Source organism: Hordeum vulgare, chromosome 3H, assembly GCF_904849725.1.
Source record: "Hordeum vulgare subsp. vulgare chromosome 3H, MorexV3_pseudomolecules_assembly, whole genome shotgun sequence".
Classification (NCBI taxonomy): domain Eukaryota; kingdom Viridiplantae; phylum Streptophyta; class Magnoliopsida; order Poales; family Poaceae; genus Hordeum; species Hordeum vulgare.
Genome location: NC_058520.1, coordinates 330,412,069 through 330,556,247, shown reverse-complemented (window position 1 = coordinate 330,556,247; position 144,179 = coordinate 330,412,069).

The window sequence follows — 144,179 nt, the reverse complement described above, 5'->3', positions numbered from 1 at the left end:
GAGGCCCTCCGTGATTCACCCCTCCGTTAGGGCACCGGAACAGGGCTCTAGATGGCTATATGGCAGAATAAAGACTTGGAGCAACGAAAAAAGGGTTTTGGGAGATCCCTTAGGCTTTTGGAAATATATGAGAATTTATAAGCTAGAGAAGATGGCCGGGAGTGTCGAGGGAGGCCCACAAGCTAACAGGGGCGCCATGTTGGCTTGTGGGGCCCTCTTGTGGCCCACGGCCTTCTCCCGAAGCTTCTAGGTCTTCTTTTGGTCGAGAAATAATCATCTAGAAGTTTCATGGTATTTGGACTCCATTTGGTACTTTAAACCCAAAAAGCCAGAAACATGCGGAAAACAAAAACTAGCACTTGGCACTGGGTTAATACGTTAGTGCTCAAAAATATCCCGAATCAACAAATAAATGCTCAAAAAGTGTCCTAGAATGATCATATTATAGCATGCAGCAATAAAAAATTATGGATATGTTACAGACGTATCAACATCCCCAAGCTTAATTCATGCGCGTCCTCGGGTAAGTAAATGAGAAAAAACAGAATTTTATGTGACATGCTACCCAACATGTAATCTATTGTAGATGCGATCTTTGATAAATGATGAATTAACAAACATCAACATAGTAATATCCATAAAAAACAAGAACTCCCCCTAGAAAGTTGATTGTCTGGAGGGCACTCGTGGATACTGCTATCCATGGAAAGTGTTTGAATGGTTGAGGGGGAGTAAAATTTCAATCTTTCGGAACCGAAAATAATGTGATTAGCATGGAAGATATTGAAATCCCTTGTTGTAATGTTGACAGGAAAGGCACACTACCTAAAATATGTTCATCTCTGTATTAAGCAATGAGATCTGGCACCGCTACAAATCCCTACCTCCCTCTACGAAGGGATAATCTATTTACTTTAATGTCATTTATTTTCATTCTATTTATTTTTCATATTGAGAAAACTTCTTATTCCATCCTTAATCTATTGGTTTGCAAGAACCATGTGGTGGGAAATATCCAAACACATATATCCAGTAAATATATTTGATCATGATTCATTATTGTTGACAATTATCTTCACGGTAAGTATGTTGGGAAGCAAAAAAATGAGCCCCTATATTTCTCTGTGTTCGATGGATGTTGTTTGTTTTAAAAATATGTTTTGAGTATTAGCAATCATAAAAGACTATATGATAATTGACTATGTGGAGCTCTTACTTTGACTTTGCTGAAATAAGATGCATTGAAATTGTTCGATGACTAAGAACATACGTTGCTAAGTTTCAAGATATCAATTGTTTGAAAATGACATATGAATTTAGCGCTACTCTATGATGATGAGTTCTATGAGAAAAAGCTACTCGTTATGATGCTACAAAAGTGACTGAAATTCCTTGGTCAAAATTATACACTATGCTAGCATTCATAAATTACTTATTCTATCATTTACCTACTCGAGGACACGTAGGAATTAAGCTTGGGGATATTGATACATTTCCAACGTATTGATAATATATGAAGTACTCGTGCCATATGTTCCTATATTTACAATAATTTTGTTTGATTTTTATGCAACTTATATGATTTAATTAGAATTAACCTGGAGTGGCGTTTTCATGCATAAAATAAAATTACTCGGCATCGCCTGAAACTTTTTGATGATTTTTCCTGGACAATATGAGAAATATCGGAGCGAGGAACCACTGGAGGGGAGCCACCTCTATGCCACAAGCCAATAGGGCGCGCCCAACCCACGTCGGCACGACTTGTTAGCTTGTGGGCCCTAGATGGCTCTCGGTGACGTGATTCCAACGCTGAAAGTTCATGTATATCCAGAAACCCCTGAAAGTTAACAAAAAACTTCCGCTCCACTGCTGTAACTCTGTGCATCAAAGAAACTCCCATCCCGAGCCTTTCCGGTACCCTGCGGAAGGGGGCAATCATCACCGGTGGCCATCTTCATCATGACGGCGGTGTCCATGACAAGGAGGGAGTAGTTCACCCTCAGGGCCGATGGTATGTATCTGTAGCTATGTGTTTGATCTTTCTCTGTCTCTCTCTCTCTCGTGTTCCTGAGATGGCACAATCTTGATGTTTCACGAGCTTTATTAATATAGTTGGATCATATGGTGTTCTTCCCTTGCTATCTTGATGTGATGAATTGAGTCTTTGCCTTCAAGATTTCGTTATGTTGGATTGAATACTTTGGACGTGAACACTTGATGTGTGTCTTACATGTGGATACTCGTTGTGATAATGGGGTATTCTATTGATTCACTTGATATATGTTATGGCACCAACTTACGAATTCTAGTGACCTTGGGGATCTATGCATGGGGGTTGATGCATGTTTTTGTCCTACTTTCTCCAAATGAAATCTTGGGGTACTCCTTGAAGTTCTTTGTGTTGGTTTCAATATCATAAATCTTAAATTGTTTGATGCATGTTGAATAATTAACCCATGGATACTTGAGGTGACATTGGAGTATCTAGGTCGCACTAGGGTTGATTGGTACGTATCATATGTGTTACTCTAGTATGAACTATTGGGCTATTTCTGACACTTATAGGAATGGCTCAATAGGTTGATCGGAAAAAATAACTTTGAGGTGGCTGATCAGAAATAATATCTTATGTTCTCCGCTATATAGGAACTTTGGAGTGACTCTTTGTTGCACGCTGAGGGACGATCATATGATTCTATTATGTTGGCATTGTTGAGAGATTGCACTAGTGAAAGTATGAACCCTAGGCCTTATTTCCAAGCATTTACATAATGTTTTGCTCGTTGTTTACCATTTGTTACCTTGCTGTTTTTATTTATTCAGACAATAACAATCTATTTTTACTATCCATACTACACTTGTATCACCATCTCTTTTTCGAACTAGTGCCCCTATATAATTTACCATTGTATTAGGTGTGTTGGGGAAACAAGAGATTTCTTCTGTTTGATTGCATGATTATTTGAGAGAGACCATCTTCATCCTACACCTCACACAGATTGAGAAACCTTAGGTCATCCACTTGACAGAAATGTGCATTGTCTGTCCTACAATACTCTGCACTTGGAGGCCCAACAACGTCAACAATAATTAAGTTGCGTGGTAGATATCAAGCTCTTTTCTAGCATCGTTGATGGGGAGGTGAGTGCTTGGAGGTATATGTTTAGATCTTGCAATTTAATCTTTTAATTCTTGTTTTCCGCTAGTTTGATTTTATAAAACAAAACTACAACGAAATGGAATTCACATTGCCTCAATTGGTTCGCCTTTTTAATGTCTTTCATGAATATGATGGGCCAGAAAATTGTGCTCAATTCTTAGAGGAAGAATTAATAAAAATTCTTAATGTGAAATCCTTGAATGATGAGCATCATAGCAATATTTTTTGTATGAATTCATTGAATATCCATGATGCTAATGATGATCACACTAGTTATGATAAGAAGGTTTCTATAAGCATGTCATTTTTTGTGGACTTAATAATACTAGTAAAAATACCCATGCGTTGCAACGGGAGAATAAAAATGCATATGTCCTTAGCACAATAATACATGAACAAAATGAAGTGTAATCGTTAGTTCTCTTCAGACATGAAGGTTGTAAGAAAAAGTAACAAAAGAGTGAGAAGAAAAACACAACAAATTACATATGATGTGGACATTTAATCATTTAGATGGATCACTTTATTCATGCATCTCTTCCTCGAATATTTTCCATATCCGAAAGAGCTATGTAACTTAGCTTTGTTTGAGAATTAAGCAACTTTATCCTACGCAAAGCTACAAACTGTAGACAGACGTTAACCCATCATATCTACTTGGTTCTACATGATCAATAATTCTTATGGGGAAGTTGTTGAAGATTCACTAATATAACTTGATTGATAATCCCGTTTGTTTGTATTACATTCTAGAGAGCAAGGGAAGACCAAATGTGTTAGAAGCCAAAACAATTTGCACACCATAAATCTCCACTTAGACAGATTAAGGATGTCTGCTCACCAAAAAATAAAGACCAAAATCTGCCTTGTGCATAGAGAAAGACATGCTATGATGTGAATAAGGTAGGTTTTCTAGACACGCGGAAAATAAAATTGTGAACTTTTTTATGTTGTCTTTACATGAACAGTAGCATATAAAACATCAAATTGGCTTGTGACATCATATGGTAGAACAAGTTACACTAACTTTTCATCGACGGTCTTTGATCTACAATCCAACATCAATAGTTCTGGTGAAGTGAAGGACAAAAGAGACTAACTCACAACATATTTAGTGATGCAGTACATCCAGCAACATGCGGCTTCCTTGCGCGCCAGGTATGTGGCTTGCAACACAAAATGTGAATGATCTTAGATCTGAACACCATGTGAAAAGATTCCTCTCGTCCATGCTCTATATATGAATGAAAACATAATACAATTGTACTGTTGTACATTAAAAATATCATACACTATTTTTTCAACCATGATATTAATTGGAGAATGACACATGATAATTGGTTCATAAGAACATGTACTAAATCTATAAGAAAACGAACATGTACTAAAACTTAAAGCGATGGTGCATGTATGTTTTGCATGCACCTGGACAAAGGACCGATTCAACGTCTTAAATTGCATGCAAAAGGTACATTACCTCGTGCAGTTTTATCTCAACTGCCGCAATCATCATATTGCATCGCCGGGAGGAGCTGCGGCGGTGGCGGTGAGGCCCCCTCGCTGCCCCCACCCGCGCCCCGCGCCGCACCGAGGTGAGCAGCGGCGCCGCCTCATCCCGCACGGCTACTTTCTGCTCCCACTTGTTCTCTCCTCCGGTTTGAATCCGCTTTCGTTGTCGCCGTTGCGCAACGCGGGGGACGGCCGCCGGTCCGGGGCCGTCGGGCGACGCCGCGTCGGGGATGGAGGATCCGGTGGTGTCTTCCCTAAGCCGCTCGTCTCGCCACCCCCCTTTCTCCTCCTCCTCTTTGAGAGCTGTTGTTGCTCTTATTTCGTCCAGGAGTACCAGCCGAGATTTTGCTAGTCGGTTGATCTCTCTTGGTATTTGCTAGATTCAGCAGCGGAGCATCTCCCAAAATGCAGATTCGAATTCCTAGTCCGGAATTTTTGAAATATAATTAATAAATTAGTGAGGTTCATTTTTTTAATAATAGACTTGAATGGCGCTAGCCCGTGGTTGACCATTTCTGATATGCCTTACCATGAGTCCTGATGCTTCCGATGTTTTATCAACTTTCAACCAGTTCACGTTTGAGTTCAAGAGAGGGTCCAAGAGGGCGAGGAAGGCGATGCCGCTGTCAGAGCCGCACAGAGGCAAAGAGAACTGCCGAATGGTAATGCTAATCTTAGTTTTCACATTCCCTGCCCTGCTGCCAAATGGGCATTTTCTCTACATAGCTCTTTGCTGAATGATCTCTTGCCCTGCTGACGCCATGGTCTTGTGTATTCCCTCTGTTTCCCAGGGTGTCCCTGGCAAGCAAAACATGGTTCCTGCAAAGCCAGGCTTGACGAAAGAGGGGCCGTCTCCTGAACCTCGCCGGATTGCTAGCCCACTGTCCATGTAATGCTTCCTTTAATTTCGCTTGATATCTAAGGTCCGTACCTCGCGCGCAGCCTCCCTGTGGATGAGCAGCGAGACAGAGACCCACGGGCGGAGGTCCCCGCCGCTGCCGCAGATGCCCCGCTGTTCTCTCCATCACCTTCCCTTGCTCTCTCTCCCTCTCCTCCTCCTCACTGCCCCATCTCTCTTTCTCTTTTCCTCAGGAGCTGCCCCATAGAGCCATGGCCGCGCCCCGCGAGCTCCAGCTCGACGGACCTCAAGATGCCGCCGGATTTGGCCGGGAAACGAAGGGAGGCCGCGCTCGCCAGATCCGCCCCCGCCGGCGTCGCAGGCGCATGAGCAGACGAAGCAGCGGCAACAGGGGGTGACGGTCTCCGACGCTGACAGCCATGGCCCACCGCACTCCCACCCCGCTGCTCGTCCTCCTCTTCCTGCTCGTTGTCGTCGCTGCGTCGGGAGAGCAGGGGGCGGGCTCGTCGTCGGCCAGAGACGGGGGAGGCAGGGATGCTGGAGCGACACGCGGTCCAGCTAGCGTGGCTGGAGGAGGTCGCGGAGTCGATGGCCAGGTGCGTGCGCGCGCTGGAGGCCGTGCTCGCCAGATCCGCCCCCGCCGGCTTCGCACGCGCATCAGCTAATGAAGCAGCGGCAGCAGGGGGCGACGGTCTCCGACGCCGACAGCCATGGCCCACCGCACTCCCACCCCGCTGCTCCTCCTCCTCTTCCTGTTCGTCACCGTCGCTGCATCGGGAGAGGAGGGGGCGGGCTCGTCATCGACCAGAGTCGGGGGAGGCCGGTGGAGGACAGGGGCTGTTTTGAAAATCGAAACGTTTTTTCCACTTAAGAAAGGACTGTGGGTTGATTAACTGAAAACGGAGGGACTTTTTCGTAAAAATGCCACGAAGGACGACCATAAACCCTATTTGCTTTATTATTAGGGAGAGATTTGTGAAGACATGCCATATAGGGATGATAGATTTTGTAAGAAGCACAAACATGATAAAACCAATCGGTGTCTTAAAGTGATAGATGAATTTGCCACAATATTATGTTCTCTTCATGCAATTACTTGTAAACTTTGCAACAGGGTTGATCATCTTATTTTCCAATGCATACATTTTCATGATCAAACCGTTTCCAAATATTGTGATAATTTTTATCTCTCGTGAACTCTACAGTGAACTTCGTTTATTTTTTGGGTGTGAAGAATTGTCACACAAAAATTATTGGTTTGATATATTCATTAGCACTAATGATAATGAAACTAATCTATAGGAAATATATATGTCCTGCGTAGTAAATTGCAATGAAAATGTTTATATTGCCAACTATAGAAAGACAGGAAACCTATAGAATATAAAAGGAATACTAATGAAAGAGTAAAGGTCTCCTAATAACCTCCTATACTTTATGATCATGAACCAGGTTCCAAGGAGGAGCTTCCTATCCAACCAATCTCATCAATAAGAAGCTCGGATAAATTACTTAAACCCACACATAAGGTTGTAAAGAAGAGTAAAGAAGGAAAAATAAAGGTAAAAAGGTATCTCTACCAATTGCTCTTATAATCGTTGAGAATGAATCGAAAAGTAGTGTGAACAATGATACACATGATGGTTATTTTTCTATGCCTTCTACTTTTCGTGTTCAGGATGATTGGGGGGGTTATGATACTCCTTATAATATTGAAAATCTTTTAGGCCCTAACTTGGAATATGATGATAATAGTTGTTATACTATTGGTGCCATTCATGCTATTGATGATTATGCTAATAATATGCAAACCCACATGCTTGCGGATGCTATGTTTGATGAAAATTATATGCTTGAGAATTTATTTGCTAAAAATAATGTTCATCCCAAGATTGGGGATGTAATGTTGTATGTAGATGATCTTTAAGTTCCCCTACTTTCAATTATCAATTTTTTATGATGGTTGCATGCCTCCTATTTACGGTGATTGCAATTTTTATGAAAGTGGGTTTCGAAGAGTGTCAACTTTATATGAATACTATCCCACTATTTTGGAGGGTTTTGAATATTATTGTAATTATAAAAGTGGATTTGGAGAGGTCATGACTTTATTTAGTAATGATTCCACTATCTTGGAAGAGGTTTCAATTGATTATGATGAGAACCAAGTTACTACTTATGATGATTATTGTGATGATACTTATGTTACAAAAGTAGTGATGATTATTATTATAAAAGTTGCCATAATTATCAATACCCTTCTTATGAACAATACTCTTTTGATGTGGAAACAATTTATAGTGTTCGAGTCTCCTATGATACTCCCACTATTATGTATGATAAGTTTGCTTATGGGGAGAATAATAAATTTTCTATGCATATGTATCATGAAGAGAATGCTTTATGTGATAGTTATATTGTGTAGTTCCTTCATGATGCTACTGAAATTGTTTATGATAGAGGAACATATGCTTCTAGGTATTGAAATAATATCTAGTTTCCTCTACGTGTGTTCAATTTTTTTAAGTCATGCTTGTTTTTCCTTTCCATGCAAGTTGATTCTTGCTAAAATAAATTGTTTGCTTGAAAAATCCCTATGCATAGGAAGTGAGTTAGGATTCAATGTGCTTGCCATGTGATTCTTGATGCTCTCTTGCATGTTACATCTACCATTCTTATGTCAACATGATTGAAAGCATCATGCGTAGCTAAACGACATTAGAGAAAAGCACTTGTTGGGAGACAACCCAACACTTTTACTTTATGTTTCTCTGTGTTCACATGAGTAATATATTGTAGTAATCATGTTTTGTGTCTTTTATTTCAATAAGGTGCCAAGTAAAGCCTTTGGGATAGTGTGGAAACTTGTTTGCTTGGTTTTGTGTACAAACAAAAACTTGTATGTCAAGTGCAGAATTTCTCTGATTTTCATGGCACGTCAAAAAGTTCTGCAATTTTGACAATTTTTTTATATGCAAATTCTCTATGTTTTCCTAATTGTTCAGAATTTTTAGCGTTAGTGAAGTATGGTGTTCATTCAGATCTCGATAGATTATTCTATTTTTGACAAATTCTATTTTGCACGCATAGTTTGCTTCTTTTAGTGTTTCCATAGTTTATATTGAGTGATATAAATTATGGGAATGATAGAATACACTAGGTTTTACATGAGAACAATTATGAATCTTGTCTTGGCAGTACCGAAGTGAATGGTCCATCTTTATTACACTAAGCTCTCTCACGTAGTTCCGTTAAGTTTGTGTGATTGAAGTTTTCATGTTTTGAATGAGATACCGATATGAGGAATACGAGCAGCGAGAATCTAATATTAGGATGCCCAGGGCACCCAAAAGGTAATATAGAAGTAAGACTCAAGAGTCTAAGCCCGGGATTGTCGGGACCCCGATCCCGAGTCATAAGAACCTAGCATGTAACATGTCACATCACTTTGCGGCCTCACGCATGGTAAACTCCACGGCTGCCACCTTACCTTGGCCGGGACCGTTTGCGTCTTTTGGCTCACGTATATGAATATGTTGCTAGCGTTCAAACGACAAAGAACCCGGGTTGACATGACTAGTTATAAACCCAAGCGGTACATCCGTACAGGGACAGGCATACATAACCCAGCAAGGCAGGTGTCGATCAAAAGCGTGTGTAGACGAGTCGTAGCAAGCTACAAGGACTCCATTACACCACGTGACATTTCCCCGAGGGGACAGACACAGCAGCAAAGAAGGATACACGCCGGTCAATCAATGTGTCTAGAGCGGTAGCAAACTACCAAGGCTCGATAGAAGCACAAAGAGGCATTTCCCTGTAAAGAGTACTACTAAAGGCACACAACTAGGTGTCCAATCGCACACATATAGTGATTTCATAACATACAGACAATATGCATGATATGTGTAGATACAACATGCCATCACAACATAACTCTATGACTCAAGCTTTTATTAAGGACTCATAAGAATCAACATAGTGCGTTATTACAAACAGGGGTCCCGTGACCCGACACTCAAGTCATACAAACAACAAGCGGAAGCAATCATGTCTGGGTACAGACATCTACTAAAAGTGGCTAGAAGAGCCTGAGAAGCTACTACGACCCTACCAAAGGAGCTTGACCTCTGTCTGGGATTCCCAAGCTATTCCGGTCAACATCAAACACATCGCGTAGAACCTTTTAATGAGTCTAAGTCTTCTCTGCAAAAACATAAATAAAGCAACTGTGAGTACAAAGGTACTCAGCAAGTCTTACATCAGAACTATCTACATATGCATCATGTTTCAATGAAAGGATTGTGGGGTTTGATTGCAGCAAGCCAGCTTTGACTCTTGGCTAACCTGTACTACGACTACAATTTCTTTCTTTGAGGTGGGATAGCGCACACGAGTCCACATATTCACCAATGCAATACACCACTATGGATCCACTCTCGTCTCCCTACGAGAAAGCCTTCCATAGCACTCACACTTATCTTGCATGTTTTAGAGTATCCATTTAAATTGTCTATGTACCACGTAATGCTTCCAAGTAGTCCATATCCGAGGATACGACTATTCGAACAGATTAAATCACCCTGCAGGGGTATACTTCTTCACACACGCTCCCACCACTTATCACCATGTGCACGTCATGCATCTCGGCAACCTTCAAGCGGAAGCACTGGCGTGGGTGTCGGCCACGACCGTTAACCACACAAGACCCTAGTCCAGGTTTATTGCCTATTTGAGACTGAACCCGCAAGGAAGTCCGGCCGAGGTTTCTTCTACGGCCCCAAACGATGTGCGCAGGGTTCCCAAGCCCACCATCCGGGTGCCACTTGGTACACCGTGCCACTATGTATCTATCGTAGTGAAGCCTACCCCGTCGGGCAGAGCTAAACACGGCAGCCAACACTTTTCCTACAAACACCAGAAACTAATTGCAACTCCTGGACAGAGATCTAGGCGATTAATAAGACGAGAGGGTCAATTAAGTATCCCAATGTGTGGTAGTATCTTGTCTTGGATAACACACACGGAACTCAGTTCTTAAGTACGGTCCCAATGAGACAACCCACCAAGTACTCCTACATGGCCTCTCATCGCTACCTTTACCAAATCGAATTCACACTTCTACTCTCACTCTGTAGGACATGAACACAACCATTCTGATTCATCATCCAGATGGATCAGACCCGACACGACTCTAAGCGTAGCAGGCATTGTAAGCAAGCATGGATGAGTAAGCACAACAAGGCTCAAGCAGTTACTACTCATGCTAAGTGGTTTCAACTATTTACTGTGACAAAATCAGGTCATGCAGAGGAATGGGTTCAACTACCGATAACATGTACACTTGAATCGTGTTTGTCCTAATGCAGTAAAGAGAGCAGGAGCGAGAGAGTGGGTTTATATCAATATGCTCAAGGGGGTTTGCTTGCCTGACACGTCTGAAGATAGCAATGTGTCTTCATCAATATCAACAATCACATCGTAGGAAACATCGTCTACCGAGAGGGAACAACACCGGCAAACAAGAAAGAACAACAATTACTTCACGGGAATGCAACACTATGATGCATGCTCAAGACATGAAATGAAAGGTGGCAGGGCGAATGTGGCTATCATTTCTTAAGTTGAAGTTGGATTTGAATTTGAATTCAAATATCACTTCAACAAGGTATTTTCCGGATACCCTTTTAATTGATGCGACCTGATGCTTGGTAAACTTGTTTTACCATGCATGAAGATGGCATATTGGGGTGCTGAGTTTCCTGGATCATTGTTTGGTCATAGTAATTGAAGTGGAATTCAAATAGGGATCAAAGTCCAACTCCAAACTATTTATTAAATTTACCCTATTCATCATTTGGCCTATTTGGTGGTGTTAACTTTTTAAAACCAGCATGAAAATGGCATAATCAGATTCCTTACATTTTTCTGATCATTTTTCATATATAAATTATTTTCATGAGACTTACACATTATTTTCTATGATTTTTAGAAGTTTTAGGCATTTTTATAGAATTAATTAAAACAGAAGTAGTATTTACTGCGTCAGCACTGCGTCATCATTGCGTCATCAGTCAACAAGCCCTGGGTCAGGTCAAACCTGACCAGTGGGGTCCACTGGTCAGTGACCCAGGGGCTAATCCCATGTTGACCCGTACTAAGTGGGGTTTGACCCACGCGTGGGGCCCTTTGTCAGTGGCTCTGGGGTGGTTAGTAGGTTAATTAGGCTGGCCACGTGAGTGGCTGCCGGAGCCTGGCCGGCGGCGACCACATGCGCGGCGGAGGCTCGCCGGAGTTGCGCTAAAACGAGTTACAGAGCACCAAATCGAGCAGGGTTTGCAGCTACGGGATACTGGCGAAGCGCCCGATCTGGCAGGGGCTTCAGGAGAGGCTAGGGTGCCCGGGAGAGGTGCCGGCGACGAGCGTGCGCGGCGGCCGAAAGTCGGGCTCATCGGGGAGGAGCTCAGGGGGACGCTATCGCGCGGGGAAGAGAGGGGAAAGAAGCAGGGGCTCACTGTTGGAAATATGCCCTAGAGGCAATAATAAATTAGTAATTATTATATTTCTTAGTTCATGATAATCGTTTATTATCCATGCTATAATTGTATTGATTGGAAACACAGTGCATGTGTGGATACATAGACAAAACACTGTCCCTAGTAAGCCTCTAGTTGACTAGCTCGTTGATCAAAGATGGTCAAGGTTTCCTGACCATAGGCAAGTGTTGTCACTTGATAACGGGATCACATCATTAGGAGAATCATGTGATGGACTAGACCTAAACTAATAGACGTAGCATGTTGATTGTGTCATTTTGTTGCTACTGTTTTCTACGTGTCAAGTATTTGTTCCTATGACCATGAGATCATATAACTCACGGACACCGGAGGAATGATTTGTGTGTATCAAACGTCGCAAAGTAACTAGGTGACTATAAAGATGCTCTACAGGTATCTCCGAAGGTGTTCGTTGAGTTAGTATGGATCGAGACTGGGATTTGTCACTCCGTGTGAACGGAGAGTTATCTCGGGGCCCACTCGGTAATACAACATCACACACAAGCCTTGCAAGCAATGTGACTTAGTGTATGTCACGGGATTTTGTATTACAGAATGAATAAAGAGACTTGCCGGTAAACGAGATTGAAATAGGTATGCGGATACTGACGATCGAATCTCAAGCAAGTAACATACCGAAGGACAAAGGGAATGACATACGGGATTATATGAATCCTTGGCACTGAGGTTCAAACGATAAGATCTTCGTAGAATATGTAGGATCCAATATGGGCATCCAGGTCCCGCTATTGGATATTGACCGAGGAGTCTCTCGGGTCATGTCTACATAGTTCTCGAACCCGCAGGGTGTGCACACTTAAGGTTCGACGTTGTTTTATGCGTATTTGAGTTATATGGTTGGTTACCGAATGTTGTTCGGAGTCCCGGATGAGATCATGGACGTCACGAGGGTTTCCGGAATGGTCTGGAAACGAAGATTGATATATAGGATGACCTCATTTGGTTACCGGAAGGTTTTCGTGCATTACCGGAAAAGTTTCGGGCTCATCGGTAGTGTACTGGGAGTGCCGGGAGGGGTGCCGGGGACCATCTGGAGGGGTTTCACGCCCCAAGGGGTCTCATGGGCTATGGGAAGAGATAAACCAGCCCCTAGTGGGCTGGAATAAGTTCCCACTAAGGCCCATAAGGTTTGAGAAGGAAAAAACACAAGGTGGAAAGAGTTTCCAAGTGGGAAGGTGGAATCCTACTCCAAGTAGGATTGGAGTAGGACTCCTCCACCTCCAATTTCAGCAAAACCTTTAGGTTTTGAGGCTGCCTCCTCCCGTCCCTCCCTCCTATATATAGTCGGGTTTTAGGGCTGATTTGAGACAACTTTTGCCACGGCAGCCCGACCACATACCTCCACGGTTTTACCTCTAGATCGCGTTTCTGCGGAGCTCGGGCGGAGCCCTACTGAGATCAGATCACCACCGACCTCCGGAGCGCCGTCACGCTGCCGAAGAACTCATCTACCTCTCCGTCTCTCTTGCTGGATCAAGAAGGCCGAGATCATCGTCAAGCTGTACGTGTGCTGAACGCGGAGGTGCCGTCCGTTCGACTAGAACGGAGCGGATCGTGGGACGGATCGCGGGACGGTTCGTGGGACGGTTCGCGGGGCGGATCGAGGGACGTGAGTACGTTCCACTACATCAACCGTGTTTCTTAATGCTTCTGCTGTGCGATCTACAAGGGTACGTAGATCAGAAATCCCCTCTCGTAGATGGACATCACCATGATAGGTCTTCGTGCGCGTAGGAAAATTTTTGTTTCCCATGTGACGTTCCCCAATAGTGGCATCATGAGCTAGGTTCATGCGTAGATGTTTTCTCGAGTAGAACACAAAAGTTTTTGTGGGCGGTGATGCGCGTTTTGCTGCCCTGCTTAGTCTTTTCTTGATTCCGCGTTGTTGTTGGATCGAAGCGGCTCGGACCAACATTACTCGTACGCTTACGAGAGACTGGTTTCATCGCTACGAGTAACTCCGTTGCTCAAAGATGACCGGCGAGTGTCGGTTTCTCCAACTTTAGTTGAATCGGATTTGACCGAGGAGGTCCTTGGATGAGGTTAAATAGCAATTCATATATCTCCGTTGTGGTGTTTGCGTGAGTAAGATGCAATCCTACTAGATACCCATGGTCACCACGTAAAACATGCAACAACAGTTAGAGGACGTCTAACTTGTTTTTGCAGGGTATGCTTGTGATGTGATATGGCCAACGATGTGATGTGATATATTGGATGTATGAGATGATCATGTTGTAATAGTTAATATTGACTTGCACGTCGATGGTACGGCAACCGACAGGAGCCATAGGGTTGTCTTTAAACTAACGTTTGTGCTTGCAGATGCGTTTACTATATTGCTAGGACGTAGCTTTAGTAGTAATAGCATGAGTAGCACGACAACCCCGATGGCGACACGTTGATGGAGATCATGATGATGGCGATCATGGTGTGACGCCGGTGACAACAAGATCGTGTCGGTGCTTTGGTGATGGAGATCAAGAAGTACATGATGATGGCCATATCATGTCACTTATGTATTGCATGTGATGTTAATCCTTTATGCACCTTATCTTGCCTAGAACGACGGTAGCATTATGAGGCGATCTCTCACTAAAATTTCAAGACGAAATTGTGTTCTCCCCGACTGTGCACCGTTGCGACAGTTCTTCGTTTCGAGACACCACGTGATGATCGGGTGTGATAGACTCAACGTTCACATACAACGGGTGCAAAACAGTTGCACACGTGGAACACTCGGGTTAAGCTTGACGAGCCTAGCATGTGCAGACATGGCCTCGGAAAACATGAGACCGAAAGGTCGAGCATGAATCGTATAGTTGATATGATTGGCATAGAGATTCTTACCACTGAAACTATTCTCGACTCACGTGATGATCGGACTTGAGATAGTGGATTTGGATCTTGTACCACTCAAATGACTAGAGAGATGTACTTTTTGAGTGGGAGTTCTTAAGTAATATGATTAATTGAACTAATTGTCATGAATATAGTCTAATGGTATTTGCGAATTACGATGTAGCTTGCGCTATAGCTCTACTATTTTTATATGGTCCTAGAGAAAATTTAGTTGAAAGTTGATAGTAGCAAACTTTGCAGACTGAGTCTATAAAGCTGAGGATTGTCCTCGTTGCTGCGCTGTCCTTAATGCACCACTCGGTGTGCTGCACCTCGAGCGTCGTATGTAGATGTTGTGAACATCCGACATACACGTTTCTGATGACTACACGATAGTTCAGTACAAAATACTTAATGGCTTAGAAGCAAGGCGCTGAAGACGTTTTGAAACGTCACGGAACATAAGAGATGTTCTAAAGAGATGAAATTGTGATTTCATGCTTGTGCCCTTGTTAAGAGGTATGAGACCTCCGACAAGATTCTTTGTCCACGAAGTAGAGGAGAAAAACTCAATCATTGAGCGTGTGCTCAGATTATCTGAGTACGACAATCGCTTGAATCAAGTGGGAGTTGATCTTCCAGATAAGATAGTGATGATTCTCCAAAGTCACTGCCACCAAGCTGTGAGAACTTCGTGATGAACTATAACATATCAAGGATAGATACAATGATCCTTGAGCGATTCACGATGTTTGACACTGCGAAAGTAGAAATCAAGAAGGAGCATCAATAGTTGATTGTTAGTAAAACCACTAAGTTTCGATAAAGGCAAGGGCTAGAAGGGATACTTCGTGAAACGGCAAAGCAGTTGCTGCACTAATGAAGAGACCCCAGATTAAACCCAAGCCCGGGACTAAGTGCTTCTGTTGTGAGGGGAACGGTCACTGAGGCGGAGCAACTCTAGATACTTGGTAGATAAGAAGGCTGGCAAAAGTTGAAAGAAGTATATTTGATATACATGATGTTGATGTGTACTTTACTAGTACTCCTAGTAGCACGAGGGTATTGGATAACGGTTCGGTTGCTAAGTGATTAGTAACAAAAAATGAAAGCTACGGCATAAACGGAGACTAGCTAAAGGTGAGGTGACGATACGTGTTGGAAGTGTTTCCAAGGTTGATATGATCAAACGTCACACACTCCCTCTACCATCGGGATTGGTGTTAAACCTAAATAATTGTTATTTGGTGCTTGCGTTAAGCATGAACATGATTGTATCGTGTTTATTGCAATATGATTATTCATTTAAAGAGAATAATGGTTACTCTATTTGCTTGAATAATCACCTTCAATGGTTTATTGAATCTCGATCGTAGTGTTACACATGTTCATGATATTGGTGCCAAAAGATACGAGGTAATGATGATAGTACCACTTACTTGTGGCACTCTCGCTTGAGTCATGTTGGTATAAATTGCATGGAGAGGCTCCATGCTGATGGATCTTTATACTCACTTGATTTTGAATCACTAGTGACATGCAAATCATACCACATGAGCAAGGCCTTGTTTTCATTGAGATGAAACAAGATAGTAACTTGTTAGAAGTGATACATTTTGATGTATGTAGTCCAATGGGTGCTGAGGTACGCAGTGGATATCATTATGTTCTTACTTCAATGATGATTTGAGCAGATACAAGAGTAATTACTTAATGAATCACAAGTCTGAAATATTGAAAAGTTCAATTCTGTTTAGGAGTGAAGTTCGTAGTAACAAGAGGATAAACTGTCTACGATATGATCATAGAAATGAATATCTGAGTTACGAGTTTTGGTACGCAGTTAAGACAATGTGGAAATTGTTTCGCAGTTCATGCCACCTGGAACATCATAGTGTGATGATGTGTCTGAACGTCATAGCCACGCACTATTTGGGATGGTGCATGCTATGATGTCTCTTATCGAATTACCACTATCGTTTATGGGTTATGCATTAGAGACAACCGCATTCACTTTAAATAGGGCACCGCGTATTTCCGTTGAGATGACACAGTATAGACTGAGGTTTAGAGAAATCTAAACTGTCGTTTCTTGAAAGTTTGGGGCTTCGACACTTGTGTGAAAAAGTTTCAGTCGAATAAGCTCAAACCCAAAGCGGATAAATGCATCTTCATAGGATAGCCAAAACAGTTGGGTACATCTCCTATCTCAGATCCGAAAGCAAAGTGTTTGTTTCTAGAAACGGATCCTTTCTCGAGGAAAGGTTTCTCTCGAAAGAATTGAGTGGGAGGGTGGTAGAACTTGATGAGGCTATTGAACCATCACTTCAACCAGTGTGTAGCAGGGCACATGAAGTTGTTCATGTGGCGCCTACACCAATTGAAGTGAAAGCTGATGATGGTGATCATCAAGCATCGGATCAAGTTACTACAAACCTCCTAGGTTGACAAGGTCGCGTACTACTGCAGAGTGGTACGGTAACCCTGTCTTGGAGGTCATGTTGTTGAGCAAAAGTGAACCTATGAGTTATGGAGAAGCAATGGTGGGCCCGGATTCCGACAAATGGCTTGAGGCCATGAAATCCGAGAGAGGATCCATATATAAAACAAAGTGTAGACTTTGGAGGAACTACTTGATGGTAGTAAGACTATTGAGTAAAGATGGATCTTTGTAAGGAAGACAGACGATTATGGTGATAAGTCACTATTAAGAAAAGCTCGACTTGTCGCAAAGATTTTCAGACAAGATCAAATAGTTGACTATGATGAGACTTTCTCACTCATAGCGATGCTAAAAGTCTGTTGGAATTATGTTAGTAGTTGTTTCATTATTTGTGAAATATTGCACGTAGGAAGACAAAACATTGTTTCCTCGACGGTTTCCTTGAGCAAACATTGTATGTGATACAACCAGAAGGTTTTGTCGATCCTAAAGATACTAACAAGTATGCAGGCTCCATCGATCCTTCATTGGACTGGTGCAAGCATCTCGGAGTTGGAATATACACTTTGATGAGATGATCAAAGATTTTGGGTTTGTACAAGGTTTATGAGAAACTTGTATTTCCAAAGAAGTGAGTGGGAGCACTATAGAATTTCTGATAAGTATATGTGGTTGACATATTGTGGACTAGAAGTAATGTAGAATTTCTGTAAAGCATACAAGGTTGTTTGAAAGGGTTTTTCGAAAGGAATACCTGGATTGAGCTACTTGAACGTTGAGCATCAAGATCTATGGAGATAGATCAAAACGCTTAATAGAAGTTTCAACAAGATGCATGCCTTCACAAGTTTTTGAAGGAATTCGAAATAGATCAGCAAAGAAGGAGTTCCTGACTGTGTTGTAAGGTGTGAATTTGAGTAAGACTCAAAACCCGACCACGGAAGAATAAAGAGAATAGACGAAGGTCGTCTTCTATGCCTTAGCCGTAGACTCTAAAGTATGCCATGATGGGTACCGCACCTGATGTGTGCCTTGACTCAATGTATGTTGAGAGGTACAGAGAGTGATCCATGATTGAATCACTAGCAGCGGTCAAAATTTATCCTTAGTAACTGATGGACTAAGGATTTTTTTCTCGATTATGGAGGTGGTTAAAGAGTTCGTCGTAATGGGTTACGTCGATGCAAGCTTTGACACTAATCCGAATAACTATGAGTAGTGAAACTGATTCGTATAGTAGAGTAGATGTTTGGAGTATTTCTGAATAGCACATAGTAGCAGCATCTATAAGATGACATAAAGATTTGTAAAGAACACACGGATCTGAAATTTTCAGAACCGTTGACTAAAACATCTCTCACGAGCAAGACGTGATCAGACCCCATAACTATATGGGTGTTGGATTCGTTGGAATCACGTGGTGATGTGAACTAGATTATTGACTCTAGTGCAAGTCGGAGACTGTTGGAAATATGCCCTAGAGGCAATAATAAATAAGTTATTATTATATTTCTTAGTTCATGATAATCGTTTATTATCCATGCTATAATTGTATTGATTGGAAACACAGTGCATCTGTGGATACATAGACAGAACACTGTCCCTAGTAAGCCTCTAGTTGACTAGCTCGTTGACCAACGATGGTCAAGGTATCCTGACCATAGGCAAGTGTTGTCACTTGATAACGGGATCACATCATTAGGAGAATCATGTGATGGACTAGACCCAAACTAATAGACGTAGCATGTTGATCGTGTCATTTTGTTGCTACTGTGTTCTGCGTGTCAAGTATTTGTTCCTATGACCATGAGATCATATAACTCACTGACACCGGAGGAATGCTTTGTGTGTATCAAACTTCGCAACGTAACTGGGTGACTATAAAGATGCTCTACAGGTATCTCCGAAGGTGTTCGTTGAGTTAGTATGGATCGAGACTGGGATTTGTCAGTCCGTGTGAACGGAGAGGTATCTCGGGGCCCTCTCGGTAATACAACATCACACACAAGCCTTGCAAGCAATGTGACTTAGTGTATGCCACGGGATCTTGTATTACGGAACGAGTAAAGAGACTTGCCGGTAAACGAGATTGAAATAGGTATGCGGATACTGACGATCGTATCTCAAGCAAGTAACATACCGAAGGACAAAGGTAATGACATACGGGATTATATGAATCCTTGGCACTGAGGTTCAAATGATAAGATCTTCGTAGAATATGTAGGATCTAATATGGGCATCCAGGTCTCGCTATTGGATATTGACCGAGGAGTCTCTCGGGTCATGTCTACATAGTTCTCGAACCCGCAGGGTCTGCACACTTAAGGTTCGACGTTGTTTTATGCGTATTTGAGTTATATGGTTGGTTACCGAATGTTGTTCGAAGTCCCGGATGAGATCACGGACGTGACGAGGGTTTCCGGAATGGTCCGAAAACGAAGATTGATATATAGGATGACCTCATTTGGTTACCGGAAGGTTTTCGTGCACTACCAGAAAAATTTAGGGCTCATCGGTAGTGTGCTGGGAGTTCCGGGAGGGGTGCCGGGGACCATCAGGAGGGGTGTCACGCCCCAAGGGGTCTCATGGGCTATGGGAAGAGATAAACCAGCCCGTAGTGGGCTGGAATAAGTTCCCACTAAGGCCCATAAGGTTTGAGAAGGAAAAAACACAAGGTGGAAAGAGTTTCCAAGTGGGAAGGTGGAATCCTACTCCAAGTAGGATTGGAGTAGGACTCCTCCACCTCCAATTTCGGCCAAACCTTTAGGTTTTGAGGCTGCCTCCTCCCCTCCCTCCCTCCTATATATAGTGGGGTTTCAGGGCTGATTTGAGACAACTTTTGCCACGGCAGCCCGACCACATACCTCCACGGTTTTACCTCTAGATCACGTTTCTGCGGAGCTCGGGCGGAGCCCTGCTGAGATCAGATCACCACCGACCTCTGGAGCGCCGTCACGCTGCCGAAGAACTCATATACCTCTCCGTCTATCTTGCTGGATCAAGAAGGCCGAAATCATCGTCAAGCTGTACGTGTGCTGAACGCGAAGGTGCCGTCCGTTCGACACTAGATCGGAGCGGATCGTGGGACGGATCGCGGGACGGTTCGTGGGACGGTTCGCGGGGCGGATCGAGGGACGTGAGGACGTTCCACTACATCAACCACGTTTCTTAACGCTTCTGTTGTGTGATCTACAAGGGTACGTAGATCGGAAATCCCCTCTCGTAGATGGACATCACCATGATAGGTCTTCGTGCACGTAGGAATTTTTTTCTCCCATGTGACGTTCCCCAACACTCACTAGGGATCCATTTCTGGCATCGGGGAGGTCGGAGAGAGTCGCTGGTCGGCGAATCGAGGTGGGGAGCTCCGGCGACCGGAGGAGGAAGAAGGTGGCGATGGCGATGCTGTAGCGGCTCGGGTGCTCGGGGAGGTTGACGGTGAGGAGCTTTTCGGTGAGCCGGAGATAATGAGCCGGTTAGGAAGGCGAGGGGTGGCCGGAGACGAGCTGGAGGCGAGCTTGGTGATCTCGGCAATGGCGGCAACGAGAGAGAAGAGGGAACTGGAGACAGAAGAGGAGGATGAGCTCGAGGGGGTCTGGGACATCTCCGGGCGAGGAGATGAGGACGGGGATGAGCAGGAGGTGGCAAGCAGGAGGTGGAGCCGGCGCACGCGTTGCTGCCACGCACCTACTCGGGGAAGACGACGAGCAGGGGGAGTCCATGGTGGGTTGGGCCGACCAGGTGAGCGCAGGTTAGTTCTTCTTTTTTTTTTCTTGTATTCTTTCTGTTTGCTATTTCTGACATTCCTTTTATTTTGTTTTGGCTCCAAGTAGTTTTATAAATAGTGAAAGTAATTTTTGGGTGTTACTTGGAATATTTCCAAACCCATGTAAAAGATTCAACATTTTCTAACATTCTGAAATATTCAAACTACTTTATGTTAGTGATTTCAGTGGCTTTGGAGATTAAAATAAAATGCCAAAGGTAATCTTAAAATAGGTTTCACCACTTGTATGTTGTTTCCAACATTTATCAAAAAGGGAAAACATTTCTTTGGAGACCAATTGGGTTATTGAAAATAATCCTTGTTGATCTTGTTTGGATTTTATTTGGTCCTAGGGTTTGGTCAACCCCATTTAGGGTTCAAAAGGATTTTAACATGATGCATGGATGCTTTCTGATGCAACCAAAAATAAAAACAACAACACAATCTAGGGCTGTGACAGGGATGCCCCGGAAGGTATCCCCTCTTTCGTCTCCAACATTGTCGGTATATCTTACTTCGAGCTATATTTTTCTTCGTCACATGATATGAATTTTTATTCGAGTGTCATTTTATTTTGTTAAAATTTTCTTTCTTTTCTTTATAATCTTTATTCAAATAAAAAGTTCCAAGAATTGCCTTTAGAATGCTTGAATTGCATGTGTGATGTACAAAATTAGAAACTTTTGTCATAGTATTTTAATTATTAAATTTTACTAGAATGTGGAAATTTTATGAGTAGTTTCATACAAATTCTTTATCATGTCCTAGATTGTCAGAATTTTTGAAGTTTCATAAGTACAATTTTTAGTTTAATTTCTACAAACTGTTCCCTTTGGTCCTTTCTTGTCATGGATTTGTTATTTACTTATCCTAGAGTTTTCATGTCTTATATTGGTAGATATAAATTGTGGAAATGGTAGTATAAATTACCTAATGTTTTAAAATTATTATGCAACTTGTCTTGGCAGTACATGAAGTGTTGATTTGTTCTTATGTGTACCGACCTATCTCACAAGTTCTTTGCATGTTTTGTGTGGATGATGTTTCTGGGACTTAGGTGAAACACGGATATGAGAGGATTGAACGAGATATGAAAGCTCAAGATTGGGGATGCCCATGGCACCCCATGTCAATATTACAAGAAGTCTCAAGCATCTAACTTGGGGATGCTACACATCCCACCTCTCTTTGTCAACAAATATCGGTTAGCCTAGTTTTTATTTGTCGACATGATATGTGCTATTCTTGGAGTGTATTTTTGTTGTTTTCTATTTGAATGAAATTCTAAGATCTGAAAATATTTATTGATAGAGAGTCCTCACATAAATACTTAATTGTTTGACTACTAACTGTTCTTCACTTATATCTTTTGAGAGTAGTTTGATGTTTATTCTTGTGCTTCACCTATATCGTAAGAGTAAACTGTGAATGAATGAAACATCATAAAGCTAAAATTATCAACATGATTTATGCTTAGTAGTAGTTTCACATTTTGGTCTAGAAAGTAAAATCTATTTAATTTTTACAATCACAATATTGGTTATACATTCAATGCATGAATGATTAGTATATGGAAGAGAACTTTCACATACAAATATATTATCTTGGACATCATTTATGATTGTGCATACCTGTCACCTGATTTCAACCTTGATCAAATAGTTTAAGTTGGACAAGGAAGACAAGGTAATGGTTATGTTTGTGTATATTTGCATAGAAGTTATATTGTTACAGATCCTCTAACATGTGATGCTTGTTTAAAACCTTCTGCTAGCCAAACCTTCTTACTAAGTAGAGATACTACTTGTGCATCTAAATCCTTGAGCCTAGTTTCTTCCCTGAGAGTCCACCATACCTACCTATATATGGCACTTCACTGCCATTCCAAGAAAATTTTCACGTGCCACGTGTAAAACCATCACATAAACATTCTTTTTGTGTGCCTATTGTCGATGTCAAAACTTGGATCAATGGGTTGCAGGAAGAGCGGGGATACAACGGCTTACCTAGGTTCGGGCCCTCCTATGGAGGTAATACCCTACGTCCTGCTTGATTGTGTTGATGAAGATGATTACAGAGTTGATCTACCTCGAGATCGACTATGCTAAACCCTAGATGATTCAGCCTCCTCTATACGGATAGGGATCCCTCATTTATATAGACACCAGGGTCCCTAGAGTTTACAAGGTACCGACTATAATCGGGAATAGATGAGCCGACCTATCTTTCTAAGCTTGGAGTCCACTCCAATCTGTGGTGCCTTCCTTCCTTCGTACGAAGTCATCAACTATCCGGACTCTGATGATCCGGTCCATGGGCCGGTGGCCCGAGGACCCCTTAGTCTAGGACTCCCTCAGCAGCCCCCGAACTAGCCTTCTATGCCCTTATGTATATTCTTTGGCAGCTTTCACACATCTTGTAGTCGTCTTGAAAGCCGAGTTCCTCCTCCGATTTGCAGCATGACGAGCTAGTCTACGGAGAATCCTCAAACATCGAACCGTCGCAGGACCAATAACCTCCAATCCCGCCCCCAAATTTTAATATCCTATTGAGCATCGTGTGTCTTAAAGTTGGCACGCGTCCGAGTAATTCAGCGGAACCGTGTCTTACAGACATGGGAGGAATATGTCCCTTCTTTATAAATAAACAAGCGTCCAAGTCCAAGGCCATATCTCCATTCCTTCCGCCACAAGCGCAGCCAAGGAAACCCTAGAATCCTGGCATCTAGCTCCATGGCGAGCTCCTCCTCTCGTCCCTTCGACCCTCAACTGGGCGACTGGGTCAGTTGCTCTGTTTGTCAGCTTTGGTTGCAGGACCTTGAAATCCAAGGGTACCTTCCCTCCTCCGATCTTGCACCTATGCATGTTGGCTTAAACACCTACAATAGCAAGGCCTTCGCAGAAAAATCCCCCATTCCACAAAAAGCCGAAAGAGTTTACTTTACCTCCTTCCTACTGCGTGGGCTAGGATTACCCATCCATCCTTTTCTGAGAGGTTTGTTGGACTTTTACATTCTGCACCTCCACAATCTATCCCCGGGTTCCATCCTACACATCTCAGGTTTCGTAGCCCTATGCGAGATATTCCTAGGTTGCGAACCTCATTTCGATTTATGGAGAAAGTACTTCTGCATTGTTCCCAGACTAATGGAGCCTCCATCCGGGAAGTAGGCGGGACTGAGGTGTGGTGCATAGCTACCACCGGATACCTAGTCGGTACACCTAATGAGGAAATCAATGAATGGTCTTTGGAGTGGTTCTATATCGATGACATCCCTCTATTCGAGCCAGTTCAGCAATGCCTTCTCGAGTACTCAACAGTTCCTTTGACGAAGCAATTCAGCTCGTGTCTGAAGAGTAAGTCCGAAGAATAGAGCTTGTAAGTGAGGCGCCTAGCCGCCAAGGTAAAAATACTGGCTCACGGTGGTCTCACCATCATAAAAGTGATGGCCACCATTACCAACACGTGCATTCAACCACTCCAGCGGCCCATACATCCTTTATGGGAGTACAACGGGATAGATGACTCGACGCATTACAAGCGACAAGGACCAGACACCCGGGATGACTTAGCGGCCATTCTGGATGATTTTTTAAGGGTGAAAAGGAAGACTTCGCCCATCTCGTCTTCCGAGAAGGCTTCGCATTGTACAACCACATCCCGTGGGTAAGTACAAACATGTTTGCGGCTATCTTGCCTGATTGTGTTACCAATAAACATAAAAACTATTGATCCTTTGCTTGTAGGATTGGAAGTGCTGGATCGATACAGTGAGTTGCCTCGCTTCCTAGCCCGAGAACTACGCTCGAGACGACAACCCTTGATTCCACGAAGATCTAGAAGTCTCCATCATCTTTGAAGATGGGGTATTTTATCATGAGAGTCTCGATGGCCAGGTAGTGGCCCTTCTGGCCAATAACGCAAGGTCTCTCCCAACTACGACGAGCAAACGAAAGGTAGCCACTCGTCGTGGGACTGATCCAAAACATCGTCGGAGCACGCATCGAACAACATCCCGTGTTCCTTCGGCCGAGGTTGTGTTGACCCAGGAACAACTTCGTGCACACGCGGCAGCAGGAAATATTGCATTCGTCCCTTCATCCAGGTACCGATATCCACCAATTATTTTTACAATAATAGTGGCTTCCTTGGTGTATTACAATCCCTTTTGCCGGTAATTGCAGTAAACGAGTGCGAACCTCCTTCCCGGAAATGGGGCTGAGGAATTGGAAAACCAGCCGAACCCACAACCTTCAGCCAATGCAGGGGCTCCACACACTTGCCCGGCGCCAGATCCTGTTGATGATGTTTTAGCGACGAATTCCGAAATCATAGTGGTATGAATCACCGACATTGCAAGGAGTCATTATGACACCCTGTCTTCACCGAGCAGCAGTTTAATGCTCTCAATTTGGCGGATGCCTATATTAGCGTTGCGTGGAATAGTATCAAAAAAGTAGCTTTGCAATTGTCGACCCAACTACAGGTTTTTACCGCTCCTTTGGTAATTTGAACCGAAGTTCCAGTCTAGTAGCCCCCGAGCATTAATTTGGCCAGAACGGCCGAGTTAAGGCTCGACCTGACCATTGATTTTGTTTTTTCCAGGCTATTAAGGAGGAAAATAACAAATTGTTCGAAGGGGTGCGGCGAATGCAAACTGACCTTTAAGCCAGTAAGGCAGAGCTCAAGGATGTAAAGAAGTTTACCAGGTAAGCTCATGGTAAGGGTAAAATGGTTGATGGTGTGGTGTATTACAAAAGGACGATTACTCATCAGAGGACTTTGTGATATAGCACGCGAGTCCATAAACCATATGCAAAGGCATCTAAACGTAGCTCATGAATCTCAAAGATATGCCGAATCCCAGCTCGAAGCCGGTCTTGTTTATTAACAAGATGCCGCGAAGAAAACAACCAGCTCAGGGAGGAGAAGAAAAATAAAGCCAAGGAGATTGAAGCTTTGAAAGCTCAATTGGCACAAAGCAATTAAGAAAAGCAAAACCTAAAGAGCGGTTTATATTGTCAGTAAAAAATCCCTTGACCTGGTGTCATTTAAATGACGACGGATACTGAAAGACTTCCATTGTTTATTTCGCTTTAAAAGGTCTCTTGACCTGGTATCCCATGACGGAAGTTTATTCCTTCGAGGAGGATGTGCTACAAGAGCTTTCTTCAGTTCACGAGCAGACTTGAAAAGCCATGCGGAATATTATCCGAGCTCTATGGCCAGACCAGACTCCTCCGCGAGGGATGGCTGAATTGTCCGAACTCTTCAAAATCGCCCGGAGCTGTTTCGAGCTATGGAAGAATTCAGCCTGTCGAGAAGGAGCTCGATAAGCGTGGGCCATGGTGAAGACCCGTTTCACTCGTCTTGATACCGAGCACATGGCCCAAGTTGGTCCGGAAGGACCTGATGGCGCGGAGGTTCCTGTACATCTAGTGTACGATCAAGTGATGCCGGCTGCCCGCTTATCACAGGAAGATTGTGATCTCGACACTATAATAGATGACCTTGACCAACCAAGGGTGTAACCATGTCTAATTTTTATATTATGTGTGCCAAGACACTTCCCATCAAAGTTTGTAACATTTGTCATAACCGATCATCGTCTTCTACCCCCCATGGTGTATAGAACCCGAGAGTGTTTCGTGCTTTCTACCTTATGATATTAGGAATCAATTTCCAAGAACAAGGAAATCCGGCCATATGGTTCGAACAGACAAAGACAGTGTGAGGGGAGTATGTTATATCACAATGAAACGTAAGAAACATCTTTCGAAAAAAAGTTCCTTTATATGTTCTGTCGACGTTCTGGCAATGGGGGTACCCAGACCAGCCTTCCTGTGGCCCCGGGCTGGCCCACTTCACCAAGCAAACACTATCGGGTGCGGTACCACTAAAGGAAAGTCCATCGCAAGGGACCAAGCCTTGCGAGGGGGGATGACAACAAGACCCGCAAGGGGCTTTATCAGGACCCCTTTGGAGCGGCGAATATTCCGAGGCAGGCCCAGCCTCAGGAGTCAAGGATGACGCAGGGGAACGACAGACGAGCAGCAGACAGCAGGGCGGAGCAGTTTCCCCTTAAGTGCTAAGGGGGCAAGGACGTACCGACGTTCCCAAGGCATCTTCCAAAGGTTTATTATTTGGTGCAACAAAGCCATCGCTGCCCGCCAGTAGGACGGACCCATCCCTGGACCCGTCCGTGCAGCATTGGCAACCACTTTGCAAGCGAAGACCACCTTTGGGTAGGTGAGCATGTTCCCCTGTTCCCCTTCAAAATTGGTTGTTGCGGGATCCCTTCCCACTGAAACGAAAAGGGAAGAGAACCGGCGCCGCCACTATATATAGATGGTAGGTTACTTCCTAGAGGGGAGATTGATTCATTCGCACACTGACACCGCACAAAGGCCACCCAGCCTCCGCAGGCCCTCGAACACTGTAGTAGTTCATCCACCAACCTGTACTAGAGGCAATCCACCAAATCAGGAGTAGGGTATTACGCTTCACGGCGTGCCGAACCTGGGTAAACTGTTGTGTTCTAGGTCTTCCTCACCATCGAGTGAGTTCTCTGCCAACCTCATCGAGTAGAGAGTTAGGTGAGGTGAGCCCACGAGAGATCTTCATACACGCCCGTGAGTTCGAATCTTTAGGGTTTTGCAGAGCCCGAAATCCGACATTTTGCGCGCCTGGTAGGGGGCGTGTCAAGGTCTTCTCTGAGCTTCGTCTTCCCTAAGCTCCGCTGCTCCAACGACCGGCACCGAACAAGCTTCTTCAAGCCTCGCCAAGCTGGCTTCCAACCGCCATACCACAACCGCCACAACGATTACCGACGTTGTGGTGGCAAGAGGCTTGTACCAGATCGTCAACATCACCTCCACCATCGCAACCACCCACGCCACCCACGCGCACGGCGGCTGTGCGGCGCCCCCGGCATCCATGACGTGCCACATCAACTTGGGGGACCTTGATGCGGACGACACGCTGCAGATGGCAAGTGATATGTTCCACTTTCGTCCGAAGCAAGGGGGCTTCGATGCCTCTGTGGACCACATCACAGAGCTGATCGCCATTGCCGAGAACGCCATCCGACCCCACACTTTTTCAAGGCCGCACGCGTCGGGCATCGGGGGCTCGTGCCTCGTGCCGGCCCCCGGGCCCGCAAACGACGGGGCCCCTCCCGCGCTGGGCAGGGCCGAGAGAGACGCGTCGCATGCTGCCCTCCTCCTCCTCCTCCAGATTCCGGCGGCCCGCCTCGAGGCGCAGCGTGTCGGCAACCACCATAGGCGCGAAGAGAACGGCAAGACGTTCGATTCACACACCGGCGCGCATCACCGAGACCAGGTCGCCCCCCGACATCCCGGGCGGCTAGACGAGAGCGCTCCCTCAGGCGCAACCAGCGGGCGGCGGAGGCATCGGAGCAGGCGAACTACGACGTTGGAGACACGCCAGGGTCAAAGGGGGGAGCGTTCACCGGGCAATGCCGGGACCACCCAACAACGGCAACATAAACAAGCGACTTCGTGCGGAGGCCCATCGCAAGAAGAACTCCGAGCAAGGCGGCCGGGGGACCTCCCCCCACCGCAAAGAGGGACCCCCACCGTCGCGCTGCTGAATGGCTTTGGATGTCGATCGAACGCCTACATGGAGCCTTACGTATTGTTTTACGTAGCACCACCAGACCCTGCCGTGGAGCAAGAGCCTCATGCGTCTACCCCAGGCGCCAGCACCCCTCAGGAGTAAGGAAAGCTCTGGGCCCCCCCTTGTGCCGCACCCTAGGGCTCCCAATGTTGGAGCACTAGGCCCAAGAGGCGCAGGTAGGAAGGCGCCCCCAAGCCGTGGGGTGTGACGCCAGTCACCGCCCCCGTAGAGGAACTGCGAAGAACCAGGTCCCTGGCCACAAGAGGATGAGTCGGAGAAAACAACGAGACACAAGTGGCGCAGGTCACCCACGAAAACTATGGTGCTAGTGCGGGCGCCGAGGGCCGGGCCTCACGAGGCACCCCTCGGGCGCGAAGAAGCTATGCAAGGTATTTTTTTGGTTCACTACTCTAGGGGATGTCCGCTCGCCGCATGAACTTCAAGTGTTCAGGGCACGCCTCTGCCGATCGAATCATTTACACATGCTTCCGTAACTTCTGCCCCATCCATTCGGTGATCTAACATCTTGCCTTGCTTGCATATTTGGGTGATCTACCTCCTGATCGGGGGCTCCGGCCGGTGCGCCGCGCCCTGTCTCGGGACCTGGGGAGGCCCCGCGGATTCCCAGGGCCACAATCAACAGGATGAAATGGGGGACACTTGAGCATCAAAAGGGGGCTCCTGAGCATCGCGCCTCAGGAGTCTTACCGGTCGTAAGGCTACTTCCCACCCTTGATGCCGTCTACGAACATTCGGTCATTATCAGGGGTGGTAGGGCTTGACCCCGTAGCTACGTCCGTCCATTCGGTCGCAAGCAACGACGATTTGGAAATGTGCGGGACAGGGTCTTGGCGATGCAGAGCCGCTCGAACGTGAAAGGGGGCTCCTGAGCATCGCGCCTCAGGAGCCTTACTGGTCACAAAGCCACTTGGCCACCCAGGTGTCGTCGAGGCACATTTTGGTCGGTGTCACGGGTGTTAGGGCCTTGCCCCGTGAGGCGGCTCATGACGGTAGGGAAATGTGCGGGACTGCGACCTGCCGACGTAGAGCAATAAAAAAGCCCTGATAAAGTCTCATGAGAATAAGGAAGCATCATGGAGTTGGAGCGCCCCCACATTCGCCCTACAATCCCCGCGGGACCTCCATCAACCCGTGGCGCCTCCGCATCATCCTTCAATCCTTCCGGAAACTACTTCATCCCGTGACACTCTCACGTAATAACAAGCCGAGGCTGTATACGCCCAGGGCCCCCTGAGGACGCGGTAGGGTTCCATCCCACGCCTAGTTGCAGACCTACGCTCCATGCTAGGGAGAAGACTGAGGCAATCAACACAGTCCACCAATGACTCAAAGGAAACAAGCGCCTATGCCTTGGGGGTAGGGACACTCGCGAGGCCAAAGCGTCCTCGTGACCTCCCAGATACAACCCCACCGTAACACTCTCACGTAATAACGAGTCGAGGCTATATACGCCCAGGTCCCCCCGAGGACGCGGAAGGGGTCCATCCCACGCCTAGTGGCAGCCCTATGCTCCGCGCTGGGGAGAAGACGGAGGCAATCAACACAGTCCACCAATGACTATGCGAGCCTAGGTGCCGGACACGACATTTGCTTGCTTCTTCCTGGGTCTTGAACTATCCTCCGCTGGACTTAAATTTGCCGATTTCAAAAGTTGGTGTTTGGAAAGCAAAAAGGGGCGAATTTTCTCTTGCCCTTTCTTGTTTTGCCGGCTTTGAAGCCTCTTTTTCTGGATGACATTTTCTGAGGAGCCGAACGCTCTGCACCGCCCCCAGGTAGCAAGGAGCTGAAAGCAAGGACTTGTCGTCCGAGGGGTAAACATTTTCAGCGGTCGACTCCCGCTCGGGGCCCCGGATCGAAGCACGATACCATCACAAAGAGTCTCAGGGGGCCTCTGGCTGCCGTGGGGCGATGACCAAAGGGCCTCCATCCCGTCGCACCGGCAAGGCAGGAGCTACTGAGGAGGAGAGGCGGAAGGGAACGGCACCAACCCATGAGCTGAGTACCCCACAGACCTAGACAGGAGCCATCCGGTTTAATGTCGAACCAAGGACGAATTAAACACACGCGTACTAACGAAAGGATGCAGGGACAAAGGGCTAAGTTGCAGCAAGAATTAGCCAAGCGACCAAGCGTGCATCGACATGAACGATGCCTCGGGAGGATGGTACGTCCTGAGGGCCCTGACCGTCGTTGCCCCCGAGCAACGGCTCGGTCAACAACGGGCCCTGAGCAAGGAACCCAAGCCACAACGATTACCAGCGAGCAAGCCATCGATTCAAGAGAGAAAGGAAAAAAGGGAGAACGACAAAGGTAACATGCAAAAGTCTAACGCCCGACAGGGTAGAGTTCATGATCCCATATTACAGGGGCAGGAAAACAGAAGCTGGGAGGCGTCTAGGGGGAGAAGCCGCCGTCACCACCCTTGGCGCCGCCAGGCTTAGCGTCGGAGCCCTCCTCCTCACTAGAGACAGACACCCGGACGTGCCGCTCCACCAGGGCGTCCATGCGTGGGCGCATTTCGTCCCGGAGAAGACGCCAAGACTCAGCGGGCACTGGCTCGACGACACGCTGGAGATCAAGCTCCGGGACGAGGCGACGCAGGTTCGAGAAGAGGAGCGTCAAGGCAAGGCCCAGAAGCTCGCGTGCATCGCACGCGTTGTCCTCCTCCACGCGGGAGATGCCGGCCTCCAGCGTCTCCATGATACGTCCAAAACGTATTTATAATTTTTAGTGGTTTCATGCTACTTTTATGTTTTTGATAATTGTTTTTATATTAAGTATATGATTTATTTGGACTTACCTATTAATAGTTGCAAAATTGCACAATGTTCTTGTTTTACACTTTTATGTGTAGAAACTATCAAAAATAGAAGAGGAAACCTTGTTGGAGTCGAATTGGGACTTTCCTGAAATCTGTCTGAAAACTCTTTTAAAAGATTGCCACGTTACTAGTCGAAGACGACCTCAAACAGAAATCTCAAAGAAGATAGAAGTTTGGGGAATTTTATGCTGATAATTCTAGACACCAAATTTGGCCCATTTGGGGTCTGAAAGCGCCCGGAAAGCCCGTTTTACTCAAGAACAAATATCTGATTACGTGATTATGAGAATCGATGACGTGATTGAGTCCAACTGTTATCATATTTGATGGATTCGGCCAAGCCACGACTTTGGGACGTCATTAGGGCTGAGAGGGGTCCCTAGGAAGGTTCTACAGGTGCCCAAGAGAACTTGGATCAAAGGGGCATCCATCGGAGGGCCAAGGATGATCGTCCCAGCTCATATAAGGAGAGGAAAATCATGATTTCTGGGAAGCCACCAAATGCCACGAATTTTGCATCCCCCATGGCCTCATCTCCATGGGGTAGGCTCATCTACAACACGAAGAAGCCATGGAGGAAGGGGCTAAGGGGTGGCGCTCCCCCATGATGGTCGGCCGGCGCAGGAGGAGCCTCCTCCACCGCCGCTGGCCGCCACCGCCGCCCTGCACCTCACGTGTTGCCCCTTCTCCATCCTCTCCGCCATGATACCGCCTTCACCAACACCTCCATCATCATCTCCTCCATAACTACAACGGTCCACTCTCCCACAAATCTCTGTAATCCCCTATGTAAACATGGTGTTCATGTTATAAATTATTTGCAAATGATCTATTGCATCTATGTCATGTTTGTGTAGTTCCCTTTTGTCATACGATTGATAGTTGAATCTCCATGGATGGTTTGAGATATATATTGAATTTGTTACAGTCCTATGGTGCCCATCATATGTTTATGCGCACATGGATCACATCATAGGGTTTGTAGTATGTGGAGAAAGCTAGAGGGTGGGTTGCTTGAGTGACATAAGCATGAGCCCCATCTAGTGATAAAAGCATATGGGATAAAGAGGACCTTTTGATCTTAATGCTATGGTTTGGTATTTTTACCTTAATGCATATTCTAGTATATATGGATGTGTTCTATAGTTCCAATCATAAGTACTTGCAATCATTGGATAGTGAGAGCTTGTTAGCTTTGCCTCTCCCACATAAAAGAGGAATATCAACCTTGAATTTGACTATTTGATCATGGACAAATCCACCACAATTACCACCACTTTTCCAAACTCATGGTACTGTTAGTTTATGGTTACTTTGTATATTTTATCGCTGCAACACTAACATCTACTTTCTTGTATTTATTATCTTGCAAAGCTTTCTCTAATACCCGTATTGTCACTCTAGTTTTATCTCCTAGTAATTGCAAAACGTTTAGTGTGCGTTGAGTTGTGTCAATGGTTGATAGAAATTGAGAGAATATTTATCCCACCTTTAGCTCCTCGTTGGGTTCGACACTATTACTTATCGAAAAGGCTACACACGATCCCCTATACTTGTGGGATATCAAGACCTTTTCTGGCGCCGTTGCCGGGGAGCAATAGCGTGGGGTAATGTTCTTGTGTGCACTTTTTTGTTTTCTCTCTAAGTAGTTTTACTTTTAGATTTAAGTTGTTGTTTATATGGATAGGGAATGCTAATTACAAAAAAAAAGTTGTACTTGTTATCTAAAAACGTTTTCAAAAAGGAAAGTGATTGGAAATATGAGTAATGGTTAAGTGAGGTTCGACCTTGAACACTTGTGTTCACGCCTATGAAACCAAAACAATTCTTTCCATGGACGCTTTTTAGTTAAAAACTTGTATATATTGCGTATATATTGTACATATTCCTATGTAAAATAAAAATAAAATGTATAGATAACTTCTAGTTTGTTTATGATGCAAGTTTTCCACTTTGGTGCCTAGAAACAGATTTCCGTGCTCCACCGTAGAAAATTTTAAAAATCATCAGAACGTGATCTTGTTCTGAAATTGTGCAAAGTACTATTTATTACGGTACTTCCATTAGTTTTGACTTTTCTGATTGAAGGTGCGCAGATAGATCTTATAATTCGATCTTTACTGATTGTTCTGTTTAGACAGATTTCCTATGCTTCACTGTTAAAAATCGTGATAAATCCCAGAATAGTATTTTGATCTGAAATTTTTGTGCATAACGTGAGATTATTATATTCTTTCATTATTTTTGACTTTTTATCTTTGAGCTACCTAACTATCTCGATGAGTGTCATCTTTACAGACTGTTCAGTTTTGACATATTATCATGCTTATTTAGTATTGCGCTTATACTCAATGTTTATAATCTTTATTTGATCGATAAACGTTATAAATTGGTTAGTATAAAGTAGGTAATATTTAATTAAAACTTTTCAAAGCATGAACATGAGTGGATTTTAGTAAATGAGTACTAACCCTACTAATGAGTTTTTGTCATGTTTTATGTGAATGTAGTATTTAAGATCCAATGGAGATGGTGATACGAGATGAATGAGAAGAGAAAAGCTCAATCTTGGGGACTCCCAAGTGCACCTCAATCAAGTAATCAAGAATATTCAATTATTCATCATCCCTCCTTTTTTCATGCCTAGCTAAAAGGCGTTAAAGAAAAGCACTTGTGGGAGGCAACCCACTTTGTTTTCCTTATGTTTTCATGTTGTGTTCTTTCAGTTTCTTTTGTTTTATTATACTTGGAAGTTGTTATCTCTGTATCAAGCTCTCCTTATCCTTTTTATTCCGTTTTGTGTCAAGTTTTAGCCTATGATTGCAAGAAACTTTAAAAGTTGTGACATGCTGTCGAGAAACAGATTTTGTCTCCTTGACGAAAAAATTCGCCAAAAATCACTAGATCATCCTTGTGATCTGATTTTTGTTGAAAGTATGATATATATAATTGAATTTCTGGCATCTGTTTTGAGGTTTTTGATTTTAGTTGTAGAAGTGCCCCGAGAATATTATTTACTACCTGCTGGTCTGTTTTTCCCAGATTCTGTCCTCTTTTGCGTTTTTATTGTTTTGCAAATCTTAAGCTTGTTTTTTCTTTGCAATAACCTTTTGGCAATCTTGAGAAACAGTAGCACTTCCTTAAAATCTTTGTTTCCAATAGAGAATAAATTATTTTATTATGGGCACTAACCACTCTAATCACCTTATGATGAGTTTCGTATGAAGGGAGTTTTCAAGTATGCGATGGAAGATGATGAAAGAACATCCAGGAGTGTCAAGCGCTCAAGCTTGGGGATGCCCCCATGCACCCCCAATAAATACTCAAGGAGACTCAAGCGTCTAAGCTTGGGGATGCCCCCGTGCACCCCTTCTCCATCAACAATCATTAGTTCGTCTTTCTCCATGCTATATTTTTATCACTTCATATGTTATGTGCTAAGCTTGGAGCGTCCCGCTCTTTACTTCTCAGTTTGTTTAGTTTTATTTTCTGTAATAAATGCTTGGATCCCAGGATATTAGTTTGGAGAGAGAGACGCTCTGTTTTAATTGCTTAGAACACTCTAGTTTTCACTCTGTGAGTGCTCACTTTTTGCTAGTACTACGTTTAGCTCTTGTTTTCCACTCATATTTTGTTTAGAGCTTTTTAGTTTGCTTCAGTTATATATGATTATCTCTCTGGTCTTTAATTAATATTATCTATGAGAGTTTTTTCAAGAAAGTTGATTGGTGTTCGAGAAGAGTAAAATATTTCATGCTTATAGTGGTGCAATAGGAAGCTCGTTTAGACTGTGGCTTAGACTTTACCACGTCATGTTAGATATTATCTTCATTAAATGCTTAATAGTTATTGATGTACAATGGCTTGTCTCAAATAGCTGGGAGTGCTTAATGTGCCATTGAAAGAATCATGTGTTGTTTTTATCATATCGAAGCATAATATTGTGGTATTCTCCTTTACTACTTCATTTGGATTGACTTGGCGCATGCTCACACCATGGTATTGTTGGAAATATGCCCTAGAGGCAATAATAAATTAGTTATTATTATATTTCTTTGTTCATGATAATCGTTTATTATCCATGCTATAATTGTATTGATTGGAAAGACAATACTTGTGTGGATACATAGACAAAACACTGTCCCTAGTAATCCTCTAGTTGACTAGCTCGTTGATCAAAGATGGCCAAGGTTTCCTGGCCATAGGCAAGTGTTGTTACTTGATAACGGGATCACATCATTAGGAGAATCATGTGATGTACTAGACCCAAACTAATAGACGTAGCATGTTGATCGTGTCATTTTGTTGCTACTGTTTTCTGTGTGTCAAGTATTTGTTCCTATGACCATGAGATCATATAACTCACTGACACCGGAGGAATGCTTTGTGTGTATCAAACGTTGCAACGTAACTGGGTGACTATAAATATGCTCTACAGGTATCTCCGAAGGTGTTAGTTGAGTTAGTATGGATCGAGACTGGGATTTGTCACTCCGTGTGACGGAGAGGTATCTCGGGGCCCACTCGGTAATACAACATCACACACAAGCCTTGCAAGCAATGTGACTTAGTGTAAGTTGCGGGATCTTGTATTACAGAACGAGTAAAGAGACTTGCCGGTAAACGAGATTGAAATAGATATGCTGATACTGACGATCGAATCTCGGGCAAGTAACATACCGAAGGACAAAGGGAATGACATACGGGATTATATGAATCCTTGGCACTGAGGTTCAAACGATAAGATCTTCGTAGAATATGTGATCCAATATGGGCGTCCAGGTCCCGCTATTGGATATTGACCGAGGAGTCTCTCGGGTCATGTCTACATAGTTCTCGAACCCGCAGGGTCTGCACACTTAAGGTTCGACCTTGTTTTATGCGTATTTGAGTTATATGGTTGGTTACCAAATATTGTTCGGAGTCCCGGATGAGATCACGGACGTCACGAGGGCTTCCGGAATGGTCCGGAAACGAAGATTGATATATAGGATGACCTCATTTGATTACCGGAAGGCTTTCGGAGTTACCGGGAATGTACCGGGAATGACGAATGGGTTTCGGGAGTTCACCGGGGGGGCAACGCACCCCGGGGAAGCCCATAGGCCTTGGGTGTGGCACACCAGCCCTTAGTGGGCTGGTGGGACAGCCCAAGAAGGCCCTATGCGCCATAAGAAGAAAATCAAAGAGAAAAAAAAGAGGAGGTGGGAAAGGGAAGAAGGACTCCACCAACCAAACCAAGTTGGACTCGGTTTGGGGGGGAGACCTTCCCCCCTTGGCTCGGCCGACCCCTTGGGGCTCCTTGAGCCCCAAGGCAAGGCTCCCCCTCTGCCCCTATATATACGGAGGTTTTAGGGCTGATTTGAGACGACTTTTCCACGGCAGCCCGACCACATACCTCCACGGTTTTTGCTCTAGATCGCGTTTCTCCGGAGCTCGGGCGGAGCCCTGCTGAGACAAGATCATCACCAACCTCCGGAGCACTGTCACGCTGCCGGAGAACTCTTCTACCTCTCCATCTCTCTTGCTGGATCAAGAAGGCCGAGATCATCGTCGAGCTGTACGTGTGCTGAACGCGGAGGTGTCGTCCGTTCGGCACTAGATCGTGGGACTGATCGCGGGATGGTTCGTGGGGCGGATCGACGGACGTGAGGACGTTCCACTAGATCAACCGCGTTTCTTAACGCTTCCGCTGTGCGGTCTACAAGGGTACGTAGATCGGAAATCCCATCTCGTAGATGGACATCACCATGATAGGTCTTCGTGCGCGTAGGAAAATTTTTGTTTCCCATGCGACATTCCCCAACAGTGGCATCATGAGCTAGGTTCATGCATAGATGTCTTCTCGAGTAGAACACAAAAGTTTTTGTGGGCGGTGATGTGCGTTTTGCTGCCCTCCTTAGTCTTTTCTTGATTCCGCGGTATTGTTGGATCGAAGCGGCTCGGACCGACATTACTCGTACGCTTACGAGAGACTGGTTTCATCGCTACGAGTAACTCCGTTGCTCAATGATGACTGGCGGGTGTCAGTTTCTCCAACTTTAGTTGAATCGGAATTGACCGAGGAGGTCCTTGGATGAGGTTAAAGAGCAATTCATATATCTCTGTTGTGGTGTTTGCGTAAGTAAGATGCGATCCTACTAGATACCCATGGTCACCACGTAAAACATGCAACAACAAAATTAGAGGACATCTAACTTGTTTTTGCAGGGTATGCTTGTGATGTGATATGGCCAACGATGTGATGTGATATATTGGATGTATGAGATGATCATGTTGTAATAGTTAATATCGACTTGCACGTCAATGGTACGGCAACCGGCAGGAGCCATAGGATTGTCTTTAAACTAACGTTTGTGCTTGCAGATGCGTTTACTATATTGCTAGGACGTAGCTTTAGTAGTAATAGCATGAGTAGCACGACAACCCCGACAGCGACACGTTGATAGAGATCATGATGATGGAGATCATGGTGTGACGTCGGTGACAAGAAGATCGTGCCTGTGCTTTGGTGATGGAGATCAAGAAGCGCATGATGATGGCCATATCATGTCACTTATGAATTGCATGTGATGTTAATCCTTTTTGCACCTTATCTTGCTTAGAATGACGGTAGCATTTTGAGGTGATCTCTCATTAAAATTTCAAGATGAAATTGTGTTCTCCCCGACTGTGCACCGTTGCGACGGCTCTTCGTTTCCAGACACCACGTGATGATCGGGTGTGATAGACTCAACGTTCACATACAACGGGTGCAAAACAGTTGCACACGCAGAACACTCGGGTTAAGCTTGACGAGCCTAGCATGTGGAGACATGGCCTCGGAACACATGAGACCGAAAGGTCGAGCATGAATCGTATAGTTGATATGATTAGCATAGAGATGCTTACCACTAAAACTATTCTCGACTCACGTGATGATCGGACTTGAGATAGTGGATTTTGATCATGTACCACTCAAATGACTAGAGAGATGTACTTTTTGAGTGGGAGTTCTTAAGTAATATGATTAATTGAACTAATTGTCATGAACATAGTCTAATGGTCTTTGCGAATTACGATGTAGCTTGCGCTATAAGCTCTACTGTTTTTTATATGTTCCTAGAGAAAATTTAGTTGAAAGTTGATAGTAGCAAACTTTGCAGACTGAGTCTGTAAAACCGAGGATTGTCGTCGTTGCTGCGCAGAAGGCTTATGTCCTTAATGCACCACTCAGTGTGCTGCACCTCGAGCGTCGTCTGTGGATGCTATGAACATCCGACATACACGTTTCTGATGACTACACGATAGTTCAGTGCAAAATACTTAATGGCTTAGAAGCAAGGCGCCGAAGACGTTTTGAAATGTCACGGAACAAAAGTGATGTTCTAAAGAGATGAAATTTTGATTTCATGCTCGTGCCCTTGTTAAGAGGTATGAGACCTCCGACAAGATTCTTTGTCCACAAAGTAAAGGAGAAAAGCTCAATCGTTGAGCGTGTGCTCAGATTGTCTGAGTGCGACAATCGCTTGAATCAAGTGGGAGTTAATCTTCCAGATGAGATAGTGATAGTTCTTCAAAAGTCACTGGCACCAAGCTGTGAGAGCTTCTTGATGAATTATAACATATCAAGGATAGATACAATGATCCTTGAGCGATTCGCGATGTTTGACACTGCGAAAGTAGAAATCAAGAAGGAGCATCAATAGTTGATGGTTTGTAAAACCACTAAGTTTCAAGAAAGGCAAGGGCTAGAAGGGATACTTCGTGACACGGCAAAACAGTTGCTGCACTAATGAAGAGACCCAAGATTAAACCCAAACCCGAGACTAAGTGCTTCTGTAATGAGGGGAACAGTCACTGAGGCAGAGCAACTCTAGATACTTGGTAGATAAGAAGGCTGGCAAAAGTCGAAAGAAGTATATTTGATATACATGATGTTGATGTGTACTTTACTAGTACTCCTAGTAGCATGAGGGTATTCGATACCGGTTCGGTTGCTAAAGTGATTAGTAACAGGAAATGAAAGCTACGGCATAAACGGAGACTAGCTAAAGGCGAGGTGACGATACGTGTTGGAAGTGTTTCCAAGGTTGATATGATCAAACGTCGCACGCTCCCTCTACCATCGGGATTGGTGTTAAACCTAAATAATTGTTATTTGGTGCTTGCGTTAAGCATGAACATGATTGGATCGTGTTTATTGCAATACGATTATTCATTTAAAGAGAATAATGGTTACTCTATTTTCTTGAATAATCACCTTCAATGGTTTATTGAATCTCGATCGTAGTGTTACACATGTTCATGATATTGGTGCCAAAAGATACGAGGTAATGATGATAGTACCACTTACTTGTGGCACTGCCGCTTGAGTGATGTTGGTATAAATTGCATGAAGAGGCTCCATGCTGATGGATCTTTATACTCACTTTATTTTGAATCACAAATGACATGCAAATCATACCACATGAGCAAGGCCTTGTTTTCATTGAGATGAAATAAGATAGTAACTTGTTGGAAGTGATACATTTTGATGTATGCAGTCCAATGGGTGCTGAGGCACGCAGTGGATATCATTATGTTCTTACTTCAATGACGATTTGAGTAGATACTAGAGTATTTTCTTAATGAATCACAAGTCTGAAATATTGAAAAGTTCAATTCTGTTTCGGAGTGAAGTTCGTCGTAACAAGACGATAAACTGTCTACGATATGATCATAGAAATGAATATCTGAGTTACGAGTTTTGGTACGAAGTTAAAACAATGTGGAAATTGTTTCGTAGTTCATGCCACCTAGAACATCATAGTGTGATGATGTTTCTGAACGTCATAGCCACACACTATTTGGTATGGTGCATGCTATGATGTCTCTTATCGAATTACCACTATCGTTTATGGTTAAGCATTAGAGACAACCGCATTCACTTTAAATAGGGCAACACGTATTTCCGTTGAGATGACACAGTATAGACTGAGGTTTAGAGAAATCTAAGGTGTCGTTTCTTGAATGTTTGGGGTTTCGACACTTATGTGAAAAAGTTTCAGTCTGATAAGCTCGAACCCAAAGCCGATAAATGCATCTTCATAGGATATCCAAAATAGTTGGGTACATCTCCTATCTCAGATCCGAAAGCAAAGTGTTTGTTTCTAGAAATGGATCCTTTCTCGAGGAAAGGTTTCTCTCGAAAGAATTGAGTGGGAGGGTGGTAGAACTTGATGAGGTTATTGAACCATCACTTCGACCAGTGTGTAGCAGGGCGTAGGAAGTTGTTCATGTGGCGCCTACACCAATTGAAGTGAAAGCTGGTGATGGTGATCATCGAGCATCGGATCAAGTTAATACAAGCCTCGTAGGTTGACAAGGTCGCGTATTACTACAGAGTGGTACGATAACCCTGTCTTGGAGATCATGTTGTTGAGCAACAGTGAACCTACGAGTTATGGAGAAAGCAATGGTGGGCCCAGATTCCGACAAATGGCTGGAAGCCATGAAATCCGAGAGAGGATCCATGTATGAAAACAAAGTGTAGACTTTGGAAGAACTACTTGATGGTCATAGGACTATTGAGTAAAGATGGATCTTTAAAAGGAAGACAGACGATGATAGTGATAAGTCACTATTAAGAAAAGCTCGACTTGTCGCAAAGATGTTTCCGACAAGATCAAACAGTTGACTATGATGAGACTTTCTCACTCGTAGAGATGCTAAAAGTCTGTTAGAATTATATTAGTAGTTTCTGCATTATTTATGAAATATTGCACGTAGGATGTCAAAACATTGTTTCCTCAACGGTTTCCTTCAGCAAACATTGTATGTGATACAACCAGTAGGTTTTGTCGATTCTAAAGATACTAGCAAATATGCAAGCTCCAGCGATCCTTCAATGGACTGGTGCAAGCATCTCGGAGTTGGAATATACACTTTGATGAGATGATCAAAGATTTTGGGTTTGTACAAGGTTTATGAGAAACTTGTATTTCCAAAGAAGTGAGTGGGAGCACTATAGAATTTCTGATAAGTATATGCGGTTGACATATTGTGGATCAGAAGTAATGTAGAATTTCTGTAAAGCATACAAGGTTGTTTGAAAGGAGTTTTCAAAGGAATACCTGAATTGAGCTACTTGAACGTTGAGCATCAAAGATCTATGGAGATAGATCGAAAACGCTTAATAGAAGTTTCAACAAGATGCATGCCTTGACAAGTTTTTGAAGGAGTTCAAAATAGATCAACAAAGAAGGAGTTCTTGGTTGCGTTGTAAGGTGTGAATTTGAGTAAGACTCAAAACCCGACCACGGCAGAATAAAGAGAATAGACGAAGGTCGTCTTCTGTGCCTTAGCCGTAGACTCTAAAGTATGCCATGCTATGTACCGCACCTAATGTGTGCCTTGACTCAAAGTCTGTTAAGAGGTACACAGAGTGATCCACGATTGAATCACTGATCAGCGGTCAAAGTTATCCTTAGTAACTAAAAGGCTAAGGAATTTTTTCTCGATTATGGAGGTAGTTAAAGAGTTCGTCGTAAAGGCTTACGTCGATGCAAGCTTTGACACTAATCCGAATAACTATGAGTAGTGAAACGGATTCGTATAGTAGAGTAGATATTTAGAGTATTTCCGAATAGCACATAGTAGCAGCATCTATAAGATGACATAAAGATTTGTAAAGAACACACGGATCTGAAAATTTCAGAACCGTTGACTAAAACCTCTCTCATGAGCAAGACGTGATCAGACCCCATGACTGTATGGGTGTTGGATTCGTTGGAATCACATGGTGATGTGAACTAGATTATTGACTCTAGTGCAAGTGGGAGACTGTTGGAAATATGCCCTAGAGGCAATAATAAATTAGTTATTATTATATTTCTTTGTTCATGATAATCGTTTATTATCCATGCTATAATTGTATTGATTGGAAACACAATACTTGTGTGGATACATAGACAAAACACTGTCCCTAGTAAGCCTCTAGTTGACTAGCTCGTTGATCAAAGATGGCCAAGGTTTCCTGGCCATAGGCAAGTGTTGTTACTTGATAACGGGATCACATCATTAGGAGAATCATGTGATGGACTAGACCCAAACTAATAGACGTAGCATGTTGATCGTGTCATTTTGTTACTACTGTTTTCTGCGTGTCAAGTATTTGTTCCTATGACCATGAGATCATATAACTCACTAACACCGGAGGAATGCTTTGTGTGTATCAAACGTCGCAACGTAACTGGGTGACTATAAATATGCTCTACAGGTATCTCCGAAGGTGTTAGTTGAGTTAGTATGGATCGAGACTAGGATTTGTCACTCCGTGTGACGGAGAGGTATCTCGGGGCCCACTCGGTAATACAACATCACACACAAGCCTTGCAAGCAATGTGACTTAGTGTAAGTTGCGGGATCTTGTATTATAGAACGAGTAGAGAGACTTGCCGGTAAACGAGATTGAAATAGGTATGCGGATACTGACGATCGAATCTCGGGCAAGTAACATACCGAAGAACAAAGGGAATGACATACGGGATTATATGAATCCTTGGCACTGAGGTTCAAACAATAAGATCTTCGTAGAATATGTAGGATCCAATATGGGCATCCAGGTCCCGCTATTGGATATTGACCGAGGAGTCTCTCGGGTCATCTCTACGTAGTTCTCGAACCCGCAGGGTCTGCACACTTAATGTTCGACGTTGTTTTATGCGTATTTGAGTTATATGGTTGGTTACCGAATGTTGTTGGGAGTACCGTATGAGATCACGGACGTCATGAGGGTTTCCGGAATGGTCCGGAAACGAAGATTGATATATAGGATGACCTCATTTGATTACCGGAAGGTTTTCGGAGTTACCGGGAATTTACCGGGAATGACGAATGGGTTCCGGGAGTTCACCGGGGGGGGCAACCCACCCCGGGGAAGCCCATAGGCCTTGGGGGTGGCACACCAGCCCTTAGTGGGCTGGTGGGACAGCCCAAGAAGGCCCTATGCGCCATAAGAAGAAAATCAAAGCGAAAAAAAGAAGAGGTGGGAAAGGGAAGAAGGACTCCACCCACGAAACCAAGTTGGACTCGGTTTGGGGGGGGAGAGATCTTCCCCCCTTGGCTCGGCCGACCCCCTTGGGGCTCCTTGAGCGCCAAGGCAAGGCTCCCCCTCTTCCCCCTATATATACGGAGGTTTTAGGGCTGATTTGAGACGACTTTTCCACGACAGCCCGACCACGTACCTCCACGGTTTTTCCTCTAGATCGCGTTTCTGCGGAGCTTGGGCGGAGCCCTGCTAAGACAAGATCATCACCAACCTCCGAAGCGCCGTCACGCTGCCGGAGAACTCTTCTACCTCTCCGTCTCTCTTGCTGGATCAAGAAGGCCGAGATCATCGTCGAGCTGTACGTGTGCTGAACGCGGAGGTGCCGTCCGTTCGGCACTAGATCGTGGGACTGATCGCGGGACGGTTTGCGGGGCAGATCGAGGGACGTGAGGACGTTCCACTACATCAACCGCGTTTCTTAAAGCTTCTGCTGTGCGGTCTACAAGGGTACGTAGATCGGAAATCCCCTCTCGTAGATGGACATCACCATGATAGGTCTTCGTGCGCGTAGGAAAATTTTTGTTTCCCATGCGACATTCCCCAACAGGTATGACTACAAACCAGTCACTTATAGCCTCTATGATCAATTAGTTTTTGACTTGTAATACCATTTATACTTTGATTCATAATGTTTTTCTCGCTATGCATGATTATGGCCATTATTGCTATCTTAATTTGTCGCTCTCAGTCTTTTGCTAGCCTCCAACTGTACTGAGTATGAGCTCTACTCGTGCATCCAACTCCCTGAAACCAAAGTTTGCCAAATGTGTCCACCGTACCTACCTACATGTGGTATTTAACCACCACTCCAAGAAAATTTCTCATGTGCTACATTTAAAACTTTCAAAATTATTCCTGTTTTGTGCCTCCGTTTTAGCTCATGAGGAAGTAGTAGCTAATTCATGATTTTCTCATACTGCACAAGCTTTATCTTGGGTTTGAATGTCTAATATGCGAACCCCTAATACGAGGAGGGACTGGCATGAGTGCGCCCAGCTCGTAAAAGATAATAGCAACAAACAAAACCTCCTTCACGCTTTGTTCATGAGAAATCAGAATAGTGATAAACAAAGGAGACTAACGGAATATGGTTGTCCCCACTTTGGGAGCCGTTCCTCAAAACTTCTCCAGCATGAGGAGTATTGAGCTATCTGCTAGCATTCGTTGACGAATTATGCACCTCCCAAAAGCTTGTTTTACAATCTTATTGATTTCAAAAATCTCTAAAAGCTCTAGCACATGAGTAATCCCTGCTTCCCTCTAAGAAGGGCCTTTCTTTTACTTTTATGTTGAGTCTTCATCTTCTAACTTTATGCACCAATTAAGAGAGCATAGTTGTCATTCTGAGTATAATGTGCATAGTCCCAAAATTTAGTATTGATTGATTCATGATGTGTTATTACTTGCTCTCAAATTATTTGTTCTAGTCATCCACTTGAACTTTGAAGGTGTCCTGGCATTTATGTTTTGCCCCACTTTTAAGGACAAGCGAAATACCACTTTCCTATGTTTTCTTTATGCTCGAAACAAACGCATAACTTTCAAGTGCATTATTATTCATGATCTTTTGTTTGTGTTAACTTTCATGTTGCAACATGGTTGCTAAGTTTCATTGTTAAGAATTATATCTATCATGCCTATGTTTAGAGTGCTATGATCTCAGCATACATATGCTTTTACAAATATGATAATCAAGATTATGTTGGTAGCATGTCACCTCAAAAATTATTTTGTTTTTATCATTTCACCTACTCGAGGACGAGTAGGAACTAAGCTTGGGGATGTTGATACGTCCAAAACGTATCTATAATTTTTGATGGTTTCATGCTACTTTTATGTTTTTGATAATTTTTTATATATTAAGTTTATGATTTATTTGGACTAACCTATTAATAGTTGCAAAAGTGCACAATGTTCATGTTTTACAATTTTATGTGTAGGAACTATAAAAATAGAAGAGGAAACCTTGTTGGAGTCGAATTGGGACTTTCCTGAAATCGGTGTGAAACCTCTTTTAAAAGATTGCCATGTTACGGGTCGAACACGGCCTCAAACGTAAATCTGACATCAGACAAAAGTGTGGGTCATTTTATCCTGATCCTTCTATACATACAATTCGCCTCATTTGGAGTTCGGACACTCCAGGAAAGCCCGTTTTACTGGAGGGAAAATATCTGATTACGGGATTACGAAAATCAATGACGTGATTGAGTCCAACTCTTAACATATTTGATGGATTCAGCCAAGCTAGGATTTTGGGACCTCATTAGGGCTGAGAGGGATTCCTAGAAAGGTTCTATAGGTGCCCAAGAGCCCTTGGATCAAAGGGGCATCCATCGGAGGCCAAGAATGATCGTCCCAACTCATATAAGGAGAGGAAACCCTCATTTCTGGGCAGCCACCTAAAGCCATGAATTTTGCCTCCCCATGGCCTCATCTTCATGGGGGAGGGCTCATCTATAGCACCGAGAAGCCATGGAGGAAGGGGGGTAAGGGTCGGCGCTCCCCCATGATGGCCGTCCGGTGCAGGAGGAGCCCCCTGCGCCGCCGCCGGCCGCTGGCGCCGCCCTGCACCTCACGTGCTGCCCCTTCTCCATTCTCCCTGCCATGATGCCGCCTTCACCAACACCTCCATCATCATCTCCTCCATAGCTACAGCGGTCCACTCTCCCACAAACCTTTGTAATCCCCTATGTAAACATGGTGTTTGATGTTATAAATTATTTGCAAATGATCTATTGCATCTATGTCATGTTTGTGTAGTTCCCTTTCGTCATATGATTGATTGTTGAACCTACATGGATGGTTTGAGATATATATTGAATTTTTACAGTCCTATGGTGTCCATCATATGTCTATGCGCGCATGGATCACATCATAGGATTTTGAGTATATGGAGAAAGCTAGAGGGTGGGTTGCTTGAGTGATAGAAACATGCCCCAATCTAGTGATCAAAGCATATGGGATAAAGAGAACCTTTTGATCTTAATGCTATGGTTTGGTATTTTTAACTTAATGTATATTCTAGTATTTACGGATGTTTGCTAGAGTTCCAATCATAATTACTTGCAATCATTGGATAGTGAGAGCTTGTTAGCTTTGCCTCTCCCACATAAAAGAGGAATATCAACCTTGAATTTGACTAATTGATCATGGACAATTCCACCACAATTACCACCACTTTTCCGCACTCATAGTACTTTTAGTTTTGGTTACTTAATATATTTTATTGCTGCAGCACTAACATTTACTTTCTCGTATTTATTATCTTGCAAAGCTTTCTCTCATACCCGTATTGTCACTCTACTTTTATCTCCTAGATATTGCAAATTGTTTAGTGTGCGTAGCGTTGTGTCAATGGTTGATATAACTTGGGAGAATATTTATCCCACCTTTAGCTCCTCGTTGGGTTCGACACTCTTACATATCGAAAAGGCTACACACGATCCCCTATACTTGTGGGATATCACTCCACCACCTTCTGGAAGAAGGCAAGGTAGGCCCCGTCCGTACTCACTCTTTGCAGCGCCGGGGTATTCCCTACGAACCGGCGTGTCGCGCCTGCTGCCCGGCCGGCGATGCTCGCGAACTGCTTGGCGTGCTTGGACTCCATCATCCGGGCGTACGCCGCCTCGTCTTGGGCGGCCTAAACGGCGTCGGTCGCATCCTGGACCTGCCTGTGCAGCGACGCCAACTACACCTTGGCCTCCGCTTCGCCCCGGAGGGCGGCCTCGACACTCTCGAGTTGTGCCCGCAGTCCCTTCGCCTCCTCCTTAAGCTCACCAAGCTTGAGCTTCTTGGATGCGGGCATTCTGGATAAGAGGGAAGATCAACCACCAAGCAGTGGACGAGGCAACAAGGAAAGGAGGTGTAGGCGAGGGACTTACTCATCACTCAGGGCTCAGCGGCGGTGGACGCGCGACGACCCTAAGGCCCCTCCACTGCTGCTCCCGGGGGCGGATGAGGGCGCGGACAGAGCCGCGCTCTTTCCCCTGCCGGGATCGCCTCCTGGAGACGCCATGGAAAACGAAGAAACGAAGGGGATAAGAGGTTTTTCTCACGGAGCAGAGGAAGCAAGGAGGAAGCTCAAGATCACAGTGCCTCCCCCTTGCCTGGGGCGGGGCAGATTTATAGGCGAACCGCGGCCACCAAGCGTCATTGGAACGCGAGCGTCTTGCACCCCTCGGGTTCCGCGAGGTGGGCCGACAGGCGCGTTACAGCCCACGTTGCCTCACGTGACGACCGAATGGTCATGTTCGTGAGGGCCGTTGACATGGGCTGGCCGTGCCCATGCGAATCAGTGAGAAACAATTATGGTCGGCGCGACTCTTGGCGATCGTGCCATCGTGGTCTGGCGCGCCCCGGATGCCTCGGGCAGAGAGAGCATGGCCTCATGGCCGCTGGACACGTGTGTCGCCTGACCCGCAGGCAATTAGGGCCCACGATGCTTCAGGCCACCCTCAAGGCTTGGCCGAGAAGCCAGCTCGGGCTCACCTTGGGCCTGGGCTCTACTGTCGGTGTTTTGGGAATGGGGGTACACAGACCTGCCTGCGTGTGGCCCAGGGCCGGCTTACTTCACCAAGCAAGCACTATCGGGCACGGAACCACTCATGTCAAGGCCCTCGTGAGGTCCCAAGCCTCGCGAGGGGGGACGACATCAAGACCCGCAGGGGGCCTCATCAGGACTCCTCCGGAGCAGCGGATATTCTGAGTCAGGCCCAACCTCGGGAGTCAAGGATGACGGAGGGGAAGGACAGGCGAACAACAGACAGCAGGGCAGAGCAGTTTCCCCTGTAGTGCAATGGGGGCAAGGATGTACCGGGGTTCCCAAGGCATCTTCGAAATGTTTCCTTTCTGGTGCAACAAAGCCATCGCTGCCCGCCAGCAGGACGGGCATCATCTGTGGACCCGTCCCTACAGCGTTGGCAGCCACTTTGCAGGCGAAGACCACCTTTGGGTAGGAGAGATGTTCCCCTGTTCCCCTTCAAAATTGGTTGTTGTGGATCCCTTCCCGTCGAAACGATAAGGGAAGAGAACTGGGGTCGCCACTATATATAGAGGGTAGGTTACTTCATAGAGGGGATATAAATTCATTCGCACACCAATACCACACAAAGGCCACCCAGCCTCCGGAGGCCCTCGAACACTGTACTAGTTCATCCACCAACCTCTACGAGAGGCAATCCACCAAAGCAAGCGTAGGGTATTACGCTTCCCAGCGGCCCGAACCTGGGTAAACTGCTGTGTTCTATGTCTTCCTCACCATCGAGTGAGTTCTCTACCAACGTCGTCGAGTAGCGAGTTAGGTGAGGTGAGCCCACAAGAGATCGTCGTACACGCCCCTACGTTCGAATCTTTAGGGTTTTGCGGAGCCCGAAATCCGATAGGTTCCTTTTTTCTGAGTTGGTACATAGTATGTAGGTGGTTAGTATGTTTTTCCGATTAACTTAGGTGTGCAATAGCTAGTAGTGCCGATCGTTTGGACTCATTCACTGCCGACCAAGTTGTATATTAAGAACGCTAGCTTTTGGATTCACCCGTCTGAGGTACGAATCCAGGCAAACTGGTCGTATCAATCACAACGGTGCTTCCTTTACTTTCTAGCCGAATAGATCGGGAATGTTGAGAGTAAGCACAGGAGCGAGGCAACCCAGCTTTGCAAAGATCTTAAGTCCAATTGATACATACCATGGTGTGATTTACTTTCAGTCGAGGTTTATACCAGACACATATATTCAAACATATCTGACCGCTTTGGTACGAAGTCCCCACGTGTTGTGTTGGGATATATGAATTTACATGAGTATTCGGAAAAAACACGGTGTTCGGTTAAGCCGAACTCACTTGGGGGTAATTTCGGAAGATCCTACGAAGATAGAGAAAAAAATGTTAGAAAAAAGAAAGGGAAAGGAAGATAAAAAATGCTAGCCTAGCCGTAGAAACACCGAAGGCGAGCCGCGTTCCATGGGTTTGGCTCCAACTGATTGTCTCCTGGATTGCACAGACGATAAGCTCCTCCCGTTAGCACTCCATCAATTATGAAGGGGCCTTCCCAATTTGGGTGAAGTTTATCCTTCTATTTTTCTGAGAGGCGAAGAACGAGTTCGCCCATGTTGTACGCCTTGGACCGAAGTTCTCTGCTTTGATAGCGGGGCTTGCCGCTAGTAAAATGTTGATCGGGCCTCAGCTTTGTCCCGCTCGCCTTCTAGGGCGTCCAAATCGTCCTGCCGATGTAGCTCGGCTTCCTTATCCTCATACATATGCACGCGGGGTGCATCGTGGATGATATCATAGGGAAGGACCGCTTCGGCCCCGTATAGCATAAAAATGGCGTGTATCCCGTGGAACGGTTTGGAGTGGTACGCAAGCCCATAGCACGGAATCGAGTTCCTCCACCCACTGGCAGTCGGATTCTGTAAGAGAGCGTACCAGGCGTGATTTAATACCACTCATGATGAGTCTATTGGCTCGTTCAACTTGGCCATTGGTTTGTGGGTGGTATACTGAGGCGTAACCGAGCTTGATGCCTAGATTTGCACAGCAATCCTTCGCCTCCTGGGCGGTGAAATTGGATCCATTGTCAGTTATCATGCTGTGCGGGACACCATAACGGTGCACAACGCCAGATATAAAATTGATGAGTGGTTTGGCCTTGGCAGGACTAACCGGCTTTTCCTCGATCCACTTGGTCAATTTATCGACCATTAGCAGGAGAAATTTCTTTTTCTTGGTCCCCCCTTTAAGTAGGCCAACCATGTCCAGACAGGGGGTTGGCGGTTACCACTTTGCAATTTCACGCTCGTGCATAAACTTTGGGACTGACCCAACAACACTGGGCAAGCGTGTATGGGCCAGGCCTGGGGGCTCTTGTCGGTGCACTAGTAATGGCGTACCCAGTGCCCCTGAATTTTGCATAGGCATTAAAAACATAGCCCCTCAAAAGCAACTACTAACCCAAGCAAATTGCCGGAACCAGACAACGGCTAGACCTACACAGCAGCCTAGGATGGGCCCAAGTCGAGCCAAGGACCCTCAGCGCTTGCCGGGGACGAAGGCACATGCATCCTCAACAAGACCTGACAAGTCACCTCCTGGAAAGTGCGAGCCAATCTGCCACCGCTCCACCTCATCGCTACATAAGTCACTTATCGATGAGGTGTCGAGCTCCCAGGTGGCTAAGTAGCTATCGCTGGATACGTGGCGAGGTACCGGAAGACAGATTACGACCAGTTGACACCCGTCCAAAGGCGTTTCAAGACACCAAGTAACAACCAGCTAAGAGTTGGCGGGAGCTTGCCGGGGACGCACCCCTCCTCGCCACCTAAGGGTGCATTTATGGCATTTTGTCTTAAGTTCCACTGTTAGGTATGATAGCACTGTTAGCTATCTAAACATGAATGTTTGCCACTATGGACGTCCCTTGAGCTATAAAAGGAGGCCTAAGGCAACCTAGAAAAGGATTCGACACTCCCAGGATTCCGACCCCGGGGGATTTAGGACTCTAGAGTATTAGCACGCACGGTAACTCCCCATGGCAACCCTTGCCGGGGCAGAACGTCGTGTAAACTCTGTCTTCCCCAAATCAATCCACAAAAGCAGGAGTAGGGGTTTACGCTTCTCAGCGGCCCGAACCTTACTAAACGCATCGAGTCTCATCATCGTGGTGCCTTGTAGTTTCTGCTAATTCTGCAACATCATATCCCTGCCGAACCACGAAGGGGCGAATGGTCCTACAGGTGACCGAGTGCACACCTACCCCGACAGATGTCCACCTGGGCCCTTGGATGGGTGCGACGCTGAGAACCACACGATGGAGTGTTTGAAGATAGCCATGACCTACACGAGCCCCGGATATATGTATGGAAGTGTTGTGTTGCATTAGAATATACCTAACACACAACTTTGATGTGGCACCTGCTTTGGAACCGGAAAGTCCCCACAGAGCGAGGGCTCGTGACACATATAGCTTGTATGTCGAGGGCCGGTGGGAACGATTCATGCGTACGTACGCGTGCCCTCAAACTTTTGGTCAGGAAACTCACCATGACCTATAATATATACCATAACACAAACCAAGGATAATCTACCTTGGTAACCTCTCTCTCATTGTCAGTCAATGTGATGGATGTCCACGCGAGTTGAGGAATGGGCTTGCCACCGATAACCACGCGAAGGACTGTCCAAAGACAACCACCGTCTAAGTGTGGACCAAACATATGTATGGAAGTGTTGTGTGATTTTTAAATAACAAATGCACAACTTTTATGTGGTACATGCCTCAGTAACCGTAAAGTCGCCTACCATAAACACAAACCAAAAAGAATCCACTATAATTAAGCTCTCTCATTCTGGTAAAAGTTTGGACCACACATGGCCACGTATGGGGGCGACACTGATAAATGCGCGAGGGGATGTCCGAGGACAACCACCACCTCCATGTGTCCCAAATATATGTATGGAGGTATTGTGTGATGTTTTTGAATACCCAATGCACACCTTTGATGTGGCACCTTTGCAAACCAGAAATCCCCCCCATGGAGATTCCCGATGTGTAGTACACTAAATTCGAGCCGGTGTGAGCACGTGTACAAACGCACTCAAACTTTCGTGTGGAATCTCACCATGATCTACATTGTAACACAGACCAGAATGAATCCACCTTGATCAAACCCCTATCACCGCCATTCAATGTGATAGATCGTGCGAGGGAAACAGGTGAGTGCAGCGCTGATGACCACATGCGGGAGTGTCCGGAGAGCACCACCGCATGCATGTGACGCAAACATTTGCATGAAAAAGTGCATGTGATGTTTTAAATACCCAATGCATGACTTTTTATGTGGCATATGCCTCACAAACCGAACAACACCACACGAAGGCTCATGACGTGTGGTGTGCTGGACCCCCCTCCCCCACCCATCCCACCACCACTGCCACTTCGAGCATGCATGTTAAACTTTTTCTATATTGAACATTAAGAGAATTTTATACATCAATTGGTTCCCTAGGGATTACTTTGTAAATTTGAAAGTTGAACTACACGCACACACAGTAGTGCACCAAAATGGATTAGAAAATTAAATTTGCGTCTTTTTGACAGGTTAAATTAGAAGGAGATCCTGCTATTGTTGCTTCACCAATAAAATAGTGTTACAAAATATTTACACAGGCTCGGGAAAACAGAATACATAAACAGGTGAACTAGGTGGTAAGATTAGTAATTAGTCCTTCCAAGAAGGATGACTTGTGAGGGGATAGTCTATATTGCTAAATATCTATGTTTTTCTTGGGCACCCTCTGCCAGTCATGATGTGAAGATTGCTCTCCATCAAAAAACACCTTGTTCCTTTGTTTACAAATGTTCCAAGTTGTCGAGATGGTAATTTCTTTGAATAGTGTATGGTACCTAATACTCGATGCTTTGTCTAACCTTCTCTACGTGTCTTGCTCTCCATCCCAATTTATTTGAAGTGCCTCCTAGCACCCCTTGGCGAACGTGCATTCATATAATAGGTTTCCATTCGCTTCCAGAGTACCAGTAGCGCACACCATGCATGAGTGGTCTTCACCTATCATAAAGTGCCTACGTAGCAACAAATCCCTTATGTTTACTTTGTCCAACAACATGAGCCATACAAAAACATTGTGCCTCATGATACACTTTTACTTCCATATAGATGTGATGTACTTTGGAGCATGAACGTTTCCAATTATGAATTTATAGAATTTCTTTGGCTTATAATCGATGTCTCCTGAGTATAAGATCCATTCATCAGTTGTCATGCAGTCAAGTGTGATCATGATGTTTGTTTACATCATGTCATCAAATTCCTCTCATGCTTGTATAGACAATGGTAAATGAAAGTTTTTTTCTAGATTTTGGTCTGATACGTCCAAAATGCATCACTATTTTGTATCATAATTTGTCTCTATTCATTGATATATTTCACAACATGATGATGTTCTTATAATGCTTTGGCTTATTTTACACAGTTTACAACTTTCCAGTGCCAAAATAGCAGATGCAGGATTCAGTGGAGAAAATAGCATGAAGAGTTGCCATATCAGAACATCTCCAAATGAGCTGAAATTCACATGGAAAGTGTTTCCGAACAAATAACGAAGACGGGCCGAAGAAGGGCTGGAGGGGGGCCACTAGGCACCCAGGCAACCTGGTGGCTTGGCCTGCCTCCTGGCCGCACAGGGAGGCCGCATGGGTGGTGTGTCCCACCTCCGGTGCTCTCCTTTGGCTTATATGACCCTCGTGACCTAAAAATCCTAGGGGTAGATGAGTTTTCGCAGTTTCGCCGCCGCTCCATGGCGGAAACATACAGAGAAGAAAAGACCTTTCAGGCAGGCAGATTCCGCCGGGGAGAACTCCTCCCGGAAGGGGAGATCGTCCTCATCGTCATCACCATCATCACGTGCATCACCGAGATCATTATCACCATCACCCTCAACACTAGCACCATCTCCATCTTCACCCCAACTCACTTTACCCTTGCAATTAGGGTTGTACCTTGCACTATTCATCCCCTTTACTCTACTGGTTGATTACTCTTTTGTGGTGAATGCTATTGAATTTTGTTGAAGAATTATTGTTATGACCATATTGTTCATCATATTTTTACCCCCTCTGATCATGATCTCTTTTATGTCTTGTGAGTAGTTCCTTTAGCTCTTGAGGACATGGGAGAAGTCTAGTTACTAGTAATCATATGATGTTGAAGTAATATGTGTTGATTGATATTTAATTTATGTTGTTATTCTTCTAGTGGTGTTATGTGAACGTCGACTACATAACGCTTCGCCTTTTTAAGGACCTAGGGGAATGCATCGTGTATAAAGAATGCTTATGGTGGGTTGCCGGAGTGACAGAAACCTGAACCCCAGTTCACATGCTTTTGCACGAGGGAGTGTTGGATCCTAAAGTTTATTGCTATGGTTAGGACTTGCCTTAATTTCTCTCTTTTATTTGCGGATGCTTGCAAGGGGTTTAACCATAAGAGTGTACTTGTCTTAGCCTAGATGGTGCACTAACAAAGATCCACCTACATAACACTTATCAATACAAAACATAGTACTAGATGGAATATGGCGAAAGCACTTGACTATCTCTCCCGCTTGTCCTCAGGAACGCCTTAGTACTGATAAGTTTAGTCCCCCGGCTTATGCTTTGTGTTCAAAAGGATTGGGCCACTTGCTGTACCTCGGCACCATTTACTTTCCTTGCATTTATTTCTTTGTTGCTTATACCAGAAAACCCATAAAAAGTTACCTTTCAGTGCTTGCAGTTATTCCTTGCTCAAGATTGCTTTGGTAGTACCTTCTGCTCCTCGTTGGGTGCGACACACTACAACAGGATCCCCCCTTCAGCAACGCATCAATGTGTTGCCGAATGTCCATATAAGCGTTGGTAAGGTCTACACCAACGGATTAATATGTGTTGTCGTAGGTGGCGTTGGAAGGGTCTACAACAACACATACACATCCGTTGGAAACCAACGTGAAAAAGCATTGTAAGATAGCAACATATATAGTTAGAGCGTAACAACACTTCAGATGTGTTGGTGATTACCGTGTAAGAATGAATGATGACATGTACGTTGGTGATTACCCTATAAGAATGAATGATGACATGTACAAAACAGATCATTGCAACGCGCAAAAGCGTCATGGTATAGCATGACCAACCAATTACTGGTATTTTGTAAATTCCATATTGTATATATAGCAAGTAAGGATTATTAGGCCAATGTAAATAGTGCACAAGACCAACAATATATTAAGAAAGACCTCATATATTAAATAAAAATGTTACATTACAAGACATCATCCGAGGAATACATGATATAGAATACATAATATATATATATGATCTGCTCTAACATTGACCATTGAATGACACTCAAAACATAATGTAGAGCTATCTGGTAGTAGCATCAATCTGCGCCTTGATATAAACATCTTGGCAATGCATCAACCATTTGTCCTGTCAATCTACATCAACAAAAACTATGATCAGCCATGTACCATTATAAAAATTAGAGATCATGTTAATAATGTAATAAAATTAAGAGGGTCAACATACATAGGAGTAGAAAGAGCACCATTCTTGTTTGGATCTCCCAAGCTCTTCAAAAATGCTATACTGCCAACCTATTACAAAACCAAAAGTAGATAACAACAAGTTCCAACGCAAGCAATTGGAATCCTCATAGTCATACATCTACAGAGTTGGCATGGACAAATTTGTTCCATTGAATTGTTGTTTATGCAGGAGATCTTTTATGCAACATTAGTATATAGTATAATTAAGGATTTAGGAAACTAAGATAAAGAAGAAAAAGAATGAGAAGATATATGTTACGCATTAGCCAACTTTCTTGCACTAGCACCTTTTGAGATCCTAATGTTATGGCAACCATGCTAATAATAAGAAGCAAAATAACCAATAATACTTGAAGAACAAAGTTGAATACTAACATGGTGAATGAGAACGTACGATGTGTGTGAAGGAAACCTGTAACCGTGGGTTTTGTTATGTTTGTGCTCAATTTCCTGGTCCTAATGTGTAAACAACAAATCATTACAGAATTCTGAAAATTATTGATGGTGTTATTATTGAAATGGATTCAGCGCTACCAAGAGATCATGACTAGGAATGAACCAATGAATGCAAAGAGGCCTACAGGTTGGATGCGAGTACCTGTAGCTACACATGGGACTGTATTACTGCATCCCATCTACTGATGAATGGCGCTAACCTATCATTATAGTTGATTTTAAATTAAATGGGAGCAAGGCAAATACAGATCACTTGAGATCCAAGAACCATTGCATTGTCTTCTTGCCATTAATTAGAACTCAGCCACGGGGCAAAAAAGACTAGATATAGAACAGTTAACTCACAAGAGAATGAGCCTTATATTTCATAAACTGAACTAGGTTGCGCCAAAAAGGTATTGTCAGTGTTTCCAGAGTTCATTCTATTGTGGATCAACATTAAACTTCTTTTGGAAATCTTCTCATGGTCTTGGAAATTTTTTCTCAGTTCTAGAAAAGTGAACAAACCTTATATGCACTAGCATTTACTTCCCTTGTTGCATAGTTTCATTGTGGAGCAAAGTTCTTTTGTTGAGTGAAAAAAGATATATAGTCGGATTGGCAAGAATAGTAACCAACATTAATATTTCAAAAAGTACGAAATAACTTTACAGCTTCACTTTGTTGGGTCCCGAACAGAATATAAGTGATCGTACCTTATCAGTAGCAGAGATTATGTTTGATTGTTGTAACTCCTTAGCATTCAAAATAATTTTCTTGCTCTGTAGTGGAAAGGGACATGTAAGTATTTTCAATATAATACAAACAAGAATACATTAATGCATGAATATATTAGCACTTTATTTTGTTGTCCAATGGTACCAAGCTGTGGACTATGACAATCACCATATACTCTCTGTTGACCTTATTTATTAAATAGGTTTGATTTACTATTACACTTAGCAATGCATGCTCTTTTTTAGTTTTTCTTTGTTAAACATCCTCACTCATGTATTCATCACTGCATTATTCAACAAGCAATTTACCTATTTCACTCATCTGTACTACAGGACGAAAACTAAAATAACTGAACATGAATTAGATCAAACTAACTTGTAGTTGGCCTAGTATTGCTTTCTATTTATGTCACAGAGCACTCTTTAGAGCTAATAGTCGCCGCTCACTAAAATTGTAGATTCAGTCAATCAATTTTTCTTTAAACTAGAAGAGTGTTTTACGAAAGCCTATAGTAAATAAGCCTCAGTGCCAAAAATGAAGTATATGGAGGAAACAAAGCACCAGTTGATTTTCCAATTTAATCTCAGTGCATGCACCATGTGAATCAGTATATGCATATATTAAACGAAACTAGCATGTAGTTGGGTAGTATTGATTCTATCAATGTCACTAATCACTCTACATGGCTAATAGTTAGTGTAACATGCAAAAGTCGAATATTCAGCTAATCGATTTTTTGTTCTTTGCAGAATTAGAAGATTTTTTTGCAAAAGCTATGAAAGATTGAGGCCCAAAAATCAAGTATGTAGCCAACAAAACATTGTCTGATCTGTCCAATTTAATCTTAGTGCATGCACCGTGTGAATGAGTATGTGCATATGCCCCGTCAGATTAAACCTTGTGGAAGGAAAACAAATGCATAATGAGATGTGATCATCCTCACAAAGATATTGATTAATTATCCACGCACATAGTAGCAAGAAATTTAAAACCAATTGTATCACAAGAAATAAATATTGAGAAAAAAGAGGGGCGAACATTATTCTGAATTAACACATACATACATGTGGTGAATCACCCAATCACACATCCAAATAAATCAAGGTCGCGTACATCATCCCCTGATGGCCGGCAAATATACTGCCATGTCACGATGCCATACCACACATAGAACTAGAGATGTTAAGAGAAGAGACCACGAGTGCCTTACTGAACCATCAACATTGGAGTCGAGGTAGCCAAGGCGATGAAGCACGGTCGTTGCCGATATGGTAGCCGCGCGTCCGGATCTGCGCTGGAGACCCATGGTGATGTTGCGAAGGCGGAGGATCCGAGATGACCAATGATGGGAGCCGGGCCGGTGAGCTGGGGCGCGACGGGCGTCGCCGTGGTGGAGAATCGGAGAAGATCAGGGGGCAGGCGCGATGAGCGGGGGATCACTGAATCGGAACCTGATCGTGAGCTGCCGCGTCTAAAAACGTCGGAGGTTTCCGTCATCAGAGGTGGCGGCGGCAGCGCTGGGGTCATGTACAGTTCATGCGAGAGAGGAATCAGGGGGTGATTGGATGCGAGATATTTGCATGGTGGGAGGTAGATATGGGGAGGTTAGCTATTCGTGGGAGGTGGGTGGTTGACCCAAACAACACATATTATCAAATCGTTGGTATGGATACGTTGTTGTATGGGGGTTCTTGTTGTAGTGACACTCTTACTTATCGAAAAGGCTACAAAAGATCCCCTACACTTGTGGGTCAACAATACCATTTTCTGACACCGTTGTCGGGGAGTGTAGCGCTATTGGTAAGTGAAATTGGTAAGGAAACCTTTACGATGTACGTGCTGTTTTTATTTTATTGTTTCTGCTTTTTTCCCTATGGACAACTCTGCTCTTGGTTTGTTGCTTGTGGGGAACCGCCCCACCGCTATTCTGGTGGAGAAGCCTCCCCCACCTACCGAAATTGTGCCCCTTAAGATACCAACTAGTATTATTGATTGTGTCTTGGATAATCGATATGCAGGAGATAGACATCCATGCGAACACTTGCTATATCTTTCACAACTATGCTCCTCATTTAAGCTTGCACGTATATTGATGGATTTTGTTATGAGGAAGTTATTCTTTCTATCATTAAAAGATAAGGATTTGGATCGGTATAGGCTTCTTGATAACTCTCATTTGCTAAATTGATAAGATCTTATGCCTCTCTTTTATGCAGAGTTTTATTCTCTTCACGAAATACATCGAGACACGAACTATATTTATAACTTTTGGTCTCGTGACGGAGAAAGCATCGCTCAAGCTTGGGGGAGATTGAAGTCCCTAATGCTCAAATGTCCCAATCATGAGCTCCCCAAGGAAATTATTCTTACAAATTTTTATGCAATGCTTTCTCGTCAAGATAAAGAGATGCTTGATGCGTCCTCTAGTGGGGCATTCTCCAACAAAAGCACTGAAGCTAGGTGGGATCTTATTGAAAGGATCCAGAAGAATACCGAAGATTGGGAGTTTGATAAAGGTATTGAACCCGTTATAAATTATGAGCATGAATACATTGAGTTCTATGTGAAAATTGATTACTTCAATACCTTTTGTGCTAAGATTGGTCTTGATTCCCAGCTTCTAATTGATTTTTGCAAAGACTTTGCCTCTCATATTGACTCCTCTAAGAAGAAGGAGGATCAGCACCATAAACCTTTTAAGGAATTACCTGTTGATATTAATGTTGTTGACCCTATCTTGCATGCAGTTTTATATGAAAAGCCCCCTTTTGCGACAAGGATGAGGAAGCATTCTTTTGTCACACGCATACTAAATAAAAGTGAAAGAACGACTGATGAGCATGAGGACCTGATTAGGGTCAATACTCAAGTTGAATTAGTCAAGGATCTTGTTACCAGTAATATTGAGGATTCCAATATAAATTTTTGTGCTGTTTCTATTAACCTTGTTACACCCAGGAATAAAGGCCCAATTTCAGGTACTCCAGTTGTATCTGTTAAAATAGGAGATCATAATTATTACGGGCCATGTGATTTGGGATCCAGTGCTAGTGCTATTCCTTTTTCACTTTATCAAGAGATCATGAATGAGATTCTACCATGTGAAATTGAAGACGTTGATGTTACTATTCATCTTGCAAACAAAGAAACTATCTCTCCTATTGGAATTGTGCGAGATGTTGAAGCCCTATGTGGAAAGGTAAAATATCCTACCAACTTTCTAGTACTCGGTTCAGTGCAAGATAGTTTTTTTCCTATTATCTTTGGTAGGCCTTTTCTCAAAACTTGTGGAGCTATTATAGATTGCAGGAAAGGAAAAGTATCTGTTGAATTTAATGGTGAGCCATATGAATTTAACTTTTCTAAATTCTCAAAGCAAACTCGTGGTACTGATTTTCCTAGTAATGATAAAATTATTGAAGATATTTCTTCTATTTCTATTCCTCCTAACGATCCTTTGCAGCAATTTATGGAGGACCACGAGAATGATATGCATATGCAGGAAAGGAATGAGCTAGACGATATATTCTTGAGACAACCTGCTATCCTGAAGCACAGCCTTCCGGTTGAGCCTTTGGGAATTCTATCGAAACCAAAAGAAGACCCGGTGTTTGATCTTAAACCTCTTCCCAATACGCTCAAGTATTCTTATTTAGATGAAAATAAAGTATATCATGTTAGTATCAATGCTAATCTTTCAGGGTATGAAGAAGAGCGGTTATTGGAAGTCCTTCATAAACACCAAGGCACTATTGGCTATACCATTGATGATCTTAAGGGGAGTAGTCCATCTATTTGTCAGCATACTATCAATCTTGAGCCTAATGCTAAACCGGTTGTTGATCATCAACGACGGGTGAACCCGAAGATGAAGGATGTTGTGAGAACCAAAATCCTCAAGCCTCTAGCCACAGGTATTATCTGCACTATAGCTGATAGGGAGTGGGTAAGTCTGGTACATTGTGTTCCAAAGAAAGGAGGTACGACTATGGTTCCTAATGATAAGAATAAACTAATACCTCAAAGAATTATTATTGGATATAGAATCTGTTGGGGAACGTCGCATGGGAAACAAAAATTTTCCAACGCGCACGAAGACCTATCATGGTGATGTCCATCTACGAGAGGGGATGAGTGATCTACGTACCCTTGTAGATCGTACAGCAGAAGCGTTAGTGAACGCGGTTGATGTAGTGGAACGTCCTCACGTCCCTCGATCCGCCCCGCGAACAATCCCGCGATCAGTCCCACGATCTAGTACCGAACGGACGGCACCTCTGCGTTCAGCACACGTACAGCTCGACGATGATCTCGGCCTTCTTGATCCAACAAGAGAGACGGAGAGGTAGAAGAGTTCTCCGGCAGCGTGACGGCGCTCCGGAGGTTGGTGATGACCTTGTCTCAGCCGGGCTCCGCCCGAGCTCCGCAGAAACGCGATCTAGAGGAAAAACCGTGGAGGTATGTGATCGGGCTGCCATGGAAAAGTCGTCTCAAATCAGCCCCAATACCTCCGTATATATAGGTGGGAGGGAGGGGACCTTGCCTTGGGGCTCAAGGAGCCCCAAGGGGGTCGGCTGAGTCCAAGGGGGGAAGGCTCCCCCCCAAACCGAGTTGGACTTGGTTTGGTGGGTGGGAGTCCTTCCCTTCCTTCCCACCTCCCTTTTTTTTCTTTCTCTTTGATTTTTCTTTGTATGGCGCATAGGGCCCTTTTGGGCTGTCCCACCAGCCAACTAAGGGCTGGTGCGCCACCCTTATGGCCTATGGGCTTCCCCGGGGTGGGTTGCCCCCCCGGTGAACTCCCGGAACCATTCGTTATTCCCGGTACATTCCCGGTAACTCCGAAAACCTTCCGGTAATCAAATGAGGTCATCCTATATATCAATCTTCGTTTCCGGACTATTCCGGAAACCCTCGTGACGTCCGTGATCTCATCCGGGACTCCAAACAACATTCGGTAACCAACCATATAACTCAAATACGCATAAAACAACGTCGAACCTTAAGTGTGCAGACCCTGCGGGTTCGAGAACTATGTAGACATGACCCGAGAGACTCCTCGGTCAATATCCAATAGTGGGACCTGGATGCCCATATTGGATCCAACATATTCTACGAAGATCTTATCGTTTGAACCTCAGTGCCAAGGATTCATATAATCCCGTATGTCATTCCCTTTGTCCTTCGGTATGTTACTTGCCCGAGATTCGATCGTCAGTATCCGTATACCTATTTCAATCTCGTTTACCGGCAAGTCTCTTTACTCGTTCCGTAATACAAGATCCCGCAACTTATACTAAGTTACATTTCTTGCAAGGCTTGTGTGTGATGTTGTATTACCGAGTGGGCCCCGAGATACCTCTCCGTCATACGGAGTGACAAATCCCAGTCTTGATCCATACTAACTCAACTAACACCTTCGGAGATACCTGTAGAGCATATTTATAGTCACCCAGTTACGTTGCGACGTTTGATACACACAAAGTATTCCTCCGGTGTCAGTGAGTTATATGATCTCATGGTCATAGGAATAAATACTTGACACGCAGAAAACAGTAGCAACAAAATGACACGATCAACATGCTACGTCTATTAGTTTGGGTCTAGTCCATCACGTGATTCTCCTAATGACGTGATCCAGTTATCAAGCAACAACACCTTGTTCATAATCAGAAGACACCGACTATCTTTGATCAACTGGCTAGACAACTAGAGGCTTGCTAGGGATGGTGTTTTGTCTATGTATCCACACATGTAAATGAGTCTTCATTCAATACAATTATAGCATGGATAATAAACGATTATCTTGATACAGGAATTATAATAATAACTATATGTATTATTGCCTCTAGGTCATAATTCCAACAGTCTCCCACTTGCACTAGAGTCAATAATCTAGCCCTCACATCATCATGTGAATTACATTGTAATAAATCTAACACCCATACAGTTCTGGTGTTGATCATGCTTTGGCCGTGGAAGAGGTTTAGTCAGCGGGTCTGCTACATTCAGATCCGTGTGCACTTTGCATATATTTACGTCCTCTCCCTCGACGTAGTCGCGGATGAGGTTGAAGCGTCGTTTGATGTGTCTGGTCTTCTTGTGAAATCGTGGTTCCTTTGCTAAGGCAATGGCACCCGTGTTATCGCAGAACACGGTTATTGGATTAAGTGCGCTTGGCACCACTCCAAGATCCGTCATGAACTACTTCATCCAGACACCCTCCTTAGCCGCCTCCGAGGCAGCCATGTACTCCGCTTAACATGTAGAATCTGCTACGACGCTTTGCTTGGAACTGCACCAGCTTACCGCACCCCCATTAAGAATAAATACGTATCCGGTTTGCGACTTAGAGTCGTCCGGATCTGTGTCAAAGCTTGCATCGACGTAACCTTTTACGACGAGCTCTTCGTCACCTCCATACACGAGAAACATCTCCTTAGTCCTTTTCAGGTACTTCAGGATATTCTTGACCGCTGTCAAGTGATCCACTCCTGGATTACTCTAGAACCTACCTGCCATACTTACGGCTAGGCTAACATCCGGTCTAGTGCACAGCATCGCATACATGATAGAACCTATGGCTGAAGCATAGGGGACGGAGCGCATATGCTCTCTATCTTCATCAGTTGCCGGGCACTGAGTCTTACTCAATCTCGTACCTTGTAGAACAGGCAAGAACCCTTTCTTGGACTATTCCATTTTGAACCTCTTCAAAACTTTATCAAGGTATGTGCTTTGTGAAAGTCCTATCAGGCGTTTTGATCTATCCCTATAGATCTTAATGCCTAGAATGTAAGCAGCTTCTCCTAGGTCCTTCATAGAGAAACTTTTATTCAAGTAACCTTTTATGCTCTCCAAAAACTCTACGTTGTTTCCAATCAGTAATATGTCATCCACATATAATATTAGAAACGCCACAGAGCTCCCACTCACTTTCTTGTAAATACAAGATTCTCCAACCATTTGTATAAACCCGAATGCTTTGATCACCTCATCAAAGCGTTTGTTCCAACTCCGAGATGCTTGCACCAGTCCATAAATGGATCGCTGGAGCTTGCACACCTTGTTAGCATTCTTAGGATCGAAAAAACCTTCGGGTTGTATCATATACAACTCTTCCTTAAGGAAACCGTTAAGGAACGCCGTTTTGACATCCATTTGCCAGATTTCATAAATGAAAAATGCAGCTATTGCTAACATGATTCTGACGGACTTAAGCATTGCTACGGGTGAGAAAGTCTCATCGTAGTCAACTCCTTGAACTTGTGAAAAACCCTTTGCCACAAGTCGAGCTATATAAACGGTCACATTGCCGTCAGCGTCCGTCTTCCTCTTAAAGATCCATTTGTTCTGAATGGCCTTGCGGCCCTCAGGTAGTACCTCCAAAGTCCACACTTTGTTCTCATACATGGATCCTATCTCGGATTTCATGGCCTCTAGCCATTTGTTGGAATCTGGGCCCACCATTGCTTCTTCATAATTTGCAGGTTCATTGTTGTCTAACAACATGATTCATAAGACGGGATTACCGTACCACTGTGGAGCAGCACGTGGTCTCGTCGACCTGCGTGGTGAGACAGAAACTTGAACTGGAGTTTCATGATCATCATCATTAACTTCCTCCTCAACCGGCGTCTCAATGACAGAGGTTTCCCCTTGCCCTGCGCCACCATCCAGAGGGATGAGAGGTTCGACAACCTCGTCAAGTTCTATCTTCCTCCCACTCAATTCTCTCGAGAGAAACTCCTTCTCGAGAAAAGCACCGTTTTTAGCAACAAACACTTTGCCCTCGGATTTGAGATAGAAGGTGTACCCAACTATCTCTTTTGGGTAACCTATGAAGACGCACTTTTCCGCTTTGGGTTCTAGCTTTTCAGGCTGAAGCTTTTTGACATAAGCATCACATCCCCAAACTTTAAGAAACGACAACTTTGGCCTTTTGCCATGCCACAGTTCGTATGGTGTCGTCTCAATGGATTTTGATGGTGCCCTATTTAAAGTGAATGCAACTGTTTCTAATGCATAGCCCCAAAACGATAACGGCAAATCAGTAAGAGACATCATAGATCGCACCATCTCTAATAGAGTACGATTACGACATTCGGACACACCATTACGCTGTGGTGTTCCAGGCAGTGTTAACTGTGAAACAATTCCACATTGTCTTAAGTGAGTACCAAACTCGAAACTCAGATATTCACCCCCACGATCAGACCGTAGGAACTTGATCTTCTTGTTACGATGATTTTCCACTTCACTCTGAAATTGCTTGAACTTTTCAAATGTTTCAAACTTGTGCTTCATCAAGTAGACATAACCATATCTACTCAAATCGTCAGTGAAGGTGAGAAAATAACGATATCCGCCGCGTGCCTCCACGTTCATCGGACCACACACATCGGTATGTATGATTTCCAACAAGTCACTTGCATGCTCCATTGTTCCGGAGAACGGAGTCTTAGTCATCTTGCCCATGGGGCATGGTTCGCACGTGTCAAGTGAATCAAAGTCAAGTGACTCCAAAAGTCCATCAGCATGGAGTTTCTTCATGCGTTTTACACCAATATGACCTAAGCGGTAGTGCCACAAAAATATGGCGCTATCATTGTTAACTCTAACTCTTTTGGTCTCAATGTTATGTATATGTGTATCGCTATCAAGATTCAATATGAACAATCCTCTCACATTCAGTGCATGGCCATAAAAGATGTTACTCATAGAAATAGAACAACCATTATTCTCTGACTTAAAAGAGTAACCGTCTCGCAATAAACAAGATCCAGATATAAGGTTCATGCTCAACGCAGGCACTAAATAACAATGATTTAAGTTCATCACTAATCCTGACGGTAACTGAAGTGACACTGTGCCGACGGCGATTGCATCAACCTTGGAACCATTTCCTACGCGCATCGTCACTTCATCTTTTGCCAGCCTTCGTCTATTCCGCAGTTCCTGTTTCGAGTTGCAAATATGAGCAACAGAACCGGTATCGAATACCCAGGCACTACTACGAGAGCCGGTTAAGTACACATCAATAACATGTATATCAAATATACCTGATTTTTCTTTGGCCGCCTTCTTATCTGCTAGATACTTGGGGCAATTGCGCTTCCAGTGACCCATACCCTTGCAATAGTAACACTCCGTTTCAGGCTTAGGTCCAGCTTTGGGTTTCTTCGTCGGATTGGCAACTGGCTTGCCGCTCTTCTTCGAATTTCCCTTCTTGCCTTTTCCGTTTCTCTTGAAACTAGTGGTCTTATTCACCATCAACACTTGATGCTCTTTACGGAGTTCAGACTCTGCGACTTTCAGCATCGCAAACAACTTGCCGGGAGACTTGTTCATCCCTTGCATGTTGTAGTTCAACACAAAGCCTTTATAGCTTGGCGGCAGTGGTTGAAGGATTCTGTCAGTGATAGCCTCTTGCGGGAGTTCAATCCCCAGCTCAGCTAGACGGTTTGAGTGCCCAGACATTTTGAGCACATGTTCACTGACAGATGAGTTTTCCTCCATCTTGCAAGCATAGAATTTATCGGAGGTCTCATACCTCTCGATCCGGGCGTTCTTCTGAAAGATAAACTTCAACTCCTGGAACATCTCAAATGCTCCATGACGCTCAAAGCGACATTGAAGTCCCGGTTCTAAGCCATACAAGACTGCACATTGAACTATTGAGTAGTCCTCCTTACGTGCTAACCAAGCGTTCTTAACATCCTGATCGGCCGTAGCGGGTGGTTCATCTCCTAGCGCAGCATTAAGGACATAATCCTTCTTCCCAGCTTGTAAGATTAGCTTAAGCTTACGAGCCCAGTCTACAAAGTTGCTTCCATCATCTTTCAACTTAGCTTTCTCTAGGAACGTATTAAAATTCAGGATGACTGTCGCGTGAGCCATGATCTACAACACAAATATATTCAAAGTGGACTTAGACTATGTTCAAGATAATTAGAGTTTAACTTAATCAAATTATTCGCTAAACTCTCACTCAAAAAGTACATCTCTCTAGTCATTTGAGTGGTTCATGATCCACTTACACTAGCTCAAGTCCGATCATCACGTGAGTTGAGTATAGTTTTAGTGGTAAGCATCCCTATGCTAATCATATCATCTATACGTTTCATGATCGATCTTTCGGTCTCATGTGTTCCGAGGCCATGTCTGCACATGCTAGGCTCGTCAAGCTTAACCCGAGTGTTCCGCGTGCGCAACTGTTTTGCACCCGTTGTATGTGAACGTTGAGTCTATCACACCCGATCATCACGTGGTGTCTCGAAACGACGAACTGTAGCAACGGTGCATAGTCGGGGAGAACACAATTTCGTCTTGAAATTTTAGTGAGAGATCACCTCATAATGCTACCGTCGTTCTAAGCAAAATAAGGTGCATAAAAGGATTAACATCACATGCAATTTATAAGTGACATGATATGGCCATCATCACGTGCTTCTTGATCTTCATCACCAAAGCACCGGCACGATCTTCTTGTCACCGGCGCCACCCATGATCTCCATCAACGTGTTGCCATCGGGGTTGTCGTGCTACTCATGCTATTACTACTAAAGCTACATCCTAGCAAGATAGTAAACGCATCTGCAAGCACAAATGTTAGTATAAAGACAACCCTATGGCTCCTGCCGGTTGCCGTACCATCGACGTGCAAGTCGATATTTCTATTACAACATGATCATCTCATACATCCAATATATCACATCACATCGTTGGCCATATCACATCACAAGCATACCCTGCAAAAACAAGTTAGACGTCCTCTAATTTTGTTGTTGCATGTTTTACGTGGTGACCAAGGGTATCTAGTAGGATCGCATCTTACTTACGCAAACACCACAACGGAGATATATGAGTTGCTATTTAACCTCATCCAAGGACCTCCTCGGTCAAATCCGATTCAACTAAAGTTGGAGAAACCGACACTTGCCAGTCATCTTTGCACGTCGGTTACTCGTAACGATGAGCTAAAGTTGGAGTTACTCGTAACGATGAAACCAGTCTCTCGTAAGCGTACGAGTAATGTCGGTCCAAGCAGCTTCAATCCAACAATACCGCGGAATCAAGAAAAGGCTAAGGAGGGAAGCAAAACGCACATCACCGCCCACAAAAACTTTTGTGTTCTACTCGAGAAGACATCTACGCATGAACCTAGCTCATGATGCCACTGTTGGGGAACCTCGCATGGGAAACAAAAAATTTCCTACGCGCACGAAGACCTATCATGGTGATGTCCATCTACGAGAGGGGATGAGTGATCTACGTACCCTTGTAGATCGTACAGCAGAAGCGTTAGTGAACGCGGTTGATGTAGTGGAATGTCCTCACGTCCCTCGATCCGCCCGCGAACAATCCCGCGATCAGTCCCACGATCTAGTACCGAACGGATGGCACCTCCGCGTTTAGCACACGTACAGCTCGACGATGATCTCAGCCTTCTTGATCCAGCAAGAGAGACGGAGAGGTAGAAGAGTTCTCCGGCAGCGTGACGGTGCTCCGGAGGTTGGTGATGACCTTGTCTCAGCAGGGCTCCGCCCAAGCTCCGCAGAAACGCGATCTAGAGGAAAAACCGTGGAGGTATGTGGTCGGGCTGCCATGGAAAAGTCGTCTCAAATCAGCCCCAGTACCTCCGTATATATAGGTGGGAGGGAGGGGACCTTGACTTGGGGCTCAAGGAGCCCCAAGGGGGTCGGCCGAGTCCAAGGGGGGAAGGCTCCCCCCCAAATCGAGTTGGACTTGGTTTGGTGGGTGCGAGTCCTTCCCTTCCTTCCCACCTCCCTTTTTTTTTCTTTCTCTTTGATTTTTCTTTGTATGGCGCATAGGGCCCTTTTCGGCTGTCCCACCAGCCCACTAAGGGCTGGTGCGCCACCCTTATGGCCTATGGGCTTCCCCGGGGTGGGTTGCCCCCCCCGGTGAACTCCCGGAACCATTGGTCATTCCCGGTAACTCCGAAAACCTTCCGGTAATCAAATGAGGTCATCCTATATATCAATCTTCGTTTCCGGACTATTCCGGAAACCCTGGTGACGTCCGTGATCTCATCCGGGACTCCGAACAACATTCGGTAACCAACCATATAACTCAAATACGCATAAAACAACGTCGAACCTTAAGTGTGCAGACCCTGCGGGTTCGAGAACTATGTAGACATGACCCAAGAGACTCCTCGGTCAATATCCAATAGCGGGACCTGGATGCCCATATTGGATCCTACATATTCGACGAAGATCTTATCGTTTGAACCTCAGTGCCAAGGATTCATATAATCCCGTATGTCATTCCCTTTGTCCTTCGGTATGTTACTTGCCCGAGATTCGATCGTCAGTATCCGTATACCTATTTCAATCTCGTTTACCGGCAAGTCTCTTTACTCGTTCCGTAATACAAGATCCCGCAACTTATACTAAGTTACATTGCTTGCAAGGCTTGTGTGTGATGTTGTATTACCGAGTGGGCCCCGAGATACCTCTCCATCATACGGAGTGACAAATCCCAGTCTTGATCCATACTAACTCAACTAACACCTTCGGAGATACCTGTAGAGCATCTTTATAGTCACCCAGTTACGTTGCGACGTTTGATACACACAAAGTATTCCTCCGGTGTCAGTGAGTTATATGATCTCATGGTCATAGGAATAAATACTTGACACGCAGAAAACAGTAGCGACAAAATGACACGATCAACATGCTACGTCTATTAGTTTGGGTCTAGTCCATCACGTGATTCTCCTAATGACGTGATCCAGTTATCAAGCAACAACACCTTGTTCATAATCAGAAGACACCGACTATCTTTGATCAACTGGCTAGCCAACTAGAGGCTTGCTAGGGACGGTGTTTTGTCTATGTATCCACACATGTAAATGAGTCTTCATTCAATACAATTATAGCATGGATAATAAACGATTATCTTGATACAGGAATTATAATAATAACTACATGTATTATTGCCTCTAGGGCATAATTCCAACAGAATCTGTACTGATTACACGAGGCTGAACAAAGCAACCCGGAAGGACCACTACCCCCTACCGTTCATCGACCAAATGCTTGAAAGGTTATACAAAAACACTCACATTTGCTATCTTGATGGGTATTCTGGCTTCTCTCAAATTCATGTTAACACTGTCGATCAAGAGAAGACCACTTTTACTTGTCCCTTTGGTACTTATGCTTATAGACGTATGCCTTTTGGTTTATGCAATGCTCCTGCTACTTTTCAAAGGTGTATGTTTGCTATCTCTCATGGTTTTTGTGAGGAAATTGTGGAGGTCTTCATGGACGATTTCTCCGTCTATCGAACCTCTTTTGACCATATTCTCCACAACCTTAATGAAGTTTTGCAGAGATGTGAGGAGACGAACTTGGTACTCAACTGGGAGAAGTGGCACTTCATGGTAAATGAGGGAATTGTTCTTGGCCACAAGATTTCTGAAAAGGGAATCGAGGTGGACAGGGCAAAGGTTGAAGCAATCGAGAGGATGCCTTATCCAAAGGACATCAAAGGTATTTGTGGTTCCCTTGGTCATGCTGGTTTCCATAGAAGATTTATTAAAGACTTTTCTAAGACTTCGAAGCCCCTCACTAATCTTATCCATAAGGATATTCCTTTTGTGTTTGCTGAAGATTGTAAGGAAGACTTCGAAGTTCTTAAGAAAGCTTTGATAATCGCCCCTATAGTCCAACCACCTGATTGGAATTTGCCTTTTGAAATCATGTGTGATGCTAGTGATTTTGTCGTTGGAGCTATGTTAGGACAAAGGGTTGATGAGAAATTGAATGTTATACATTATGCTAGCAAAACCCTTTATAGTGCTCAAAAGAATTACGCTACTATTGAGAAAGAGTTTTTAGCGGTAGTGTTTGCTTGTGATAAGTTTAGACCTTACATTGTTGATTCCAAAGTCATCATTCATACTGATCATACTGCTATTAAGTATCTTATGGAAAGGAAGGATGTCAAACCAAGGCTTATGAGATGGGTCCTTCTTCTTCAAGAATTTGATTTGCAGATTGTTTATAGGAAGGGAGCAGACAACCGTGTAGCACACAACCTTTCCAGGATGGAGGACATACCACATGATCCTATTCTGGTCAGCGATAGTTTTCCTGATAAACATTTAGCTCTTTTGAGGGTACAATCTAATTCTGATCCATTGTATGCAGATTATGCTAACTTTATTGTTGTAAAGTTTTTGCCTCCAGGTTTAACTTTCCAGCGGAGTAATTCTTCCACGACTTGAGGTATTACTTTTGAGATGACCCACGAAGGTGCGGATGGGATCGTGAGGAGATGCGTACCGGAGCATGAGCAGAAGGATATGTTGAGACAATGTCATAGCAGTCCTTATGGAGGACATCATGCCGGTGAGAGGACCGTACACAAGGTTCTCTAGTCAGGTTTTTATTGGCATACTCTCTTTAAAGACATTAGAAATTATGTTTTATCTTGTGATAAGTGTCATAGAGTTGGTAATATTAGTAGGAGAAATGAGGTTCCTATGAATTATTCTCTAGTCATTGAGCCTTGTGATTGCTGGGGTTTTGATTTTATGGGTCCTTTTCCTCGTTCACACAAGTAAGCTCACATCTTAGTGGCTGTTGATTATGTGACCAAGTGGGTTGAAGCAATCCCCACTGAAAGTGCTGATCACGAGACATCTTTGAAAATGCTCAAGGATGTAATCTTCCCTAGGTTTGGTGTACCGAGGTACCTCATGACCGACGGAGGATCACACTTTACACATGGTGCTTTTAGAAAAGCTCTAGCCAAATATGATGTTAATCATAGAATTCCTTCACCTTACCACCCTCAAACAAGTGGGAAAGTTGAGCTCACAAATAGAGAGATCAAGTTGATCTTGCAAAAGAGAGTGAACAGTTCTAGAAAGGACTGATCCAAAAAGTTAGGAGATGCCTTGTGGGCGTATAGAACTGCTTACAAAAATCCCATGGGAATATCTCCGTATAAGATGGTCTATGGCAAGGCATGCCATCTACCTTTAGAGTTAGAGCACAAAGCTTTCTGGGCTGTTAGAGAGTTTAATGTTGACCCAAAGCTTGCTGGTGAAAAGCGTCTCATGAACTTGACTTCTCTAGATGAGTGGAAAAGTGAAGCTTACGAGAGTGCAAAAATGTTCAAAGAAAAGGTAAAGAAGTGGCATGACAAAGAATTTTCAAACATGAATTTAATGTTGGTGATAAAATTTTGTTGTATAGATCTCATTTCAGGTTTTCTCCAGGTAAATTAATTTCCAAGTGGCAAGGACCGTACCATATCGAAGAAGTCTACCGCTCGGGTGCAATCAAGATAAACAATTTTGAAGGCACCAAACCACATGTTGTGAATGGGCAAAGACTCAAGCATTACATGGCAGGAGACCCCATCAATGTAGAGGTGGATGTGATACACGTAGCTACTCATGAAGAACATATTGCAATATTGTGTCAGATACCAGCAAAAGCAGAACAAGAATAGGTAGAAATACGGTAAGGAAACTTCGCGAACATCAATAAAAGTTCCGTATTATGTGTTTTTTGCAAAATTAGAAAAATTCCGAGCCGAAGTGGAGTCGGAGAGGAGCTTCAGGGGCTCCAGGCGCCCTGGTGGCGCAGGCTACCTCCTGGCCGCGCGAGGAGGCAGCCTGGGTCACCCGGAGTCCGTCTCCGACCCCACTTTTGCTTGTTACCTTCCTTTTGATGCAGAAATTTTTGCTATATATTTTCCCGGATCGTCCCGGTTTTGTATCTTGCGATTTCGTGCGTTTTCGTTTTGATATGTTTGTGTCAGGAGAACTTTCAACAAACCTAGATGCCATGGCTTCCCTAAACTCCCCCAAGGACAAGTTCTTCGTCAACGTCATCAACCCTTACCTCGCAGTGGTAAACAGACACCCTCAAACACTTTGGGTGGAGGATGGTGTCCTCCACAAAGAAGATCTGAAGGGACCTGTCAAGGAGGGGATCACCAAGGCCAGGATGGAAGAAGTGGAGCAAGAAGTCTTCAAGTACAAGTTGATGATCGAGCGTGGTGTCGAGGCCAAATTCGATATCATCGCCGAGCTGAAGAAGCAACATGAGGAGGAGATGAAGGAAGTGCGATCAAGCATATCCACACTGGAAACTAAAGTGTTCGAGCTTCAAGGCACATCTATGACCTCCAAAACCAGAACTGTGAGTATGAACTAAAGTTTTTGTGCATGGGCTTATGTGCCGAAAGCAGGATCCTCGAGACTGAAGAATCCTGCATAGAGGGAGGACCCTTGCCATGGAAACTTTTCGGTAAGAATTACCTGAGGAACAAGAAAAAGGATGAAGAGTGAAACCTTCATGGGTAATGGCATTCTGTTAGTTTATTCCAAGCTTGCGGGAGTGCCCGGTATCTTTATCTTTATCATTTATCTTTTATGGTCAAGTCTAGTGTCGTATCATGTCTAGGGAAGTTTTCTTATGAAATAGGTGTTTGCATTGAGGTCTATCACTCCTTTGTGGAGAGTCTTGTATCCGTGAGTGTGCAGTTGTCTATGATGGAATATTAGTGAGAAGTCTATTGGTTTCTTTGCTGCACCTGGTATAATCTTCATGCAATCGACTTTATATGCTGATTCTTATAGCAGTATTGATCTTATATATCTGGTATGGCTTTGAAAACTTTATTTAATCTTGGCAACATAGCATTGGTCATAACAACAAGCATGAATTTTTCTAGTAGCGACATAGCCAAAACCTTTATGTTCTTATGCTTGAAGTGTTATGTTGACAAGGAAGACAACTTGATGTTTCATGCCAATTCTTTATGTTAAACTTTATATTGTTTTGCTTCCAAGTCAACATCATTTGTGTGCTTTCAAAAGACTTTTCTAGCTAACCCCTGTACTAAGTGGGAATACTGCTTGTGCATCCATACCTTGAAACCCCAACCTTCCCAAGAGTCCACCATACCGTCCCTACATGTGGTATTTCACCGCCACTCCTAAAGTATATTACTCATGTGCTATCTTTAAACCTTCAAAATATTATTCCCTATTTTGTGCCTCTTTTTAGCTCATGAGGAAGTAGTAGATAATTCATGATCTTCTCATACTGGACAAGCTCTATCCTGGGTTTGCATGTCTAATCTGTGATCCCCTAATACAAGGAGGGACTAGCATGAGTGCGCCCAGCTCGTAAAAGACAATAACAACAAACAAAACCTCTTTCATGCTTGTTTATGAGAAATAAGAAAACTTTGGTAGTGATAAACAAAGGAGACTAAGGGGATGTGATCGTCCCCACTTTGGGAGCCGTTCCTCGAAACTTGTCCAACATGAGAAGTATTGGGCTATCTGCTAGCATTCATTGACGAATTATGCACCTCTCAAAAGCTTCTTTTACAATCTTATTGATTTGAAAATCTCTAAAAGCTCAAGCACATGAGTTCTCCCTACTTCCCTCTGCGAAGGGCTAATCCTTTACTTTTATGTTGAGTCAGTAAACCTACTTCTTTCTATCCTATAAAAGAGCAGACACCTTATGTTGACAAAGATGCATGCACTTATATTGTTTACTTGAGAATTGCCATATTAGAACTTTGTTGACATTATCATTAAGATGAGTAAATTGTTTGTTAAGCCTAGCTAAAGAAAACATCTTCCTTTGTGTTAGCATTTTCACTTCTTGACTAATAACATGTTCTTTCAAAAAGCTTCAATTGATATCATCAAAATATAAGAGGAAGAGCAAAAGTTAAAAGTTATTAGTTGTCCTTTGACTAAGGACATGTTTGCCATGGTTTGATGAGTTTCCTTAGCCCTACTTTTGATTGTAAGTGATATTACTCTTTCATATGGGCCTTATGAGTAGAGTTTGCAATTGAGGATGGTTGAGTTTAGTAGAGAAACTATGATGCTTATTGTCCATATTCTTATTTATCGGCACTTTACACTCTAAACTTGTGGACAGGTGTAAGTGCATCTAGTGCCCTTAGTGATTTTGGTGGTTTGAAGAATTATAGGTTAAGTAACTAATGTGTTTATAAGCGTACACATGTTGTATAAGTCACTGAGGAGTTGGAGTTATACAATGAATATCGACCCCTAAAAATATATGTCTTGGGCTGAAGAAATTGGTCTTATGCTGAAGACTTTGATCGCGAAGAAATTGCGATGAAATTGACATTCCTCATGAAGATATTTAAGATGAGGAATTCGGTGTGTCCTGAAGAAAACAGTCCGAAGACTTTGAAGCATGAAGATTTATTCTTTCTGTTTCATTTTGTTTACTCTTGAGTCATAGGAACACCGTACTGTTAAAGGGGGTCAAGGTAATACTATGGAATGAATTTCCTCATGATGCTCAACCCAAGCCTAAACCTACAAAAGCCTCAAGTGAGGATTATTAGAGACATGAGGACTCTCACAGTTGAGAGTTCCGACCGTTGGCGCGATTCGCACCACCTCACCGATCTTATCCACACCAACGGTCATAATATTTAAGGGCATTTATGTCAAATCATGTCGGGATGCTCCGAGGCTATAAATAGCCGGCCCCACAACCAGTAGCTGGTTGGCAGCTCCATGAGAAACTGACACTTGTCATTTAGAACAACCCAAATTCCTGAGAGTCTTCGAGAGTAAATCATCAAGTGAGGAAATACTCCAAACACCAAACCACAAACCAAAAACCAAGTGATTGAGCATCACTAAAGAATTTGTTCCTATGTGACTAAAGCCTTTCACCTTTGAGGACTGTGCATCCTCCAGACGGTTAGGCGTCGTGGTCTAGAGCAATCCAACAGTCAATTGTGGATCGCCGGGTGACCGAGTTTGTGAGGGTTTGAAAGTCTGTCCTGAAGACTTACCACGAGTGTTGGGCGAGGACTGTGTGTCCTTAGCTCAAGGAGAATACGGTAGGGACTATGTGTCCCGGGACTGTGTGTCCTTTGGTTTCAATACCAATCCGCTCCAAACGAGACGAACGACTATCGCAGCAGTTGGAACTGGGTCGTCAACAACTGTCTTCATCATGATACGGGTTCTATTTCTTCAACTCTTTCAATTCCTCAATGTTGTATGTTGAAGACCTCCATTGTCACTGTTTGAAGAATTTGCTGATGACTTTCTCTGAATTCCCTCAACCTCAAATTCTTCATACGAGTGTATCTTCACCTGCTTATTATGTGCTTGCATACTATGCAAACCTGTGACATCCTCAGCTTTTGCGACAGTAATGTATGTAATTAAGCTACAGTGATCCCACGCTAATGATGCCATGTCACCGTGATTTATATCGTTGATCTCATGTTAGTTGAAATAGACTCAAATTCAAATTTTAAAAATAAGTCGAATGAGAAATGTTTTTGAATGTTAAAATAAAAATGTTGGATGGGTTACAAAAATTCCCTAATTATTTATAGAATTGAATCGGGTATTTTTTGAAATTATTTAAAACCCCTATATATTTAAAGAAGAAACTATAAAAAAATTAATAATTAATAATAACAAAAAAAAGGAAAAAAGAAAAACCCCGAAAGGCCCCGGCCCAACTAGGCCAAATGGCCCAGTCGGCCACTCCGAAGCCCACCTAATGGGTGGGGGTATAAAACCCCGTGGAACCCTAGCCCACTTCCCCCACTCCCCGCCGCCACACTCCCTGGCCCTGTCGCCCCACCAACCCCACCAGGGATCCCCCTGGTTCCCTCTGCCTCGCATGTCACCCTCACCCACCCGTCGCCCTCTCCCCAGACCCCATTCACCGCGCCTCCCTCTACTCCCTCGCGCCCCGCCGCCTCTCCCCAGATCCCTGCACCTTCCTCTCGCCTCCCCACGTCGCCGCACCTCCCTCCTCCTCGGGCCGACCCCGCCGCCAACCGGCCGGCCCTCCGGTGTCCCTTCACCGGCCGCCTCCCTCCTCCAACGCGCCACTCATCGCGCCGACCACTATCACCCCGCGCCGAAACCGCACCGGGGCTGTGCCGGCGCCCTCGACCGAGCCCCTCCTCCCTGCCTTTCGTGCCGCTGCGCCTCGTCGTCACCTTCTCCAGCACAGGCTGCTACCAGGGCTCCTCCACCATGCCGGATCCGCCCCGCCCCGGGGCACCTCGACACCGACCCCGCCCCGCATCACCGGAACCACCCCGTCGACCTCACCGGCCTCGTCACCTCTTCCCCACCGGCTCCATCGAGCCTTGCCGCCCCGATCCCCAGCAACGTTGGTGAGCTCCGGGCCCCGGTCACCCTCTCCTCCTTTCCCCCGTTCCGGTTCCGTTCCGGTGTTCACCTCCTCGTCCCGACGTCGTTTTCATCTACTGTAAATTGAGAAGAGGAGGTGTAGTTTTGTTACTGTCTTTGTTATGAGATAGAGATGTGCAGAGAGATAACAGAGAGATGGTAGAGAGTTAGAATAGAGAAAGAAAATAAAAATATAAGAAATGGATGTATGTATTATGTATGTATTATGTACGTACGTATGTATGTATGTATGTATGTATGCATGTATGTACAAACATATACATAAGGTATAGTAATGAATGTGTAAATGTGTGTGAATGTGTACAACATGTGCATGATGTGTGTAGCGTATGTGTGGGCTTGTTGTCCCAATGATAGTAGGGCCTCATCACTCCCACCAAATGACATGTGGGGTCCCTCAAAACAAACATAAAAATAAATAAATATATATATATATATGTTTTTATTAATAATATAAATAAATAAATAATTAGATATATTATTTAATTAATTAGTTAATTAATTAATTAGATAAATTAGTAATCTGTTAATATAGATAAATAATTATCCTATTAGAATATGACACGTGGGTCCCCCACTAAATTAATCAGGTTAATTTATATTTAACCTTAATCAATAAATTGTGTCAATGACACGTAGGACCCATTAGTCAGTTGACCAGTCAACTGTTGATGTAAGCATGAAATCATGCTGATGTCATAATAGCATTTTATAATTAATTAAATCTGTTTTTAATTTCTAAATATTAATAAAACTTTGATAATTAATATAAAATAAACCGTAAGTTAGATCAAAATATTTTCAACATGAAAGTTGATCAGCAAAACGAGATGAATCCGGATACGCGGTCCATTCATGTGTCACGCGTCCCTAGCATAGAAAACATGAAACTTTTCCATCGATTTCAGTCTCACCAGTAGTAGCCACACACCCGGGAAAATATTGTCAGATATTCTTCCCACCTGTCTATGACGGATGTTACTATGTTAGCTCATGCCTAGCCTGCATATTGCCATGTCATGCATCGTGATCGCACCTGTTGCTGTTATTTATTGTCCCCCCTCTTCTTCTGACAGACTCCGAGACTGACGCTGCTGCCGGGTACACCAACCCTCCCGACGACCAACCCTTTATCGCAAAGCAACAAGGCAAGCAAACCCCACTTGATCATCCCTATATCGCCTATGTTCTTCTTCCTCCTGCTTGCATTAGTATTTTGCTACTATTGTAGTTAGCTCCTATATGTGATGCATAGCCTAATTTTTGATGAACTACTACTTTCAGCACCGCACTTTAGAAACTTCTTAGCATAGGTGAACCAGTCATCCCGTCTGACCCCTTAGTACAGTTGCCCCACTTTGTTTTCAAGTCTCGATCCCTGATCGACGAGCCAGGCCCTGCACAACACTTACACCCCCTTAGTTGTGCGACGCTACAAAGATACTATCGGCTACCGTGGGTGACACCTCGCGAAGTACTCCTGATGATATCTCTGTAGTACAGTTAGTCGGTCGTGGTTATCGAGGGTGATTCCTCTTTTACCATTCCCGACGATGCCTCTGTCGTGCAACCTCTGAAGTGTGGGACCCTCGAGGGTGATTCCTCTAGGTCCACGTTGACGGATACATCATTCGGAATCCAACGAGGCTGATACCTTGGATTCCCCCTGATGTTTCTACCACACAGTTACTTGACCATGTTACTGGGATCTTTGATGAATAGATGTTAGGTGGGTGGATTCCCGCATGCTTGTGTCAATGACATAATTAAAATGATAATGGATTTGGGTATTTGATCTCGGTTGGTTGGAGACCTTTTCGCACTAACCGCCTACACGGGAAGAATTATGGGTACTCGACGTCGCGGTATCGGCCATAGCTTTTCAGATGTCAGCAATGGAGCGGCGCGCGCCCGAGTGGTCCCGAGATGCATCGCTCTTGTATTAAGGGGTGCTAGGCCTGACATCGTCCGCCCTTGCATCATGGAGGAGCGCAGAGGGCAAGTGGGCCCATGACCTCTTTGTGCTTAGGATTTAGACCGGCGGGCTGGCCTCTCTGTTAAGCTTAGGTGGGGCTGCGGCGTGTCGATATTCCAAAGCCGAGCATGACCCAGAAAAGTGTGTCCGGCCAGAGTGTTATCGAGCGTGACGGGAAACTTGGTGCACCCCTGCAGGGATGAAAATTAACTATTCGGATAGCCGTGTCCACGGTTACAGGACGACTTGGAGTTGTGCCCTGATCTTATACAACTTCAATTGTTACTTAACTGGAATAGTTGCTCCGGTATTACTACCTCGCAGGGAGTCGAGGGAGGATCTCTGGGCATGACCTCATATTAATTTTGCTGCAACAATATGACTATTAATTGTGTTACCCTGTTCTACTCTCGTCTATTGCTGCGAGACCCTTAAAGATGCTAGTCTTTGATAGGACTAGGCCTTCTGTCCCTTTTCTTGCATTGTTGCAGTCAATCCACCTATAACCCCCCGTTCTTTGATATTGTTGCATATTTAGCTCAGTTTTGATATAAGACTTGCGAGTACTTTAGATGAGTACTCACCGTTGCTTTGCTCCCCCTTTGTCCCCTTGATCTATTGCTGCGACCAGATGATGGAGCCCAGGAGATGGAGTTTCCTGCCGACGCCTGTCACCCCGTTGGTGACTTCTTCATGGAGGACGCTGAAGACCAGGAATAGTTAGGAGTTTCCCAGGCAGGAGGCCTCGCCTCGTTCGATCGTGTATATTTTGTGCTAGCCTTCTCTAAGGCACCCCTTGTTTAATGTTTGTACTTAGATATTGTTGCTTCCGCTAACTCGTGTGTTTATCGAGCTTCCGTATTCTAGCCCTCGAGGCCCCTGGCTTGTAATATGAAGCATGTATTGTTTTATTTGTGTTTAGAGTTGTGTTATGATATCTTCCCGTGAGTCCTTGAGTTTGATCGTACGCATTTGCGTGTATGATTAGCGTATGATTAAATCGAGGGCGTCACAAGTTGGTATCAGAGCCGACTGCCTGTAGATAGCCCCCTTTCCCACTCTTTGGCCGAAGTTGAGTCTAGTGCTTGAAAATCTTACTAACTTTGATGTTGTGGCTTACGGGCCCACATCTCAATTGGGTGGTATTAGTATCTTTTACTCCTTTTCTATACTCTGGGTTCTACTCTCTCTTCTCTTTCGGGTTAAATATTTTACTAACTCTAACATTAGGTTCTCGTAAATACTTCCTCCCGGAGAGCTCTGTATTCCAAACGATGGCTTTATCCGTCAGAAGAACTGCAGATACTCTCTGATGTTCTCTTGAGAGATGTTGCTCATCGCTTCTGCGATTTACCTTCCTCCGTCAACCCCTATGGATGACGACATACAAATGTTATCCATACTTTCTTTCCAATTGCTCTTGTTTTACGAGATGCAACGAATTATCTTATAGGGGATCCGTCCGTCATCAGTTGTCATGGGTTTGGAAAGTTCTTCGAATTACTATTCGATCTTTCGGAATTCCAGTAGCCTATGGCTTTTGACCTTTTTCACCTACTTATGTTATGTTTAAATCCATATGTCTAGCAGCATTCTTTAAAATCCTTTGTGATTTTCCTATGATCTTATTGATTCTACCTTTGTGTGAATACACACAATCATCTGTTGATACTCATAAATTATCTTTCCGGCTCAGACGTCCTTCCAGACAGAGCTGGTTCTCGACAAATCAATTTTGGTTGATTGTCCATCTAGGTCCATTCAACTTACTTGTGTTTTATCGGAGCATCTGATTATGATACACTAACCTCGAAATTCTAATTCCTTTGGTTATTAAGTATCGATATTTTTCAAATGTTCTATAATCTGATGCCTTGCGTTTTACCCCCTCTGATTGGGTACCGATACTCACATGAGATCTTTTGTGGACTGCCAGACTCATTCTGGGTTGTTATCCGACGACATCCTTTGCTTTAAGGAATTCTTGTGGTTGCTTCCCCTGACACATGATGCCATTGATAAGTTATGTCTTCTCCCTCTGATAAGTTGTACCCTACCCTTTTGTCAGCCATGCCCTTCAAGCATGTGTTAATTACTCTTGGAGTGTATGGTATATGTTCCCAAGATGCCCAGACGGGTTGAACCTATGCCTTCCTAAATCAACATGACTCGAAAAGTTTTCATGAGTCTTACTCTTCTGGGGCGTCGCCGAATATCTTTTCAAAGCTACAACCTGATCAAAGGCGAGGAGTAAATGGCAGGTGATGCATTGATGAAGTCGGAGTCGACCTTGAACTTTGTGTTCATGCCCATGGAAACGACGTTGATCCTATCATAGTAACTTCTCGTATCAATAATCATTTGTTGTGTGATTTAATCTGGTATTTGTGATCTTGTCCTTAACAATCGTGGTTCCAACCATGTTGTCCTACCTTGATTTCATTCTCATACGAGTTAAAGTACTTGTCTTCTTCAGATCAATACATCGGTCCAAGCCTTAATGTTGATCTACCTCCGAGTATTATTCCTTGTAGCTCGAGGATATCACAGAGCTATATAACTTCTTGTGAGCTCCTCATCAACTATGATGTTCTCATTAATTCCAGTTTCCTCGTGTTTGAGTTGTTGGACACGCTAGTACATCGACAGCTGAATCAAGTATGCATTGCGATTCAACAACTTTTTGTAATCTTCCTTGTTTAGAGTTTGTGCTCGATCATGTCATTCCAAGCTATTAAGCTACATCATCATCGTCATGTTGGAGCTCGACCATGCTATCTATACCCTGCATCCCTGGAACGCAATTCCAACTGTGCGTTAAGCTTGCATCAAGCCTTCCACATCATGTTCGTTGTGCTGAAAGGCAATCTCAATTCTAAGCTAACAGTCTAAACTGTGTTTCCGACAACCTTTAGCTTCACCATTCCTTTTCTTGATGTCATCGCGGATCGATTACATCTTCATGAAGCTTCGCGACAAATGTGTCGTGATCATCATTAACATTCTGAGATCTTCCAGGGTATCGATAGAATGCGTGATGAGAAATACTATCCTTGCCTCTCGATGATTTGTGTTATCATCGACAAACCTTATTGCCTTCCCTCCAACACAAATGTGTTCATGTTTTGTGTTGTACATTAAGTTCCTTGCTATTCAGCTTATGTTATCATCTACCTTGGAGTGTTACTATCTTTTGTGTCAAGAATGCCGTGAGAATTGCACACGTCTTAAAAGTTCTAGATATAGTAATACTTCTCGCCATCACCATCCATTTCTTGGTCTCGTGTTGTTAAAACCGGGATACCAACAAGCGAACTTTGATGTGTGATCCCGATACTTCTGGCAACCCTATTGTGCTGAGGATAACGCTTGATAGTTTCATTCTTGGTGTGTCGGATGTCGACTCACCATTCTAGCAATGGTGGTGCTACTCATTCAGTATTTCTGAGTGCACCCTTTGACCAATGATTAATTGTTGTTGTTCCCTCGAGCATACGGCATTATATCATTTGAGTTGACAAATGGTATCTCCTTGTCCTTGTACATTTTTGAAAATTCATCCCCATCGAAATCTTGAGGAAGTGTTGTTGAGCCCATCGGCCGCACCCTCAAGTTGTCCAAGGAGTTGTCCAAGGTAAGTGATGAAGCTTTTGAAAGCACTATCTTTCTGTCTAGATCATGAAGGATATGTCTGATATAAGAAGTGTTTTCCCAAGGTTCACATGCAATCATGTCGCCGTGAATATATGAAAGTTTTGTTTTTCTTCCTCTAGGATCATACCAAATCATTCACGCATGTGCGAAGTGTTATATGTTTTGAAGATTTGTTATCTTCACTTCATATAACGTTTCTTAGCACGTCATGCCACCGACTGATTTGATCAAGGAAAAGAAGTTCCTTCATAAGAGCTAATCGAGGCTTACGCAAGGGCCTTGATATCCTTGATGATGGTTCTCAAGTCATAACTCAGTTGCATTGTGTTGTAAGAATTCCACGTGGGCACGAATGTCTTGACATTTTGTTCATGTGTCTTAAAATCTAACTTATGATCCAAAACTTGCTTCCATGCATCATATCCCGATGATCTTGCACCATCATCTCGTATGTTTTTGGTGGCCCCCATTTCTGCTCAGGCATCTTGAGCCTAAGTTATCCTGACACCAATCAGATCTGAATCTCGGGGCATATATGGTGGTTGGAACATTTTCCAATAATTATAACTTTGGTCTTATGTAACCCGGTACGGTAGTGTCTTGTCTAGCACACCGGACCGAAGGACCTATTGTTATATTATCTCCCTTGGTAAGGTTGGCCATTCTTCAGTGAGGGAATTGTATGATTAAGTTTTATAAGTTGTTTCCTCATGGGTCCTTTTGGATACCCAAGGTCCGACCTTTATCGGATGACCATGTCGATGCTATCCCGAAGCAGGGTGTAGTACTTCAAATGTCAACAGGAACATTGGAAGCGCAATGCTAAATTGTTCTTGATCAATTATCCAAACCATATGGTATGGGTAAACATCATGATTCTTATTGCCTCTTTATCAAAATGGTTATGTACTTGATGACCTATCATGTATACCATACTCTATATTTTCCTCGGGAATGGTATACTCTAAAACTTGTGTGTGTGAACACATTTTCCTTCCCATTGGTCTGTTTGACCTTTCTTGTGGCATAACTTATCTAAGAAGTGCTAATTCCATGCTTAGGTAATACATCGGTATACAACTCTGTTCGTAAGACCCTGTTACTATTGTGGATAACATTCCGGTAGCCGTCGGTGGATGAGAGCCTTGCCTATTGGTATGCCTCGTTGTAACGAGTAGGAATATGGTTTTATTCGTTCCCCGCCCTTGGTACCGACGTTGTTGCGAACATAACTGACAGGCTATCCTCTGACATGTCTTGCTACCAAGACCATATAATATGTCACCCATCTGCCTACTCTCGGCCCACATGGTGGATCCATAACCCGAAGTTCCACAGGATTGAAACCTGACTCTCCTGTACATCTTTTGGCTCCAAATTATCCTTTGCACTTGGTTTCGTATGAAATTCCCGAGCCACTGTCCAATGGAACAATCACTCTTTGGTCCGAATATTATCCAGCATGCTAGAGATCTAGTCTGCATTATTCATGAGAATCTGAAGGCTGCTCAGTCTAGTCAGAAGAGTCAGTCTGACCGTCATCATCAAGATATGGTCTATCAACCTGGCGAAAAGGTTTACCTTCGTGTCACACCAATGAGAGGTGCACGTCGTTTTGGGATCAAGGGCAAGTTAGCTCCTCGCTATATTGGTCCTTCCACTATTCTCGAAAGGCGTGGAAGAGTGGCTTATCAATTGGAACTGTCGACGAACCTTTCTCAGGTTCATGATGTCTTCCATGTGCCTCAGCTCTGCCGCTGCTTCAAGGATCCTATTCGAGCGGTGGATCATGATATGCTTGAGCTGCAACAAGACCTCTCTTATAAAGAGCATCCGGTCCGCATTCTCGACCAGGTTGAACGTCAGACTCGTCGCAAAGTCACCAAGTTCCTTAAAGTGGAGTGGTCAAATCATTCTGAAGATGAAGCCACTTGGGAACGCGAGGATCATCTTCGTGATGAATACCCCAAGATCTTTCCTTCTACCTCTTATTTCTTGGGACAAGAATTCTTGTTAGTAGGGGAGAGTTGTGACATCCTCAGCTTTTGCTACAGTAATGTATGTAATTAAGCTACAGTGATCCAACACTAATGATGCCACGTCACCGTGATTTATATCGTTGATCTTGTGTTAGTCAAAATCGAGTCAAATTCAAATTTTAAAAATAAGTCTAACGAGAAAAGTCTTCGGATCTTAAAATAAAAATGTCGGATGAGTTACAAAAATTCCCTAATCATTTATAGAATTGAATCGGGCATTTTTCCAAATTATTTAAAACCCATATATATTTAAAACAAAAACTATAAAAAAAGAAAACTTATTAATAACGAAAAAAAGGAAAAATAAAAACTCCAAAAGGCCCCAGCCCAACTCGGCCAAATGGCCCAGCCGGCCACTCCCAAGCCCAACTAATGGGTGGGCGTATAAAACCCCCCGTGGAACCCTAGCCCACTTCCCCCATTGCTCATTTCCCCCACTCCCCTCCGCTAGATCCCCTGGCCCCGTCGCCCCACCAACCCCACGAGGGAACCCCTTGGTTCCCTCTACCTCGCACGTCACCCTCACCCACCCGTCGCCCTCTCCCAGACCCCATTCACCGCACCTCCCTCTACTCCCTCGTGCGCCGCCGCCTATCCCCCTGATGCCTGCGCCTCCCGTTCGCCTCCCCACTTCGCCGCGCCTCCCTCCTCCTCGGGCCGACCCCGCCGCGAACCTGTCGGCCCTCCGGCAGCCCTTCACTGGCCGCCTTCCTCCTCCAACGCGCCACTCACCGCGCCGGCCGCCGTCACCCTGCGCCGGAGCCGCACCGGGGTTGCGCCGGCACCCTCGACTGAGCCCCTCCTCCCTGCCTTTCGTGCCGTTGCGCCCCGCCGTCAGCTTCTCCAGCACCGACCGCTATCGGGGCTCCTCCACCACGCCGGAACTGCCCCGCCGCGGGCACCTTGACACCGACACCGCCCCACGTCACCGGAACCACCCTGTCGACCTCACCGGCCTCCTCACCTCTTCCCCACCGGGTCCGTCGAGCCTCGCCGCCCCGATCCCAGCAATGCCGATGAGCTTCGGGCTCGTCCACCCTCTCCTCCTTTCCCCCGATCCGGTTCCGTTCCGGCGTTCACCGCCTCGTCCCGACATCGTTTTCATCTACTGTAAATTGAGAAGAGGAGGTGTAGTTTTGTTACTATCTCTGTTGAGAGAGAGAGATGTGCAAAGAGATAACAAAGAAATGGCAGGGAGTTAGAATAGAAAAGGAAAATAAAAATAAAAGAAATGGATGTATGTATTATGTATGTATTATGTACGTATGTATGTATGTATTATGTATGTATGCATGTATGTAGAAAAATATACATAAGGTATATGTATGAATGTGTATATGTGTGTGAATGTGTACAACATGTGCATGATGTGTGTAGCGTATGTGTGGGCTTGCTGTCCCAATGACAGTAGGGCCTCATCACTCCCACCAAATGACAAGTGTGGTCCCTCCAAAAAAACGTAAAAATATATATAAATATAAAAAATGTTTTTATTAATAATATAAATAAACAAATAATTAGATATATTATTTAATTAATTAGTTAATTAATTAAATAAATTACTAATGTGTTAATATAGATAAACAATTATCCTATTTGAATATGGCACGTGGGTCCCCACTAAATTAATCCGATTAATTAATATTTAACCTTAATTAATAAATTGTGTCAATGACACGTAGGACCCACTGGTTAGTTGACTAGTCAACTGCTGATGTCATAATAGCATTTAATAATTAATTAAATCTGTTTTTAATTTCTAAACATCAATAAAACTTTGATAATTAATAGAAAATAAACCTAAGTCAGATCAAAATATTTTCAACATGAAAGTTGATTAGCAGAACGAGGCGTATCCGGATACACGGTCCATTCGTGTGTCACGCGTTCCTAGCATAGCAAACATGGAACTTTTCCATCGATTTCAGTTTGTTCGGTAGTAGCGAGAGACCCGAGAAAATATCGTCAGATATTCTTCCGACCCGTCTATGACGGATGTTACTGCGTTAGCTCATGCCTAGCCTGCATATTGCCATGTCATGCATCGTGATCGCACCTGTTGCTGTTATTTATTGTTTCTCCCTCCTCTTCTTTCGATACACCCCGAGACTGACACTGCTACCGGGTACACCTACCCTCCTGACGTCCAACCCTTTGCCGCAGAGCAACAAGGCAAGCAAAGCCCCCTTGATCATCCCTATATCGCTTATGTCCTTCTTCCTCCAGCTTGCATTAGTATTTTGCTACTGTTGTAGTTAGCTCCTATATCTGATGCATAGCCTAATTTTTGATGAACTGCTACTTTCAGTACCGCCCTTTAAAAACTGCTTAGTATAGGTGGACCAGTCATCCCCTCTGACCCCTTAATCCAGTTGCCCCGCTTTGTTTTCGAGTCTTGATCCATGATCGACGAGCTAGACCCGGCAAAACACTTACACCCCCTTAATTGTGCGACGCTACAGAGATACTATCGGGTACTGAGGGTGACACCTCACGAAGTATTCCTGATGATATCTTTGTAGTACAGCTAGTCGGTCATGGTTATCGAGGGTGATTCCTCTTTCACCATTTCCGACGATGCCTTTGCCGTGCAACCCCTCAAGTGTGGGACCCTCTAGGGTGATTCCTTTAGGTCCACCTTGACGGATACATTGTTCGGAATCCAACAAGGGTGATACCTCAGATTCCCCCTGATGTTCTACCACACAGTTACTTGACCATGTTACTGGGATCTTTGATGAATAGATGTTAGGCGGGTCGATTCCCGCATGTCTGTGTCGATGACATAATTAAAATAATAATGGATTTTAGTATTTGATCTGGGTTGGTCGGAGACCTTTTTGCACTAACCGGCTAGGCGGCAAGAATTATGGGTACTCGACGTCGCGGTATCAGCCGAAGCTTTTCAGATGTGATTAATTGAGCGCCGCGCGCCCGAGTGATCCCGAGATGCATCACTCTTGTATTAAGGGGTGCTAGGACTGATATTGGCCACCCTTGCATCGTGTAGGAGCGCACAGGGCAAGTGGCCCCACAACCCCTTTGTGCTTAGGATTTAGACCGGCGAGCTCGTCTCTGTGTTGAGCTTAGGTGGGGCTGCGACGTGTTGATATTCCGAGGCCGGGCATGACCGAGAAAAGTGTGTCCGGCCAGAGTGTTATCGAGCGTGACGGGAAACTTGGTGCACCCGTGCAGGGATGAAAATTAACTATTCAGATAGTCGTGTCCACGGTTACAAGACGACTTGGAGTTGTGCCCCGATCTTATACAACTAAAATTGTTACTTAACTAGAATAGTTGCTTCGGGATTGCTTCCTCGCAGGAAGTCGAGGGAGGATCTCTGGGCGTGACCTCATATTAATTTTTCTGCAACAATATGACTATTAATTGTGTTACCCTGTTCTACTCTCGTCTATTGCTTCAAGACCCTTGAAGATACTACTCTTCGATAGGACTAGGCCTTCTCTCCCTTTTCTCGCATTGCTGCAGTCAGTACACCTATAACCCCCCTTTCTTTGATATTGTTGCATACTTAGCTTAGTTTTGATATAATACTTATGAGTACTTTGGATGAGTACTCACCGTTGCTTTGCTCCCACTTTGTCCCCTTGATCCGTTGCTGCGACCAGATGATGGAGCCTAGGAGATGGAGTTTCCTGCCGACGCCTGTCACCCCGTTGGTGACTTCTTCATGGAGGCCGCTGAAGACCAGGAGTAGTTAGGAGGTTCCCAGGCAGGAGGCCTCGCCTCGTTCGATCGTGTATCTTTTGTGCTAGCCTTCTCTAAGGCACCCCTTGTTTAATGTCTGTACTCAGATATTGTTGCTTACGCTGACTCGTGTGTTTATCGAGCTTCCGTATTCTAGCCCTCAAGGACCCTGACTTGTAATATGAAGCTTGTATTGTTTTATTTTTGTCTAGAGTTGTGTTGTGATATCTTCACGTGAGTCCTTGAGTTTGATCGTACGTATTTGCGTGTATGATTAGCGTACGATTAAATCGAGGGCGTCACAAAACCGATTCTCATAATCTTCATGAAGTAAACTACTGTTGTAATCGTCGAATTTCTGATCATGTACTATTTCCGTTGCATGTTATTCATCACTGAGGAATTTCCTCAAAAGGACTTTCCTCATTGATGAAATTCTAAAAATCTCCTATTCACCCCCCCTCTAGTCGATATAACGCACTTTCAACAGGTTTACCGAGCTCAGTATTCACTTGGGGACAAGCAATGTCTAAGCTTGGGGGAGTTGATACGTCCAAAATGCATCACTATTTTGTATCATAATTTGTCTCTATTCATAGATATATTTCACAACATGATGTCGTTCTTATAATGTTTTGGCTTATTTTACACAGTTTACAACTTTCAGTGCCGAAACAGCAGACGCAGGATTTAGTGGAGAAAATAGCATGAAGAGTTACCATATTAGAACATCTCCAACTGAGCTGAAATTCACGGGGAAGGAGTTTCCGAACAAATCACAAAGGCAGACCGAAGAAGGGCCGGAGGCGGGCCACCAGGCACCCACACGACCAGGTGGCGTGGCCTGCCTCCTCGCCGCGCAGGCAAGCCTCCTGGGTGGTGGGTCCCACCTTTGGTTCTCTCCTTTGGCCTATATGACCCTCGTGATCTAAAAATCCTGGGGGTAAACAGGTTTTTGATAATGTCGCGGGTGCGTGCGTGTGTGGTTGGTCTCAAAACGATCAATGACAAGAACGGAGAGAACCGGCAGCTAATAACGGATGCAGGTTTGAAAACTGGCGTTAACGGGATGCCGATGCAATGCGGTTGATGCGCATGATGCGATGATGATGCAACAAATAAAATAAACACACGACAACCACGGACTAAAGCAGGAATCTTCTGGGGCGTCGGGCTCGGGCTGTCACATGATGCCATTGGTAAATTGAGTTTTCTCCCTCTGATAGACTGTATCCTATGCTTTTATTGGCCATGCTCTGTTGTCAATGCATGTGTTAATTACTCTTGGAGTTTATGGTATATGTTCCTAAGATGCCCCGATGGGTTGAACCTGTGCCTTCCTAAATCAATATGAACCGGATATTTTTCACGAGTCTTACTCTTTTGGTGTTTTGCCAGATAATGTTTCCAAGCTACAATCTATTCAAAGGCGAGGAGTAAATGGCAGGTGATGCATTGATGAAGTGGGAGTCGACCTTGAACTATGTGTTCATGCCTATGGAAACAACGTTGATCCTATCATAGAAACTTCTCAGATCGATAATCATTCATTTTGTGGTTTAAAAATCTGGTATCTGTGATCCTGTCCATTGCAGTCGTGGTTCCGACCATGGTGTCCTACCTTGATTTCATTCTCAGACGAGTTAAATTACTTGGCTTCTTCAGATCAACACATCAGCCCAAGACTTAATGTTGATCTATCTTCGAGTATTATCCCTCATATCCCGAGAATATCACAAAGCTATATAACTTCTTGTGAGCTCCTCATCAACTATGACTTTTCACTGATTCCAGTTTGCCTCGTGTTTTCAGTCGTTGGACATGCAAGTACATCGATAACTGAATCGAGTATGCATTGCAATTCAACAACCTTTAGTAATCTTCCTTGTTTACGAGTTTGTACTCGATCATGTCGTTCCAAGCTGTTAAGCTACATCATCATCGTCATGTTGGAGCTCGACCATGCTATCTATACCCTTCATTCCTGGAACACAATTCCAACGGTGCGTTAAACTTGCATCAAACTTTGCACATCATGTTGTTGTCTTGAAAGGCAATATCAATTTTTAAGCTAGCAGTCTTATGTGTGATTCCAACAACCTCTTGCTTCATCATTTCTTTGCTTGATGTCATCGCTGAACGATTACATCTTCGTGGAGCTTCTCGACAAATGTGTCATGATCATCATCAGCATCCCTAGCTCTTGCAGGGTATCGATTGGATGCATGATGAGAAATACCATCCTTGCCCCTCGATGATTTGTGAAATCATCGTCAACCTTATTGCCTTCCCTCCAACACAAACTTGTTCATGTTTTGTGTTGTCCCTTAAGTTCCTTGCTATTCATCTTATGTTATCTTCTACCTTGGAGTATTACTATCTTTTATGTCGAGAATGTCGTGACAATTGCACACTTCTTAAGAATTCTTGATATAGTAATACTTCTCGCCATCACCATTCATGTGTTGGTCCCGTGTTGTTTCAAACCGGAATACCAACAAGTGAACTTTGATGTGTGATCCCAATACTTCTGGCAACCCTATTGCCTTGAGGTCAACAACTGATTGTTTCATTCTTAGTGTGTTGGGTGTTGACTCATCATTTTTGACATTGGTTGTGCTACTCCGTCCATATTTCCGAGTGCACCCTTCGACCAATGTTTAATTGTTGTTGTTCCCTCGAACATACAGCATTATACCATTTGACTTGATAAGTGCTATCTCCTTGATATTATAAGTTTTTGGAAATTCATCCGTGTCAAAATCTTGAGGGATTGTTGTTGATCCCATCAGCCACACCCTCAACTTCTTCATGTTCCACGATGAAGCTCTTGAAAGCATTACCCTTATGCCTAGGCCATGAAGAATATGTTGGATAGAAGAAGTGTATTTCCCAAAGTTCACATGCACTCTTTCCGCCGTGAATATGTGAAAGTTTTATTTCGCTTCCTCTTGGGAAATACCAAATCATTCATGCATGTGTGGGTGTTATATGTTTTGAAGATTTGTTATCTTCACTTCATATAACTTCTCTTAGCACGCCAAGCCACTGACTCATTTGATCAAGGGAAAAGAAGTTCCTTCATAAAAGCTAATCCAGACTTACACATGGAGCCTTGTTATCCTCGATGATGGTTTCCAAATGAGAACTCAGTTGCATTTTGACGTAAAAATTCTATGTGGGCACGAATGTCTTGACATTGTGTTCATATGTCTTAAAATCGAACTCATGATTCAAGGTTGCTTGTGTAGTTCATATCCTGAGACTCGTGCATCATCATCTTTTATTCTCATTTATCTTGAGCTTGAGGTATCCTAACACCAATCGGATCTGAATCTCGGGCAGATATGATGGTTGTAACATTTTCCCAATGATTATAACTTTGGTCTTTATGTAACCCGGTACGATGATATCTTGTGTGGCACACCGGACTGAAGGACCTATTGTTATAATATGTAAGATTTGCCATCTTCCATGCGGAAACTATATGGCTTATTTTATAAGTTGTTTTTGATGAATTATTTGTGTACCCAACGTACAACCTTTATCTGATGACCATGTCCATGCTACCCCGAAGCACGGATGTGGTACTTCAAATTTCAACAGGAACATTGGAAGTGAAATGCTAAATTGTTCCTGATCAATTATCCAAACCGTATGGTACGGGTAAACATCATGATTCTTCTTGCCACTTTATTTAAAAGGTTATGTACTTGATGACCTATCATGTATACCATACCCTATTTTTCCTCGGGAATGTTATACTTTAATCCCTCTGTGTGTGAACACATTTTTCCTTCCCATTGGTCTGTTTGACCTTTCTTGTGACTTAACTTATCTAAGCAGTGATAATTCCCTGCTTAGGTAAAAATCTCGGTATACAACTCTATCAGTAAAACCCTGTAACTATTGTGGATAACATTCCGGTATCTGCCGGCGGACGAGAGCCTTGCCTATTGGTCCGCCTCGTTTCGACGAGCAGGAAAATGATTCTATTCGTCCCCCGCCCTTGGTACCGATGTTGTTGCCAACATAACTGACAGGTTATCCTCTAACATGTCTTGCTACCAATACCGTACAAGATGCCACCCCACTACCTACTCTCGGCCCACATGATGGACCCATAACCCAAAATTCCACAGGATTGAAACCTGGCTCTCCTATACATCTTTGACTCTAAAGTATTCTTCACACTTGGCTTCGTATGAAATTCGTGAGCCACCGTCCAATGGAGCGATCACTCTTCGGTCCGGATATTATTCAACATGCCGAAGATCAAGTCCGCATTATTCATGAGAATCTGAAGGCTGCTCAGTCTAGTCAGAAGAGTCAGTCTGACCGTCATCATCAAGATATGGTCTATCAACCTGGCGAAAAGGTTTACCTTCATGTCACACCAATGAGAGGTGCACGTCGTTTTGGGATCAAGGGCAAGTTAGCTCCTCGCTATATTGGTCCTTCCACTATTCTCGAAAGGCGTGGAAGAGTGGCTTATCAATTGGAACTGTCGACGAACCTTTCTCAGGTTCATGATGTCTTCCATGTGTCTCAGCTCCGCTGCTGCTTCAAGGATCCTATTCGAGCGGTGGATCATGATATGCTTGAGCTGCAACAAGACCTCTCTTATAAAGAGAATCCGGTCCGCATTCTCGACCAGGTTGAACGTCAGACTCGTCGCAAAGTCACCAAGTTCCTTAAAGTGGAGTGGTCAAATCATTCTGAAGATGAAGCCACTTGGGAACGCGAGGATCATCTTCGTGATGAATACTCCGAGCTCTTTCCTTCTACCTCTTAATTCTCGGGAGGAGAATTCTTGTTAGTATGGGAGAGTTGTGACATCCTCAGCTTTTGCTACAGTGCCGAATGTAATTAAGCTACAGTAAATCTATGTAATGAATGCCACGTCACCATAAATTGTATCGTTGATCTCGTGTTAGTCGAAACCGAGTCAAATTCAGAATTTAAAACAAAGTCAAGCGATAAAAATTTCGAATGCAAAAACAATACGGTTGGATGAATTATGAAAATTCCCTAATAAATTATATTTGAGAATCGGGCATTTTGAAATTGTTGATAAACCCTATATATTTAAAAAAGAAACTATATAAAAAATAAATAAATAAAAGAAAGTAAATAGAAAAAGAATATATAAAATAATAATAATAATAATAATAAAAACACACCTCGCCGAACTGGGCCAGGTGACCCAGCCGGCCACCTACCGGCCCAACCCACCACAGGGTATAAAGCCCCCTCGGCAAACCCTAGGGCGCAGCCCCCGTGCCTCCCACTCTCTCCCTACACGCCGCCGCCAGGACGACGGGAAACCCCCCTCGTCAGATCCCACCTGCCACGCCCTCTCGTCACGCCCCCACCAACCGCTCGAGCGCCCCCACCTACTACTCCCATCGCTCGACCCCCCCTTTCCACCCCGTCGCTCCTCTCCCTCCCTGGCGCTCGCCCCCGCGCCTCCCACCCCGTCGCCACACCTCACCTCCAGTCGGAGCCACCACCACCGACCCCTCCTCTCCCGGCGGCCTCCCTCACCTCTAGCCGGCGCCACCCCCACCGACCCCTCCTCTCCCGAAGGCCTCCCTCTCCACAGTATCGCCGCCCCCTGCCTTCTCGTCCTAGCGCCCCTCCGGCGGCCCCATCCGGGAACCGCACCTCCGGGCCGGATCCAGTCGGCTGATACGTCTCCAACGTATCTATAATTTTTGATGGTTTCATGCTATCATCTTGTCAAACTTTGGATGTTTTGCATGCCTTCTATATATTTTTTGGGACTAACTTATTAACTCAGTGCCAAGTGCTAGTTCCTATTTTTTCCATGTTTTTTACCCCTTTTAGAGGAGATTTTGAAACGGAGTCCAGACGGAAGAAAATCCCCGAAAAGAATTTTTTTGGAACGAAAGAAGATCGGGGAACTAGGGAGCCAAGGCAGGGGAGCCCCAGGGGCCCCCCAAGCCCCCACCGGCCAGGGGGCCGCGTCATCCAGGCTTGTGGGCCCCCTGGAGGTCTCCTGACCTAGGTCTTTCGCCTATATAATCCCATAAATTCCAGAAAAAATCAGGAGATCATCGCAATCGCTTTTCCGCCGCCGCAAACTTCTGTCTTCGGAAGATCCCATGTGGGCACGTCCTGGTGCCCTGCCGGAGGGGGGGATTCGGACACGGAGGGATTCGTCATCAACACCATGACCTCTCCGATGATGCGTGAGTAGTTCACCATAGACCTACAAGTCCATAGCTAGAAGCAAGATGGCTTCTTCTCTCTCTTGGATCTTCAATACAAATTTCTCCATGATCTTCATGCAGATCTATCTGATGTAATCTTCTTTTGCGGTGTGTTTGTCGAGATCCGATGAATAGTGGATTTATGATCAGATTATCTATGAATCTCATTTGAGTTTCTTCTGATCTCCCTTATGCATGATTTCATATCCTTGTAATTCTCTTCGAGTTGTGGGGTTTTGTTTGGCCAACTAGATCTATGATTATTGCAATGGGAGAAGTGCTTGGTTTTGGGTTCATACCATGCAGTGACCTCACCCACTGACAGAAGGGGTTGCGAGGCACGCATCACGTTGTTGCCATGAAGGGTGAAAAGATGGGGTTTTTATCATTGGTTTGAGATTATCCCTCTACATCATGTCATCTTGCTTAAAGCGTTACTCTGTTCATCCTGAACTCAATGCACTAGATGCATGCTGGATAGCGATCGATGTGTGGAGTAATAGTAGTAGATGCAGAAAGTATCGGTCTACTTGTCTCAGACGTGATGCCTATATGCATGATCATTGCCTTAGATATCGTCATGACTTTGCGCGGTTCTATTAATTGCTCGACAGTATTTTTTTCACCCACCGTGATACTTGCTATTTCGAGAGAAGCCTCTAGTGAACACTATGGCCCCCAGGGTCTACTCCACACCATATTTTCAGCCTCACACTTTTTACTTTGTTCCACTTTCCGCCTTCAGATCTCACTTTGCAAACAATCTTGAAGGGATTGACAACCCCTTTGAAGCGTTGGGTGCAAGCTTGTTTGTCTTTGCGCAGGGACTCTGGACTTGATGAGACCCTCCTTCTGGATCGATACCTTGGTTCTCAAACTGAGGGAAATACTTACTGCTCCTGTGCTGCATCACCCTTTCCTCTTCAAGGGAAGAACCAACGCAAGCCCAACTTTTGTCAATGTGTGAACTTCTGGCGCTATTGTCTGTGGGATAGCAAAAGAATTTCTGGCGCCATTGCCGGGGAGGAAGATCAAGTCAAGAACTGATCCAAGTAGGTGTCGCAAACTCATCTCTTGCATTTACTTTGTTTGCCAGTTGCCTCTCGTTTTCCTCTCCCCCACTTCACCAATTTGCCTTTTTTGTTCGCCTTTTCGTTTGCCCTTTTTCTCGCCTGCTTTTTGTTTGCTTGTGTGCTTGCTTGCTTGCTGAAGTCACCATGAACGAAAACACCAAACTTTGTGACTTCTCTAATACTAATAATAATGATTTTATTAGTACTCCGATTGCTCCCGCCACTAGTGCGGAGTCATACGAAATCAATGCCGCTTTGTTGAATCTTGTTATGAAAGAGCAATTCTCTGGCCTTGCTAGTGAAGATGCCGCATCCCATCTCAATACCTTCATTGAGCTTTGCGATATGCAAAATAAAAAAGATGTGGATATTGACGTGATTAAATTGAAGCTTTTTCCTTTCTCGTTGCAAGATCGCGCAAAAACTTGGTTTTCTTCTTTGCCCAAAAATAGTATAGACTCTTGGGATAAGTGCAAAGATGCTTATATATCCAAGTATTTTCCGCCGGCTAAGGTCATCTCTCTCCGTAATGATATCATGAATTTCAAGCAACTTGATCATGAACATGATGCACAAGCTTGGGAGAGAATGAAATTAATGATTAGAAATTGTCCCGCTCATGGCTTGAGTCTTTGGATGATTATTCAAATCTTTTACGATGGCTTGAATTTCGCTTCTAGAAATATCTTGGACTCCGCCTCAGGTGGAACGTTCATGGAAATCTCGTTAGGGGAAGCCACAAAGCTCTTAGACAACATCATGACAAACTACTCTCAATGGCACACTGAAAGGTCAGCTACCAGTAACAAGGTACACACTATAGAAGAAGTTAACTCGTTGATTGCTAAGATGGATGAGTTAATGAATTTGGTTTCTAGTAGAAGTGCTCCTATGGATCCTAATGATATGCCTTTGTCTTCTTTTATTCAGAGTAGCAACGCTAGCTTGGACGTTAATTTTGTTGGTAGGAATAACTTTGGCAACAACAACGCTTTTAGAGGAAACTATGTTCCTAAGCCTTTTCCTAGTAACTCCTTTAATAACTTTGGCAACTCCTACAACAATACTCATGGAAATTACAATAGATTACCCTCTCATCTAGAGAGTAATATCAAAGAGTTCATCAACTCTCAAAAGATTTTCAATGCGTCCATAGAGGAAAAACTACTCAAAATTGACGATTTGGCTAAGAGCGTGGATAGGATTTCTTGTGACGTTGATGCTTTGAAAGTTAGATGTGCTCCTCCCAAAATCAACATGGATGAAACTTTGAAAGCTATGTGTGTTTCCATGATTGAGAGCCAAGAAAGAACCGCCCAAATTCGTGTTAGACATGAATGGCTTAAAAAAGCGTGTTCTCGTGATGAGAATCACGTAGATCTTAAAGTGCTTGGTGTGACTCCCATTGAATCTTTGTTTTCTTGTGTCAAAACTAATGATTATGGGGCTGGATATGAATCCACTTTGGTTGAAAAGTGCCCCAATGATTCGGAGTCCATCTATCTTGATGCTAAAAGCATTAAAAGTGGAGTAGAACACGTTAGAACTTTGAGTAGTGATGAAATTACTACCATGGATTTCAAGGAATTCAATTATGATAGTTGCTGCTTGATTGAATGCATTTCTTTGATGCAATCCATGTTAAACTCTCCACACGCTTATAGCCAAAATAAAGCCTTTACCGATTATATCGTCGAAGCTATGATAAAAGCTCTTGAAGATAAACTTGAATTGGAAGTCTCTATCCCTAGAAAGCTTCATGATGAGTGGGAACCTACCATCAAAATCAAAATCAAAAACTACGAGTGCAATGCTTTGTGTGATTTGGGTGGTAGTGTTTCTGCGATTCCAAAGTCTTTATGTGATGTTCTGGGTTTTAATGAGATTGAAGATTGTTCTCTTAATTTGCATCTTGCTGATTCTATTGTCAAGAAACCCATGGGAAGGATCAATGATGTGCTTATTGTTGCAAATAGGAACTATGTACCCGTGGATTTCATTGTGCTTGACATTGATTGCAATCCTACATGCCCTATTATTCTTGGTAGACCTTTCCTAAGGACTATCGGTGCTATCATCGATATGAAGGAAGGGAATATTAGATTTCAATTTCCTTTAAGGAAGGGCATGGATCACTTTCCTAGAAAGAACATAAGATTGCCTTATGAATCCATGATGAGGGTCACTTATGGTTTGAGCACCAAAGACAACGATACGTGATTCTATCGCTTCTATGCCTAGCTAAGGGCGTTAAACAATAGCGCTTGTTGGGAGGCAACCCAATGAATTTATCATTCTTTTTCTGTTTTGTTGCATCGACGCTTTCACAATTCTATTGTGATTGTGTTTCTTTTTGTATTTGAGCCAAGCAAAACCTTTATGACTAGTCTTGGTACTGGTTGTTTGATCCTGCTGGAAAAAGAAAAAAACGTTTTGCTCACAAGATGATTTTTCATTTTTATTCAGAAAGAGCTTTTGAGTTTATTCTTTTTTCTGCCGATCGATATGCTTTTTCCCCAGGCCTTCGTAATTGTTCAGATATTTTGAGGTACCCGAAGTATACGAAGTATACAGATTGCTACAGACTGGTCTATTTTTCACAGATTCTGTTTTTGTTGAGTTGGTTGCTTGTTTTGATGAAACTATGGTTAGTATGGGGGGTACTAGCCATGGAACAGTGAGAATACAGTAGCCCATCATCAATATAGATGGAATTCAAGTTTTCTACAGTACCAAAAGAAGTGGTAGTTTGTTTTCTTGTACTAATGTTATCACAAGTTTCTGTTTTAGTTTTGTGTTGTGAAGTTTTCAAGTTTTGGGTGATGTTCTCATGGACAAAGAGATAAGGAGTAGAAAGATCTCAAGGTTGGGGATGCCCAAGGAACCCCAAGCCAAATTCAAGGACACCAAAAAGACTAAGCTTGGGGATGCCCCGGGAAGGCAACCCTGTTGGGTAACGTAGCATAAATTCAAAATTTTCCTACGCATATTCAGATCTTCCTGTGGAGAGACCAGCAACGAGAGAGGGGTAAGAGCATCTTCATACCTTTGAAGATCGCTAAGCGGAAGCGTTGCTAGAACCTGGTTGATGGAGTCGTACTCACGGCGATTCAGATCGCGGTGTGATTCCGATCTAGTGCCGAACTACGACACCTCCGCGTTCAACACACGTGCAGCCCATGACGTCTACAGCACCTTGATCCAGCAAGGAGGAGGGAGAGGTTGAGGAAGAACTCCAGCAGCACGACGACATGGTGTCGATGGAGAGGCGAGGTCTCCCGGCAGGGCTTCGCCAAGCACCAGCAGAGAGGAGGAGGAAGAAGGGCAGGGCTGCGCCGAGAGAGAGGGAAAACCATGTCCCTTAACGGCCAAACCCCTCTCTATTTATAGGAGGAGGGGGAGAGCTGCGCCACCCCTAGGGTTCCCTCCCTAGGGGCCGGCGGCCACCAGATGGGAGAGGGGGGCGGCGGCTAGGGTGGGAGGGGGTGTGGCGCACCACCTGGTGGGCCTAAGGCCCACCTGCGCCTAGGGTTGCCCCCTCTCCCCACCACTTGCGCATTGGGCTGGGTGTGGGAGGCGCACCAGCCCACCTAGGGGCTGGTTCCCTCGCGCACTTAGCCGATCTAGCCTCTCGGGGTCGTTGCCCCCCTTCGGGGGACCACCGGGGCCACCTCAGGTGGTCCCGGTGGTCCCGGTACGTTACCGGTGACGCCCGAAACTCTTCCGGTGTCCGAAACCATCCGTCCTATATATCAATCTTCACCTCCGAACCATTCCGGAGCTCCTCGTGACGTCTGGGATCTCATCCGGGCCTCCGAACAACTTTCGGTAACCTCGTATACCAATTCCCTATAACCCTAGCGTCATCGAACCTTAAGTGTGTAGACCTTACGGGTTCGGGAGACAGGCAGCTCTCTGGCCAATAACCATCAGCGGGGTTTTGATACCCATGGTGGCTCCCACTTGCTCCAGGATGATCTCATCGGATGAACCACGATGTCAAGGATTCAATCAATCCCGTATACGATTCACTTTGTCTGTCGGTATAGAACTTGCCCGAGATTCGATCGTCGGTATACCTATACCTTGTTCAATCTCGTTACCGGTAAGTCTCTTTACTTGTTCCGTAGCACGTCATCGCATGACTAACTCCTTAGTCACATTGAGCTCATGATGATGTTCTACCGACTGGGCCCAGAGATACCTCTCTGTCACAAGGAGTGACAAATCCCGATCTCGATTCGTACCAACCCAACAGACACTTTTGGAGGTACCCGTAGTGCACCTTTATAGTCACCCAGTTACGTTGTGACATTTGATACACCCAAAGCACTCCTACGGTATCCGGGAGTTGCACAATCTCACGGTCGAAGGAAAACATACTTGACATTAGAAAAGCTTTAGCATACGAACAATACGATCTAGTGCTATGCTTAGGATTGGGTCTTGTCCATCACATCATTCTCCTAATGATGTGATCCCGTTATCAATGACATCTAATGCCCATGATCAGGAAACCATGATCATCTATTGACTAACGAGCTAGCCAACTAGAGGCTTGCTAGGGACACATTGTGATCTATTTATTCACACATGTATTACTGTTTCGTGTTAATACAATTATAGCATGAACAATAGACGATTATCATGAACAAGGAAATATGATAATAACCATTTTATTATTGCCTCTAGGGCATATTTCCAACAGTCTCCCACTTGCACTAGAGTCAATAATCTAGTTACATTGTGATGTATCGAACACCCATAGCATTATGGTGTTGATCATGTTTTGCTCGTGGAAGAGGTTTAGTCAACGGGTCTGCAATATTTAGATCTGTGTGTACTTTACAAATATCTATCACTCCACTCTGGACATGGTCCTGGATGGAGTTGTAGCGGAGTTTGATGTGCTTCGTCTTCCGGTGAAACCTGGGCTCCTTGGCTATGGCAATGGCCCCAGTGTTATCACAGAAGAGTGTCATTGGACCCGACGCGCTTGGAACCACTCCAAGGTCGGTGATGAGCTCCTTCATCCAAATTCCTTCATGAGCTGCTTCTGAAGCAGCTATGTAGTCCGCTTCACATGTAGATGCTGCCACGACTTCTTGCTTGCTGCTGCACCAGCTCACTGCCCCACCATTCAACACATATACGTATCCGGTCTGTGACTTAGAGTCATCCGGATCTGTGTCGAAGCTAGCGTCGACGTAACCCTTTACGACGAGCTCTTCGTCACCTCCAAAAACGAGAAACATTTCCTTAGTCCTTTTCAGGTACTTAAGGATATTCTTGACCGCTGTCCAGTGTTCCATACCTGGATCACTTTGGTACCTCCCTACCAAACTTATGGCAAGGTTTATATCAGGTCTGGCACACAGCATGGCATACATTAGAGAGCCCACGGCTGAAGCGTAGGGGACAGAACTCATCTTCTCTCTATCTGCTGCCGTGGTCAGCGTCTGAGTCCTACTCAATCTCATACCTTGCAAAACTGGCAAGAACCCTTTCTTTCAGTTTTCCATATTGAACTTCTTCAATATCTTGTCAAGGTATGTACTTTGCGAAAGACCTATGAGGCGTCTTGATCTATATCTATAGATCTTGATGCCTAATATGTATGCAGCTTCTCCAAGGTCCTTCATTGAAAAACTCTTGTTCAAATAGGCCTTTATGCTCTCCAACATCTCTATATTATTCCCCATCAAAAATATGTCATCCACATACAGTATGAGGAAAGCTACAGAGCTCCCACTCACTTTCTTGTACAGACAGGCTTCTCCGTAAACCTGTATGAACCCAAACGCTTTAATAACCTCATTAAAGCGAATGTTCCAACTCCGAGATGCTTGTACCAGCCCATAGATGGAGCGCTGGAGCTTGCACACTTTGTTAGCACCCTTAGGGTCGACAAAACCTTCTGGTTGCATCATATACAACTCTTCCTTAAGGTTTCCGTTAAGGAACGCTGTTTTGACGTCCATTTGCCAAATTTCATAATCATAAAAGGCGGCAATTGCTAACATGATTCGGACTGATTTCAGCTTCGCTACGGGAGAGAAAGTCTCTTCGTAGTCAACTCCTTAAATTTGTTGAAAACCCTTTGCGACAAGTCGAGCTTTGTAAACGGTTACATTACCGTTTGCATCAGTCTTCTTCTTGACGATCCATTTATTTTCTATGGCTGGCCGGTCATCGGGCAAGTCCACCAAACTCCATACTTTGTTCTCATACATGGATCCTATCTCGGATTTCATAGCCTCAAGCCATTTGTCGGAATCCGGGCCCACCATCGCTTCTTCATAGTTCGAAGGTTCACCGTTGTCTAACAACATGATTTCCATCACAGGGTTGCCATACCACTCTGGTGCGGAGCGTGCCCTCGTGGACCTTTGCAGTTCAGTAGTAACTTGATCCGAAGCTTCATGATCATCATCATTAACTTCCTCTTCAGTCAGTGTAGGCACCACAGGAACAACTTACCGCGCTGTGCTACTATCCTGTTCGAGAGGGGGTGTAATTACCTCATCAAGTTCTACCTTCCTCCCACTTACTTCTTTCGAGAGAAACTCTTTCTCTAGAAAGGATCCGTTCTTGGCAACAAAGGTTTTACCTTCGGATCTAAGATAGAAGGTATACCCAATAGTTTCCTTAGGGTATCCTATGAATACGCATTTCTCCGCTTTGGGTTCGAGCTTTTCTGGTTGAAGTTTCTTCACATAAGCATCGCAGCCCCAAACTTTAAGAAACTACAACTTAGGTTTCTTGCCAAACCATAGTTCATACGGTGTTGTCTCAACGGATTTAGACGGTACCCTATTTAAAGTGAATGCTGCAGTTTCTAATGCGTATCCCCAAAATGATAGTGGTAAGTCGGTAAGAGACATCATAGATCGTACCATATCTAATAAAGTGCGATTACGACGTTCAGACACTCCGTTGCGTTGCGGTGTGCTAGGCGGCGTTAGTTGTGAAACGATTCCACACTTCCTTAGGTGTGTGCCAAACTCGTGACTCAAATATTCTCCTCCACGATCAGATCATAGACATTTAATTTTTCTGTCACGTTGATTCTCAACCTCACTCTGAAATTCCATGAACTTTTCAAACATCTCAGATTTGTGCTTCATCAAGTAGATATACCCATACCTACTCAAATCATCGATGAGAGTGAGAATATAACGATAACCACCGCGAGCTTCAACGTTCATTGGACCACACACATCAGTATGTATTATTTCCAATAAGTCGGTTGCTCTCTCCATTATTCCTGAGAATGGAGTCTTAGTCATCTTGCCCATGAGGAACGGTTCGCATGTGTCAAATGATTCAAAGTCAAGAGACTCTAATAGTCCATCAGTATGGAGCTTCTTCATGCGCTTAACGCCGATATGACCAAGGCGGCAGTGCCACAAGTATGTGGGACTATCATTATCAACTTTACATCTTTTGGTACTCACACTATGAATATGTGTAACATCACGATCGAGATTCATCAAGAATAAACCATTCACCAGCGGAGCCTGACCATAAAACATATCACTCATATAAATAGAAGAACTATTATTCTCTGACATAAATGAGTAGCCGTCTCGCATTAAGCAAGACCCTGATACAATGTTCATGCTTAAAGCTAGTACTAAATAACAATTATTAAGGTTTAATACTAATCCCGACGGTAAATGTAGAGGTAGCGTGCCGACGGCGATCACATCGACCTTTGAACCATTCCCGACGCGCATCGTCACCTCGTCCTTGGCCAGTCTCCGCTTATTCCGCAGTTCCTGCTTTGAGTTGCAAATGTGAGCAACAGCACCGGTATCAAATACCCACGAGCTACTACGAGCGCTGGTAAGGTACACATCAATAACATGTATATCACATATACCTTTAACGTTGCCGGCCTTCTTGTCCGCTAAGTATTTGGGGCAGTTCCGCTTCCAGTGACCTTTTCCCTTGCAATAGAAGCACTCAGTCTCAGGCTTGGGTCCATTCTTTTTCTTCTTCCCGGCATCTCGCTTACCGGGCGCGGCAAAAGCTTTGTCGTCTTTCTTGAAGTTCTTCTTACCCTTGCCCTTCTTGAAACTACTGGTCTTGTTGACCATCAACACTTGATGCTCTTTCTTGATTTTTACTTCTGCAGACTTGAGCGTCGAGTACAACTCGGGAATAGTCTTCTCCATCCCTTGCATGCTGTAGTTAAGCACAAAGCCTTTGTACCTTGGTGGGAGAGACTGGAGGATTCTGTCAATTATAGCATCATCCGGAAATTCGACTCCAAGTGAAGTCAGACGATCGTGTAACCCAGACATTTTGAGTATGTGCTCACTGACAGAACAGTTCTCCTCCATCTTACAGCTAAAGAACTTGTCGGAGACTTCATATCTCTTGACACGGGCATGAGCTTGAAAAACTAGCTTCAGCTCTTGGAACATCTCATATGCTCCGTGTTGCTCAAAACGCCTTTGGAGCCCCGTTTCTAAACTGTATAACATGCCACACCTAACCAGAGAGTAGTCATCACTCCGCGTTTGCCAGATGTTCAGAATGTCCTGGGCTGCTGCGGGAGCGGGAGGGTCACCTAGCGGCGCATCAAGGACATAAGCCTTTTTATCTGCTTCAAGGATGAGCTTCAAGTTGCGAACCCAGTCCGCATAGTTGGTACCATCATCTTTCAGCTTGTTTTTCTCTAGGAATGCATTGAAATTGAGGTTGACGTTGGCCATCTACAATATTTATAAAGACAACTTTTAATCTAAGTTCATGACAATTAAGTTCATTTAATCAAATTAAGTATGAACTCCCACTTAAATCGACATCCCTCTAGTCATCTAAGTGATACATGATCCATGTTGACTAACCCTTGTCCGATCATCACGTGAGACGGACTAGTCACCATGGTGAGCAAATCCATGTTGATTGTATTCAACCATACGACTCATGTTCGACCTTTCGGTCTCTTGTATTCGAGGTCATGTCTGTACATGCTAAGCTCGTCGAGTCAACCTAGGTGTTTCGCGTGTGTAAATCTGGCTTACACCCGTTGTATGCGAACGTTAGAATCTATCACACCCGATCATCACGTGGTGCTTCGAGACAACGAACTTCGCAACGGTGCACACTTAGGGGAATACGTTCTCGAAATATTAAGAGGGATCATCTTATTATGCTACCGTCGTTCTAAGCAATAAGATGTAAAACATGATAAACATCACAATGCAATCATATAGTGACATGATATGGCCATTATCATCTTCGCCCTTTCGATCTCCATCTTCAGGCATCGCATGATCATCATCGTCACCGGCGTGACACCACGATCTCCATCATCGTGTCTCCGTGAAGTCGTCACGCCAACTACTACTATCACTACTACTATAGCTAACCGTTAGCAGTGAAGTAAAAGTAGTAAGCACATGGCGTTGCATCTCATACAATAAATTAAGACAACTCCTATGGCGCCTGCCGGTTGTCATACTCATCGACATGCAAGTCGTGAAACCTATTACAATAACATGATCATCTCATACATCATACATGCAACATCACAACTTTGGCCATATCACATCACATGTCAAACCCTGCAAAAACAAGTTAGACGTCCTCTACTTGTTGTTGCAAGTTTTACGTGGCTGATTTGGGTTTCTAGCAAGAACGCCTTCTTACCTACGTGAAAGCCACAACGATGATATACCAAATCTATTTACCCTTCATAAGGACCCTTTTCATCAAATCCAATCCGACTAGAGTAGGAGAGACAGACACCCGCTAGCCACCTTTATGCACGGTGTGCATGTCTGTCGGTGGAACCAGTCTCACATAAGCGTACGTGTAAAGTCGGTCCGGGCCGCTTCATCCCACAATACCGCTGGAAAAGAATAAGACTATTAGCAGCAAGAAAATTGACAAATCATCGCCCACAACTTTTGTGTTCTACTCGTGCATAAAATCTACGCATAGAAAACCTGGCTCGGATGCCACTGTTGGGTAACGTAGCATAAATTCAAAATTTTCCTAAGCATATTCAGATCTTCGTATGGAGAGACCAGCAACGAGAGAGGGTTAAGAGCATCTTCATACCTTTGAAGATCGCCAAGCGGAAGCGTTGCTAGAACGCGGTTGATGGAGTCGTACTCGCGGCGATTCAGATCGCGGTGTGATTCCGATCTAGTGCCGAACTACGACACCTCCGCGTTCAACACACGTGCAGCCCGTTCACGTCTCCCGCACCTTGATCCAGAAAGGAGGAGGGAGAGGTTGGGGAAGAACTCCAGCAGCACGATGGCGTGGTGTCGATGGAGAGACGAGGTCTCCCGGCAGGGCTTCGCCAAGCACCAGCAGAGAGGAGGAGGAAGAAGGGCAGGGCTGCGCCGAGAGAGAGGGAAAACTGTGTCCCTTAACGGCCAAACCCCTCTCTATTTATAGGAGGAGGTGGGAGGGCTGCGCCACCCCTAGGGTTCCCTCACTAGGGGCCGGCGGCCACCAGATGGGAGAGGGGGCGGCGGCTAGGGTGGGACGGGGTGTGGTGCAATACCTGGTGGGCCTAAGGCCCACCTGCGCATAGGGTTGCCCCCTCTCCCCACCACTTGCGCATTGGGATGGGTGTGGGAGGCGCACCAGCCCACCTAGGGGCTGGTTCCCTCCTGCACTTAGCCCATCTAGCCTCTCGGGGTCGTTACCCCCCTTCGGTGGACCCCCGGGGCCACCTCCGGTGGTCCCAGTACGTTACCGGTTACGTCTGAAACTCTTCCCATGTCCGAAACCATCCGTCCTATATATCAATCTTTACCTCCGGACCATTCCGGAGCTCCTCGTGACATCCGGGATCTCATCCGGGACTCCGAACAACTTTCGGTAACCTCCTATAACAATTCCCTATAACCCTAGTGTCATCGAACCTTAAGTGTGTAGACCCTACGGGTTCGTGAGACAGGCAGACATGACCGAGACACCTCTCTGGCAAATAACCATCAGCGGCGTCTGGATACCCATGGTGGCTCCCACTTGCTCCACGATGATCCATCGGATGAACCACGATGTCAAGGATTCAATCAATCCCGTATACGATTCCCTTTGTCTGTCAGTATAGAACTTGCCCGAGATTCGATCATCGGTATACCTATACCTTGTTCAATCTCGTTACCGGTAAGTCTCTTTACTCGTTGCGTAGCACGTCATCGCATGACTAACTCCTTAGTCACATTGAGCTCATGATGATGTTCTACCGAGTGGGCCCAGAGATACCTCTCCGTCACACGCAGTGACAAATCCCGATCTCAATTCGTACCAACCCAACAGACACTTTCGGAGGTACCCGTAGTGCACCTTTATAGTCACCCAGTTACATTGTGACGTTTGATACACCCAAAGCACTCCTACGGTATCCGAGAGTTTCAGAATCTCACGGTCGAATGAAAAGATACTTGACATTAGAAAAGCTTTAGCATACGAACAATACGATCTAGTTCTATGCTTAGGATTGGGTCTTGTCCATCACATCATTCTCCTAATGATGTGAACCCGTTATCAATGACATCTAATGCCCATGATCAGGAAACCATGATCATCTATTGACTAACGAGCTAGCCAACTAGAGGCTTGCTAGGGACACATTGTGATCTATTTATTCACACATGTATTACTGTTTCCTGTTAATACAATTATAGCATGAACAATAGACGATTATCATGAACAAGGAAATATGATAATAACCATTTTATTATTGCCTCTAGGGCATATTTCCAACAATCCCCTCTTTCGTCTTCAATCCATCTGTAACATTACTTGGAGCTATATTTTTATTCACCACATGATATGTGTTTTGCTTCAAGCGTCTTGTATCTTCGGAGTCTTTTCTTTTTGTTGTGTCACAATCATCCTTGTTGCACACCTTTTTGAGGGAGAGAGACATGCACTCATCGTGATTTTGCTAGAATGCTCATAGTGCTTCACTTATATATTTTGAGCTAGATACTTTTGCTCATAGTGCTTGACTTATAACTTTTGAGCTAGATACTTTTGCTCTTGTGCTTCACTTATATCTTTAGAGCACGGCGGTGCGTGACTTGGTAGTTGGCTTATGCTATGAAAGAAGTCCCAAATGTGCTAGGTACCCAAAGAGGATGCAAAAACCTCCATCTTCATGTGCATTGACTAGAAAGAAAAGTTTCGTTTCCTCTCAATTAGTTTTGAGACGTGGATTCGGTAATATTGAGAGTTATGTTAGTAGGGTGTTCTGAATCTAGAAATACTTGTGTTGAAGTTAGTGATTCTCGTAGCATGCACGTATGGTGAACCGCTATGTTAGGAAGTCGGAGCATAATTGATCTATTGATTGTCATCCTTTGCGTTGAGGTCGGGATCGCGTGATGGTTTCACCTACAAACCCTTCCCCTCGGAGTATGCGTTTAGCACTTTGTTTCGATTACTAATAAAAAATTTGGCAATAAGTATGTGAGTCCATGGTATAGATGCACTTTCACCTTCCACCATTGCTAGCCTCTCTAGTACCGCGCAATTCTCGCCGGTGCACAAACCCACCAAATTCCTTCCTCAAAACAGCCACCATACCTACCTACTATGGCATTTTCATAGCCATTCCGAGATATATTGCTATGCATCTCCCACCGTTCCGTCTCATGACTTGTGCCGTCACTCTCATATTGCAATTGCATGATCTTAAGATAGCTATTGAGATGTTTCAACATCATACACCATGCTAGATCGTTGCACATCCTGATACACTGCCGGAGGCATTTCCTATGGAGTCATCACCATTGTGAACTTTGAGCTGTGAGTAAATAAAAGTGTGATGATCATCATTATTAGAGCATTGTCCCATGTGAGGAAATAAAAAAGTGTCCAAATAGCACAAAAAAAGAGAAAAAAAGACTCTTAAGAGCCCAAATGAAAAAAGAGAGAAGGGACAATGCTACTATCTTTTTCCACATTTGTGCTTCATGATAGCACCATGTTCTTCATGATTGAGAGCTTCTTGCTTTGTCACTACCATATGCTAGTGGGAATCTTCGTTTTATAACTTGGCTTGTATATTCCAATGATGGGCTTCCTCAAAATTGCCCTAGGTCTTCGTGAGCAAGCAAGTTGGATGCACACCCACTAGTTTTCCTCTTGAGGTTTCACATTCTTATAGCTCTAGTGCATCTCTTGTATGGCAATCCCTACTCATTCACATTGATATCTATTAATGGGCATCTCCATAGCCTATTGATACGCCGAGTCAATGTGACCATCTCCTCCTTTTTGTCTCACAACCACCACCACACTGTATCCCACCTATAGTGCTATATCCATGGCTCGCGCTCATGTACTGCGTGATAGTTATAAAAAGTTTGAGAAAGAAAGAGTGTGAAAACAATTACTTGGCCAATTCCGGGGTTGTGCATGATTTACATTAGTTGTGTGAGGATGATGGAGCATATCCACACTATATGATTTTGTAGGGATAACTTTCTTTGGCCTTGTTATTTTGAAAGTTCATGATTACTTTGCTAGTTTGCTTGAAGTACTACTGTTTTCATGTCAATAGCAAACTATTGTTTTGAATCTTACGGATCTGAACATTCATGTCACGTGAAAGAAGTTGCAAAGAGAAACTATGCTAGGTAGCATTCCACATCAAAAATTCATTCTTTATCACTTCCCTACTCAAGGACGAGCAGGAGTTAAGCTTGGGGATGCTTGATACGTCTCCAACGTATCTATAATTTTTGATGGTTTCATGCTATTATCTTGTCAAACTTTGGATGTTTTGCATGCCTTTTATATATTTTTTGGGACTAACTTATTAACTCAGTGCCAAGTGCCAGGTCCTCTTTTTTCCATGTTTTTACCCCTTTCAGAGGAGATTTTGAAACGGAGTCCAAACGGAAGAAAATCCCCGTAAATATTTTTTTGGAACGGAAGAAGATCGGGGAACTTGGGAACCAAGGCAAGGGAGCCCCAGGGGCCCCACAAGCCCCCACCCCACGGCCAGGGGGGCCGCGCCATCCAGGCTTGTGGGCCCCCTAGAGGTCTCCTGACCTAGGTCTTTCGCCTATATAATCAGGAGATCATCACAATCGCTTTTCCGCCACCGCAAGCTTCTGTCTCCGCAAGATCCCATTTGGGGCACATCCTGGTGCCCTGCTGGAGGGGGATACGGACACGGAGGGCTTCTTCATCAACACCATGACCTCTCCGATGATGCGTGAGTAGTTCACCCTAGACCTACGGTTCCATAGCTAGTAGCTATATGGCTTCTTCTCTCTCTTGGATCTTTAATACAAAGTTCTCCATGATCTTCATGGAGATCTATCCAATGTAATCTTCTTTTGCGGTGTGTTTGTCGAGATCCGATGAATTGTGGATTTATGATCAAATTATCTATGAATCTTATTTGAGTTTCTTCTGATCTCTCTTATGCATGATTTCATATCCTTGTAATTCTCTTCGAGTTGTGGGTTTTGTTTGGCCAACTAGAGCTATGATTCTTACAATGGGAGAAGTGCTTGGTTTTGGGTTCATACCGTGCAGTGACCTCACCTAGTGACAGAAGGGGTAGCGAGGCATGCATCGTGTTGTTGCCATCAAGGGTAAAAAGATGGGGTTTTCATCATTGGTTTGAGATTATCCCTCTACATCATGTCATCTTGCTTAAAGCATGTCATCATTGGTTTGAGATTATCCCTCTACATCATGTCATCATTGGTTCGTCATGAACTCAATACACTAGATACATGCTGGATAGCGATCGATGTGTGGAGTAATAGTAGTAGATGCACAAAGAATCGGTCTACTTGTCTCGGACGTGATGCATATCTGCATGATCATTGCCTTAGATATCGTCATGACTTTGCGCGGTTCTATCAATTGCTCGACAGTAATTTGTTCACCCACTGTGATACTTGCTATTTTGAGAGAAGCCTCTAGTGAACACTACGGCCCCCACGGTCTACTCCACAGCATATTTTCAGCCTTACACTTTTTACTTCGTTGCACTTTCCCCCTTCAGATCTCACTTTGCAAACAATCTTGAAGCGGTTGACAACCTCTTTGAAGCGTTCGGTGCAAGCTTGTTTGTGTTTGCGCAGGTACTCTGGACTTGGCAAGACCCTCCTTCTGGATCGATACCTTGGTTCTCAAACTGAGGGAAATACTTACTGCTCCTGTGTTGCATCACCCTTTCCTCTTCAAGGGAAGAACCAACGCAAGCCCAGCCTATGTCAATGTGTCAACTTTTGGCGCTATTGTTTGTGGGGTAGCACCGGCCCTGGCCTTCACCTCGGTTGGGACTCCTCCTCCAACGTCGCCACCACCACCGGGAACTCCTCATCACCGGAACCGCGCTGACTCCCCGTGCACTCCGGCTACTCCGCGCATTCCCGTTAACGCCTGTGAGCTCCGGGCCTCGGCCATCCTTTCCTCCTCCCCATCCCGGTTCCGTTCCGGCGATCGCCGCCGCGATCCGACATCGTTAGGCTCCGGTAGGAGGAGGTGGAGGTTACCTCCTCTCTCTCTCTCTTGAGAGAAGGTGTGTGTGAGAGAGAGATGAGTAGAGAAGGATGTTAGAGTACAGAGTTAGAAAGAAAAGAAAAAAATGAATTATGTATTACGAATGTATTATACGTATGTATGTATGTGTATACGTATTGGGTATATATGCATGTATGTAAAAAAGAATACATTATGTGTATGAATCTGTGTATGTGTGTTTTTGTGTATGCGGCCAATGCCACTTACCGGTGGGGCCAACACCACCCACTCCGACTAACACGGAGGGCCCCACACGCACTGTTAAAATATAAAAATAAAATATATGTTTTTATTAAATAAATAAATAATTAGATATATTATTTAATTAATTCGTTAGTAAATGAAATAGATTATTTAGATAATCTATTAATTAGGATAATTAAATTATCCTATTAGAGTATGACACGTGGGTCCCCCACTAAATTAATCTAATTAATTAATATTAAACCTAATTAAAAACTGAGTCTATGACGCACGAGACCCACAGGTCAGTTGACCAGTCAACTGCTGATGTCAGGGTGACATCATGTTGATGTCATAATTGCATTTAATCAAATTAATTAAATCTGTTTTTAATTCCTAAATATTGAATAAAACTTTAAAAATTAATATAAAATAATCCGTAAGTCATATCAAAATATTTTTAACATGAAAGTTGATGAACAGAACCAGACGAACCCGGATACACGGTCCATTCGTGTGTCACGCGACCCTAGCATAACAAACATGGAAATTTTTCATCGTTTTCAGTCTAACCGGTATTAGCCCAAGACCCGGGAAATATCGTCAGATATTCTTCCGACCCGTGTGCGACATATGTTGTTGCGTTAGCTCATGCCTAGTCTACATATTGCCATGTCATGCTTAGTGTTGCAGATGTTGTTATTATTTATTGTTTCTCCCCCCTCTTCTTACCGTAGACCCCGAGACTGACGCTGCTGCCGGGTACATTCACGACCCTGCCGACCAGCCTTTTGCCGCAGAGCAGCAAGGCAAGCAAACCCCCTTGATCATCCCTATATCGCCTATGTCTTTCTCCCTCATGCTTGCATTAGTATTATGCTACTGTTGTAGTTAGCTCCTATATCTGATGCATAACCACTTTCAGTACCGTACTTTAACTGTTTAGTATAGGTGGAGCAGTCATCCCTTCTGACCACATAGTCCAGTTGCCCCGCTTTGTTTTCAAATCTCGATCCCTGATCGACGATCCATAACCGACACAACACTTACACCCCCTTAGTTGTGCGGCGCTACAGAGATACTATCGGATACCGAGGGTGACACCTCGCGAAGTACTCAGGATGATATCTCTGTAGTATAGCTAGTCGGTCGTGGTTATCGAGGGTGATTCCTCTTTCACCATTCCCGGTGATGCCTCTGTCGTGCAACCCCTCAAGTGTGGGACCCTCGAGGGTGATTCCTCTAGGTCCATCTTGACAGATACATCGTTCGGAATCCAACGAGGGTGATACCTCGGATTTCCCCCGATGGTACAACCACACAGTTACTTGACCATGTTACTGGGATCTTTGATGTGTAGATATTAGGCGGGTGGATTCCCGCGTGTTTGTGTCGATGAACTAATTAAAATGATAATGGATTTGGGTATTTGAGCTGGGTTGGTTGGAGACCTTTTCGCACTAACCCGCTACGCGGGAAGAATTATGGGTACTCGACGTCGCGGTATCAGCCGAAGCTTTTCAGATGTCAGCAATAGAGAGGCGCGCACCCGAGTGGTCCCGAGATGCATCACGCTTGTGATTAAGGGGTGCTAGGACTGACCTTGGCCGCCCACGCATCATGCAGGAGTTAGACCGGTGGGCTGGCCTCTGTGTTGAGTCTTAGGTGGGGCTGCGACGTGTCGATATTTCGAGGCTGGGCATGACCCAGATAAGTATGTCCGGCCAGAGTGTTATTGAGTGTGACGGGAAACTTGGTGCACCCATGCAGGGGTGAAAATTAACTATTCGGATAGCCGTGTCCATGGTTACAGGACGACTTGGAGTTGTGCCCTGATCTTATACAACTACAACTATTGCTTAACTGGAATTAGTTGCCCCGGGATTGCTTCCTCACACGGAGTCGAGGGAGGATCTCTGGGTGTGACCTCATATTAATTTTGCTGCAACAATATGACTATTATATTTGTGTTACATGTTCTACTCTCGTCTATTGCCGCAAGAACCCTGAAGATTCTAATCTTTGATAGGACTAGGCCTTCTCTCTCTATTCTTGCATTGCTACAGTCAGTCCACATATAAACCCACCCCTTCTTTGATATTGTTGCATACTTAGCATAGTTCTGATGTAAGTCTTGCGAGTATTTTGGATGAGTACTCACCGTTGCTTTGCTTCCCCTTTGTTCCCTTGATCCGTTGCTGCGACCAAATGATGGAGCCCAAGAGATGGAGTTTCCTGCCGACGCCTGCCGTCCCGTTGGTGACTTCTTCGTGGAGGCCGCTGAATATCAGGAGTAGTTAAGAGGTTCCCAGGCAGGAGGCCTGGCCTCGTTCGATCATGTTTCTTTTGTGCTAGCCTTCTCTAAGGCACCCCATGTTTTATGTCTGTACTCAGATATTGTTGCTTCCGCTGACTTGTGTGCTTATCGAGCTTCTGTATTCTAGCCCTCGAGGCCCCTGGCTTGTAATATGAAGCTTGTATTATTTTATTTGTGTCTAGAGTTGTGTTGTGATATCTTCCCGTGAGTCCTTGAGTTTGATTGTACGCATTTGCGTGTATGATTAACGTACGATTAAATCGAGGGCGTCACAACCTGACACTAAGACTCCTAGTCAATGCATGAAGGAATTTGGTAATTTTATTATTAAGCAAGAACATTTTAATAATTATGTCAAGGATCAATTAAGACGTAATACTATGATGATAGATCGTTTGAGTGACTTGAAGTTTAGAATTGTTAATGATGTTAAGGGTCTAGGTAAACATCCTTTTGTGGCTCGCACCCAGCTAGACCAAGTTGCTAAGTCACAAAATGATTTGCTTGGTGAGATAAATGATAATATGAATGACAATGCAATTAGCGTAATGACTAGAGGAGGTCGCGTCACTTAGGAACCTCTTTATCCTAACGGTGATTCTTAAAGAATATAACATGATTTTCAAAGAATTAATGATGATACACCTATGCCTTCTAAGAAGAAAAAGAAAAAGAAAAATGATAGAACTTTGCATGCCTCTAGTGAAACTGTTACAGAAAAACCTGCTAAGAATCATAATGATGTTTCTAGTTTTGATGCTTAGACACAACCTGGTAGTGAACATTCACCGAGTGATAATGAAAAAAATAATGATAATGATGATGTTCACATTGATGCTCAACCGGATACTGGTAAACAAAATGATAATGGTGTGGAAATAGAACATGTTGAAGATCTTGATAACCCACGTCCTAAAAATAGACACCATGAGAAGAAAGATTTTGTTGCTAGAAAGCATGGGAAAGAAAGAGAGCCATGGGTTCAAAAACCCATGACAATCCCTTGTAAGACTTCTAATAGTAAGGAGAAGGAAAACTTTGAGTGCTTTGAAATAATTAGGCATGTCTTTTTGCAAACTCGGTTGACTGATATTTTGAAAATGCCTCCATATGCTAAGTATATGAAGGATATTATTACCAAGAAGAGACAAATACCTGAAACTGAAATAGCTTGCTAATTATTCTTTTGATGATGGAGTGCCTAAGAAGTAGGGAGATCCGGTATACCGACAATACCTTGCTCCAATAAAACAAATTATGTTAAAACTGCTTTATGTGATTTAGGAGTTGGTGTTAGTGTTATGCCTTTCTTTCTTTATAGGCGACTTGATTTGAACAAGCTTACACTTACTAAGATATCTTTACATATGGATTATAAATCCATTGCTTTGACTATTTAAATTTGCGAGGATGTTCCTGTTGTGGTTGCAAATGTTACTATCTTGACAAACTTTTTTATTCTTGATATGCCCGTGGACAACAACTTGTTGATCATCCTTGCTATACCCTTTTAAATATTGATTGCAACAAAAGCAAGGTCACTTTTCATGTCAATGGCAAACAACATATCGTGCATTTTCCGAAGAACCATACTCAGGTTAATCATATTAATTTCATTGAGCCAATTTCTATAGTTACTATTGGAGGTTTCAAAATTCCTCTTCCTACTGCCAACAAGAAATATTATACTCTTATTGTGGGGGATATGCAAATCCCCCTTGAGTTAACTTAGTGTCATACGAAAAAATTGGTTTCATGTCAATCGGAAACGGTTATTAATAAAACTTGATCAACTTTATTAATGGATTCTTTTTGAAAGACATGTGATTTGTGAATTTAGTAGGCACAACTCTCTCTATCATTAGTATGCTCTCTCTTATTTTTACTTGCAAAAAATAAAATGCCATGATTATCCTGTTTTCTATGTTCTCCATGCTATATAAATGGCCCCAAAATGAAAAGTCTCAGAAAGCCACAAATTTTTCACATGAATTTTTCTGGAATATTTAAGAATTTTTTGTGCTGAAAACACACTAGAAAGGGACACCTGCGGGCCACGAGGCAACATGGCGCGACCAACCCCTAGGGCGCACCGTGTTGTGTGGTGGGGCTCACATGCCCCTGCCTTATCCCTTCATCCCATGTCATCCCTTACCTCTTGCAAAATTCCCTAACTCTCTCTCTCTCTCATGTTCTTCCTCCTGAAACTAAAATTTTCGAGATCTTTGCTCGAAACTCTATTTCTAAAACTGTTTCCAAGAATTGCTGCTTGGTATGTGACTCTCCCATTCCTCCAAGAAGTTTTTACTTTAGTGGTTTATATTTTGCATATGTTGTTTCACTTGGTGCTATTGAAACTGAGCTTGCATGCCTAAATTTTTAAGTTCTAAATAGTGGGAATGCTTGATATATCCTCTAGGCATCCATGTGAGTAGTTGTTGTCAATCTTGAAAAGTTTTACTCACATAATTTTGTGGCCCAAAAATTTCAGATATTTGTTCATAGGACAACGAATTTCTTTAGGAGAGGTTCTTCAAGCTGAAGCTCCAAAGGAGTTGTTGCGAGGACCCCGTACCAAGATGTCAACATCCCTCGCAACACATAGGTTAGGCCATGTGAATGGCCACATACACCTTTCATGGGTGAGGTGGGTTTTCACCAAGAGTTAATGCAATGCATTTCAAATGCAGGTTAACCAACTTCCTCAGAGATGAGTGTGACTAATACTACCTCCTTACAAATTCCCTTGTGCAAAAATTTTACTTCATCAATATGCCCGATGCTTCCATGGTTCGTTTTGATTTATATGTTGAACATCATGAAACACCACTCTCGAAATTATGTGAAATATGCATGATCTCTTGTGACGGGGGAACCCATGAGCCCTGAACTGAGGAGTTCAAGGAATTTCTCCTCATTTTGATGGTGGGAGAAAAGAGGTGTGTGTCAAAGGCTAGGGCCACTAGTTTTCCTTCTCTGCATTACTTCACTTTATTCATAGGGAAATGTTTCACTCCTATGACTCAGGGTGGTTGTCTCAGTGCCCCACCCTCACTATCTTAAGTTGGCACTTTACGGAGATAATACCTACAGCATTTGAGCTATCTTTGCATGTCGCTTGCATCTTTACCAGATTAAGGGGAAAATCCATGGTGGTATTTATGCCACCTGTCTAGCAAAGTGTTTCAATGTTGCCATATGTCCCACTGGTTACCCATTGCTTAAGGTTTATCTTGATCACTAGTCCATGAGAGACCACCAGTTTACTGATGAACCTAAACCCCTTCAGCACATTCGTTTTAATTTAGTATACGCCAAGAAGACTCACGATATTATTGTGTTGCATGCGTCCTATTTGTTTAACTATCATGCCAGGAACAGATACACCATCATGCCAGCAGACATAATTTCTTACCAGAACAAGTTGGTTGCGGCGGAGGCCGAGGCCCACGCATGGGATGATCAGGTGCCTCAGTAGCAATACTTTCCTAGACCCGACAGTTATTATCAATGGTGATCACTAAGCTAGGTAAAAGCCTAAGCTTGGGGGAGCATGTATTTCTCACATACATTAGATTCATGTTCACTACTTCATATAGGTTGTCGATGTTCATCCTTTCCATTGTATATCCATGTTTGTTTTATTTTTCCACTTTCTTCTTGTTTGCTTGAAAAACTATAGAAAACCCAAAAATATTTCTCTCCCATTTTCGGTTTTTCTTTCCCGTTTAATTAGTTGTATTAAAAGAAAACCCAAAAGATTTCCTTTACTTGTTGGGAGCTTTCCCGTGTAAATAGTTTTTATATTTTTTGTTTTTCCTATGCTTGTTTGCTTTCTTCGATAAAAACAAAAACTCCAAAAATACTTTAGCACATTTCACTTAATTTCTATTCTTTTCTTTGAGTGTTTAAAAGGAGAAGACCATGATGAAAATGTTGAGTGGCTCTCATATGCATTAATGTTGATCTAACCAATATCCAATATTACCATGTCTTCTCCTTTGCATAAATACCTTGCAGATTCTAGCTTAGTCCACGGTACTCATGAACTACTACTATTATCACATCGTTCGGTCGTGCAAGTGAATGACAATAATGACGATTTGATGAAGCGATCCTTGCAAAGGAAGCTCGTATGAACTCTTCTTATTTTCTGTTTTTGTAAATGTGTTTTTCTCATTCGATCTTAATTTAGTGTATAATGAGTGAACATGTTTATGATGACAATTAGAGATTATAGTTCCTCATGTCATGCTTAAATATCTAGGAGCAGATAATGATTTATCTTATGTGTGAACATGCATTAAAATAGTTACGATGTGGTATGGTAGTATGGTATTTTCCTCTGAGTAACTCGAGCGCCTTGACTTGGCCCATGTGCAAACATGCAGTTGATTCAAAACCAATGCAGACGTCATGATGCTTAAATTCAGAGCATTTATATCGTACTCATGCTAATGTCCAATATTAATTATTCACAATGCATGCTTATGACCATTTTTTTTCTGTCTAGTTGGCCGCTTTCCAATATATTGCTAGCCTTCACCTATACTAAGCGGGATTGTTGCTTGTGCATCCAGATTCCTAAACCCAAGTTATGCCAAACGAGTCAGCATACCTACATATATGAGGTGTTACCCTGTCGTTCGAAGTACATTTGCACGTGCCACCTCTAATATGTAAACAAACATATGTTTTGTGCACTTGTACCACTCCATGCTAAGTGAGTTATTCTCAAGACGGTCGTTTATTCACCATTATTGCACGAGAGAGGCTGGTACAAAGCATGCCCAGTCATGTAAAAATAAAAATTAATAAAACAAAACTCCTTGGGATAGTTGATATGTTGGAGGGCACCCGTGAATTTGGCTAGCCATGGTTTGTTTAGGAATGTCGGAGCCGCTTCCACCTCCTGTTCTTCCTCCGGAGGGCTGATTTGGAGTCATTTTTGGGCTCCGGATAGGGGGATTCGTCGCCGTCGTCAACAACAACCCTTCTCCATCGACAATTCTATGATGCTCACCATTGGGAGTGAGTAATTCCTATGAAGGCTCGCTGGTCGGTGATAGGATTTGGTTGAGATTGATCTTGTATCGAGTTAAGTTGATAGGGCTTGATCCCTAGTATCCATTATGTTCTGAGATTGATGTTGTTATGGCTTTCCTATGCTTAATGCTTGTCACTAGGTGCCGGGTGACATGATTTCGGACCTAAACGTATTATGTTCTGTCTAAATATGAGAAGTGTTTAGATCATATCTTGCAAGTTGTATGCACCTATTATGTGTCTTGATCCGCATACCCCAAGGTAATAGTAGTTGGGATTCTTTTTGGTGATTGCCATAGTTTGAGGAGTTCATGTATTAACCATGTGTTAATGCTTTATATGAGTCCTCTATTAAAAGGAGGCCTAAATATCCCTTAGTTTCCAATAGGACCCGCTGCCATGGGAGGGTAGGACTAAATATTTACTTGGGGTGCCTTGGGCATCCCCAAGCTTGAGCTTTTGTATGCCATTCAACCCTCTCATATCTCGGTTTCACCTAAGTCTCAAAAGCTTCATCCACACAAAACTTGAGAAGAACTCGTGAGATAGGTTAGTACACATAAGAATATATCTACACTTCATGTACTACCAAGACAAGTTGCATAGTAATTTTGAAACATTAGGTATTGTATATTATCATTTCCAATATTTATATCCATTCATATAAGCCATGAAAACTCTAGGATAAGTAGATAACAAAAGTATGACAACAATCTGTCCAAATAGAACAGTTTATAGCAATTTATTTAGAAAGTGTACTTATGTATCTCTAAAAAATCTTAAATTTCAGGACAAGATAAAGAATATGTATGGAAGTACTATGTAAACATTCATAAACTTTCCATGTTCCAATAAATTCTGATAATTCAAATACTACAGCAAAAGTTCTGTTTTTGTACAACACACATCACACATGCAATTCAAGCATTATGAAGGCAATTCTTGGGACCTTTTATTGAAAAACAAGGTTAAAAATAACATCTAATTGAGAACAACAAAATAAAATGACACTACAAGCAAGACACAAATCATGTGATGAATAAAAACATAGCTCCAAGTAAGATATACCGATAGTGTTGAACACGAAAGAGGGGATGCCTTCCGGGGCATCCCCAAGATCAGACGCTTGATTATTCCTTAGATGTTACCTTGGGGTGCCTTGGGTCTCCCCAAGCTTAGGTTCTTACTGCACCTTATTCTCCGCATATCGATATCTCACCCAAAACTTGAAACTTCAGTCATATAAAACCCAACAAAAGTTTGTTAGATCCGTTAGTATAAGCAACATATCAAATACTTTAGGTACTATTTTGAGTTGATTCTTATTTTATTTTAGAATAAGTTACTATATTCTAACTTCTCCATGTCTTATACCCCCCCCCCCTGATACAATCCATAGTATCATCAAAACAAGCAAACTATGCAAGCAAAAACAAAATCTGTTTATAGCAGAACAACCTATAAAGATACATTTAATTGCCATACTTATGTAACTCAAAAAATTCTAAAAAATTAGGACGACCTAAATAATTATTATATCAGTACTGTGTAAAACAATTAGGCTTAAAAAGACATTCGAGTAAATCCATAGAAATTCTGCACTGCACGTCAAAGTTTCTGTTTTTGCACCATATCAAATCTACTCATCATACAAATCATCCCAAAGGCTTTACTTGGCGCATTATTGAAATAAAAGACACAAAACATGGTTACTACAGTAGTTTAATCATGTGAACACACAAAAACAAAAAGGATAAGTGTTGGGTTCTCTCTCAACAAGCGCTTTTCTTTAAAGCTATTTAGCTATGCATGATAATTTCAATGATGCTCACGTAAGGATAGTTGATGAAACATGCAAAAGAGCATCATGAATATTATCACAAGCACATTATTTTTATGGTACAGTGGTAAATGCAAGGGGATAATTATTTTTATGAGAAACTTCCATGAAAAATTCTACATTCTTTCCGTGAGCAAGAATACAAGTATTCAAGGTCGACCCTCACTTTTCCAAAGCATAACTTTCCAATCGCTTCTATTTTAATTTTTGAATTTTGATTTTTTTTGTTTCAGTCACTACTAAAGAAATAAAACAAGAAAAAAAACAAAACAAAAACAAAATCTACTTAGTGATAGAAGCAAACAAGCATACATGAAAATATTAACCTGTGACAGCCCGATGCCGACGTTCCAGAAGATTCCCCTTTCTTTCCGTTCTCGTCGTGTGGTTATTTTAATTTGTTGCATCATCATCGCATCATGCGCATCATCTGCATTGCATCGGCATCTCTGTGCCACCAGTTTTAAAACTTGCATCCGTTGTTAGTTGCCGGTTCACGTCATTGTCCGTTCTGAGCCCGACCGCACTCGCACGCGCCCGCGGCATCGTCGAAACCCTGTTTTTAAAGTGTGTTTAAAACTTTCTCTGATCGGGGTGAAACTTGGCATACGGTCATGATTAGTTATAGCTAGACCGCCTCTCTAATTTCGTCGCGATTGGAGTCCGTCTGGTACCCGAACGGTCGTCCGTAGCGGCACCATCTTCGGTCTACCGTCGGACGTCTGTCGGTGTTTTAAAAATCGTTGCAGCGCCGCCCGTTCTCCCTCTCATCTCCGGATATCCCCTCTACACGGCCGCTTACCCGTTCCCGCGTGCGGATTCGTTCGGATCCGACCGCGCGGTTGAAACCGGGGCGGAATTTCGCTAAACCTAGCCCCCCCCCATTTGTCTATAAATAGCCCCCGGGTAATTTTAGACAGCAACCCTACCCTCCTGCCTCGTTTTCCGCGCCGCCAAACCCTAGCCGCCTCCCGCCTACTCTCTCTCTCCCACCAGCGCCGCCGGCCCGTGAGGCCCGATCCAGGCCCGCCCGGGCCCGAGCCGCCGCCGCCTCCCGTGCTCCCGTGCCCGTGGCACCGAGCAGCGCCTCCCATGGCAGCCGTTTCCTCTCGCGGGAGCACCACCGGCGCCCCTCCGCTCACCGGAGCGCCTCCCGCCGCCGACCAGGTCACCCCTTGCCCCATTCCTCTATGTCCTTTCCCGCCGTCTCCCTGCTCTCACCTTCCTCTCTCTCGTTCGTGGATCTGGCAGGAGCAACCATGGCTCGGGCGCCAAGACGTGGTTCCCTTGCGAAGCTCGTCACCGCCGGAGTTGGGTGGTGCCGCCCGGATTCGTCGATCTCCAGCGCCGTCATCTCGGTCCAGGCCGGACCGAGGCCCTCCGCCAGCTTCCGCCTTGGAGCCGGCAACCGCCGCTTCGCCTTGCCCTGGAGCGACATTAGGAGGACGAGGCGCTCCAGGCAGCGCCACCAGCCCCTCGCCCTGGGCCGATTCCCAGCGCCCCGCTTCGGCCCAGACCTCCTCACCCCGGCCCAGCTTCCTCCTCCAGGTAGGCTGACCTGGCCCGAGGTGAGCCTCCTCCTCGTGCAATCCTATCTTCTGTCGGAATCGTATCTAGCAAAGCCAGCGCCCTAGCCCGACTGGTAGCCGAGCCAACGCCTCATCGAGGAGGTCCTGGGATCGAATCCCATGGAGGCCTCAATTATTTTGCTGCTGCGTTTATTTTCTTTTTCCTCTCTTGTCCTTAGCACCACTTGGGCCTAATTGCTCTGGGCCACTTCAACTTGTTGTGATCCGGCCCTTGATGTTTTTTTATGCTTACCTCAGGTCTAGTTTCTATTTGAGAAGAGAGATGGCTGTTTTTAAAACGCCGTATCTTCTATTCCGTAACTCGGATCGGAGTGATTCAAATATGTATCTTGGCTAGAATTTCGCGTAGAATCTGAATTTATAACTAGCATATTTGTTTGACGTGATGTAGTGTGCCATATGCCTAGAAACTTGTGATGTCTTTATTGTTTCGTCCCGTAGATATTTTTTCGCGCGTGCCCGGACTGCCCGTATACCGTAGATTAAATGTCCATGTTTTAGGGACCATTATTCCATGTATTTTAGAGCGGTCATAGGTATTTTTGCATGTATGGATTGCCGGTAGTTTATTTTCCCGTGTATAGGTTATCTTCCCGCTTTTTCGTGTGGTATTATTTTGTAGCGCAACCCCACATATTTTATATGTTTTCGGGGTAGAAAAATCCATTTGATTTTTCTGTTAAGTTAGTTTTAGCTTTTGAGTAAATTAGTTCGCGAGATATTTTGCTATGTTGCCCTTTTGTTTAATTCGTAGGATTTAATCCGTTCTTCGTTTGACGGGGTTGTCAACTAGGGAGTTGTTCTTGGATGTTTAGACTAGCCCCTGGTATTTTTAGTTGCAATAGAAGTGCATGTTTAGTTGTGTTTTGCTTGCTCTCAAGTTGCTAGAAATAGTGCTGTTTTAGAGGAGCTGAAAATTTCTAAGTCTCGAATCTGTTATATTTTGTTGATGTCTTGTCTTGCTTCTAACTGTTGATCTGTAGCTCTTTTCAGGTTGGTCCAATGGAGTTAGTTGTACCCGTTGTGTTTCTCTAGCATGCTGTAAATTTTCATGCCATTTGGAGTCCTGTAGCTATAGGTTTTGCTGCTGGCAATATTGCTTCAGATCGAAAACTGCACCTTCATGAGGTGTAATTTTCACTAAGCCTGAAATAGTGTGTGGGAAGCCATTTTGTGACTTCTTTTCCTAGTGTTCCTTGCTGCCATGCTAGATGTTGTTAGTTGTTTGTAGTAGTGCTTCTTGCCCTCTTCCGTGCCATGCCTTGCTTGAGTTTATCGGAGTGGTGTAGCCGTAGTTGTGGGGCGTAGAAAATGCTATGTGGCTGATTTTGGCAGATTGTAGTGATTTCTTGTTTTGCTCGTAGTTTTTGAACCGTAGCTCCGATTTGATCGTGTCCTACATGAACTTGCTTAGAATATCGTGTAGTTTCATTTTCTCTTGCTGGTTGTTTGTTTTGAAGTGCTCGTAGCCGTCGTTGCACACATATTGCATTCATGCCATCATATCTTGTGATGCTTGTATCTTTTGACCCGTAGCTCCGTAGGAGATGTTCTTTATGTGTAAATTGCTTGCCTTGACGCGTTGAATCACGTGAACCTATTTTTTTTGCTGTTTAACAACTAATTAAATGTGTTAATTCAGATCTGGAGAGAATTGTAAATTAACATGTGAGGTCGTCTCGGAGATGCTATAAGTCATTTGTGACCTCATTTAAAATGTCTAGATAGGTAGTTTAATTTCCGCTTCACCTCTTGCATGTTTGACAACATTATTATTGCCGTGTAAATAACCGGGAGTGAACTAAATAATAAACGTGGAGTTTCGTCAATATGCAACTCGTTGCATACTGAACTTCACTTAATGTGTAGTGTTTGATTGTGTGAATTGTCATGCCGTGACTTGCATGTATTCAGCTGCTCATGCATCATATGTGTTGTGCATCGTGTGGTGAATTCCGTGTGTTGATTTGTGTTTCCGGTTTGCTTCATCTCGATAGAGTTCTGCAGCGTGCCGGATTGTGAGGACCCGTTTGACTACGTCGGTTCGTCTGCTTCCCGGAGGCATTTTTCTTCCAAGCGGGATCTCAGGCAAGATGATCATTTCCCCAGATACCATTACTATCATTGCCATTCTAGTTTTATCGCTTCTATCGATTATGTCTCGTTGCCTACCACATGTTAAATACCATCCCTCAACAATGCCATGTTAACCTTCAACCTGTTCAACCTAGCAAACCACTGATTGGCTATGTTACTGCTTGCTTAACCCTGTGTAGCGTTGCTAGTTGCAGGTGCAGATGCTTCCATGTGAAAGCATGGGTTCCTTGTTATATCACCATATTAAATGCTATTTAATTTAATGCACCTATATACTTGGTAAAAGGTGGAAGGCTCGGCCTTTCTAGCCTAATGTTTTGTTCCACCTTTTCCCCTTAGTTTTGGCTACCAATGTTATGTTCCATAAACGAGCGCTCCTAACACGATCGGGGTTGTTATGGGGACCCCCTTCATAATTCGTTTTAGATTAAAGTTGGTCTGGCAAGGCCCAACTTTGGTTCTACATTTGCCCAACATAATAATTTTGTTAAATTGAAATGCATAGGGAGTTAGCGCTACCCGAGGAGTAATTTTACATAAACAGGGGGGCCAGTGCTGATGGTGTTGGTCCCAAACGGTCTGCCTGCGGGGCCACCGCGAGGAAACTCGAGGTTTCGCACTCGTAGCTAGTTCCATCCGTCGTGTCCTGAGAATCTTGTGCATCGACATGTCGGGCGGCCTTGCTGCATTAGTTTTACCTTTGACGAGATATCTTGTGCATCGGGATTCCGGTGATGCTTTGGGTAATCTCAGAGTTGAGGTTTTCCATTAGGGAATCCGACGAGATCGTGAGCTTCGTGATTGAGGATATCTATGCGGCTTGTGGTAATTTGTGATGGACTAGTTGGAGCACCCCTACAGGGTTAAATATTTCGGAAAGCCGTGCCCGCGGTTATGTGGCAACGTGGAAGCTTTGTTTAACACTGGTTCTAGAAAACTTGAAGTTAACTTAATTAAAACATGCCAACCGCGTGCGTAACCATGAATGTATCTTTCGTGAGTTCTTACTCCGATCGAGGACACGGTGGGGTTATGTCTGAAGTAGGTAGGTGTTCAAGATCATTCATTTGATCATCAGCAGTTCACGTCCGTTATGCGTATACCTTCCTGCTCTTATTTCTTGTACTCGTAAGTTTAGCCACCAAATATATGCTTAGTCGCTGCTGCAACCTCACCACTTAACCATGCCTCACCCATTAAGCTTTGCTAGTCTTGATACCTTTGGAAATGAGATTGTTGAGTCCCCTATGGCTCACAGATTACTACAACACCAGTTGCAAGTACATGTAAAGGTTACTCGACGTGAGCGCGTTGATTGTTCATTTGGAGTTGCTTCTTCTTCTTCTTCTTCTTCGATCTAGGATGGGTTCCAGGCCGGCAGCCTGGGATAGCAAGGTTGGACGTCGTTCTTATTTTTCTCGTTTGTTTTCGTCCATAGTCGGACCCTGTTCTTACTCTTGATGAATATGTAATGTACTGATGTGACTCTGATGTAGCTTGTGGCGAGTGTAAGCCAACTCTATATATATCTCTTCTTTTCAGTACATGTACTTGTAACGATATCCATTCTTGTGACACGACGAGATGCGCTTCTATCCTTGACGAGGCCCTTGTGCCAAATTGAGGATAGGGTCGCATCTTGGGCGTGACAAGTTGGTATCAGACCAGTACCGACCTAGGAGCCCCATTGATTGATCAAACTTGGCCGAGTCGAGTCTAGTGAAAAAATACTTTGAGTCTAGTTATATATCGGAGAGTAGGATTCTTTTTTCTCCTCTTCTATGCTCTGGTGAGGAATCTTGACGTAATAATTTATTCTACTCCTCTTCTCACTCAAAAAAAATTTAGGATCACGCGGATATTTTTGGAATCTATATGATGCCGATGTGATGGAGTTCTGTCTTGGTGCCTCCTGTCTGACTTGATTTTCTTCCGGGGAGTTGAGCTCCAGGGGATTCTTGAGCACAACGTTATCATTTAGATTTCTTAGTATCTCAGAACGAAGGATGTTCGTAATTGCTTCAATACTAGTAGTGGCGAGATAACCCCAATGTCCCCAGTACTGGTGCAGATTGTTCGGGAGTACTGCCATACTTTGTATCGTTGTGATCGCGAGGGTCTGTTGTAGATGAAGATCTGAGATTCTGGTCGTGTGTTGACGGATGTGATACAAGTGACGGTTTTGTTTAGGAGTTGTGTGAAATACTCCTTGTATCCGTGTACCAGATTGCATGACCAGTTATTTCAGGAATTCATAGGTGGAAATTCAAGTAGTTGCTTATAGGACAATCTTCCAACAAATGCATGATGTTAGGTTGGGGTTCGACATCTAGTGGATTCGTTTGTTCACGGTCGACTTACTGTGGTACACGTTGTGTCTTAAAGAGTCCTTGTAGCTTGCTAGGACTCGGGGACGCTTCGTATGTCGGGTGCACTGCCTTGTACTTGATGGCTACTATAAAATCGTGCCCGTGCGATCATGTCCACGAAAATATCGGACGAAAACTTTCTCATGAGTTTGTTCTGGCTAATTGCAAGGCGCACCCTTTGTTTAGTTGAATGTGGTAATTCGTGCTGCTTCGATGTCAAGTGGTGATTTCAGATCTTTCCTAATCTGTGTTCTCATATTTGGTTCTTTCTAGTAACGAGAAATAAAACTGTGTTATGGTTATAAAGAGGGTAGCTTTGCAGGATATTGGAGAACTAAAATATGAAAATAGTTGTTGCACAAAAGAGAGTTAGAACATATTACAATATATTACAAATAGTGAGTGTGGAATAATGATGATACGGAGTGTGGAATTATCCTAGGCAATTGATAACAAGATTGGTGATCGTTCTTGTAATTTTATATTAGGGAGAGGCATGAGCTAACATACTTTACGTACTTGGATCATATGGACTTATGATTGGATCTCTAGCAAGCATCTGCAACTACTAGATATCATTAAGGTAAACCCAACCATAGCAATAAACATCAAGTCCCCTTTACTCCCATACGGAAACAACTCCCTTACTCGAGTGTAAGCTTCTATCACTCTAGTCACCCACTATAAGCAAATCATGAACATATTGAAACACAACCGTGATGATTCCCTCAAGTGTGTGATGCACGAAGGGTACCATAGGACAGCGCCAAAATAAAACAAACACTCAAATTAATCAAGATCATCAATCAACCCAAAGGGACAACATCGATTTACTCAAACATCATAGGATGGCAACGCATCATTGATTAATAATATGTGGCCTGAAACACCATGTTAAAGTAGGGTATTACAACAGCGTGCAGGAGGGTGGACCGCCATAGATAGATGAGGTGAGGTGATGGAGACGATGATGTTGATAAAGCCGATCCCCGCGGCGATGGTTCCTCCGGCGGCATTCCAGCGCCGCTGGAAGAGAGCGAGAGAGAGTCTCCCCCCTTAGGCTTCCTCCTCCATGGCCTCTCCCGTCTAGGGAGAGGTTCTCCCTCTAGTCCTTGGCCGCCTTGGTAACCGGAGGGGCAAGAGCCCCTCCGAGATTGGATCTCTTTCTTTGTTTCTCTCATGTTTTTGCTCTTGTTTTCTATCCCTTCACCATTTCTTAAATATTCGAAGATCCGTAACCCCGATCAGGCTGAAATTTAGAGGCGATTTTTATTGCAAAAATATCTTTCTTGCAGCAAAATAAGGGCTCCAACTGACTTAAGGGTTAGGCACAAGCCATTAGGGTGCGGCCCCACCACTAGGCGCGCCATGTTGGCTTGTTCCTCCCTCGGGCATCGTGCTGGATTGATTCTTCTTCCCAAAATTCACATATATTAAAAAAAACTCTGTAAAAAAATATCGCATTTGGAGTGCGTTTGATATGGATTTTTTTGCGAAGCAAAAAACACACAAAAAGCAGGAAGTGGCACTGGGCACTGGATATGTAAGTTAGTCCCAAAAAATATAAAGTGTTACCAAAAGTATATGTAAATGTAGAATATTGGCATGAATACTTCATAACTTATTGATATGCTAGATACATATCAGTGCCCTAGACCACTAATATTTGTAGATCTTTTAACAACCAAATCGTAGAGCACTAAGGCTAAGTCATTAATAAGCACACGGACCAGCACACGAGCTTTCATGTACCGTATGCCAAAACATGATACGACCTTGATTATGTAGTGTTCAGTTTGATTCAAAGGAAAACCTAGTAGGATCAACTATGCATCACGCTCAATAACTGGATGTCTCATGTTTAGCCCTTCATCATGGTGGAGTAGATCAAAATTTGTAACCTCATCTAAAGTTTGCTAGCCCAAATCTACCATGGCATATCTGACCATCCAATCTTGAAAACGAACCAGACCCACATAGAAAAGGTAAATCTCTCCTTCTAGTGTCTGCCCGCCATGATCATCAAACAAGACTCTTCTAACTTCTTATAAGATTCCTTCACGTTGCAGATCTAGTGGGGAAGGAACAAAAAATACCAGTGCATATTGTGTGTGGTAATGCGGTGGGTCTGTTGGATGTTCATCACCATGTTCCTTTGCAACCTTCCATGCGGGATCTGTTGGATGTTCACCATATCTGGTACAAATGGGTCTGACATCACCAAAATGGTTGCCATTGATGCTGATGAGCTGTGTGGGAAATCCTCTATTTCGCCGCATGATGGAGCAGTAGATGCTTGGGCAGGGCTTTGGTAGTGGTGTGGCAGTGTGATGACGATTGGACGTGATGGAGGTGAAACACCGGGGGTAGAATGGGGAAATTCGAAACATGTGGGATAGAGTCACTTATATCTTTTTTGGTAATACAAATTTGTTTGCCCTTGTACCCCTAAGAATCTGTGCTGAGTTGTTTTGGTCGCCAAATTTTCCTCTCCAATTTAGTGTTGTTAAGTCCAGGTGTTGAAGAGAAATAAAATTATTCACCTTGTACATCCAAACCATTTGATGACCCTTTTCCTGGATGGAGTGTTGCCATCCCATGTGGCCCAATTTCAAGCATGTATGACATCTTAGCCCATTAGTGCTTGCATCTCTTAAGTGGCCTATAGATAGACATTTCATGTGGAAAACATGTATGTTGTCTACTTTATCATGATGCTCACACGTAGAGCTGATACGTCTCCAACGTATCTATAATTTTTGATGGTTTCATGCTATTATCTTGTCAAACTTTGGATGTTATGTATGCCTTTCATATCTTTTTTGGGGACTGACTTATTAACTCAGTGCCAAGTGCCAGTTCCTGTTTTTTCCGTGTTTTTGACCCTTTTCAGACGAGGATTTTAAAAGGAGTCCAAACGGAATGAAACTTCCAAAAAGATTTTTTCCGAAACAGAAGAAGATCTGGGGACTTGAGAACCAAGTCAGGGGGCCACCAGGGACCCCACAAGCCCCCTAGCCGCGGCCAGGAGGGCCCGTGCCTCCCAGGCTTGTGGGCTCCCTGGGCCACCTCTTCCCTAGATCTTTCGTCTATATATTCCCAAAAAATCGAGAAAAAATCAGGAGATCATCGAAAGTACTTTTCCGCCGCCGCAAGTTTCTGCCTCCGCAAGATCCCATCTGGGAACGTTCTGGTGCCCTGCCGAAGGGGGGATTCGGATATGGAGGGCTTCTTCATCAACACCATGACCTCTCCGATGATGCGTGAGTAGTTCACCATAGACCTACGGGTCCATAGCTAGTAGCTAGATGGCTTCTTCTCTCTCTTGGATCTTCAATACAAAGTTCTCCATGATCTTCATGCAGATCTATCCGATGTAATCTTCTTTTGCGGTGTGTTTGTCGAGATCCGATGAATTGTGGATTTATGATCAGATTATCTATGAATCTTATTTGGGTTTGTTCTGATCTCTTATATGCATGATTTCATATCCTTGTAATTCTCTTCGAGTTGTGGGTTTTGTTTGGCCAACTTGATCTATGATTCTTGCAATGGGAGAAGTGCTTGGTTTTGGGTTCATGTCGTGCGGTGACCTCACCCAGTGACAGAAGGGGTAGCGATGCATGCATCATGTTGTTGCCATCAAGGGTAAAAAGATGGGGTTTTCATCATTGGTTTGAGTTTATCCCTCTACATCATATCATCTTTCTTAAGGCGTTACTCTGTTCGTCATGAACTCAATACACTAGATGCATGTTGGATAGCGATCGATGTGTGGAGTAATAGTAGTAGATGCAGAAAGTATCGGTCTACTTATCTCGGATGAGATGCCTTTATGTATGATCGTTGCCTTAGATATCGTCATGACTTTGCGCGGTTCTATCAATTGCTCGACAGCAATTTGTTCACCCACCGTAATATTTGCTATTCTGAGAGAAGCCTCTAGTGAACACTATGGCCCCCGGGTCTACTTCACACCATATTTTCAGCCTTACTCTTTTACTTCGTTGCACTTTCCGCCTTCAGATCTCACTTTGCAGTCAATCTTAAAGGGATTGACAACCCCTTTATAGCGTTGGGTGCAAGCTCATTTGTGTTTGTGCGGGTACTCTGGACCTGACGAGATTCTCCTACTGGATTGATACCTTGGTTCTCAAACTGAGGGAAATACTTACTGCTCCTGTGCTGCATCACCCTTTCCTCTTCAAGGGAAAAAACAACGCAAGCCCAGCCTCCATCAACATGTCAATCTTTGGCATTGTTGTCTGTTGCCGGAGCAAGAGCCTAGTGTGAGACAACGGGTACAAGATATACCTCAGAAATTTACTTCCAGATGACCAGTACGAAAGCATGTTTCACATCTGGATAACTTGGCATAAATAAAATCTTTCGTAGGGACAAACTTGATATTTTGTACAACTCTTGACTTGAGCATTTAAATAACTCGCTTCTACTTGTAAACTGCGTTGGGATTCACCTCAAAGAGGAGAAGAGATGCAGCACATTAGAGATAAGTATTTCCTTTAATGAGAACTAAGGTTATCAAACCAATAGGAGAATCACGCAAACCTCCTTTAATAACACCTACACACAGAACCAAACACTTGCACCCAATGCGCGCACCAGGGTTGTCAAGCCCCTTGAAATCATTACTTGCATTGATTAAATATGTATATATATAGTAGAAAAAATAAAATTAAATAACATCAAATAAATTTCAGCGAAGCATTTTTGGAATTTTTGTTTTAATTATTAAGTAGGTGCGGGGGCCATAGCTTCTGCTAGAGGCTTCTCTATTGAACATAGCATATTGTGGGTAAACAAATTATTGTTGGGCAATTGATAGAATATCACATACTTATGACATCTTATTCAAGACAATGACCATATATATTGGCATCACATCCATAAACATGTAGACCGACTCTTGCCTGTATCTACTACTATTACTCCACTCGTCGATCACTATCCATCATGCATCTAGAGTATTAAGTATGAAACAGAGTAATGCTTGGAGCAAGATGACATGATGTGGACAAAGTAAGTTAAGCTATATGTTCGGACCCACGTCGTTTTATCCTTAATGGTTGCAATACAATACATGTCATCTCCCATTCTCTCACTAGTATTGAGCAACGCAAGATTGAACCCATCACAATGCAGCACTCCCACTGAAGATAAATCAATCTAGTTGGCCAAACCAAACCGATAGATCGGACAGAAATATGAGGCTATAACAATCATGCATAAAAGAATTCATAGAATTGTCAATTAATATTCATGAATAATCTGATCATAAACCCATAATCATCGGGTTCAAACAAACACACCGCAAAAGAGGATTACATCGAATATATAACCATAGGAATCATGTTCAACTTTGCATTGAAGATCAAAGAGAGGGAAGAAGCCATCTAGGTACTCGTTATGGACCCGTAGGTCTGTGGTGTACTACCCACACACAATCATGAAGGCAGCAAGGTTGATGTAGATGGCCTTCGTGATTGATTCACCCTCCAACAGGGCACTGAAAAAGGTCTCCAGATGGCCTCCCATCAGAACAGAAACTTGCGGTAGTGGAAAGAGTGTTTCGGGTGGCTCTCTATGGGATTCACGAGTTTAGAGAGATTATGGAGGTGGAATTAGGTCAGACTGAGCCACGTGGGAGCTACAAGGCATCAGGGCAGACCCTATTGCCTTCGCGTGTCCTCATGTGTCGTGTAGTCTCCATCCAAAGCTTCTAGATCCTATTGTGTTCTATATAAAAATCATCAAAAAGTTTTATAGCATTTGGACTTCATTTGGTACTGGTTTCCTAAAAAGCCAAAAACACGTAGAAAACAGCAATGGGCACTTAGCACTAGGTTAATAGGTTAGTTCCCAAAAGTGATATAAAATATCATATAAATACATATAAAACATCCAAGATTAATAATTTAATAGCATTGAAGAATAAAAAACTATCGATACCTTGTAGATGTATGAGCATCCCCAAGCTTAATTCATGCTTGTGCTCGAGTAGGTAAATGATAAAAAACAGAATTTTTGATGTGACATGTTGCCCAACATGTAAAATCTTTTATGTATGATCTTTGAGAAACGATGAACTAATTGATATCAACATAATAATAACGATAAACATAACAAAATAATTATTTTTATCGAAATATACGATAATTAAAAATTGTTATTCCCTGCTCATTTTATCATATTAGCATGGCATGACTTCGTCCTCAGCGCATAAGTATAAATCATGAGCACCTCGGTGTCAAGTCGGGTAATTGGATCGTACTTCTAACGCGCTTCAGCATTTTCAACCTCACGGAGTACATCAGTGTGAACCATGGATATGACATATGGGTGGGCTAGAATATGATGGTGGAGATCAAAATGAGTCAAAGTGGAAAGAAAGTCTCACATCAACTAGGCGGACAAACGGGCTATGGAGATACCCATCAATGGATATTGATGTGAGGAGTAGGGATTGCCATCAATAGATGCACTAGAGCTATAAACGTATGAAAACTCAACGAAAGCTAAGTGGGTGTCCATCCAACTTGCTAGGTCATGAAGACCTCAAACACTTGAGGAAGCTCGTCATCAAAATATACAAGCAAAGTTCTATGATGAAAAGTTCCCACTAGCATATGAAAATGAGAACCCAAGAGACTTTCTATATGAAGAACATGGTGCTCCCTCTAAGCGCAAGTGTGGAAAAAGGTAGTAGCACTGCACCTTCTCTCTTTTCTAACATTTTTTTATTTTTATTTTTTTTTCTTTCTTTTTTTATTTTTTCTCTTTGTCCTTTTCTTCTATTTCTTTCTTTTTTTTTGTTCAGAGTCTCATCCCGACTTGTGGAGGAAACGTAGTCTCCAACATCCTTTCCTCACTTAGAAAGTGTGAGGGTGTCCAGGAATAAGGGGTCATTGGTCCACTTACCTATTTTCATGGGTCGAACTCCTGGGTCATCCTATTTTCATTATTGGACTCCGGATAAATAAAGTGATGATGTATTCAAGACAAACTCTTCCGGGGACTTGGCGTGCACCCTACAGCCAAGTGGAAATCGACATGTTTACTCCCTGGTATAACCGATGTTGTGTAACCCTAGCACCCATGGTATCTATATAAACCAGAGGGCTTTACCTCATAGGAGAGGTTAAGATCATTACCCCTAGGGTTTAGACCACAACATATAATCTCGAGGTAGATCAACTATGTACTCGCTACTCCACCATTAATATAAACAAGAGCAGGACGTAGGGTTTTACCTCCATCAAGAGGGCCCGAACCATTGTAAATACCGTCTCCTTTCTCCCATGTTACCCATCAATCCAAGAAACACAGTTTGCCCCCCTACCCGTGATCTACCGGTTCTGACACCGACATTGATGCTTTCATTGAGAGTTCCACTTTGAGATTGCTATAGGATCAATGGCCCATTTAATCATCAGCGAAGATATCTGTAACGAGGATGTTTTCGTCCTCAAACAGATCTTCGTGTTCAGCAATGTCATGTTGCATGCTAACCCAACCGGTTGTCTAGATTGAATCGGAAACTTTTCCCCCGGTCAGGAGGTCTGGTTCGGGAACTTAGAGTTCATCACCGACTCCCGGGGAGATATCATTCGGGCAAAGCTTTCCGCCCCCGACGCCCTGACATCTGGAGGGGCGGATTTCGCCCTTGAGATGGCTTCTGACCTAGCTCCAGCCCCAAGGCCCGAACCAGACGACATATTTTGATCATTTTCGGATGAATGCTACCCTGATATGACTCCAAGTATCTCCACAGCAGCGGCGCTACGGGTCGACCCCATAATTCCGAAAACATGGATGTCGTAGATGTCATGGAACTAAGCGAGCTGCTCGGCCGAATTCGGGACATGGGGATGTCTAATGACCAAAAATCGGTATATGAATTAATCGGGATCAGGCCCGATGACAAGGAAATTCAGGTCCCACCTATCATGCACTTGTTTGCCACCATCGAGAAACCAGCTGCATGTTCGCCTTCTCACCCGCCAGAGCATAGAACCATCTATGTTCTAGTCTACAATAATCCGGATCTTCGTACGAGTTCGGCATCCGATATCCGCCTGAACCTAATCCGGGGCGCGACCAGTCATGTCCAGTCAGCTGGCCGGACCCCGAGCCAAGCGCATCGAACAACATGATGGTGTTGGACACAATCGCCAAAACCAGGAATTCATGTCATATCGGGACACCAAATTTTTCCCCACCCACCTTCCAATTTAAGCGCTCTCCAAATAAATAAAAGAAGCCAAAGATACGGGGCCTACAGTGTGTGAGACAACAGCTAGGGGAGACAATCCAACACTTTTGGGCTAGATTCCTCCTAACAATAAACAAGATACCGGACTGCAACGGCAAGGAAATTACAAAAATCTTACGGCATAACTGCCATGATGAAGTAATCTTAAATGCATCGCCTATCGCCACATACACAGCTTCGTCGGGCTATCTACATTGATATGCAAATAATGCACAATGGAAAGTACCTAGCAGACTCAACAAATGTGAGTTCAATCGATCCACACAAAGCAACCCAGAGGAGCTCAGAGGAAGTGCAAACCCCAACATCGGTCAACCGATCATGGGCCCGCTAGGAAGAAGAATAGGCTCCTCGATGGATCTCGGACTGTCCTTGATAACTTATTGGATAGTCCATGCCCCATGCACTCCGCATTACCCAACACTAGCCTAACACATAGCCTTCGAGCTTGTGGGTCGTTAGACGGATAGCCAAAAGTGGAGAGGCTATCCTCGGGGCCCAATCATCGAACAAGCATCCATCCACATGGTTGGACAACAACGTTGATATCTTAACAATTTACAAGACGTTCTCCTCAAATAATCAGAGTAAAAGAGCTCTTCGAGAAATCGACCATGTATTCCAAGTGGCAGCAATGAACTCATGGACAAATACACCCATAACCTTCGGCGAGGAGGTCCAACCGGGAATTCGTTCTAGCTGAACACCTACCGCTCTAGTCCTCAACCCCATTATAGATGGTTTTAAACTGACCAAAGTACTAATAGACGGCGACAATTGCTTAAATCTCATTTATGAGAATACCTTGGATAAAATGCAGCTCGAGAGATCTGGCGTGAAACAAAGAACATAACCTTTCAAGGAATTATCCCCGAAAGAGAAGCGTAATGCACACGAGGAATCTCTCTCGACGTGGTATTCGGTACCTACAATAACTACAGGTTTGAAGAACTCATAATCCATATTGTACCCTTTTGCAGCGGTTATCACACCCTTTTGGGACGTGAGGCCTTCACTAGATTTCAGGCCATACCACACTACGGGTACATGAAGCTCAAAATGCCTGGGCCCAATGGTGTCATTACACTCACAAGTAACCGGAAAGAGCTCTTAGAGCCAAAAACATAACTGCAATGCTCGCCCTTGAGGCACTTTTCGAAGCCCTTGCGGCTAAGGAATTAACTGAAGTATGATCAATGGTCGATAAGGATGATGTAACCCTTAGGAAGAGGCCCAAGTCCACATCCTTCAAATTAGCTGACGAAATAGTGAATATTCAAGTGCATCCAATGGACCCCAACAAAACAATGTCCATCGGAGCACTGCTAGACCCCGCGGTCTATGAGGCATTATGCACATTCTTACAAGAAAAGTGGGATATATTTGCATGGCACCCTTCGGACATGCCATGAATCCCATGAAGAGTCTCGTAGCATAGCACGTCAATTTTCTGAACCCAAGCATAACACCATGGGTACCGAACTAACAAAAGTGCTCGAAGTCGGGTTCATCCAAGATATCAAACACCTCGAGTGGTTGGCAAATTTGGTCATGGTACCAAAGAAGGCTAAATCCTAACGGCTATACATCGATTTTAATGACCTGAACTCTGGGGACCCCGACTTATGAGTCAAGATCACCGAATGAACGTGCTCAGTGATCCTAGAGATCAATGCTCACCGAAGACACATATATTGAATATTAAGAGTCTTACATCAAATGACCAACAAGGTCAAGTTCACATAGGTAGGGCCTATAAAGCCGAATCACACCGATACATATACTAGCGGAAATCTTGGGGCTAAGCGGGTGCCCATGCCATCAGCCTACACCAACAGCCATTCTCACTGGAAAGCGTCCTAGTTCGCAAGTTCATCTCCTACGACGAATTCTTCTCCAAACTCCGGTCCTTCCATGTCTGGTCAATAACATAACCAGTGGCAAGCCAGTGAGTACTTTGAATGTACTCGCAAACAGCCCGTGATATGGATAATGAAGTATGTATGATAACAAGTAATATGTAGTATTGGTGGATAGCAACTTGACTGTAATTAAACGTGATCATCGATGGATGTGCAACATAAGCTAGATGATATTTAGAAGAACTCGTTACAGATATCATCATATCTGCTGTGGGCTGAACACTTCGGGTTCACCCAACATGCCAAGTCACCAAACTTGGTCATATCGTCTCTTACTCAGATAACTTCTTGAACACACACACACACACTTGGTTTATGCTGAAACGACTGGACATAGTTTAAGCAGCACCACCCAACTGTCCTTGACCATGGACACGACTATTTGAATAGTTTGACCCTGTGCAGAGATTGTACGTTGTACCCACAAGATCCGGGAAACTTCTGTGTCATCCACAACTCGCGGTATATAACATACCCGAGGTAGGTACCCGATAAATGCCTTTCCCCTCACGACACTAGACAAAGAGTTCCACTCGATTGGTACCCAGCCCACATGATGTACGTCTTACGAGCACCAACTCTGGACAGTATCATCCATGCGGGGACCAACGTGTGTCCGGAACACGTAAAAACGGCATAGTCGACCTACCTGGTACGACCCCGTCACGAGAGTGACCACATATCACTCTCGCCACTAGTAATGTGGATCTTTGCCAGCATCGACCGAAGTAATCAACAAAGCCCTGTCCATAAAGGGGTGTCGTGGTTGCACATTGATGACGAGATGATGCATATACTTCTTGCACCCCATTGGTTACCCCAAGTGGAAGGTTGAGATGTAGTCAACAACAAGTTTTCCCTCACACGGGAACTGTAAGGTTTATCGAACCAGGAGGACTCCTAGGCTCAACAAGTAGGTGTCTCCCACCCTGGCGCTAGCAGAAGACGTGGACCAGCACACACAAAAAATAACTTTGCTCCCAACGAGTACAGAGAGGTTGTCAATCTCTCTGGCCTTGTAGTTTGCAAAGGATGAAAACACAAGCGGGAAGGTAATAATGATTGCCACGGGAAAGTTAATGAAAGTGGTACCTGATGGAGGTGTAAACAATGATGGTGATATGGACCGGAGTCGCATGATGTTCACTAGTGATGTCTCTCTCCCAAAAGACAATAAACAACCATGCTTGGGTAAATAAATCACAGTTGGGCAATTGACAGAATTATGAACGCACCGCAATGCTAATTATGCTACTTGATAGTTAGAAGTTCAATAGTAATGGGCAGTACGCCAAGACTAGTAGACCGTTTATTCATCAACATCTACTTACTAATCATCCACCTTGAGATATCTATCTAGAACATCTCTCTGGTATTAAGTTGCGAGGCCCACCCAAAGTGTAAACTCAAAGCAACGGACAACTGCATTAACGAACTATGCATAAGGTAAACAATCCTTGCAACAGTGGTCTCAACCACCGTTGTTTTCACCTGGTGGCAATACCACATCCCCTATTCTCATGTTTCTATCACTCAAGCTAGACATCAAGGGGCATGAACCCACAATCATGCATAACGCTCCCTCTTGGAGTTACAATCTACTACTCGGCCAAAGCAATAAATAGCAACGGAGAACATGCATGAATCACGAAGGAACATAATATAAAAGGATAAGCAAATATATAAATCATAACAATCTGAACATAACCTCATAATCCATCGGATCCCAACAAACCGAGCATAGCAATAGCAAGAGAATTACATAGATACCTTGATCATGTAGGGCAGCTCACAAGGACTAACCATTGAAGCACAAGATTGGAGAGAAGACATCACATAGCTACTGGTCATGGACTCATGGTCCAAGGAAGACTACTAACGGCACATCCGGGAAGCATCCATGGCGGTGGAGGAGCTCCCGGAGGTGAATCGTCCCTCCGACAGGGTGCCGGGAAGAGGTCTCGTGACGCTCCCGATCTCGAAAGCGTTGCGGCGGTGGAACGATGGAGAAATTCGCGATTCTGGAAGTTGTGGAAGGGTTTCCTCTCGGGACTCTAAATATAGGCCAATGGAGGGCACCGGAGGAGGTGGGTCCCGCCCAGGTCGCCACCTGGCGCGGCCTAGGGCCTGGCCACACCAGCAAGTCGCCTGGGCAGCCCCTGGCCCCCCTCTCGCCCATCTTCGGTGATCCGAAAGCTTCTCCTTCGCTGATTTTTTATATATTATTCCTCGAATTTTTCGGGATTCGGAAAATTGGGTAAAAGCACTCATACGTCTCAAATGTATCTATAATTTCTGATGGTTTCATGCTGTTATGTTGTCATCCTTTGATGTTTTATGTACCTTTTATATCTTTTTTGGGACTAACTTATTAATTCAGTGCCAAGTGCGAGTTCCTGTTTTTTCTGTGTTTTTGGCTCTTTTCAGATCTGACTTTGGAACGGAGTCCAAACGGAATAAACTCCCTGAGATAAATTTTTCCCGGATGGAAGAAGATCAGGGGGCTTGAGGGCCAAGCGAGGAGGGCTACAGGGGGCCCACAAGCCCCCTATCGGCCACCAGGGGGCGGCGGATGGCAGGCTTGTGGCCTCCCTGGCGCCCCCCTGACCTAGCTCCTTCACCTATATGTTCCCTAAAATACAGAAAAAAAATCAAGGGATCCACGAAGATACTTTTCCACTGCCGCAAGCTTCCGTTTCCGCGAGATCTCATCTGGAGACCCTTCCCGGTGCCCAGTCAGAGGGGCCTTTGGAGTTGGAGGTCTTCTACATCAACATCATCGCCCCTCCAATGACTCGTGTGTAGTTCACTTTAGACCTACGGGTCCGTAGTTAGTAGCTAGATGGCTTCTTCTCTCTCTTGGATCTTCAATACAAAGTTCTCCATGATCTTCATGGAGATCTATCCGATATAATCCTCTTTGGTGGTGTGTTTGTCGAGATCCGATGAATTGTGGATTTGTGATCAGATTATCTATGATATATATTTGAGTCTTTGTTGATTTCTTATATGCATGATTTCATATCCTTGTAAGTCTCTCCGAGTCTTGGGTTTTGTTTGGCCAACTAGATATATGATTCTTGCAATAGGAGAAGTGCTTGGTTTTGGGTTCTTACCATGTGGTGACCTTTCCTAGTGACAGTAGGGGTAGCAAGGCACACATCGTGTAGTTGCCATCAAGGGTAACAAGGTGGGCTTTGTCGTAGATATGAGATTGTCCATCTACGTCATGTCATCTTGCTTAAGGCGTTACTTTGTTCTTTTGGACTTAATACACTAGATGCATGCTGGATAGCGGTCGACGTGTGGAGTAATAGTAGTAGATGCAGAAAGTATCGGTCTACTTGTTTTGGACGTGATGCCTATAGATATAATCATTGCCATAGATGACGTCACGACTTTGGCGGTTCTATCAATTGCTCGACAGTAATTTGTTCAACCACCGTCTACTTGCTTTCATGAGAGAAGCCACTAGTAAACAATACGGCCCCCGGGTCTATTCACACCTATCTTTTCCACTTTCGGTTTTACTTTGCTTTGTTACTTTGTTGCTTTCAGTTCTCACTTGGAGAACAATCTATAAGGGATTGACAACCCCTTCGTAGCGTTGGGAGCAAGGTTTTTGTGTTTGTGCAGGCACTTGTGATACTCCTTCACGGGATCGATACCTTGGTTCTCAAACTGAGGGAAATACTTACCACCGCTGCGCTACATCACCCTTTCCGCTTCGAGGGAACACCAACGCAAGGCTCCAAGGCCACGGGGGAAATCCTTTGCATATTTTCCTAGGAAGTCCCTTAAGGCGTAGCCGTAGTAGAAGGATTCCTGGTGCCGTTGCTGAGGAGTATCAAGACAAGAACAGTCTCCCGTCAACACTCCTATTTCTGGCGCCGTTGGAAGGTCTTTTGTTGGAGTAGCAGAAGTATTTCTGGCGCCGTTGCCGGGGAAGGAGAGATCTATCCAAGTAGGTCTCACAAACTCATCTCTTGCATTTACTTTTTTGCCAGTTGCCTCTCGTTTTCCTCTCCCCCACTTCACATTTGCCTTCTTCGTTTGCCTTTTTCATTTGCCTTTTCGTTTGCCCTTTTCTCTCGCTTGCTTTCTGTTCACTTGTGTGCCATGTGCCTTCATTATGCTTGCATCTTCACTTGCTGAAAATCTAGTGATATGGATCCTCACCCACTTGCTAATCTCTTTAAGACATCCAATTATGTTGATCCAATTGCTAGTAAATTGAGGGCACTTGACTATTTTTATGGAGTTTTGCTTGAGTTGCATGAATCTGAAAATCGTGATGAGGAAATTTATGAAGTGATTCACGAGGGCTCCTTGGATGAAAAGCATGATTGCAATGGTTTCACTATAAATTCTATTAGTGACAATCATGCTAAAATTATGCAAAACCCTAAGCTTGGGGATGCTAGTCTTGCTATGACCACTACTTGTTGCAAAGATCATGATTGGGGTGATGATTTTTCTTTTGATCTTGAAAATTTGTTCAAGCCTCAAGATTAATATGATATTTGCAATATTATTGAAAGTGGGTTTGGAGAAGTCATGACTTTAGATGATAATCCCACTATTTTTGAAGAGCGTCAACTTTGCATGCATGTGGATCATGAAAAGAATATCCTATGTGATAGCTATATCATTGAATTTGAATATGATCCCACATGTAATGAGAGAGGAAAATATTGTGCTAGAAACTTTCATGTTACTAAATCACCTCTCGTGATGTTGAGATTGCTCTTGTCTCTTTCTTCTTCCTTGCATATGGCAGCTATTGGTTGTCTTGACAATTTGTTTTTCTATAAAATGCCTATGCATAGGAAGTATGTTAGACTTATATGTGATTTTCACATGATTTAGGATGCTCTCGTTGTGCTTCAATTCTTGTCTTTTGTGAGAGCATCATTGAATGCCTAGCTAAGGGCGTTAAACAATAGCGCTTGTTGGGAGGCAACCCAACGAATTTATCTTTTTTATTTCTGTTTTGTGTTTTCCACACTTTCATAATTCTTTTACGATTGTGTTTTTTGTGTTTCTTTTTGCGTTTATGCCAAGCAAACCCGTTATCCTTAGTCTTGGGGATGATCGTTTGGTCATGCTGGAAAAGACAGAAACTTTCTGCTCACGAAAAGAATTTTCATTTTTTTCTGTAAGAGCTTTTGAGTTGATTCTTTTTTCTTCTGATTACTATGCCAATTCTTCAGAATTTCGTAATTTTTCAGAATTTTTGAAGTACCAGAAGTATAACAAAATATACAGATTGCTATAGACTTGTCTGCTGTTAACAGATTCTGTTTTTGTTGTGTTGGTTGCTTATTTTGATGAATCTATGGATAGTATCGGGGGGTATTAGCCATGGAAGATTGGAAATACAGTAACCCAACATCAGAATACGTAGAATTTATGTTTGCTACAGTAACTAAGGAAGTGGTGGTTTGCTTTCTCATACTAATGTTATCACGAGTTTCTGTTTAAGTTTCATGTTGTGAAGTTTTCAAGTTTTGGGTGAAGTTCTTATGGACAAAGAGATAAAGAGTGGCAAGAGCTCAAGCTTGGGGATTCCCAAGGCACCCCAAGAGATTCAAGGATGCCGTAAAATCCTAAGCTTGGGGATGCCCCGAGAAGGCATCCCCTCTCTCGTCTTCAATCCATCGATAACGTTACTTGGGGCTATATTTTTATTCACCACATGTTATGTGTTTTTGCTTGGAGCGTCTTGTATCATAGGAGTCTTTTATTTTTGTTGTGTCACAATCATCCTTGCTGCACACCTAGAGAGAGATACATGCACTCACCGTGATTTTGTCGAGCTTCACTTATATACTTTGGTAGACAATTCAGCTCACATGTGCTTCACTTATATATTTTGAGCTAGATACTTTTGCTCTGTGTGCTTCACTTATATCTTTTAGATCACAGCGGTGCATGGCTTGGTAGTTGATCTATGCTTTTAAAGTAGTCTCAAAAGGGGTAGTTATCCAAAGGGATACGAAAACTTCCACCTTCATGTGCATTGCATAGTTAGAGAAGTTTGATTCATCTCAATTAGTTTTAAGTTGTGGTTTTGGTAATATTGAAGTCATGCTAGTAAGGTCTTGTGGGTCTAGAAATACTTGTGTTCAAGTTAGTGATTCCCGTAGCATGCACGTATGGTGAACCGCTATGTGATGAAGTCTGAGCATGATTAGTCTTTTGATTGTCATCCCTTGCGTGGCGGTCGGGATCGCGCGATGGTTTATACCTACCAACCCTTCCCCTAGGAGTATGTGTTGAATGCTTTGTTTCGATTACTAATAAAACTTTTGCACCAAGTATATGAGTTCTTCATGACGAATGTTAAGTCCATGGTTTATATGCACTTTCACCTTCCACCATCACTATCTTCTTAGTGCCGTGCAACTTTTGTCGGTGCACAAAACCCACCATTAGCCTCCCTCAAAACAGCCACCATACCTACCTACTATGGCTTTTTCAAAGTCATTCCAAGATATATTGCCATGCAACTACCACCATGACATGTGCCACCACTTCTACATTGCCATTGCATGATCGTAAGATAGCTAGCATGATGTTTCCATTAATGTCTATGCCATGCTAGATCATTGTCACGGTACACTACCGAAGGCATTACATATAGAGTCATGTTGCTCTATGTTTTGAGTTGAAAGTGTGATGATCATCATTGATGGAGCATTGTCCCATGTGAGGAAATAAAATAGGCCAAAGATGCCCACCAAAATAAATAACTAAATAAATAAGAGAGGCCAAAGAGCCCACCAAAAAAATAAAAAAAAATTGAGAGAAAAAGAGAGAAGGGACAATGCTACCACTTTTCCACACTTGTGCATATTCAGCACCATGATCTTCATGATTGAGAGTCTCTCGTTTTGTCACCACCATATAGCTAGTGGGAAATTTTCATTATATAACTTGGCTTGTATATTCCAATGATAGGCTTCCTCAAAATTGTCTTGGGTCTTCGTGAGCAAGCAAGTTGGATGCACACCCACTAGTTTTCTTTAAGAGCTTTCGCATACTCTTAGCTCTAGTGCATCATTTGTATGGC